We start from the raw sequence: 121,896 nt of genomic DNA, 5'->3' as shown, positions 1-121,896 counted from the left end.
AGCATGGACAGGGGCCGGTCCCCACTGCCGCTGGAACAAGACAGCCCCAGAGCAGAAAAGCACATCGTCAGAGGCCGTTCCCAGAGCATCAGTGACACCACGGTTCTTTTAGCTCAATTTATTTTCAGAAGACAGACAAATGAGACCCTGGAATAGCTCTTGGTTCTAACAAGAGTTCTTTTCTTTATAAAGAAGAAAACTGGTTCCTTGGTTTTCTCCACAGAATAAACTTGTTTTTACAAAAAAATACTTTTTGATATATACATGCCTACTTTGGAAACCCTTTTGTCCTTGATGGCTTTAAGACCCATTTTTAGGCACATCCTTTATGCACCAACTGATTTCTCCCTTGCTTTGGCCAGGCGATCACTCTCCTTCTCGATTTCCCCTTCCGAAAGCAACTTATGTGAAATGGAGAGGCTTGGAAAGTGCACTGGGCAGGACAGCCTCAGAGAGGGCAGGCCCAGCTGTGGGAGGGTCTGTGCAGGTGGGTGACCTCGCAGCCATTAAGTGCCTGGAGGTCTTTACTTCCCCTGGGAAAAATCTGTGCAGACTAGAAACAAAGGGACAAAAGGAGGCCGACAGTCATTTTCTCTTCTATTGTGGACATTTTATCCCTCTCTTTCACAGCAGCAGTTTTAATAAACAAGTACGATGTCTGCAGCATTTTATCTAGAAAATACCGGCACCCAGGCAGGCTCCTGCAGGCCCGAGTACGAGGTGATCTTTGCAGAGCATGGCAAACGCGGCCAGTTTTTGGGACACAGGCTTTCTAAAGTCTAAGTTAGTCCCCCCACCCGTACCCCTCACAAACTCCTAGAGACCAAAAATACTGCTATCCTCAACTACATAAAGCTCGAGAGTAGCAAAACTTGTAAAAACGAAGCGTACAAAAGGAACCGTCCATATAATACATTTGCACCCTGTATACAAATTATCACCCTTTGAAACTGGTCCACGGTCAGGTATGGCAGAGTATCAATAATAGAAAAAGAACCCCAACATCCATCACACACACTTGAGCAATGGTTTGCGTGGTTTTCCAAAGAGAGATATTTTCGTTTACAGTTACAGTACTTGCTGACAATCTTTATGATTAAGAAGCCAGTTGAATTCCCTGGCATTGAGGCAAGTAACATCTGATTGTCACAACATACAATTCTGAGACAATAAATACAAGTAGATCAGATGCATTTCTTCATTGGATCAAGTAACTCCAGTTTAATACAATTTAGTGCATTTCAGTATCTCATTCACAGTTCGACTTCTGTCCAAATACTTTCTCAACAAAAAGTTAAGAAACTGAAAAGTTTATAGGAAAAGAAAACTCCAGGTAAACTTGTCATTACAAAGCTTAAAATTTTAAAGCAATTCAGTTGTCTCTGAAAAGAATAAGTGTCTGCTGCCGGTTGACTGTGTCAACTTCTCTGGTAATTTCCTAGGCTCGCGAAAAGGGTTCTCGTCTTTTATTTCCCAAGTGGACTATGAGAATGCCGCCGTTTCCACTGAATTAGCTACGGCAAATGCTTGTGGTAAAATAATTCATATGTGTCCACCCCTCAATCAAGCAAAACTAAGCGTGACATCTTCGATCCAAACAAACGCTGTCCCTATGTTTTTGCGTCCTGGCCCTGATCTGCAAGAACATGGGACTCGAATGTCCGCACGCACCCTGGCAGCCCCACTCGGGGTTTGGGACAAAGCCAGGGCGAGCCAGTGGTGTGGCCGGCCCCACAGCCCACGCCCAGGCACTCGGAGAGGCTAGAGAAGGGGGCAGAGATGAAGGCCAGGGCCGTGCTGTCTCCAGAGAGAAGGCAGGTCGGCGTGTCAGGCCCACTGTTTTAACCCTAAGCCTGGTTACACTGCAGAAGGGTTAGAAGCCACATCATACCATTGAACGCTAAGCATCGCATGCCTGGGAAGCATGCAGCTGTTGGTGAGAAATTCGCAGCATGAGTTTACGCACGCGGTTGAACAATTCCGCTGAACGTCAGCCAGGCTGAGAAGATTCTATTGGGCTTGTCCTATAGGTGTCTTGGGCAGAGACGAAGCAACATGCAGAGAGTTACTTACTCCTCACCCCTCATCTGATACACATCGGCAGTCACATGGGCGTGGAGGACCTAGAGAGCTCCTGAGTTGCACGTGACCACATGCACCGCGTTTTCTTCAGTGCTCTTTAACTAAGTGAGTGTCAGGGAAGGTTCTCATGCCACAGAGGGGAAGGAACAGGGACAGACAAGACAGATTCAAAACTGATCAATGATCCGATCTGTTTTATACAAGAAAGTGCTGCTTACATTGTTTTCTGCTATTATTTAGTGGTTCGTATAGCCAGAGCTCATCTCTTCAGCTAGAGTCTGTGCTTCTTGAGGACAGAGACCATACTAAGGCCATGCATCTAGTATGCCATCGCCAAGTACCGGATGACCAGTGTCACTTCTGTCTCCGAGTTAAAACTCTTATCAATGGGTAGCCATTGCAAACCCTCCTCCAGGTTTCAGTTTGGAGAAAAAGAGGGCGTACAGAAACAGTGTTCACAGATCTACAACACGTTTTCCCTCTGACCCGCTAAGCCTTTCCCCAGCGTCTGCTCACGTGCATGCAGTGGGGACAGTCACTGCTTACAATGCTATCAGAAAGACCCCAAAGAGGGAAGCCAGACCGTCTCTAGGTGCTGGTAGCTGCCACAAGTCACCAGGAACTGCCACAAGCACCCTAGAAGCCCCTGGAACTTCCCAGAGGGGGGCAAAAGAACTGTGGCCTTCTCCCGAGCTGGACACATAGGGAAGGCCCACAACCCAAACTCCACTCACTGGGCCGGGCTAGAATACACGCGTGGAAGGTGACAAAAGTCTCGGCACCAGAGGCCTGAGAGCAGGGCCTGGGCCTGTGCTGAGAAACATGCCAGCCAGCTGCCTCCAGGCTCTGAGCTCAGCCTGCTGGGCACTCATGGGAGGGGCCCAGGGCCCTCTCTCTGTGTGTTTTCAGCAGGGGTGGGTGGCTCTGGATGTGCACTGCAAGCAACAGAGCAGGCCCCAGCAGAGGGTCAGCAAACACCTCTCCCCAGCAGAGAGGGTCAGCAAACACCTCGCCCCAGCAGGGAGGGTCAGCAAACACCACCCCCAGCAGAGAGGGTCAGCAAACACCTCCGCCAGCAGAGAGGGTCAGCAAACACCTCCCCCCAGCAGAGAGGGTCAGCAAACACCTCCCCCAGCAGGGAGGGTCAGCAAACACCTCCCCCAGCAGGCAGGGTCAGCAAACACCTCCCCCAGCAGGCAGGGTCAGCAAACACCTCCCCCAGCAGGGAGGGTCAGCAAACACCTCCCCCCAGCAGGGAGGGTCAGCAAACACCTCCCCCCAGCAGGCAGGGTCAGCAAACACCTCCCCCAGCAGGCAGGGTCAGCAAACACCTCCCCCCAGCAGGCAGGGTCAGCAAACACCTCCCCCCAGCAGGCAGGGTCAGCAAACACCTCCCCCCAGCAGGCAGGGTCAGCAAACACCTCCCCCAGCAGGCAGGGTCAGCAAACACCTCCCCCAGCAGGCAGGGTCAGCAAACACCTCCCCATCCTTGCCTGACCCAGGACCCAGCGGGGAGGGCACCAACAACTCCAGGCCTAGAGCTCACTGCCCCCAACCGTGACAGCCTGTACCGTCCCAACATTCAGCCTGACATGACAACATCAGCAACAAATGAAGCTCGGTGGTAGATGTAAAGGAAAAGGGAAAAAAAAAGCACTATTCTGCGATTTACTAGTTTAATTTAAAAAATTAAAGGAGCCTCCCTCCCCCTCTCCTTCTGAAGTGGATGAAAAGCAAAATCCACCCCTCTAAAAAAAAAAAAAAAACCCCAAACATTCATAGGGTAGTTTTTATTGCTCTCGAAGGGCTTGGTATTCAAATACACAAGCTGACCTGGGTTAAATCAGAAGGAAGTCGCTAAGATTTAAAACCCACCCCGGGGGTCTCAATCTCCATTTGCCTGGGAGTCTTCACAGAGCATTCATTGACTCAATGCAGAATTTACACATTATGTATTAACTTCAAGGGGAGGGAACTTATCTGGGAACTATTAATTAGATGGTAAATGATCTAAATTTGCATTTTTCTGGTAATGTATCTGCCCGGTAGTACTCTTCAACTTTTTTCCTCTAAGATTCTTTAGGTATTAGGGAATTAGCGAATGACACATAGGCAGATAAAGACAGAGGAGCAGCATTTATGTGAAGAAAACTCAGACCCAAGGTTGTCGCTCACTGCAGTGGAAGCCCATGCTCTGCTCAGGGTTCTGCTACAGGAGCTGGCGGAGGGGGGGAGGGGAAATGTGCTGTGAGACGGAGGGAAGCTCACTTCTAAGGGCATTTTAAAGCTGCTTTGTTTTGTTTTAACCCTTTGAGCTCACAAGGAATTGTGTTCATCCGCTATCACTCAAGAGCAAGCATAAAATCCTGGTGTCTTCTCTGCCTGCTCCCTCCGTCATGGTTACCAAATAAAATTCAGTCGACTGTCGTCGTCATGAAGAACATATGCTGTCTCAAGGAATCTTCCCAAAATACATACTTAGGGCCAATGCACCATTATGTTCCCAATTCAGTTTATAATTTTTTCCATGCCTCTTTCCTCTATTTTTTTTTCCCTAGAAAATTCAACCTGCCTCCATTCAGAATGCTGGTTACGGTTTATCAGAGATAACACCCATTATTTTTCTTTCCCTTGCTAAAAAAGAGGAGGGGAGTGAGACTTTAAAAAAGCAAGTTGAAAGTTTAGGAAGAAAAGTCCAACGCAGGTGCAGTTTATGGTGGAATGACTTAGCTGAGCCCAGGGAGCACTGGGGTCTGCCCACTCCTCCAACCAGCCCCCGCAGCGGGCATCAAATACGCCTTCATTTGTGGAACAGACATCTCCCACTAGGGCTGCAGGCCCAAGGGAACGCTGTGAGGACATAAGCCAAGCAGAGGCTGTCAGGACCCTCTGGAGACACCCCTGTAGCAGGGAGGAGCTAAGGAGGAACTGGCGTGCCTGCTGGGCACCCGCGGGAGTTGGGGTTCACAGTCTCTAGTTTTCATTGGGAAGTTGAGAGCCATCAATTGTAAAAATTAAATCTCTAAAAGCCAATGAGCTCCGTGTTAACAGTCTCCACCCACCTCTAGAAGACAGAGGTGTCACGGTGACACTGCTTTTTAAAAAGCATCCAGGAGTCCCATGGGCTGTAGGGCAGAGGTCAGCATGTCAGGGCTCCTGGTCTGCTGGGGCAGAGGGGAGCCGGTCCGGCGTGGCCTCCCCTGCGCCCAGCGGAGGACTGGAGACTGAGGCCACAGGGAGAAGGGACAGAGCAGATCTGGGTACGGGAGGACTGTATGTTTCACCGAGTTCTAGGGGCCCATTCACTTTAAAACCAGATTTCAGGTGTTTCCACCCAGGGTTAGGGAGGAGACAGGCAGGATGCTCTGGAAAATAAAATGGGGCGTTCGCCTACAGCCAGCCGGGTGCAGGGCTACGACCCGACCGACACTCAGCGTGTGCTTATCACCAAGAGACCTCTCTCCACGGCCACCCCACTGTCTGAAAGCGAAGGTGCCGTGCCATGCCGAGCAGAGCAGTGAGCAGGCGCTTTGGGGCGGGACCCTGTCGCATCCGTTCCCAGGAGGACAGAGGGAGAGTCGCGAAGAGAAAGTTCGCTGGGGGTGCAGGGCAAGAGGTGAGGGGCCAGGGTAAGCTCCTGAAATTACTAATAAAAAACAAAAATGGGATCTAAGTTTAAGAAGAGGAAGCGTCGAAAGGCTCCCTCCGGCAGGCAGAGTTCTTGAGAGCTGACATGGGGTACGGCCCGGTGTCCCCGGAGCAGACGCCTGTGAGCGCTGCTCCCCGAGGGGGCCCCGCGGCCCGCGCAGCGTGCTGACGGCTCCGTCTGCCGGCCTTCCCACTCCTCTACCCTTGGCTCAAGTTTTATTGTTAATATTAGTCACCAGTTAATAAGAAAAATAGTTTCTAAGTGTCTTTTTTTCCGCTCTGTGTGTTGTTCTGTTTTTAATTGAGTTAACTGGATACCACCGTCCGATCATGTGTGTTCAATCAGGGCCATTAATTATTCCTTTTTCTTAAATTCTTGGTTTCCGTAGCTGGAGCCTTTTTCTATTTCAGTTACTCCTATTAGTCGTCGCACTCCAAAGGAAGCTTTAAAGCAGGAAAAAGCGGAGGTTAGACTGATGGCTTTGCCCGACCTCCCTCCTCCCTCCTCCCCGCACCCGCCAGGTCAGCCTGTCCTGGGGCACAGATGGCCTCTGCAGCGTAGTGGCCAGAGCCCACTCTCAGAGGCCGGCAAGGCTTGGGTTAGATCCCAGCTCCCCGCAGGCTGTCACCCTGACCGGCACACGGAAGACCCCCAACCTCGAGCTGCGTTGTCATTCGCATTTGTTACCTGCCCCCACAAACCCCAGGAACATCAGGATCAGGAGGGGAGATCCGCTTGCGAAGACGCCCAGGACAAAACTGAAGAGAGGCGACAGGAGAATCGTGGCCCAGGCGAGGAAGTTGAGGAGCGTCCAGGGCCTTCGGGCGGGTTTGAACTGCTCCCCTGGAAACACCCCCTTCTGGTTGTACATCTCCTGCAACGCATCCTGAAAGAGTCGACCAGAACAGCGGTCTCTTCATCTGCTATTCTTTTAACATGAGAGAACAGTATTGATGGTGAAAAATGACTCAACTATAAAGGAGCCACGTAAATAAAGTGGAGGATTATGTACGCTGTGGATGGGAGGGGAAGCTGGCACAAGCTGTGTGGAGAACTTTGGCTGCTTGAACCAAAAGCCTGAAAAAATACAAACCCTTTTACCCGGCAAGTTTCCTGGGAAAACAATCAGTCCGTGCCTGGCACATGGTGGGTACCTCTGACCCCCAGGACTGCCGGTGTTGGCCAGGCCCCTCAAGAACCCCCACTAGGTCTCAAGGGCGGGGATGGTGGCCATGACCCGCTGGGAGTCCAGCGGCCTGGGCACAAGTCTTGGTGTCACTCATCAGCTACATTGCCCACAGAAAGTTACTTAACCTCTCATCCCTCTGTTTCCTGGAGGCTGATGATGGGAGGAGAGATGAGCGAGGGAAGGCCCAGTGGGGAGAGGATGCTGTCAGAGCCTTTCCATCAGCGGGACAGGGGACGCGTCACAGTGAGCACGGCTGACAGGCCTAGCTCACCGACTCCTCTGCTGCTGTCACAGGTAATACGGTTGTACGTTAACAGGGAGACGAAATCATGATACTTTAAGATACGTGAAGGAAGACATTAAGAACCATATGATTCTATTTAAATAAAAACTGTGTATGACTGTGTCTGTTTGTATGGGACCAAGTTTGGAAAGACGACAGCAACAGAATCTTGGTGGTGACCCCTGGGGGCGTGGAATGTCATCTGTTTTTATCCTCTTCTATTTTGTTTTCTGCACACAATTTTCTACAGTTGTGCTTTGTACTATATAAAAATGGAGGGGCCTTAACAAACACCCAGCCTTGCAGCCTCATCCAGTCTGTGGGTAGGCACCAGCTGCTCGGCCCTTCGGTGGGGCACATGGCCTGCGTTATGGGGCCTCGTGTGGTCAGGACCTGTGACCTCCAGGGCGACTGCACACGCTCCCCCCACCACCACCTGGAAGGCCCTTCCCTGCACGGCCCCCAGAACATTCCAGCCATTTTCAAGCACAAGTGGCCTCCTCCGCTCTGACCACCCTGACCCTACGCACAACAGGACCTGCCTTGCTCTCTCCACCCAGAGCTGCACACGTGGCGTGGGAGCTCAGCAGAGCCTCCCCACGTGTTTACAGTACATGGTGGGTAAGGTGATCCAGGGCCCGAGACGATGACACAAAACGAGAAGGCAGAAGCTCTCCCTTGCGTGAGAGTGTGTTGTGACAGGTTTATATGAGGTTTGTGACAGGGTTTGTTTCTTTTGATCATCTGAATCTCACAGACACACACGATCCTAACACAGACGTGCTTGTATAAACTCTCCCCAGAGACCGTCAGCGTTGCCCACACACTGGGTTGTCCCCCTGGTGAGGCTCCCTGTGGGGTGAACCCTCAGGCAGTGGTGGTGCTAACCTCTGACCTTTCCTGACTTGTCAGCAATTCCACACACAAGCAAATGAGCTGCCCTCATTGCCGCCCGTTTCCACCTTCTTTCATGTTCCCGAGGCCTCGCCAGCCCACCCCCAGTAGACAGCCCACACATCTTGGGCAGCACGGCCGTGGTCGCCCTGGTCTCCTCGTGTCACCACATCCTGCTTCCTGCAGGCATGCTTTCTGTTCCCAGCGGTTACTCCAGGAGCCCCAATCCCCCTGCCCCCCCAACTCCGTCCCTCTGGGAGGGCCCAGAGCGGTGGTCCAGAGGCTAGCCTGGCTCTGCCAGCCACTAGCCGGGCCACCTCCAGCCGGTCACTCGACTCCATGAGCTGGAATCTCGCCTGTATCGGGCGTGATGACAGTGTCCCCCTGGCAGGTGTTGGTGAGGTTAATGAGGTGAATTACGGAGAAGGCCTGTTCTCCTAGGGATGGACCAGCCACACAAACACTGCTGCCTGCGATGGCTCACTGTGTGCACCTGCCATGGCTTCTCCCAGGAGGCAGCACACCATCCTTCTGAACTGGGACCCAGATCAGGAAACACACTTTATGCTGCAATCCAGTGCCCACATACGCATGCAGTGCGTGTCTCTGCAGCACATTTCAGGAGGCAACAAAACTCGCCCTGCCACGGGGGAGCATTCAGGCACATTCACTCCAGCCTGCTTCCCTGGAGGAAAGAGCTGGGCTGACGTGCAAAATGATTCCTGGAGCTGGCTCTCCAACAGTGTCCTCTTGCCTTGTCCCCAATCCCCGCCTGACCAACCTCCTCTGTCCTCTTTCAAAGCTCTGCTGAATGTGCTCATTCCGGGACTTGAGAGAAACTGAGACTCTCTCGACCCTCATCACCTCCAGACTCCCTAATGGCTTCCAGGCCCTCTCCCCCGTTCCCCAAAGCCCGGGCTTCCTGGAGAGGCCCCAGGGGCCCTACCCTCTCTGTTACTATTGGGCCAGAGTGCACATGATATTGTGACGGTGACTCGAGTTGCCAGGAGGCATGAACACGGGAAGCTGGAACTTGGACCTATTTCCCTCACCAGCCGCTGCCTGGTCAGGGCCGGCCATCCCTCCACGTGGCACAGGTGTGGTGGAGAGTGTGAGGGGCGCGAGGCCAGGAGACCTGGGGACAGCTCCAGCCCGGTCAACCACAGGATCGTCACTTCCTCCTCAGGACCTTAGTTTCTACATTTGCGAAATGGGGAAATTGTATGGAACGACCTTTGAGGCCCTTTGGTGACCCTGTGGTCTGTTTCTATGTTATGATCGGAGCTAACAGGTAAATAACCAAAATGTAAGGGGTCACGCCTTTTGGAAGCATGGATGTTACACCAGGACCGAAGCAGAGAGTCTGGTCACTGCGGGGTCTTTGCATATTCCCGGGGTGGAGGCAATGGGGCCGCAGGTGATCCAGACGCTCCACTCACAAGATGGGGAGAGAAGGGGGGACTCACACTCCACTGGAGGGCGTGGACTGGGCAGGCTCTTTGAAGCATGACCTAGAACAAGTTCACGAAGGAAGACAGCTACCACCACCAGTCACAGCGTTGAGGAGACGTCTTACAGAAACTCCCACGTGGGCCTGGCCGTGCCGGGAACAGCAAAAGTGGGACACAAGCTAAAAGCTCACAGTGGGAAAACGACTGACGAAAATGGGGCCTCATCACGTGGCGGAATGCCACACAGCACCGAAGAGTGCATTGAGTCTATTTATGTCAGTGTGGACACATACAAAAACCATGGGGACTGAAGAAAACACAGGAGAACACCACACACAGTACGGTGTCCTCGATGTGAATTAAAATGTAAGGGACACAGAAAACAACTGAAATGTGGCATATTTCAGTACTATAGAAAAACATAGCAAATAACATAAAAATATCCAAAATAAATCAGTTATGTCAAAACTTATCATTTGCTGCATTTGCATCAGATTATTTTAGAAAGTGAACCTTGGAGATGGAAATGAGGCCTGCGCTCCCTTCACCCCCAGAAGTCATCATGCTCGGGATGTGGCGGTTTACCCGGCACCACACACGCACGTGTCCGTGGACGGTGACTCACGGTCCCACGTGCCTGTCCTGCGAGCTCTGTCAGTAGCAGCATACCACACGCACACTGCAATCTGCTTCTGTCACATTACATTCTTGAGATTTAGTTATGTTGATAATATGTAGTTCATTCATTATATTGAGTCACAGCATATGAATACACATATACAGTGTATCTATTTCCTGATAAAGAACTTTTAGGGTTTTTTTTTTGTTTCCTGCTAAACAAATGCTGTTACTTGCAAATGTCTGTGTAAGAGTTTCAAGCCTTTAAAACCTGACCCAGGCTCAGAGATGCATTCTCCTTCGCAACCTGGTGCATACAAGCCCTCTCTGCCTGTCTATCTCCATGGTGCACACACTGTATTTTTTTTTTCATTTAGGTTTTCTCTTTCTCCTAGAGAGAGTTATATTGTCCTTGGAAATTACAACATTTTATCTGAGCATTCAAATGTCCGAGCATAAAGTGAGTCACACTGCTCTCATATGACTTTCACTGTCTGCGCTTCGGTGGGATCACCTTTTTTATTCCTGTTAATGCCGTCACTCTTCTTTAATTGGTCAGTCTTGCCCAAAGCTTTCTATTTTGTTAATACTTTTAAGGGAAAAGCTTTTGGTGCAGTTGATGCAGTCTTTTGTAGTCTTGCTTTCTGTTTCAATAATTTATGCTATTCTTATTATTTTCTTTGCTCTATTCTCTCTGGGTTTACTCTCTTTTGTGCGTGTATATGTATGTGTATATAACGTATGTGTGTGTATGTGTCTGATTATTAAGAGGATAAAATGTGTAAGACATTTAGAAGAGATTCTTATATATAGCAAGTGCTATTTGTCTAATATCAACCTCACAGTCACTCCTGTGTGGGCAGTATGTCTCTTCTCTTTGGTTATTCTAACATCTTTTCATTGTCTTTGGTGTTCTGCAGTTTCATTCCTAAGCAGGCGTGGATTTCTTTCTTTCTTTTTTTTTTTTGCGAGGAAGATCGGCCCTGAGCTAACATCTGCCAATCCTCTTTTTTTTTTTTTTTTGCCGAGGAAGACTGGCCCTGTGCTAACATCCATGCCCATTTTCCTCCACTTTATATGGGACGCCTGCCACAGCATGGCCTGACAAGTGGTGCGTCGGTGTATCCCCAGGATCCGAACCGGCGAACCCTGAGCCGCCACAGCAGAGTGCGAGCACTTAATCGCTTGCGCCACCGGGCCGGCCCCTTGGATTTCTTTTTATTTATCCTATTCTAGACTTGTATTTCTTGACCCTGATGAAATCTATGTTCATCAATTCTAGTTTTAGGGCTATCATCTCTGACCATTGTTCTTCACCATTCTTTCTACTTTCTCCTCTGGACCTTCTAATAGTTACATATTTGACCTCTCAGTTTATTCTCTATATCTTTTAAGCTTCCTTTCATATTTTCACTGAAATATGCTATACTCTGAGTAATGCAGCATTACTGCATTACTGAGTAATGCATTCTGAGTAATTTCCTCAACATCTTCCAGTTTATTAATTCTCTCTCCAGCTGTATCTAACCTATTTAATCTGTTAATTAAGATTTTATTGTCAACCACTAGATTCGTCACGCCTATAAAGTCTACTTGTTTTTTCTCAAGTCTTTCTCATTTTCTCATAGGTCTTGCTCTTCTGTTTTCAATTCCTTCTTTTGTGCTCAGTCATTTCAAACACACTGATGTTAGTCTCTATCTGACAGTTCCACTAGCTGAGGCGTCAGGAGGGTTTGATCCTCCCGTTTGTCACGTCTGCCGTCCCTTGCCCAAGGTGGGTTTTGGTTACGAGCGCATCTCCAGCAGGATTGCAGCCCAGAGATCTGGGCGGCTCAGGCCTGGAGTTGTGTTCTTCTGGTTCCACACTCGCCTCTCCCAGGAACTCCAGCGAGCTGTGCCTAGAACCACTTTCTATGTTGATATTTAGGCTGTATTCTTCTGGGACTGTGTTGTTAGAATAAATTCAAACCCCAAACCTGTCTGAGGACAGGCCTGTGATTCTGAATTCCAGGGGAGGCCTTTCTAAGACCAAGGGGACGAAGGCAAGCTTCAAGGTCATTTCCCCGTGCTGGCAGGTAAATTCTCTCCAGTTTAACCTTCCTAAGGATAAAACTCTCAGAGCGTCCCAGCTTCATGTGAGGTTTTCAGCTCTAACTTCCTGCCTTGAATGAGGTCAAACCCTTATCTTCTTTTCCAGGTAGGCATTAAAACTCACGACTTTAGGTTACGGGGACCAGCAAATCCTGCCTTCAGAGTGTGGCAGCATCAGCTCGCAGGCATATCACCTGGTTTCCAGTTCCCGTCCCTTTTTTGATCCTAGAAATTTCCCTTATTTTCTTGAGAGGTCGTCAGTGCATTTAAAAAGATATTTATTAGATACTGGAAGGATTTTCTGATTATCTAAGCTCCCACAACGCTGAAATGAAAACCTAATGTCCTGTATGTTTGTGTATATGAAATAAACTGGAAGTAAGAGTCAGGGGGTGAGGCGTGCAATGGGGGAATGGAGAACGGACTGGGTGTGGTTGTCACAGAATCCTTTCATGTCATCTATATTGTGTCTCATATATTAAATCACATATACACACACCCCCACATAATACATGTGTGTTAAATATCTAGAATTTCTTTTACATAAAAAAATGAAACAAATGTGATAAAATGTTATCAGCCATGGTTATATAAACATTATGTTATCCATTATACTTTTCTCCAGTTTGTTAATTTCTCAAAACATAAGAAAAAATGAAAGAAAAAAGAAAAGAAAGATTAGAAAGAAGTATCAGGGAACTGCATGTACTTGTCCCCAGAGGAAGTCAACGTGCCCCCGCCTGCCCCATCAGCTGCCCCTGCGAGACTCTTCAGAGCCCCCTGAGGGAAAGTGGAGCCTTTACCTTCTCCTGGTAGAGTTTATGAAGCCACTGGGCCGCTTCCTTTTCATCCAGCGGGATCTCTTCCAGAGGAAATCTCCTGTTTTACCGAGAAGATTGAGAGCAAAGTGAATGACTAGACAACATCAAGCTGAAAAGGGGAAATAAGTTATTGTGCATCAGGGCTACTTGTCGGCCTGCTGTTTCCATTCCAGTCTCACCCTCGGTTTCTAAACACACATGAGCATCAAAGCAACTCCTCGGGCACCCACCCCGAGGACGTGGAGTCTCCTGGCACTCTGGGGGATGGCAGGGGCCTCGGGGGGCAGCTGAGAGAGGCATGCATGTTCACGAGATAGCTGAAGTATTTCACAGGGATACCATGAACAGCTTACTCAGCAGATCAGGCCCCCAGTTCCACTGCGAAGGGTGACCATTTATTAGCTTCCGCAGGAATTTTGTTCTTTCCTAACAGTTCATTCTTCGGAAATAATCATGAGTGAGAGTGTCTTTCATTAGGCAAAGAAGATCACGTATTTCACCAATGAAATCTACTAGCTTCACATATGAGAAGCAGTAGAGATTTAGAACTTTAATCTCAGTACCAAACAGCTGACTTCAGTTAGGACACTAATTTATTTATAAACCTAATCACCAGCGGGATTACCAGCCCCAGTGTGGAGGTGTCTACCTGGTAAGATAAAACAGGCCAAGAACCACCATCCACAGCCACTGTAGTGCCTCAAGAAGGCCAGCAGGGGGCGCTGAGCACACGCACGAGCCAAAATAGTTAAGGGGACATGGTCATCACCGGGGCCTGGCTGCCCACCTCAGTGGGCCCACAGTGAGAGAAGAGCCAGGAGAGACCTTCACAGCCAGAGGTAAATCTCCATGTTTCAAGGTATCTCAACCTTTTTGTCTCAAAGAATTGAGAACTTTGGTCACTGTCGATCTTGACCACATCAGAAATGAACAGAATTTTCACAACACACGAGATCAGACATTGGAGTGACGCTGTGCCGCATGTCACGTGGCCTCTGGGAAAATCCCCTGTGTGCTCAAGGGAATGAAGAAGGCACATAACCTCCTAGTAAACAAAACCAGCTCAACTTGGTGAGCCCCGGAAGGTCTTGGGGACCTCCAGGAGACCCCAGACCATACTTTGAGAACTAGAAGGGTTTGGCACACAGGGACCATTTCAGTAAGGAAACCAAGTTCAGAGAGGTCTGTCTACAGAGAGATGACTGCCGTAAAGTTTCCAACTCACTCGACTCTTCTCCCAATTTCACGCGTTTATCATAGATACATCACACACGGGTTCTGTTGTGTGTGTGTTACACGCGGTATGAAATACATAAAATAAGAATGAAAAATGATGAGTAAGAAATAAATACAAACATGAGCACCTACCTCCTGGAGTGGACTCAGCCACTCTGAGGACACTGCCCCAAGCACCAGCGTGAACCAGGAGAGCCCCAGGCCACCATCCCCACAGGCCCCACAGGCGAGGACAGGGATAGAGGCAAACTCCATCAGCTGTGAGAACCTTGGCTTGTTGGATTACAAATACGTGTGGACTCACTGGAATTCTGCTCTTACTTAACAACACACAAAACACTAAGGTGAAGCTTTTAGAAGTTCTGAGAATATATCTATTAAAATGAGATTAGGTAAAATACAGCCCCCCACTCTCTGCCACAAAGGGGAAATGAAGGGATTAAAGCACAGGTCCTCTCCTGCTGGAGCTGAGGGTCCACGCGGAGGCGCAGGGCAGCCTGGTGGGGGGGCCGTGGGAACATTCCGGCCTGACAACTTCCCCAGAGGAACGTAACACAGAATTGGAACAAAACCAGAGCCTCCCTTTGTACTTTCCCTTCTTTGTGCTCTGCCAGAGTGGCCCTTAGAGCACAGCCTGCCTGTCCGGAGGGGCCGGGAGGAATCCTGGAGGAGACTCTCCACCCCGTGTAGCTCCCAGGGCAGATTTCAGACGGGCCTCCCGTAAGCTGGAGGGGCCGCCCGCCTTCCCTCCACCAGCCAATGCCTTTCAGAAACTTGGTTCTCTGATCCCTCTACTGCCCACCCCACCCCTGCCTCTATCCTCTTGCTTTGCACCCAGTAGGCACTCAATAAATGCTCAGTGCACAAATTAACAGGAATCGTTTCTGATAATCTCAGGATGTTGTAAGGAAGGGCTCCACAGGGCCCTACCTCAGACTGAGCTCCACTTCTTGGGGATTCTGGGGGGTCTGTAAGCTGGCTGAGCAGCTGTGCCCTGACCAGCTCCTCTGTCCTTCTGGCAGGACTGTCTCTGGACAAACGGGGTTGAGGCTGGCTGGGCAGACCCTGCTGGGCTCAGTCCCATGGCTGCCAGGAGCTGGAGCCGAGCGGGACTGAGGTCAGCCCATGGCCCTGACCTCACCTTCTCTCCTGGGCGGTCTGCATGAGCTGCGGGTCTACCCGGCTGTACACCACAAAAAAGGGACCACATGGGCGTCCCCCTCGGGCTGGGACAGCTTATCCTTCTCCTGCCCATGGAAACAATGGTCACTGTGCAAGCTTTAGCTCAGACACCTCTTTCAAAAAGCCTCTGTGCTCCCGCCAGTGGGAGAGGGTCACTCCTCCCTTGGAGCATCCGGAACATTCTGCCTTCACCCCCGGACCCACTCACTCACTTTGTGTGACAGTTAGGAGTTCTCATGTCTGTCCCCAAGTCTGCACCACCTCCACGTAGGGGCAGCCCGGGACGTGGGACGGGCCCATGTGTCAAGGGGTGACGGCGAGCCAGCCCCCCAAGACTCTGTCCCAGAGCTGGGAAGGCTCGGGTAAAGGGCAGTCAGGTCAGGCCCAACGTGTCCCCACGGTCCCCCTCGGACCACATGGCCCCCCACGGCCCCCGTGGGCAGCTCTCGGATCTCACCTCACACACATGTCCGCCTCGTACTTCTTCCCGTAGAGGATCCCCAGCAAAGACGGGTTCTTGTTCCCTCGGAAGTTCAGCGTCACATCGTAGACAGCGGCGACTGCAGGGGAGGGGGCAGAGGTGACATACTTTCGAGGACGAGCCCGCTCCTGCATCCCCGAGCAGAACCCATGAAGGCTTTTTATACGGATTCCGTCTTCCTTTGCCGGTCCTCCTCCTCCAGCCGGGCATTCAGCTGACCCACCCACTGCGTGCCCTGACCATCCGGGACATCCACCGCCTGGCCTGTTTCCCTCTGTCTGGTCTGGTCTTTGTCTCTTTCTTTTATTTTGCCTTTTTGATTAATTAGATATATTAATTTTTCTCCCTTACAAGGTTTTCAGCTACATACTTTATTATTATTTTAGTTATTTTCCATTAAGCAGCATTTTATCACCTCAAAAATGATACCAGAATCTCACAACATGTTAACCCACTTACTTGATTCTCCCTTTTACACTACTGTGTCCTGTATTTTATGTGTAATTCACTCATGTAGTTTTGGACAAATCTCTGTTTTCATTTCTCGAAGGGCCCAGGGAACAGCGGCGGTCCCCGGCTCGGCAGTGGCCATGCTCACCTGTCCCGCGGAGGCACTTGACTGCGGTGGTGAAGCCCTTGGTCCGGGGCAGCAGGTGGTACTTGAGGGCGGGCAGGCCCTTGGAGGCGGCCACCTCCATGCTGACGCGGTGCTTCTTCTCCGTGAAGCGTGTGCCCTCGCAGTACAGGAGAAACTAGGGCGTGAGCACAGGACAAGGTTACTCCAGGCGGCGTCAGGTCGGGGACGCAGGCCCTGACGGGCTCAGACGTTTCCCACCCACATGCGGCCTCGACTGGCAGCTACACGTTTGCCGCTGAGTTTATAGAAGTGACAGGACCACTCCAGTGACAGGCCAGCACGTGGCACAATTTGAAACGTTATTTTATTTTAGGACTGCGATCTGCACTCCAGCCACACCAGGTCCCTCACAGAACAGCTCACGGCATTCCACTTCTTCTCAGAGGATGCAAAAAGACCACTTTCCAGAAAGCAGTGGAACAGGAAGGAGTTCCTGGGCAGAGCCGTCTGATTAGTGAGGGGAATTTATAAACTATTATCCATTCGCCTCAACATGCGAGCTAGAAATGCTTCACGAGAGCCAGTCCTCACAGAGCTGCCATCAGAGACCAGGAAGGAGGATCAGAAAGGGAAACGATATGCAAACTGACTGATATTGACAATTCAGATGGCTGCCCCGTCAAACTCCAACTGAGGGGCTCGGAAAAACCAGCGGAGCCCCATCCTGTCATGGAAGGGTGTGTGTTCTGGAGTGCAGGGTAAATCTGCTATGTGCTGAGGTATAAATGTTCCCACAGCACTGTAGCGTCACTGGGGTTTGTTTTGAAACCTGGCTCTAGCGAAGACCCTCCCTTAGAGGGGGCTCCCCAGCCTGGGAGCTGGGCTGGGCACCAGGCAGACCCCCACACTAACACTCCTCAGGGACTCCCAGCTCAGCCGAGCCACATGCTCCTCTGCGCAGGGCTGGGCAGCAGGGGGTGCAGGGAGGGCCCTCAGCAGGGGTCTGGGTCCCAAGTGCGGCCGGTGGGAGCACGTGGCCCAAGAGACGTCCCCAAGCCTGCACACCCAGAGGGGGGCCCTGGCCCTGCTATGAAACAGCCTCCCTGCTTCTTTCGGCTTTACAACTAGTCATTTAATTATTATTTATGCATTCATGACAACTAAAATAAACCAAGTGGTCTTCTCCCAAAATGGGTGGCTTCAGTCCCAGCCACAGCGGCCGTCTCTGCAGGCGGCACTGCGCCTGGCACTCACCCACATGGACTCAGGGTAGTCAGACAGGCGCTTCAGCCCCTCGATGACGGTGTCCCGGTCCTCTTCCCATTTCCGTTTGCAGAACACGATCTCCAGAAAGTACCACGTCCAGCCGATGAGGGGCACGTACAGCAGCTCCCTCTTAGCAAGGACTTTGGAACTCTGTGGGGGGAGCAATGAGGGCACCTCAGGGCCATGAGATCCTGCAGGTGCCCCCTGGGGACTGGCGTGGTGCTCAGTGACCTCACTGTCCCCGGGGAGACCCTGACACTTGGGTGTGGCGCCACTGGGATCAGCTCGACCTCGAGAGTGTGGGGGTGCCGTCCTGCAGTTGAGGAAGCCGAGGCACAGACCTGGGGGACGGCGGGTGAGGCCATGGAGGGGCCCAGGGTGTGGCCGGCCTGGACTCCAAGGCTGCTCTGGCCGCCAGGCCCACGCCTTCCTTAGGATAGCTTGGGGCTGCCATCTACAGGGGCTTTCCCAGCAAGGGACACCTCAGTGTCTCAGTGGGGTCATTTACCTTTCTCCTGAGGCAGCTTAGCTAACGGAGGGAGCCCTGGGGGGACTCACAGGGGTGATAAGTGAGGGTTTATGGGAGGAGATGTAGTAACAGCTAGTCTCATGAGTAAGTCCCAGGGCCCCCTCGGTCAGCCGTGTGCTCCACCCCTAGCTCAGAGGGACCAGGGGCTAGAAACGGAGGGAAGGACCAGAGCTGTGGAGACTCCAGACCCTAGGGAGCCATGCTAGCACCTCCCTGGGACCCCACATCGCTCACTGCCACACCCTCCCAGGACCCCAACATCACTCACCCCCACACCCTCCTGGGACCCCCACGTTGCTCACCCCTTCGCCCTCCCAGGACCCTAACATCACTACCCCCACACCCTCCTGGGACCCCCACGTTGCTCACCCCCCCACCCTCCCAGGACCCCAATGTCACTACCCCCACACCCTCCCGGGACCCCCATGTTGCTCACCCCCCCCACTCTCCCGGGACCCCAACGTCACCCCCATACCCTCCTGGGACCCCCACGTTGCTCACCACCCCCCACCCTCCCAGGACCCCAACGTCACTCACCCCCACACCCTCCTGGGACCCCCACGTTGCTCACCACCCCCACTCCCTCCCAGGACCCCCACGTTGCTCACCCCCCCACCCTCCCAGGACCCCAACGTCACTACCCCCACACCCTCCCGGGACCCCCACATTGCTCACCCCCCCCACCCTCCCAGGACCCCCACGTTGCTCACCCCCAGCACGCCAAACCGCTCACACATGGTCCACCCACAGAGGAAGTCGATCTCGAAGTTGTGATTGAGGATGATGACCACGTGCTCCTTCCCGAAGCGGTCCACCGTGGCCTGGTCGGTGAACAGAGTGCACTCTGTACAGGACCACCACTCCAGGAGCATGACCAGCTCTGCAGACACACACGGAGGGATGCTGGCAAGGTGCAGGCCGCCCCGCTACAACCGGGACCCCTCCCCACAGGAGGCCAGGCCAGGCCCCGGGGTCTCTGATGCCGAGGGAGAACCTGGGTAGGGACTTCTATAGTACTTTCAGCCAGAGTGGGATTTTCTGCCAGAAATGAGTTTTGATGGTTTATGTTTAACAAAATAAGTTTTCCAAAATTATAGTTACCTTCTCTAAGCAAAAGTCAAGGCAGAAGACAAATGAAACTTTCAGAACACGGTGAAAGGAGCAGAGGAGATAGAGGAGGAGAACCACCATTTTGGATGGACTCCTTCATCACTACGTCCACTAGGATCTCACGTGTGCTCCGGTTTGATGGACTGGCACACATTTCATCCACGGGACGGGAGGAGGGGTGGTACGTGCACACAGCCAGCCCCAGGACCCCCGTGGTCGGCAGCCCTGGCTGTGCTGGAGCCACCACGGTGGCCTCACACCCACCACGGTCAGGCGTCTGAGCAGGGTGACCTCACAGGCCAGGAAGCATGGCTGTCAGGCTCAGGGTCGCCACAGGACAGCCCTGGTCTTTTTGTCCTGGACGCCAACCCATCCATCTTCTGAGGGGACCAGCCCTTGGGGATGGGGCCAGGGAACGCTGATGGGGCAGGCCAGGGCTTAGAGAGCGGCTCCAAGCCTGACTGCCTGCGCCTCAGTTTCCCCATTTATGAAAAGGGGGTAATGGCGGCTTCCTCACAGGGCCACTGGGAGGACTAAAGATACGGCACGTGAGGCTGACACCCGAGAACCAGAGGACCGAGGCTGGTTTCCCTTCCTGAGCAGCCTTCCACCAGCCCAGGCAGAAGTGGGGGACGAACGAGCTCCACCCCCAAAACGCTGCCCATCATGTGGCCTCTGGGTCTCAACTTCCTTCTCTGTGCACGACGGGAGCTGGACGGAGGGTCCGTCTCTCAGACACCTGAACACTCAGGAGCCACAGTTGTTTCTCCCCAGGGGCAATCAGAGGAGGAGCCCATGAGGGGTCAGATCCAAGGACCAGCTTACCAGAGGGTAAGGGACCAGAGAGGGCCCTCAGGGGACGCAGGCCAGGTCAACAGACAAGGCCACTTGTCAGAGGCAAACTCAGCACCTGCAATGAACCTGTCAGCCATGGCTGCTTCCATCCAGCTCAGGTGCGCTGAGCAAAGTCACGAGGAATGGAAAGACAAACGGACCTGAACACAGGTCTCCAGAGCTCACGTACAACAAGCACACGAGGAGATGCCCCACATCGTTAGTCATCCGGAAAACGCAAACCCAAACCACAGTGGGGTACCACTCTCGCTCACCAGGATGGCTACCATCGAACAGCCGGACACGGCGAGTGCGGGCAAGGACAGGAGGCGCTGCGGGTGGGAACGCAGAACAGTGCAGCTGCTTGGGGAGTGTTCCAGACACGGAGTTACCAGAGGACCCAGCAACTCCTCTCCCAGGTATATGCCAGAGAAGTGAAAACATGCCCACGCAAAAGCTGGTATGCAAAGGTTCACGGCAGCATTCTTCACAAGAGCCAAAAAGTAGAAACAACCCCAATGTCCACGAGCTGACAGAGGGCTGGGTCAACAGTGTGTAGCCAAACAGCGCAACATTATTCAGCTGTAACGGGAATGCAGTTCTGACACACGCTACCACATGGAACCTTGAAAACATCATGCTCGGCGAAAGGAGGCAGACACAAAGGACCACACGCGGCATGATTCCACTGATATGAAACGTCTGCAACAGGCAAGTCCACAGGGACAGGAAGGTGATGAGTGACTGCCAGGGGCTGGGGGAGCGGGGAATGGGGAGTGACTACCTAATGGGGACGGAGTTTCTTTTTTGGGGTGAAAATGTTCTAAAATTAGATTGTGGATATGGTTGCAGAACTCTATGAATATACCAAAACCACTGGACTGTACACTTTAAATGGGTGAGCTTTATCTCAGCAAAGCTGTTTAAGAAAAGAAGAGCAGGGGGCCGGCTCGGTGGCGCAGTGGTTAAGTGCACGCGCTCTGCTGTGGCAGCCCAGGGTTCGAAGGCCGGATCCCGTGCGCAGGCCTACGCACCGCTCATCAAGCCATGCTGTGGCGGCGTCCCATATAAAGGAAAGGAAGATGGGCATGATGTTAGCCCAGGGCCAGTCCTCCTCAGCAAAAGAGAGGAGGATTGCCGGCAGATGTTAGCTCAGGGCTGGTCTTCCTCACAAAAAAAAAAAAAAAAAAAGAAGAGAAGAGCAGGCCCAAGGTAAGGCTGACTTGTGCCTCTGAAAGCACAGTTCACGGTGGGGGCTTTCCACCTCCCTCCCGGAGCCGGAGCTGAGACAGCACCGATGCAGCCTGGCGCCGGCTCTGTCCTACTCCCCCTGTCCACCCGACTCTTATTTAACTGATGGAGGCGGCCCTCCGGCAGGGCCTGGCCAAACTCCCACGTGTGAACTGGGAAGGAGGAGCCTGTTGCTTCCACAGCCACTTCCTAGGGAGTGGGGAAGGTGTTTTTCACCGTTGTAGTAAGAACACTTAACCTGAGACTTACCCACCCTCTTCCCAGATCTCCAAGTGTGCAGTACAGTCCTGTTAACTGTAGGCACGAGGGTGTAAGTGGAGCTCGAGACCTACATTGTCTGAGTGAAACTTTACAACCACTGAACAGCCACTCCCCGTTTCCCCCTCCCCCAGCCTGCCAACCACCCTTCTCTTCTCTGCGTCCATGGGTCTGACGTCAGATTCCTCATGTGAGGGGAATCATGCAGTATTGGTCCTTCTGTGACTGGCTTATTTCACTCAGTATAATGTCCTCCAGGTTCATCCATCTTGTTGCATACAGCAGGATTTCCTTCCTTTTTAAGGCTGAATAATATTCCATTCTAAGTATATACCACTTTTTGCCTATCCATTCATCCTTCGATGGACATTTAAGTTGTTTCCACATTTTGGCTATTGTGAATAATGCTGTTATGAACACAAGGGTGCAGACATCTCTTCGATGGGGAAGTTTTGCAATGCTTTATCATTAGTTTGAGAGGAATCAACATAGCTCAACCTACTGCTTTTAAAAACACAAGGGCAGTGAGTGCAGCCCACTGGACGAGAGCCTGACCCTGGAACTGCCCCTCGTCAGCTGTGCAGCCTCGACGTGTGAGAAGGGGAGTCACAGGCCCCCAGGGCAGGGCTGCAGGGAGGGTTGGGAGAGCTCACACGTGCTCAGGAACATGCCCGCCACACAGTGAATGCTCAGTGAATGCAGGCTCTTGGGGCCCTCCTGTGTTAAGCAGATGCAGACACACCTGGAAGCCCCAGAAGAAAGGAGGAACGGCGCAAGTCTAAGACCCCCACAGGACACTGAATCTGCTAAGAGAGATTCTTTTCAAAAGCATTTCTTCACTTTGGCTTGACGATACCTGCCTCGGTCCTGCAGGCGCTCACATCCCCGTCTACACGCCCCTCGCGTCCACGACTGCCTCCCAGGAATAACCTGCAGGTCACATGCTGGAAACCGTGACACGGGCTCCAAACAGCCACCTCCTGGCGCATAAACGTGTGCCCTCTGCAAGGGGTTCTTCGTGCTGATTACTAACAGCTGGACAAGACACTGGAGACAACCCCGAGGACGCTCCGCACAGGCGGACAGAGGACTCCTACCTGAGACCTGCATCTATCCCGAGGCGCTCGGAGACACGGGCGCACAGTGTCAGAACACAGAGACGCACGCGGTTACTGCTGCCTTTGAGGCGTCTTCAGGTTGTCACGAGTGCTGGTGGAAGCACAGGTGAGCAGCCAGGATGCAAAACGCAGGCAGACAGACGCAGGTAAACCCCCTACAGATGTTCTAACGAGAACAAGCCCGGCTTGTCCTGTCCTGCAGAATGGTTCTATCAGAGGCTCGCTGGGGGAAGGTGGAATTCCAAGGCAGCCCTTTTCCATCAGCTGTCAGCACACGAGGCAGGGCCTTCTCAGCCAATTGCAAGACGTGTCAGTCTCTCCGTAGATCCAGCTGCCAGGGCTGAGTCCGAGAATCCGCTCACCGTCAGGCTGGGGGATATTCGGAATTAGGAGTTTTGCTGGTTGGCTCCTGGGCTCAGCACCAATCTCTTTTAGTGGTTTCCTTCATTCAAATATATGCTTGCCCTCACAAACAATGAGCAAGCCATTCTCTGTATATTTCATCCACTGATTAAAAAAAAATTCAAAATTTGCCTAATAATAGTTATCATTTATTACACATTGTTGTATACACACTCTGTGCATTCATTTCATGTTGACAGTTCAGCTGAGAGGCAGGCGATCTTATCTCTGTTTTACAGATGAGAGAGTTAAAATCTTGGCCGAGGTCAGCAGGGAGCCAGGGCCTGAGCCCTTAGCCACAGCACAACGACTCCATTGGCAGGACAACAGAGTCGCACTAGAAATGGGCTCAGGGAGCAGTGAGGAGGCCCAGGCGTCACAGAATGAGAATAGGAACATGTGTAGAGTTGAAAATAAAACAGTAGCTCATTATTAGTGGTTATTAAAACTCTAATGTGATCCTCGCTCTCACCATATGTCCACGGACTCCAGGAAAGGCTTCACTCAGCTCTAATTCAAGAAGGACTCCAACTCATATATTTAAGAAATAAACTTAGGGGGAGAACATCCCCAAACTCAACAGGTCACTTGGGGGGAATCCCATGGGCCTGCAGGTTCAGTGGACTGGGGGAGACTGGGGCTTTCCGTGGGTGTCTGTGTTCCTTCCAAATATTAGGGGATTTTACGTTAATCTTCTTAACTTCTAACTCGTGTTCTTATTCTTATGGTTTTGTCTACTTTCTTGCCTTTTTTAAAAAAAATCAACTTGTCTTTGCTTTTTTAATCCATCTTTTTCTACTAGTTAGGAAGTTATGTTTGCTGTCTCTGTTTTTCTACCCTAAACTTAGTTAACGCAGTCTAAAGGTAAGCTCTCCACGCTCTTCCTGACAAATCCAGGAACGGTGGAATCCTGACTCTCATCATCCCTGTGCCTGACAGACAGGCCACCCTGGCTGTTAGTGGCCCCGTCTTCAGCCTCACAAATCAGGCATTATCATTATTTCATATGGTTGTTTAGAATGACCGATTTACCAGCTTCTCTGGCTACCGTTCTTTCTGTAACTCAGACTCCACATTTGTGAGAGCCCCTGTGCTTACTGAAGCACACCCTCTAACAGAACGGCAGGCGACGATCACCTAAGGCCATCTAGTTCTCGTTGGCAAGGTCGCCTTGCTGGATGTGGAGTTCTGGGCTAACGGTCGCCTCCTCTCAGGGTGGAGGTGTTCCTTGTTGTTGTGCCCAGTCTGCTGTCTGTCATCTTCATAGGCACCAGCTCTCCCGTCTGGGTGTTTTAAGATCTCCTCTTTGTCTCTGTGGCATGTGATTTTGCTGTGATGGGTCTAAGTGTGGATTTCTGTTTATTTACCCTGCTTGGGACACATTAGCATCCCAGAGCTACAAAATCCTGTTTTTCATCAGTTCAGGAAAATTCTCACCTCATCTTTTCCAATGTTGCTTCTCCTTCCTCGCTCCTTCTGGGACAGGAGGCCAAGACCTACTTCATATAAACACAGACCTTCTCATCCTTTCCTGACTTCTAACTCCTATTTCATGTTTTCATCTGTCACTCCACCGCACTCTGGACGCCCGCTTCATGTTTATGTCTGGTTTATGCGGCCTCTCATCAGCTGTGTCTAACCTGATGTAAAATTCATTCATTAAGTTTTTACTTTAAAAAATATTCTACAATGATGATTTTCATTTATAGAAGTTCTATCTGGTTCTTTTTCAAATGTGGTCACTTTGGGTAGTCTTTCATCAAAATCTGCTGTTGTATGTTTGCTGTTTTTCATTGTTAGCTCATATTTGACTATCTTAATCTGTGTGCTTCTTTGGGCCTGTACCCAGGATATATTCGTGTTTGCCTCTGCTGAGTCCAAGGGGCACTTCAATCTGCTCCCCCTCGCCATCCCTCGGGCATCCTGGTTTAGAGCCAGTCCCCTTCCTACAGCTGCCCAGGCTGGGGCTCTTGAGAGGCAGTGTCAATATTCCATTTCAGCGCCACCTCCTTTCTACTAAAGGGATGGGGGACAGGGCTGAGAGATTTCCTTTATGTACTATGAACCCAGCAATGCATTTAAAGCCAGTTTTACCCAGGATTTAGCTGTTTTGTAGTGTTTTAACCTCAGAATACTGCTGATAAATGGTCTATAATTTAGATTTTATTAATTGGTATGTACCCTTTTGGTATGTATTCACCTTACCCAGTAATACTCATGAATAACTCCTTGGTATGTTTTATATGATAGGATTTCTAATTCTCCCTTCCCGCAAAAAAGTGGACTTTTATTTAGGAAAAAACTCCTGGGAACTGAAGCTATTACACGTTTAAGGCAAGCTGAAAGTAAAGACTAGGCTGCTGTTCTGTTCAGAGGCTGTGGGAATCCTGTGCAGACGGCTCAGCCGACACCGGCAGCCTCCTCAGCCGCCTTCTCTCATCTGCCCCTGAACTGGGAGGGGTAACGGAGACCGTGGGACATAAAATGTGTATTATTTTCTCTTTATTATAAAGAAATATGTTCTTATGCTTAAAAACCTAAGCAGCACAACAGCATGAAATAAAAAGCAAAAGTCCCCGCCTTCCTCCACTCCCTGGACAGTCACCGTGTTCTTGTTCATCCTTTCAGGATTTTTCTGTGCATGCACAGCACATATGAGTGTATACACATCACACGCATGTTGTCTTTAAAAATAAACAAACAAATGGTAGCATACTACATACTTTGTTGTATACCTTCCTTTTTCACTTAAAAATATATTTTGAAGATGGTTCTCTGTCAGTGAGGAGAGACTGCCCTTGTTTTCCTTATGGCTGCATAGGATTCCATGGATATACCACAATTAGTCTCCACTAACGGCATTTAGGGTGCCACCAGTTCTGTGCTAATAAAAAAAAATGATAAAATGAGAATATCTGTACATATATGCACTTTTGCAGATATCTCTCTAGGTTACATTCTTATTTTGTGGCATAATTGGGTCAAAAATCATAACCGTTTAAACTGTTGAGAGCTACTGGCAAACTGTTTTTTAAAGATGTACCTAATTGCACCCTCTAACCCACGGTGGCTCAGAGCCCCCCGTGTCAACCGTGGGTCTCGCCATCAAGTCTCTGTCCACCTGACAGCTGAAGACTGATTTTATATGTACAAATACACACACATACACAAGTACACAGAGAAAGCAGATACATCTACACACATATGTTTAATTAAGAGGGGGAAAGAGAGTCCTTTTCTTTCAGATACTGAAATATTCACAAGTGAAATGACGGGCCACCTGAGGTTCGTTCATAATACTCTGGTGTCGGGGTAGCTGGTGGCAAGGGGAAACAAGCCTGGTCATGTCCTGGGAGCTGTTGGAGCTGGGTGATGGCGTACCGAGTTTATTATTCTCTTTATTTCTATTTGTTTTCAAACATCCGAAGTACTATGTTAAACCATACGATATTGCCATCTCTATGGGTCTAAATGGTCAAATGTTGGAAAGTCACAAGGTTCTACCTAACGAGAGTTTGGGGTTGAGCGTCTTTCCACATGTCTGCTGGCTGGGAATAAACCTTTAGCGCTTCTGAGCAGCCCTCAGTCCCCGGTCTGGGGGACGAAGCCAGGCCCATTATCTTCCTGTCACACCGTCATAAGCATTCACCCCCCCCCCAGGAGCCCCCATGTGGGACTGGTTTGGGATCACCTAGCAGAAGGGTCTGCTTTCCTTACCTGCTCCCAGGACCCCACCTCCCAGCGTGCGCAGCGGGCAATACTCACGGCTCCAGAGCGAGTAGGCGAGGCGACAGTTGAGCCGGCGGTACAGCTGCTTGTTCAGGGGCCAGAGGACTAGTGTGCATAGCTGGACGGAGTTGATGACCAGCCCGCTCACCACGAAGACGAACCCGATGAGGAGGTGCACGATGAACTGCGTCTTCAGGTAGGCGAGCAGGCCCATGGTCGCTACTCAGTAGCGAGTGCAAGGTCCTTCACTGAGAACAGCCGTCCTGGAAGGGACGGGACAGCGTCAGGAGATGGGCCGGGATCCAGGGCCGGGGGCTGCAGGCGGTCCTCACACAGAGCCCCAGATCAGGAGTGCCCGAGAGCAAGCAGCTTGCCCACCAGGCACTTGGGGACCTCTCCCTTCTGAAAGTAACATACAGGGTAGATGGGTGAAGTGACACACACGTCATTCATACACGCATCACGCACACTCACAGCACGCACATACCAGACACACACACACACTGCCACAGACATACCCATGCATACAGGAAAGGAAGAAAGAAAAGACTAGAAGGAATGAATCCAAGTATTAGTAGTGATTATCTTGAGGGAAAAGCATTACAGGTAATTTTTATTTTATTTTTTTAGCATCTTATTTAAAAGATCAAAACTGCACATGAAATCTTTATAAAGACAGATCCATAATACCTCAACCAATGCCTTTTAATTGCCAAGCTGTTGTGCACTTTTTTAAGCTGAAAGGCTTTTGTTTTGGTTCTAACACAAAAGTGGTGACTCCCTTAAGAACTTATCCAGTTTTTTCCCCCTTTTCAACTCGCATTTCTTGGTTTCAAAGGTGAAGCCAGAAGCTCACATTTCCTGATTGTGCTTGTTCTGTGAGCCACCCTATAATCCCATGTGGACAGAGACCAGCCGGAAGCTGTGATTCAAATTCAGGCCTGGCCCGTGACGCCCCCACCCCCTGTGCTGCCCGTTGTGGACGCTGCAGACCCGGTCCTCTGGGAAGGTGCCCCGTGGGCTCTCTTTGGTGGTGGGGAGTGGAGCAGGCCCTGGAGAGTGATGAAGGCTCCCCCTACAATCCAGGGTGGCCCTGCTTCACGTCATGTGCTGAGCACACCTGGGGGCACAGGGACGGCTGCCCACAGTGGTTTGAAAACGTGTCTGCGAACGCTCCGCTCCTCCCTTCAGAAGGCGGAGCCTGACTCCCTTGCTGAACGTGGGCTGGACACAGGGATCCGCTCCTAACGAATGGACCGTGCCAGAAATGATACAACAGGATTTCCGAGGCTGAGCTAGACCAGGGGCGGCTTCCGCCCAGCTCTTGGTCCCCGCCTGGTTGGCTCTGGGAAGCCGGCCGTCGCGTCAGGACAACACTCGAGCAGCGGGTCCCGCGTGTGGATGAAGCTGGGACCTCGCGCCAGGGGAAGGGGCCGCAGTGGAAGCGGATCCTCTGGGCTCAGCCAAGCCCGCAGAGGCCCACAGCCCTGTGAGTGACCCCGACCCACCCAGCCGGTTGTGTCTGAAGTACTGACCCCGAGAAACTGAGGGTGAGGAATGTGTGGTGCTGTCTTGTGCCACTCTGTGCTGGGCCATTTGTTACAGAGCAACAAAAATCTAATTCATTACTCAGGCGAGTAGCGTAACTAACACACTGCTCTGAGAGGAAAGGAAAGAAAAGGCAACGGGGTAGCAAAGACGCTTCTTAGGTGCTGGGGTCCGGTGCAGACACTTCCCACATACCATACCCTGAACTCGCACACACCCTGTGAGTGGACACTCACATTGCCCCATTCGACAGGTGAGCAGAGGAAGCACAGAAAGGTTAAGGGGCTTGTTCAGGGTCACACAGTGAGCAGCAGGAGAGCCGGATTCTGATCCAGACAGTGAGACCTGAGCCCTTGCTCCCTCCATGGGGCCCTCTACGGTGGGCTCCCCTCTGTAAGGCAGAGTCTCAGGCCCAGCCCAAGGCGGCACCTCTTCTGGCACTAGAGACACTGGCTTTGACCAGACCTGGCATGGCCACACATCACCCGGCACCCGGCCGGCTCTCTGCACCCCAGTGCTGCTGGAGACCGGCTCTACTCCCACCTCTACGGTCCTGGGTGGGGGTGCATGCTTTGCCACCAGGGCCAGAATAACCAGGGTCCCCAGGAGCCAGCCTGCAGACTGGGACATTAGCTGTGATGCTTTTAAAAACACATTCCCAAGTTCCACGCTGGACCTGCTGATTCCATCGTAGGGCATGAAGTACAAGAATCCGATTTCAAAACCAACTTCCTTGAGGTACAGCTAACACACAACTCACAGGCACGCACTGAACGTGCGCATGCGTCTGTGTGGACGTGGGCCTTCATCCAGGAATCTACTTTAACCACCGTCCTCAGGGTTGGGAAGCGGCCAGCGCCTGGTCTGTCCCCGAGTCTGGCCTAGTCCATCCACAGAACCCCAGGGAGCTGCAGCTGCTCTCGACGCGAGTTTCTCACAGCCGCCCACTGCACACCGCAGGATGGGCCAGCCTCCACCTGCCAGGCCCCAAAGTCACCCTGACATGGCTCTTCTCCCAGGTGAGAGGGGCAGTTGGCATCCTCTGAGGCCCCGGGGTGCTCACCCAGGTTGCCGTATTTATTCAGGGTGATGGGAAAAGGCGAAGAGCTGGGTGCTGGGCCTTTTCTCAAGGGAACCCCCATGTGAACCCTGTCTTCACACGTCAGACGCACAAATCACCCCATCCCGTTCATGTGGCGCCTTTCATTCACACTCAGACGCTGTTGCTGGGGAGCAAGGAAGCCTGAGCCTGTTTCTCAGTCCCTCCATTAGATAAAGATGGATTGTTCCAGAAGCCTGGCACCTGCACAGCCTGGTTCTGAGGGTGAGGCGGCTGCCTCCTGGGTTTGTGGCCCCTGTACAAGCCGCCAAGACCCCACCTCCTCAGGGCAGAGGACGAGCCGCACTTAGCACCTGAGGGGAGACACGGGTGGCGTAGCCTCCTCGGCACAAAAGGGACAGAATGGACTGCTGGCCAGTCGGAGAGGGGGGGTGGGCCAGGGGCTCAGCAAGGCTGTGCAGAACACGGCTCCACAGCAGGTACCCGCACCGAGCAGCAACACGACACTTGGCTCTAAACATGTCCTCCAGGACACAACCCCAGGCCCTTGGGGGCAGCCGGCCAGAGTTCTGTGGGGCGGGAAGGGCTGGGGACCCAAACCAACCCTCCCCCCCAGCTCTCACCTTCCGAGAAGGGGACCCTTGGTGGTTCTGACACTGTCCCTCCAGGTGCTTTTGCTGCTAATTCCGAGCCTGTGGTTCCTGTCGCCAAGCTGCTCGAGGCTCAGGGCCGCGTGGTGAAGGGCAGAGCGGGGAACCAGGAGCCTGTGGACCAGCTCCCCACCATCTCACGAGGGGCCTGGCCCCGCCAGCTGGGCACTGCCCTGGCCACTCTCAGACTCGACTCTGGTGCCTCTTATTAAGGGTGAATTGTATCCCCTCAAAAAGATATGTTGGGGTCCTAACCCCCAGTACCTCAGAATGTGGCTGTATCTGGAAATATGGTCTTTACAAAGGTAATCAAGTTAAATGAGGTCATTAGGGTGGGCCCTAATCCCGTATGACTGGCAGGTATCCTTTTAAGAAGAGGAGATCAGGACACAGACACACAGAGGGGCGACGGCATGAGGACACAGGGAGAAGATGGCGTCTACAAGCAGATTCTCCTTCACAGCCCTCAGAGGGAACCTGCCCTGTGGACACCTGGCTCTCGGGCTTCCAGCCTCCAGACTGTGAGACAAGAGATGTCTGTTGTTTAAGCCCCCAGCCTGTGGTGCTTTGTCACGGCCGCCCTAACAAGTGAACACACCTCTCTTACAAACATCCAGGCCTCTTCATTCCCAGATCCTGTAATTCTGGAAGTACACAGGACCCTTCCCATGTCCTGCTTAAACTTGGCCCTGCTGTCCAGGCGGCCCAGGGCCTGCCAGCGAACCTGGCCCGGCCCCACTGTGCTCAAGGGCAGACCCCCTCAGTCCCCTGCACCTGCCTCAGGGTCCATCACCAGACGCCCCTAGAACCCTCTCTCTCCAGCAGTGGTCCCTTTGTCCCTCCTCCTCAAGAACTAGCTAGTCAGATGGTCTGACCTTCGGATCTTCCCAGGCACCCCCCCACCTTTCCCGAAACCGCCATATTTCCAACAAAGCCTTTCCACAGAAAGAGAAATTGAAGTTGAGAGTCCACCATCCTCCACACTATCCACAGTGGCGGCAAGGTGCCTCCATTTCTTCACTCTATGCAGAGAAGGGAATGGCTTTCTTTGCGTGTGGAGGGCTGCTATTTCATCTACACATGGGCTCAATGTCTGTCCATCCATCTGTGTGCCTTTCACGCCTCTGCCAACAGTGTCTAAACCCCACAGGCAGGGGAGCAGCACGGCATCTGAAACTGCACCATCATCCTAAAACAACAGCAAGTGCCATCCACGGCGCTGGAGCAGGAGCCACCCAGCACTGTGGGGCACCACTTCAGGTGACCCGCTGCCCTGGTTCCCGAAATCCAGGGAGAAGGTGCAGCCGTTGATGACCACTCTGGGACCAATCACCCCTTGTGACTGTGCTCAGAGCCCTGCAGCCTCCCCTTGCTCTCTCTGAGCGGTCTTTCTGAGAGCAGCTCTAACCTTGAGCAGATGGCGGCTGGGAAGGGAGAAGACATTAAATATGCCAAAAGTGCATCATTTCTGATGTTCTAGATGGGATGTCTGAAGTACAGGATAAAAGGAACTGTTCAGGTGTATGTGGATTTCAACGATCCAAATTCAAAGTCCATAATGAAAGAGAACCAAGAAATGGCTGTTACTTTCCCTCTTTCCTTCTTTCTCTCCCTCTGTCCCATACACCCACCCATCGACACAGGACCCTTCCCACGTCCTGCTTAGACTTGGCCCCTGCCCATCCACTGACCCATCCATCCACCCATCTACCCTTTCCTCCTTCCATCCATTTACCAATCTACCCATCCATCCACCCACCCACCCACCCATCTATCCATCCATCCATTCATCCATCCACCCACCTACCTACCCACCCATCCACCCATCCACCTATCCATCATCCTATATTTGAGTGCCTATATGTGCAGTGTGCAGAGCAGACCTGGTCTGCTATGACGCGGCAGAACGGAAAGGGCATGCTGGTTGACTACAGGGCAGGATACTGGGGCTGAGCCCTAGGTTTTTGGTTTGTGTATGAATAGTTCTGTTGTTTCCAAGTCAGGAAACTCTGGAGGAGAAAGTCTGAACAGGACTGACTGGTGGAGACGAAGGACAGTAGGGAGATAACACCATATCAAATATTTTTAAAGTATCTTAAAATAATTTAGGTGGCAACGTTTACTGTTTAGAACATAGCCCAGAACCAGGAATAACCCCCGATGCCTGCTGAGCTGTCAGCCTAGGTATTACTAGTGAAGGGCACACCCTTTACTCACAGCAGGGCTCCTCAGCTCCCAGCGGCCCCTCCCTACTCCTGCTTTAAGCACAGCTGGGACCAGCGTGACTGGGCGGTCCCCTGGCCCACAGCCAATCTGAAGCGCCAGACGAGAACAGAGGGAAAGGCGGACGCTGGAGGCAGACATCCTGCTGACCGTGGCACACGGGGCAGTGGCAAGCCTGTGACCTGAGACGGCACCACCTCAGAGGGTCCCAGTGCTGGAGAGCAGGTTGGCAGACCCTGCGGCCCTTCGATGACATCACAGGTGAGAACATAATGCAGCAATTGTCCCCCTGACCCCACACAGTGCAGAGAGAAAGGGCTGGATCACACTCCCTGGGTTATTTAAGAAGGCTGGGAAGCAGGAAGGTATTTCCACAAGTCCAACTAAAATTTTAGATTAGACAAACATGATCCTGTTTTTGTGGTTTAAAGGGGCCAACTTCAGTTCTTGGGTAAATTCACTTATAGGGACTACCTTATCTTTCAATAAGGCTGAAAAAACATTACTTTTTTTTTTTGGCTAATAATCATCTGTTGCCCTTCCAACCTCATCAGCATTTGGAATCACCAAGAGGTCTAGAGATCGAGCAGGAGAAGTGAAATCATCACTATTCGCAGATGGTAAGTTTGTATCCTATAGACCCAAGAGAACCCACTGTCACCAAAATGCTACTATAAACCATAAGAGATCACAGTCATGTTGAAAGGAATAAAATTAACACAATGTACAGAAATCAACATTCTACTAATGTTCAATAACTAGTCCCTAACTGAAGTAATAGAAGAGACTAAGACAATAGAGAAGTTTCTTTCTTTCTGACTTACCAGCTCCAGGTCACTGGCCCCAGGTGGTCATTTGGGACAATGGAGCAACCTAGGAAGCCATGCACTGAAGATGGGGGAGCTCCCAGCATGTGATCCCAGCTCCCAGGCTCCTGGGAGCTCTGCCCCCCATGGTCACCTGGGGCCCAGAATGCTGGGAGCTCCCCTATCTTCAATGCATAGCTTCTACGTTGCTTCACTGTCCTTCTCTAGCAGGCAGAAAGGGGGAGAATTGGAAGCCCAGGACTAGGGATTCCTCTAAAGCAAATGGTGTGCAAGCTCACAGTCCAAGCGCTTAGTGACCAGAAGGAAGACACAGCCCCATCGAGCGTCCAGGCAGCCAGGGGAGCGCGGCCCAGTGGGCACGCTCCACGTGCACATGTAAAATGGAAGGCGTGGTGGAGGAGAAGACCCCGGGCACATTTGCAATAAAAAGACAAAACACCTAGTCACAAACTTCACAGGAAATAAACAAAGTCTATACAAGGAAGCCTGAGAACATCCTGAAAGATATAAAAGCAGAACTAAACAAATGGAAAACATAGGCAGCAACAATCGCCCTCCCCGTGCTCACGCCCAAGCAGCAGCTGCCAGCCCTCCCATCAAGATGCAGAGTCAGGCCCCCCGGCCCCTGGAACCGGGGCTGGCTTCAGGGCTCACCCCAGAACTAGAATGCATGGGAGTGATGTCATACGCTCCGAGCCTGTGCCTTCAGAGGCCTTGCAGCTTCTCCCACACCCTCTGGGCCACCAAGTGAGGAAGCTCGGGCTAGCCCACCCAAAGATGGGCCACATGGAGCAGAAACGGACCCACAGCGCCAGGCAGGCCGACTGCAGCCACAGGAATGACCCCAGGGGAGACCAGCAGAACCACTCTGCTGAGTCCAGCCCAAACAGCTGACCCACGGGACTGTAAGCCAATAAAATGGCTTTTAAATTGGCTAAATGGCAATAAAATGGTTGCTTTAAATTGCTACATTTTGAGGTGGTTGGTTAGATATGAATACATAAATGATACACCAACCCTTCTTTATAAGTTAATTTATAAATGTAATTGAATCCTAATTAAAATATCTCACCCCCAGAACTAGACATGCAGCTTCTACAGTTCACATGGAAAAGCAAACAGGAAAGAAAGGCCGTGAAAAGAATGAAGGAATAGCCCTAAAAGACTTCATGACATACTGCAAAGCCTTGCTAATTAAATGAGCGTGGTCCTGGCCTGTGAACAGACTCGCAGACCCGTGAGACAGACCAGAGTCACCAGTGTGCCGACCATGAGGGCCGTCTGGAGGCCCTGGGCACCTGGAACAAGTGTGACCTGCAGACCCTGGGTGGGGACTTGGAATCCATGTGCACTGAGCATTGCTACAGGCTAAGCAAACAGCACACCACACACAGGTAACCACTCTCCATTGTATTTGTGTTTAGTCGAGTTTGTATTTCTATTGTATTTAGATACTGTTACACTAAATAGAATACAGAATTAACTTAAAACCATTACTGGGCTCATGGGAATCCTTTAGTGTTACATAATTTCTCCATCAACTGGTATAGTCAAATCGATGCTGGCCCTGATATCAGTTCCTCTATATTAAACCAAGCATATATGAGGTTAAAACCAAAAGCACTCATCCTTTTTCCCTGTTTCTCTAAGTTACATTCACATGTAGATATTGGTTGTGTTACAAATTATTAAAAGCCTGGGTGGCCTCAAGCTAGGCTCACACTGATGTTTTGGCTAATTACCAGTTCTTGAGGTTTGTCACAGGGAAACTGATATCAAGAAGCTAAAGCTTCTCAGACCTCAACTCCTTGGCTTCCTGGCACCAGAATCCACCATCCACCGCAGAGACACAGATGGCTGAAGGACACCCACCTGTGATTCCCTTATCTCACCCTCCTCCTCCCTGCCGGCAGCCTCACAAGGCCAAACGCAGGCTGGTGGGAAAGTGCTGACCAGGAAGGCCACAGGCTCCCCCTCCCTACAAGCAGTTACATTCCTCATAACCTTTAAACCCATTGCCTCCCATCTTTCGGGGAGACAGGACAAATTGGAGAGCTCTTGTCTCCCGGCTGACGTCACCCAAGGTAAAAATTCTTTCCTTGCCATAAGCCTGGTGTTCTAGCTTTATTTGGCCCCTCTTGCGTGGCGGGTAAAGAACCTGGGTATGTATCCGGTAACAAAATGACATATCAAACCACCCCTCAGGCCTTGATAACAGAACTCTGCCTTTGGAGCATGGGGTCACTGTGGGCTCCCTCCCACCACCTGGTTCCTGATGCGAGAGCTCTGCTATTGCAGCAGTGCCCATTCTGGGAGTGGAGCCCCTGCCCCAGATCTCAGCCACAAAGGTAACCTTACCCCCAATTCCAGCAACTGATCCAGAGATGGGCATGCAGCCCAGTTCCAGGCAGTGGGACATCGGGGAGCAGTCTGCAGGGGCTTCCAGGAAGGCGTTTGCTTTCTTAAGGTGAGACAATCCCTCTAGCACTGCCCCTTTGCCCTTCCGCCCTCTTGGAGTGAGGGAGGGGCGTCTGAGGTGGAACAGCCAACTCAGGGGCATCAAGCGACAAGCCTGAGGACAAGGACCCCACGGTGGGCAGAAGTGGAAGAGATGGGTCCTCCACGGCACCAGTGAGCAGCTGCGACCATGCCGGCGGCTGCCCCCTTCAAGAGGCAGAGAGGACAAGAGTCGCTGGTATTTAAACCACCATTTCTGGGACTTACAGCCAAAATCCCTCCTGGGGCACCACCATCGTTTCTGTTACTGTTACTCCCAGATGTCTGGCAGACAATACATTGGTGCTCGGTCAAAGTTTGCTAAAGGATGACTCATCTTTACTATACATACATTTGTGACAAACAGCAGCATGACTTCTTAATCTCGTGCCACTCACATGTCATTACGAGCCGCCTCAGTGAGAAGTTTCCTGAAAGAACAAGGTGACAGGAGAGGCCGTGCAGCACTGTACCTGACAGTCTCTCTGAGAATCGCAACATCCTGTCAAACACGCAACAGGCCAGGCCAGGCGGCTAGAAGGAGGTGACTGGACTCAGGAGAAAGGAAACTGCCGATGTTTCTGATCTCGCTGGAGACATGTGGGGGCATCATTCCAGGTAGTAAAGGTCAAACAAATAACTCTGGGTGGCCTGGGTTGAGGGCAGGAGCCATGCACAGCCAGCACCCATCCTGACCGCAGGCTACTGGAGGAGCCACGTGGATCAGGGGGTCCCTGGGGCGCCAGGCCACTTCTGAAGGAGGCAAGAAGCCCCCAGCCAGGTGCCATCTGAGAAGGGAATGAGAACCACAGACAAGGACCAGGATAGCAGAGAGCTGTCACTTCCCCAGTGTGTCTGCCTCTGGGACTGTCTCCACTGCAGAAACGTGGACCCTGGCAGGGAGGGGGTGGCTGGGCAAGGAGAGTGTGAGGCCAGCGCCAGCCTGTGGACAGTGAGGGCATGGGGCAGAATCCTTGGGACAGAGAGGGCCATGGTGCCACCAGACAAGAGGCAACTGTGAAGGACCTCCAGGGCCCCTCACACCCCACCTACCCCAATTCCCTGAGCTCCAGAATCTTTTGTCTTTTTGAGGTTGTTCTGATGGTTCCACCAGCTTGAGTAGTGGCGATGTTTGTGGCGGGAGGTGGGAGGGTGTGCAAAGCTCCTAGGCCTGATGACTGCACAATAGACTGTGACAAGCATCTGGGCCTGCAGGACACAGCAGTGCTCCTCACACCAAGGAGGCTCGCGGGGCCACAGCAGAAGATGCTCTCCAACCTGGGCCGATTGTGGGACCGAGTCCCAAAACACACACCCATGCACATGCACACATATGCACACACACATGCACTCACACACAGGCACACGCACACACGAAAAGTCACAGCTAAGCTGACTTGGATGTAATCTTGTGACAATGAACTGCCCACTATAATAATGACATTTCACTCAGAGAAACAGATGGGTGTTTCTCTATAATTATTTATATTATTTCCTCTCTCTCTATACATAATTATATTTTTTGCTCTATAATTATTCAATAAGTTGGTTGTTAATGCACTTTTCTACACATACATTATATTTCACAATTTAAAAAGTGACATCAGAGTTCTGGCTTCCCCTTGGGAATGCAGAGAGCTCGTCACGCCCACTCTAGGACAAGAATAAAGCCAGACAAATTGCAGTTCATGACTTTTCTTGACCCCATCAGAGATCTGAGGTGACAGGACAACCAACTACCAGCAAATCTGGGGCAGATGGTCACCTGTCTGGAGATGGCACTGAGCCTGGGTCCCTGGGGCAGCTGCGGACGTTGGTAGCAGGAGCTCCGCCAGAACAGCTGAGACCTGGGGGAGCCATGCGGCCGGGAGACTGTGAGCCCCAGAGCTGCTGGCGGGGCTCACCTCCTGCAGGCTTTTCCTCCATTACCCCGCCCATCCCTCCCCTACCAGGCGTTACGGGGATGCGGTGAGGTCTGGGAGAGCTTCTCCCAGACAAACATAGCGACAGAGTGCGTAGGTATTTAACAGTGTTTCTATAACAAGAACACAAACCTTAAAGGATGAACAAGGCCATTTACAAAGATAAAAAACGTTGTCACATTTGCTATTAAAGAGGCATCATGAGTCACTTAAAAAATAGATTTTAAAAAAGGTAGGGATTCAAAACGGAATAAACTAAATGGGTTTCAAATACCCATCCTCAGCTCTGTTCAGAGCTCCCCACACATCCTCCTCCCCTGACATGTCACTTCATGGATCCAACCACAGCCCCCTGAACCTGGTATGGTCTGGAAAAGGTCAGACTTATCCCCAGTCATAGGAGGAGGGTCATCTGTCACTCAGAAGTGTGTCTCCTATTTGAACTTCCTGTCTGAATATAAACTGAGAATGTCTCAGACACACAAATCTGAGATGAAGTATAGTTTCCAAAACATTAATCAGACCCATAAATATAATGTTAAGTAGAAAGTGAAAGGAAGACTGTCCTCAGTGAACCCCAGGGTACCCACCTTCTTTGGGGGGTGGTGTTAACAAGGTGTGCAGTGCACTGAGCAACCAGCCTGGAGATGGCACACGGCCTGTAGGCAGCAGAGCTGAGGCGTGACCCCGGGACCCGAGACCCCACGACCCAGGGAGCCAAACCCAGCCCTCTTCCTCCCTTTCCCACATGTCGTTACTTCCCCAGACTGGACGATGGAAAAGGCCTGTGGTTGGGGGGCTGGACACGGGCATTCAGGACCACAGGCACGCGCCACACTCCCCGACCTGGGGCTGGCCCGTCCTGCCCCTCCTGCTCCATCCCCACTTTGTCACTGGGGTCGGGGCTTCCAGGACAGGCAACAGAACCTATAAGCCTACTAGTGACCCCCTCAGTGGCCTGGGAGGGGCCTGGGTCTGGCTTCAACAGAAGGAGACGCTCACCTGCGGGGTGGAGTGGGCGCCTGAGGTCAGAAACGACCGCTGCTCCCCTTCTGCTGCACCCCTATGATGAGAGCCTCTCTCACCCTGAAATCAGTTCTTCCAGTAAAAATAGGAAACGCCAGTGGGGTCTGATGAGATCTACGGGCGGTCCCACCTCTGCGAGTCCTTACCGGCTCCCCTCCTGTCTTGAAGAGAAGACACGATTTACAGACACGTAGGTCCTATACCTACATTTCTCCTCACTCCGTTTCCTTCAACATGAATTCGCCCCTTTCTCAGGCTTTCTCTTTTCTTCTGCTTTCCCCCAATCCCACACAGTTTACATCAAATCCGTGTGTTCTCCAGTCTCTCCCTCATAATGTGGCTCCGCAGCCGTCAGGACGGACCGCGGGCATCTGAGGCCCGGCCCTAGGCGCTGGTGTGACGCCTCGGCCATCTTCCTGTGAAATGGGCGCATCCTCGGTGAGAAGGAGCCCTCGCGCTCTTGGAAGAGAATTACCAGGGATGTGCTGGTAATTCTAGAAAGAACACAGCTGTCTCTGAGGAATAAGCCTTGCTTTTCGTTCTTTTTGGGGGAACCAACCTCTTTCTGCGACCCTTCCAGGTAACCCAGCTGAGGGAGGACAGGTCAGCAGCTTAGGGACGACAGCTCCTTCAGAGCAGACCTATGCCCACAACTTCCTTCCCTAAAAGTCAGAGAAAACCCATGGCACAGGCTGGCGGGCACTCTGCCCCTTCCCCACCCCAGCGATCCTGCAGGGTGGTGAGAGGGGACAGCACGGACCCCGCAGCACCTGCAGGGGTCTGGCCCCATACCTGGCCTTTTCTCTGTCCTTCCCTCTCTGCTCGGAGTCTCAGGCAACCAGGGCCCCAGCTGGGAGTGAAGCAGCGGGACTCAGGCAGCAGGACGCGGGGACAGGGCAGGAGTGGCCCAGGGCCCACCTGGCACGCACCTCCTGAGCATGAAAACAGCCATGGGTTGGCGGGCTGCCAGGGCGAGGGGCGTGCCCTCGCATTTCTGAGAGCACTCCTGGGGCGTCCTGCCACAGAAGCGGACTGGGACACGCATTCTGCCACGGGGGTGACGTGTCGGGGCCGGGGCGCCGCTGGGCTGCAAGCTTACGTTCACGCTTGGCACTGAGGCCGCAGCTGGTCACAGAAGGAAGGAGCGAGACGGGAAGACGGACACATCTGGGGCCAGCGAATGTCAAGGTCCACACCCTGCAGGGCCCCCTCCAGGCAGTGTCGCCAGCGCCCTTCCCTGCGGCCTGCCTGTCAGCACTGCCCCCTTCACACGCGGAGCCCCAACCCCGGGACGGCAAGAAAGCGGTCACACAACACGATCACCCACAGCAACCTTTCCATCCGGTCCCCTCCTCACGCTTGACCTTAAGTGAAGCTGTCTGCTGACCTTGCTAAAAACGTCCTTCCACCTTCACTAAACGTGGTGCCAAACGACGCCCCTTGCCCCAGCATTCCCTTCTATTTCTGGAAAGAACTGGCCGAGGTCACTGTGGAGACACGAATGCCCATGTCCCCTTGTAACAGCTACAGTGCTGCCAAACACAGAATCTTCTCTACGGAGGACCCAGCAACCAGCCTGAGGCTCAACGTCTCTGCCCTCCAAAAGCCAACCCCCCACATGCCCTGCAGGTCAAACTGGATTAGCAGAAGCTTCAGGAGCCCACAGGTTCCAGAGGCTTCCAGGTCGCGCTGAATGGCACCTGGTATATGCCATCGTAACTCTGAAGACACCTCAAGAGTTGTTAAATTTCATAAACAACTTTCTTAAGACCAAGCTTTAAAACAAAAGGGCGGATTCACATTTGCTGTGAGCTGAGAAAAATGAAGTGTAATGCGTGCCCTCAGGCCCTCCCTCCTCTTCCCCGGGGCCACCTGCACACTGGGCTCCAATACTCTGAAAGTCATGACCTACAGCCCGAAGTTCAAGGAATCCTTGAAGTTAAGGAATCCTGAGGAAATCAAGAGAGGAGTGGGAAGGTGAGCGTTTAAGGACAGGTGCTGTGTGTTATGGATAATACGAAAAAACCAGAGACACGAGGAGCAACCCACCTCACGGGCTGCTTTCAGCCACCAGAAATCAAGCTGTGGACAGTACTTACTAACATGAAGACGCATCCGCCACACTGCTGGCTGAAAAAGGTACATATGCCTTATATACCATACATATACGTTATTATAAAACACACACACGCCCAGGAAAGACCTGAACCAGAATGCTGCGGGGGTATCTCTGGGTAATGAATAGTAGGAATTTTTTTGGTACTTTTCTGTTTTTCATTTAAATATTTTGTCATGGACTAATTATTACTTATATAATTATAAACTGTTATTAAAAGCAAAAAGACACCTTTGAAGTTAAAAATTGCTTCAAAGAGTCATTGATAGCAGATAAAGATGAAAATGTTTCATAGACGCCACTGTTTAAGCTAACCGTTTCTGAGCCTGGCCCAGATCGGCAGGACGCCCGCAAGCCCGTGAGTGTCAGCAAACGCTTGTTGTTCTCTGCCAGCGACCTTGGCGATGTTTGTCGTGCTGGTATGGTAATGATACCAGCTGCTGTTACTCCAGAGGTTCATCTTCTGATAAAATTACTCTTTCTCCTAGGCAAGCATTCCACCACCAAGCAAGGTGACAAATGCTTAGAAGCGACACCCCTCTTGGGAAAGCTTTCAAGGCCTGTCTGCAGAGGATGTCAAGGAGGGAGCCAGAAAGAGGATGCCCAAAGGCCCCCAGGAACACTAGGGAGGCGGGCGTATTGGCTCTGCCACTAGAGAGGTGGGGCATCTGTCACACTAATTTTAGGGATCTTTCTTAGATTAAATGAAACTAAAAAGTTAGACTAGAACTTGCTGGCTCCATGTGTGTATTCAATTGGTCCACACAAGGCACTTCCTGATTCCATAAATGTTTGGGGAGACCTGCCTACAAGTTTTACCATCCAAATCAATCTTTCAAAAATACCAGACGGCCTTTATCTAAAAAATGCCAACGGCTTAGGAATGACTTTGCAACATTTAAATTTTTTTAATTGCTTTTAATTTTTAATTCCTTCTAATTGCATAGAAACTCCAAGTCCTCCCTCTTACATCTGGCAGAGCTGCTGGAAAATTCTAACAGAAGTGGAACACTTGCGCCCACTTCGCATGAAGGGCCAGGCACTCAGCCCAGTCTCCTTTGGAAAATGCACCCGGAATTACGGCTCTTCTTTCCGGCGTAACTCCCGCACTCCCACTACACTGATTTTTCTGAATTGTAACATATACACCAATTAACAGGCCTACTGACTGAACCAAGATAAGAACAATGCCTTCCTACTACGGACGGCTCCTTTCATTATGAACATCCTGAAACGCTGAAGCGCCCACCAGCAGCGGCCACTTCACCCGCGCTCTCGGGCTGAAACCTTCAGGTCAACAGCAGGAACGCAACCGGGTTTTCTCTAGAATCTGATGCCTGAGCACAATCCAAAACGTGGTCACTCTACACATTTCACAGACTTTGGACCCTGGCACCAAGAAAAGTAAAATTTCGTCCCATGATCCTCCTCCTACTTTCCCCTGGACCCTTTCCTTTCCCATGAAAATCTGGCTGAAATAAGCCACACTATCAGCAAGAACACTCTGACTCAAGTTCTTTTACTTTCTTATCACTTTCTCTAATCCCTGCCCACACCTTTGTAAATAGCCCCTTTATTAACTAAATCCTCGCTTTACACAGCTCCAATACCATTTGTTTTCTCTCAGGATCCTGAGTGATACAAAGAATGAAAACAGAAATCAAGGTTTTCAGAAAATTCAACTTCTGCTCATCCTTTGTGAAAAGATTACTTGAGGACATAGTTGAGCAAAACAAGGAAGAAGCTAATAAAGGGGAAGACATGGGATTTAAGAAAAAGAAATAGCCCCGTTACACAATGAAAAGAAATGCCAGGACAACAACTTTATAGATGGCCTGGAAGGAAAGTGGTCCAAATTAGAACAGAAGTCTTTCAAGAAGAAAGTAGAATTTGTTCAACAAAGAATATGATCAAGGAGCTGGAAGGTTTTGATGTTGAAGAAAGAATATGTTTCTTTTCTCAAAAATAAAAAGCAAAGCAATTAAGATTTTCAAGGAATAAAAAATGCTATGCAAGGAAATTGTGATCCAAATGTAAATCAAATTAACGTGGGGCATGATTCTCCACAATTGGTTTAATAAAGAGCTTAAATCTTCCTCCTCCAGCAGCAAAGACTTAACACCTTGGGATTCTGGTTCCTTCCCTGGAGTGTCTGAAGCAACTGACTTTTAAAAATTTTATTGTTGAGTACTGTTTCTAGACTTTCAATATTTAGAATCAACCTATGAAAGAAGCATGGAGAACTTAATTATAACTACAGAACAGAACATAAATGTCATAAACCCCAATTATTTTACATAATGGGGGTCAAGAATTATTTGTCTAAGTTGATGCAACAAAAACTGAAAGTTTAAGTACATGAAGGTTTTAAGGGAACAGTAAGATAACTAAAAATCATAATCTAACTGAGAAAACGGAGCGGCAGCACTGGTGAGGAGGTAGGAGGCATGTTAGTTGACTGAATCCCTAATGGCGCACAGGTACGTTTGTGAGGGTGAGGGGTTGTCTATTGTATTCACTGATAACCAGAAATCTAGAGCAGCACCTGGCACGTGGTAGATGCTCAGTAAATATCAGTCAGGGAACTGAATAAAATTAACAAATCAAGAAACAGAGGCATACGCAAACTATTCAGAATGAGAACAGGACTAATTCTAAGTGGCTACCTTTGCAGGGCAGCGGTGTAAAGAGGAGGCAGCTGGGAAACTGACTGTTCTTTGAACCAGTGCGTGTTACGATTTTTATAGTAATAGAAGTGTAAAAACATTTTAGTGCACAGACTAATGTTGATTACAAAATAACATCATCTTTAACAATAGAAAACAGGTCCTTCTGTAACCTAGTCAAGCAAAAATGATCTGCAGGAGGTTTCCATTCAGTCCACGAGTCCGTGTCCACCCCCAGCCCCCACACACCGACTGCAATCTCTCCACCAAAGAGGAGTAGCGTGTGCTGGTCACAAGCACATCGGGCCCAGCGTTCAGGAACTGGATTCTTGTCTGTGGCCTTGGCACTTGACATGATCATTTTGAATTTGTTTCTTGTTTGAAGATAAGAATAAGATAAACTGTCTACCAGTACCACAGCGTGGCTCTGAGGATCAAATAAGAACAAGCATGAAAGATCTTGAAAAATCTTCCAGTTATAGGATCCCTCCCTACCTTGTAAACAGACTGAGGTCTAAAAGATCCTTTAAAAGCCAATTTTTAAAGGATATTCAGGTTCCCAGGCCGGCAAACAAAAGTGCTATTTCCCCTACGAATAATAGTGTTTGAATCCTCTAGAGCAATTGTAAAACTGCACGATACAGCTGCTAATTCCCAAAAATCACTTGCTACAAGAGGGTCTCGTTGTCACATTAGTTTGGGAATTCTGCGTGCCCCACTCCATTGTGACAATTGATATGCACTCGGAGAAGTTGTGCAGGAAAGAAATGGTCTGACCAGCTACTTTCCCACGCTGTGTGCTCCGTGAAGCCTGTGCTCTCTCTTGTAAGTTTCCCCAGTTCAGACTCTTTCCCTTGGCAGTCCGCATTAGCGAGGTTTTAACATTCACACAGGTTTCGTCTGGAAGGGCACGGTTGGAATCTGATTCTTGAACATGGTTGTAAATCACTAATATTAAAAACAGTTGCTGCTAGGTTTTGGTGCTAGTTTGTGTTTTTAAAGACAGCCCAGAGGGATGGGTACACTTTAACTGAGATAATGGGGAAACTTACCAACAAACCAGCCCTGGGAGCCCTTGACAGGCGGCACTGACTACACCAACCACACCAACAGGGTGTGTGCATGTCTGTGTGCGTGTGTGTGTGCGTGTGTGTACGCAGGAGACTGAGCTAAAGTGCGATTTCCACTGGGGCCTCCCCTAACCGTCTTCATACTGTACACAAGCTGCTAAAATGTCTCTCTCCTATTAAGGTATTTCTCAGGGGCCCGAATTCTTTTCTTTGAAGATGAGGAGAAGGCTTAAGCCAAATATCGAATGGCTTCAGCAATAAGGTCAACGAACTCATTAAATATTTGAGATTGAGAGGAGGGCAACACAGCTCTTACTCTTTTCTCTGCAAAGAGCATGCGGCTGCCCCCCATCTCGGCTCCCAGACCGCCTCCTGCTCCCCGGTGTCCTCAGCACAACGCCTCTCCTCGGCAGCGGGAAGGCGCAACGTGGATTTTACCGGGCTCTCAGGTCATGCCCAATAGTACGTGGGTCGGCAGGTTACTTTAACCTCACTATTATCTAACAATTTAAAGAAGCATACTTAAGAGTTTATGGTCCAGTGTGCATTTCATGAATCTTAATAAAGTGCAACGTCTGAAAGCATTTACTGCTGACATTGAATAAAAACAACAGTGACCTACGAGAGATGGCAGATGCATAGTTGAGAGTCGGAACCAACATTTCTTACATATCCTAGATGGGTCCTGGGGATCTTACATCGAAGCTGGAGCAGGGCTTACCGAGCAAAGTGTTGCAGCCCAGCCACTGTGCCCCAACGTGCCAGCTCTGCAGACAGACCCGCAGGGGACATGGCTGGGCTCCACGAGCTCATTCACCTGGTCAGAGGCTCCATGTGGCACCTTCTGTGACCTGGCAGCTTTGCCAGACTTCCCTTCAGAAAGAGACCCGTCCTCAGGGGGCAGGGGCATTTACTTCCCCAGACCACACGCGACCACGTCCAGTGCCCTTGCTAGCAAAGGGTTCACACCTGGGCCTGAGGAGACTCTACAGGAAGAGTTCTTGCCTGCAAGAGCAGCAGATGCGGAAATGGCCCCTCTCCTGGACGCTGCGATATCGTAGCTGCTGCAGCCATCCGTGCATGGCAGGAAGACGGGGCCACAGAGCAGAGCAAGGGAAAGAACAAGGGTCTCGGCTGGCTTCTTGGAGCCAAGATTTACATTATCTACAGCTCAAAACACCCCAGTGGAGGCCGCGAGCCTTTTCCTTGGAGAGCTTAAAAACTCACGAAGTGGAGCATCCTCAGTGGAATGGAGGTTTCCTCTCCAGCACCTTCTGACGCAGAACTGAGCCTGGACTTTGTCGCGTGAGTGGCCGGGCTCCCAGTCAGTGCTGGTCACAGGGGGGCAGGAGGAGCCCAGTCTGCAGGAAGGCCTTCCACCACGCCAACTCGGAGCTAGTGCCAGCCCGGAGCAGGACACGGGGTCACCGGGGAGAACAGCAGCTGAAAAGGCAGCCCAAGTCCAGTAATAACTGGGGAGGAGACGGTTCTGTAGACCCCGAGAAGGAAAACCTCAACATTTTCTCCCAGTTCTGAGCATCAGGGACGAGGACAGGGACTTGGAAGGGCTTGGCTGGGGCTGCCTGACTCCTCCAGTCAGATCACAAGCTTCAAGAATGTTCTTTGAACAGGGTATCTAGCCACTTGTGGATCAAGCGATCATTTAGTGGCTGGGACAAGTGTCAGAAGAGGAGACATCAGAGGACAGACGGGACTAGAAAACCAGCGTGCACCTCCCCTGGAGAGGGGGGCGGTCTGCTGGGGGGTCGTGCAGACAGCGCCCCTTCTCAGGTCAGGCCTGACTGACCAGCCCCACCACGCCCCACGCGGGACCAGCAGGGAGGCGGCCTTCAGAACCTGCACAAGCCGCCTCTCCTCTTGCTGTCTCGGTGGGCTGTCGATAACAAGGTGACGAGGTGGAGCGAGCCCTCGCTGCCGACACACCTGCCTCCCGCCCAGGTGCCCAAGGGCAGCCCCATACGGGGAGGCCACCTGTGGGTGGGGGTGCAGCACACCTGTGCCAGGGCCCTTCACTCCCAAAAGTGTCCCCAAGTTCATGACAAAGTAAGTGGTCGCTCCTCCTGTGGGGGCCTCCTGGGGTGTGAGGAACCTCCTCACCAACAACTGCCTTCCCTCACACTCACCGAGGCCCAAAACTCCTGCAACAAGGGACGAACACCTCTCTTCCCCTCACCGGGGCTAATTCCTCCCTAAACCCCACACTGAGGTGTCCCTCTGTCAGTTCCTTGTAATTCTCTTTGTAAACTGTACCAATCATTTTTACCTAAGACCTAAAATGCAAATACCTCTGGGGCATAAACTCATTCTAAGAAGTAAATGACTACAGAGTCTGGGAGGACGGGGCTCCGAGCTTGTGGCGTGGGGCAGGAAAGGGCCGCGCTGCGGCCTGGGCACACGGGTCGCAAGGGCCCTGGAGCCAGAGGGACAAGCCCTGCCCCGTCTGACGGCCTTGCTGCCTGCAGCGCGCCGCCTTCTCAGAAACAGAAGCAGCATTAATCGGATCAACAGAAGAGAAAGCTTCCTGATCGGAGACGAGAATTCCCAACCAACCAAGTGCGTCTCAGGGAACAAAAATAATCCAGAGACAGAACCTTCAGGACAGCAGACGTCTCCTCACAGGAAATTACCACGTTCTCCAGCTCTGGAAAATAAAGTCAGCCCCAGACCTGGGGTTCTGGTTTTCCCCAAGGCCCCCTGAAAACACCCACCATCAGGCGGGTGCTGGCCCCGTCTGGATGACACCCATCACGCGGTGCCATTATTATCGCCCCGTGTACAGAGGTTGTCATGCGCAGAGACAGGGCAGACATCAGTATCCCATTTTACAGACGCAAACTGGGGTCTCAGAGCACACATGCCCATTTACCATCACAACCTTGTGAGTGGTCGGGCTGGAACTGAGCCTCCAGAACCCCAGGCCAGTGTGGCCATGACGCCTCTCCGATTCCCACCTTCGTAGTGAGAACGCATGTGCACTCCAGTCACGACAGCCAGAAAGGGTCGTCAGCGATTCGCCATAAACCAGCTCATCATTTATGGGTACAGCAGGTGGCCTCCCTTTGATGGAAACTACCCATTTTCTGCTTAATTTACAGCCTACCTTGTAAATCAGCAGTCCCCTGGCAGCACCCTCCCTGGGAGACGTGAGATAAGAGGCCAGAGAGCAATGCGGAAGCAGACAGGGTGAACTCCGCTCGGAGCATGGGGTTTTTCTCCTTCTCAGGAACTTACCGAGCCCCTACTGGTATGCTACGCAGCAGGCTAAAACCTCTGAACCTTCTGCAGGAAAGTTCCAGACAAAAAAGCATCCATTGAAGGGTAAGATAACCCCACAGGACCTGGTGAGGTGGGGCTCAGCTGAGCTGCGCTCTGGAAGTAACCAGACGATGGAGACTTGTCTCCCTACCCACCACGGGGTCCCCGTCCCAGGGGGCAGGGGACCTGCAGAGAATGGGAGGGGACGAGCCAAGGGAAGCAAGCACCCGGGAGCCCCTCCCCAGGACGGCCCAGCCCCCGTGCCCAGGCCACGCTCACCAGTAAAAGTAATAGGCCAGAGCCACAGCGACCAGGGCAGCACACACCCCCGAGAAGAGGCAGGCCGAGGAGCTGGCCAGCATCTCGGACCCCTTGTCCCAGGAGCTTCTGAAAGTTGGTGGAAAGGAGACTGGAGGTGAGCGGCGTCAGCCTTGGGCCAGAGGATGAGGAAGAGGGATACGCCGAGGTCCACCGCCTATGTCTGACAGGCCGTGGCTGCTAAGACCATCTGTTCAGCAAAAGAGGGGCACATGCACTCCTGGGTGCGCCTTCCTACCTCCCAGCACCCTGCGAACGAGGCTCAGAGGCCAGCTCAAATGAAAGCAGGAATTCCCTGAAGCCACACATGAAACACAGCCTCTCCTTGGCCCGCTAATCCAATAAGCGGCTTTGCCGGAGCCGCTGTAAACAGGTGGCGTCACGGCTCGGCCAGGACGCAGGTCGGTGGCCCGCCCCTGCACCTGCCCCCAGGCCTGCGGACCCAGAGTGCACACCCCATTCCCCTACCTTTCAGAAGTGATGGAAACCCCGACAGCACGACAACCCCGACACCAGCGTGGCCTGGGTGGGGTCACGGAGTGAGCTAGGGCGGTGCCCCTGTGCCTGTCCATTGGGCTAGAAAGACTCCGGAAAGGCCTCGAGGGGTTGGACAGACATCCTGCACATGGGGCCAGGTCCCGGCCCATGGGTTCCCCGGCCTCCCCACCCAGATGGACAACGGCTCCAGAGGCCACACACGCGACACCCAGTTCCCAACTCCAGGCCCCTCGTTCTCAAGTGAAGAACTGTGCGAAAGAGGCGCACCTCTTATTCTCCGGAAGACAGCGTTGAATAAACCAGAAGAGTGGATGAGCAGATGCATGAAGGTCTGCCGCTCCCCCACGGCTCCCCGGCCTGAGGCATCAGAATCTGCCATGAAGGAACTGAGACGAGAGAAAGCAGTCCAGGGACAGAAACATCCCGAAACCTGCTCCCAGTGCAGAAGGCCCTCAATAGACACACGAGGAACAGGAAGAGAGACTTGACTGTGAGAGTGTCTTGCGGATTCTTCTGGCAGATGTACCCTCCTTCAGGGTTATCACTCGGTACTGGGATGAAATGGAAGTCATTGCCTTGTGCATCTTCTGTGGCACGTGACCCAAAAGACCCACTTCCCACCAGGCGACTGCCCAGGCCACTCTTGCCCTGCCTGGCCACAGCCCCCTCCAGCCCCGGTGTACCCTGCACCCTGTACCCCGCATGGTGGGAGGACCCCACAGGTGGGAAAGCCAGGCCCTGCCCCCTGTGCTCCACAGTGAGTCTGCAGTGTGCGAACGTCCCCGTGGGACCCTGAGGCGCCTGGTCCTCTGGCCTCTAGACAGTTACTGTAAGGCTCCTTCCAGCGGCATCTTTCTGTCATTCATAGTCTGGCCTCTGGCCCAAGAAGCTATTAGGAGAGAAGGCGGGTCGGTACTCCTCCACTTAGTCCACTGGGAAGGACTGCCCTGAGCATCACATTGCTGGCTAAGGCTTTCCAATTCCTTAATCCCCAAAGTAGCCGGAGGAAGTGCTGACCTGGGAGGACTGGCTTTCCTAGGAGGGGACGGCTCCTGGTGAGGCGGAGAGCCTGAGTTCCCTGCTGCGCATCCAGACCCCGGCCTTTCTAATAAACAATGAAAAGAAAACCCTCTACTCTCAGAGAGCTGTGCAGCACTCTATGTCTATACAACCACCACCCAAAGTCAGGCAGATGCAGCTCTAAGACCCCTGGAGCCCCTGGCGTGCCTGAGCCATGGGGACGCTGGCCCGTGAGGCTGCGAAGCCCCACTGCTGGGCCGAGGGGGCTGTGGGTGCCACCTTACATCTCTCTCAGGTCTTTAGAAGGGCAGCAGATACCCTGATTCAAAGGTTCGAGGCAGTACCTGGAGTGGACCTTTGCCCTGAGGCTATTTCTCGTTTAAAGATACTTGTGAGGACTTTCTGAGACCCGGGCTGGCTCTGCCCTCTGCCAGAAAGCCTGTGTTTTCAGGACCCTCTAGTACTTCACTGTGCCAACCCTTTCTCTTACATGATGCAGACAGAATGACTTGTCTAAAGTGGAAATTGGGACACAGCCCACCCCCCACTGCCACTGCCAGCCCCACCCCCAATAGCCGTCTTCTGAATTCCAGGCCTTTCAGACCTCCCCACGTCCTGTCCCCAGCCTCCTGCTGCGTTTGCAGGGCGGGAGCCAGGCTGACCCCTCCGCAGGAGGGCGGGTGGCCTTCGGGATTCCTGCACACCCCACACCACTGCAGACTCCTCTGAGCCCTCGTCCTCGAGACTGGACACCCAGGGCTCCTCCGGGCCTGTCGTCAGTACCGTGGCACCCCAGCCGTGCTGGGTTCCCTTTTCCTGTTCTCTGCTGGCCTCTGGGCCCTGGGAGCAGTGACGGGGCCCACCCTCGGCCCCGGGGCTCAGCATCGTCCCTGTGCACAGAGTTCTCAACGTGAGAGGGACAGAGAACAGAGGAACAGCCAGGCCGCACCTATGTGGTTTCCACGCGGCGTCATTCCTGGTCCTCGATGCTGAGCGCCCAGCGGGCTCCAGGGACGCGGGTCTCCAGCTGATGCGGCCCCACCTCTTCCCCTCACCTTGGACTGTGGACCTTTGGGGTCTTCAGCGTATCACAGAATGGGTCCTGGAGGAGAGGGTCCCAGCACAGCCTTGGCCATCCCACTGGAGTCAGTCCCAGCACCCTTCCCCACTTCCTGGCTGGGCCTCAGTTTCCTCAACTGCAAAGCGGGAGTAATAACCGTACCCACAGCAATGGATGGTGGCGGCGTTCAAGAGATGACCTCAGGGACAGCAACCAGAGAAAGGCCTGACGTGGCAAACACCAAAAACGGTTAGCTCTGATGACAGCGTCATCATCGTTCCCAAATCTCCCTGTGGAGGAGACAGATGGCAGAGATGAAAAGGAATCCCTACGAATTCTCTCCAGGCTACAGACGGGACTGAAACAAGACCTCAACCCTATTTTTGGTTATATTAACCGTACGGAACATCAAGATAGTTGTTGCTTCTTATTATGCTCCTTAATGATTCGTGTAAAACGCAGCAGACCTAGAAAATTTAGAATCTTGGTTTTACTTATTTTGAAATAAAGTTGGCATAGGAATTTTGCCAAAATCCTCCTCCCATAGTGTTTCTGCTGAGTGGAGACACCCACGCGTGGGGGGTCCTGCCTGTCACTGAGTGGTAGGCCCGGGCTCAGGCCTCATCAACCAGGGGCCCTCATCGTCCTTGGCCTGAGAGTGGCCCCCACCACCAACATCACTCCGGCCTCTGTGTTACTATTTGGGTTTCATTCTCCACGTCTCTTTTGTAAACTTAAGGAGAACAAAGCTAATTTGAACGTATTGCACAAGAAAATGTTACAGGAATACAATATCTCTAGATTACTTCCCTGGACCTGAAAACTAATGATTTATAGCAAAATATTAAGAGAGAAGACCTAGGATTATGTTGATAGAATTTCCTGGTGGTTTCCTCAGAGCAGCAACAAAAAAAGGCATGTTTTTAAAACTTTTCTTTAGACTAGATAAATTTTCTCATGCAATTTCCACATTCCCTTTCTCACGCAACTAACTGAGAGAAACTCAGGTGTAATTAATCGTTCCTATTTCACTAGCAGTAACCGATACAACCACCAGACACGAGGAAGCATGCAATGATAAGTTTGCAGTTATTATTATGTAGTTTCAAGGAGAAGTTCTCGATGTTATCCCCACTGACACCCCCTCGTCCAGCAGAGTACCTCAAGTTGTCTGCCCATGGACGGCAAGGAAGCAAGGGGAAGGGGGCCCCTAAGGAGAGTCAGTGCCCCTTCATCCAGTACCTGCTGAGCCCCGAGCTCCTGCTCCAGGATACAGGGAGCAACGGCCACATAAATACAAAGCAGACCCTCAGAGAGTGAACCATGAGAAGGGAGATAAAGGTGCCTGAGGCTGGGGGAGAGAGAAAGCTGGCCCTTGGGGCCACCCACACCGGCCTGCAGCAGCCACCGGTGCTCACAGGGTCCATGGTGGACGCCTGCAGGAGCCGTGTCTCTCTCCAGCTTCCAGAACGGACACACGATCACACCTCCAGGGGAGGGGCAGTTGGGGACAGCGGCAGCCAGCCCTGCCCAGGCCTGCTGGCAGAGCTGAGTGCCCGGGTCCTGGGCCCCTCCGGTTCCCTCTGTCAGTCTCCTGCTTTCTGAGCCACCCCCTTCCCGGTCCCGTTCTCTCTGCGCACCTGCAGTCCAGGTGTGTGCAGGTCGGAGCTCTGACCATTCCCCTGCCTTACTCTGGCCCCACACAGAAACTGGGATCTCCTTTCTGCCAGCCTCATCCTCTTGGCCTGGCCCTCCAGGGAGACCCCACCTGGAAACATCCCAGAATCGGGTGCTGACAGCCTCTCAGTTAACTGGGAGTGCTTGATAACACTGCAGTCTGCGAGAAGAGAGTCAACATGGAAACTCAGAGAGGCCACGCGGGCCATGCCAAGATGCACGGATGAGAGGTCAGGGAGACCACACCCAGACACACCAGTGAGAGACCACAGAAGCCACGCCAAGGTCACGCTAAGCGATAGGCATATACACGAGTTATTCATTTAATGACCACAACAGCTCTGCTCTGTCGGCACGACTGCCAACTCCAATAATTCTGGCCGAGATCCCCAAAGAACTCTCAGGCCCAGGATTTGAAGCCAGCTTTGGCCGACACTGGCCTCTGAGCACTTCGCTGTCCCTGCTGTGGCCAGTTCTACCCCACACTCCCCAGAAATAAACCTTGGCTTATTCTGTCTCTAGCAGGTCCCAGGGGCCAGGGCGTGTGTCCCAGCTTCTCCACACCTCAGACGCTCGTTGTTAAATCACAGGTCATCACCCTCTCTCCCATGGTTTCCCCAGAGACACTGTGTCCATTCCTGACATCCTAAACCTCAAGAAAATGGGTCCTGCCTAAACCCACAGAACAGTAGCGACACAGCACTGAGTTTCCAGAAGGAAAGAAGGCTCAGAAGTTATGCCTCTGCTCTATGCCTCTGGCTTTCAGGGCTTGCAAAACACACTTGTCCCGGGCGGCTGAGACGCCCTCCCTCACAAAGTCCTGCTGCACTTATTAGGGTAACGATACGCCGCCAGCCCACTGGGAATGCGCCGTCTCACCAGCCTGTTTGTCCAGATTTAGCGCAGCCTTAGAACCGGGAGAGAGCTTGGCGATGCCAGCTACACGGTGCAGGACCATCACCAAAGGGGAAAGTTGCCACAAACACTCACTTAAGACTCCCCTGGCCTCGGGAGGGCCTCACCGGCTCCCTCCTGCTGAGAACGCCACACCCCACGCCTCTTTCTCACGCCCCGAGTGCCCTCCCCACTGACTGCTCCCACCACGAGGAGCTCCTGGAGCTTTTCGGCTGCGTTTGTTAGGAAAGGTTGTGAGCTTCTTGAGTTTTCTCCTCTGGTCCAAGGAAGGAGCAGGAGGGGGCAGTGTTTGCAGCCCAGAACTTCCTAGAGAAGCATTCTCCAGTCCCACACACGTCCACGCCGTTCCAGAGGACACAACAGAGGGCGCCTTCCCTTCTGCTGGGACCCGGCCTCGGACACACAACTGTGCCGCCTGCGAGAGGCGACTTCCCGCCTTCGCTCGGGGAGCTGGGCAGTATCGTATTCTGCAATTCAACCCAAGCTGCCCTTGCACAGCTTTAAACACACAAATAAATAAATAACAAAAATAAAGCCCCACAGGAAAAGGCTCTTCGCTTTGACTCACTCTGGGGAAAGGAGCCGGCGGTGGCAGAGCTCCAGAAATGAGGCTGGTGCTCCTGGGGACCGGCTGATACAATGTCCCTCCAATCCACACCGGGACGCACGGAGAAGGCGGGTTACTATGCAAACCAAACACGAGTAAACAGTTTGAGGTGTGAGCCCAGGAAAACCAGCGCCCAGGTCTCCAGTGCTCCGAAGCGTATTTAGAAACTTTCTACCCCAGACGCTGTTTGTGCAACTCGCAATTAGTCTGCGGTGTTTATGCAGGCTGGTCGGGATGAACACGCTCGGAGGGTGTGACTGGCAGCAGGTGTCCTGAGATAACATTGCACTCGTGGGTGAGGGTCTCACTTGCTATGAGACGACCAGCTCCCCTCTAAGACTCGGGGTCACCCTGCACAGCCTTCCAACGCAGCGTGACTGGGCTCTCTGGCCCTCAGCCACCTTGGGTACCGTGCGTTCAGATAACGAGAACACACTTATTTTTTCAAGACTCTGAATGTTGGGACTGGCTGGCAGGCTGTGTTTTCTGATTGTGTGACCTTCTAAGAGGCAGTGACAGTCAGCGGTAGATGATGGCAAGAAAGACATGTATGCATAGCACTGAGGCATCTGCAAGAACTACCCAGTGGTCATCGAAGAAGCAAAACCACAGAACAGCAAGAAAGAGAGCTGCATGTGGACAAATTCCAGTTTGTTACGAGATAAAATCAAACAGCACGGTATTCTGCACGGAGCCGACAGACACGCAACACACCCTTCTTTGTAAATCGGACACTGTTTCCAGAAACTGGCACTGCCAGCTTGAAACTCATTGCAGACAGAAAACTCCTACACAGAAAGCAATTTTTAAGCAAAATATAGTTTCAGACATGAAACCTGTTTGAACAGTGATCATGAATCGTAAAATTCATACGAATCCGCCTGCTGTGTTCCTAACCATTTCATCTAAAAACCACTATTAAACTCTCTATCAAAGCTCCAGGCTAAGTAACTGGCAAGCAGACACCGCAGCCTGGGGACCCCTGTTCCCAGGCAGGAGCACACAGAACCCTCCAGAGGGCAGTCACTCTGGTCTTCCCAATCTCTTGATGAAAGTCATCCTAATTCAGGAAAACAAAACCGGGGAGCTGTGATGCTGCCAGCATAGAGGTTCTTCCCGCCACGTCTGCGGTAGATGTTCAGAACACAAAACCACCTGGTGTCTGGACCCCACCCTGCCCTCTCCACACACCCACCTCTCCCTTAGAGGCACGATGACGACGCTCCAAACGCGTCTCAGCCCTCATCTCAGAGCTGAGGCTCGCTCTCTCCAAGCTGAACTAAAGGACTGAAACTTGAGCCAGTGTCGTCAAACAGGCCAGGGTTGGGCACAGCCTGGATCTTTCCGGCCTCCCCGAGCGGCCCCCAGCTGGCTGCACCAACATGCGCTGTGTCTCCAGGCCTGACCTGGCTCTCAGGAACAACAGTGTGAAAACAGGGCTTCGAAGGGTGACCTGAGGGACAGGTCTCCCCACCTTCACTCAGTTCAGCGTGTAGAAAAATATCTAAGAGAGACGGTTTTTATAATGCAAATTTACAAAATGGCAATTTACTAAAAAGACTCAACAAGACACACAAAATGCTCTCAGACACCCGGTTTCCTGGAAGAAACACCAGCTCTGCTCTTTGCCATGTCTGCCCTAACACCTAGGAGTTAGTCTGTGTCTGGTTTTACTGATAAAAAACTTCCTCAGATTTCAAAATTAAAAAGTAATATAAATTAACATTTTTTTACTTAGACAAATTTCCTCCTAAGCAATAAAAAAAGATCCAGCAAGGAAAAAATATGAAAGAGAATCAAAGTATATTCCCCAAGTCAGGAGTGTGTATATAATCCTTGTAAATCTCTAATTACAGAGTTAGTACAAACCCCATTTTATGCCCACATATCCCCAAAACGTAACTCTGTCCCAGCCAGGTGGAGGTTTTCACGGCACACCTTCCAGAAAGGTTAAGATGATTCCTTCCTGGGGCTGGAAGCATCAAAGCCCCGAATGACCGATGACCGAGAGGGCGTTGGCGGACACCTGACCCCCTGCAGTAGAGCTGTGAACCGGGAGCCGCCACGAAGTTCTCCAACGGTAGAAAAGGACAACACAAAACTTCACGCACTGAAGCTCATGAGCAACTTTGTCCCCTGTGCAGCACCCAAGATTCGGAGCGCGACGTTCTGTGCTCAGAAGCCTGGGGCCTGGGTGAAGAAAGCCTCCTAGGTTTTATTTTTGAATGTGGGGATGCATTATTTTTCTAATGTTCAAAAGAGAATGAGAACAGAAAAGCCCCCTGGGCCTCCCATGGTGGATGCCACCCTCTGTACCGAGCCGGAGTCTGAACAGCTTGGCGGATTGCCAGCCCTGTCTCTGCCCGAGGAGGGCGGAGACAAAGATGTGACAGCTGGAAAAGACGGACTCGCAGGTCCCCCAGCTCCCAGAGGCGGTACAGGTGCTCCCAGGAGCCCCGCCCGGCACCCGGCTCCCGGCTCACTGCGCCCACGGCGGCAGCCAGGCCCAGTTCCAAACCAGACAGGGAAACAGGGTCGTTTACCAGCCCCTAACGTACACCCATTTCTGCCCCACAGGCTGTCATCTTGTTTGACAGGTGCTACAGCGTTCTCCAGCTCTCTGAGCATCCTGAACACGCTGCATGTTTTCCAGTGTCTTTTCAAACTGTTTCACAAAACAAATTCCACCTGGAGAGAAATCTGATTCTGACTCAGATTTTGTGCGTCTCAGTGTCAGACTGCCCGTGTGACCGCGACCTTGATGGGGAGTTTTGAGCTGTTTTGCTGAACCTCCCTCCGTGTGTGGTCACCTCCATCTGACCGTCAGAGGCCTTCAGTCCAGACTGGGGAGGAACAGCGTTCGGGGGTCTTGCTGTGCTGTGACTTGGGGACGTCGTAGCTCTCTGCAGCGTTGAGAGCCTTGTCCTTCTTGCCCTCTCGGCCCCCAGCTTCCTAGAAGACTGCAGCCCTCGGAATCGGTCAACAGCCATTCTGTGTTCTTCCCTCCCTCTCTCCCCCCTGAGCTCGTCTCACCAGGAGGACACCCCCAAGCCAACTCCCAGTTTTAAGCAACAAGCTGGCTGTATGTGTCCCCTTCTGCAGTGGAGCACCTGGGTGGGGCCTCCAGGTGGCACCTCCATTGGCCCTCCCCACTGCTTGGCATCTCAGTTCCATTTCTGGGCCTTGGGGACATTTACCTTGTTTTTGAGTCAAACACTCTGTTGCTTGGTTTCCGTGGGGGACGGGCCTGTCCTCTCACATTTTACCAATCACTTTCATGTTCATTTTAGTGATTCTGATCATTTTAGTGTCCAGCACTTCCCAAGTGCTTTCTACACTGGCAGAAACTCCCTTATGAGGCTCCCCTGACCCCCGGAAACCAGAGCATTGAGTGCACCCCCAGCCGGCCATCCTCCAGCTGCTCACACTCCTGCCCCTCGAGCTCCAGGTTCAGCAGGAATCAGTTTGTGTCAAACGTGCTGACGGCAGTCACTGTTTCTGTAGCTGTGTAACTTAATGACATAATACGGAGGCTACAGAAACAGGAGTGCAAAATGGCAAAGCGGAGGAGGTCATCCCCTTAACATCAGGCTGACCCCCGGAAACATCTGTAAATCCAAGGAGCTGGTGATCAAATCATGGAGGGAAGGGACGACGTCAGCACAGAAGAAATAAACGGGCCTTTGGAGGACTCTGCACTTAGAGAGTCACTGGCAGCTGAGGCGCTCGGTGCTCAGTGCTCCTTAAAGAAGTCAGAACTGGGGTCACGGGGGCAGCACTGCGGAGCGGTAAACGTAGGTGGATGACGAGGATGAGGATGACCACGACAGCCCCTGGGCACCCAGGGCCGGGCTCTCCAGGGCTCGGCACCTCTTGCCCCCATGGAGCCTCCCGCCCTGCCAGGTCCCAGTGCAGGCAGGTGGGGACTCGGCAGGGCTGGCTCCAGCGCCCCGCGCCTGCCCTACTGCCAAGACCCTGGACGCCCGCTCTAAGGCTCTAACAGTCCTCCCTGCACCCGGCTCTTCTGACCCCACCAGGCACGGCCCGTCGGCGTGCTCTCATGGGAGCTCGGGCGCGGCCTTGCTGCCCCAGGGCCAGGCACTGCCACACCTGCCCCTCGACAAATGTGGGCAGGCCCACATTTTATGGTTTTCTGTACCCTCTTTCCCCTACAGGTCCTGGCAGTGACAGTAACCAAATATCTAGTTGTGAAATGAACCATCGATTGGTGGCTGTCTCTTGAAGACAACTGTCTAGTCAAATGTCGAGTCATCACTAGGGCAAATCTTTGCAGAAAAGAACTGTTTTCCCCCAATCCCAATACTCACCATCCTGACACCGTGCACAGCGAGGTGAACACTGGCCGGCTCTGCCACAGACGAGTATTTCTGTCATTCACCAGCAGACCCACCTAACGGGGGCAGGGGGCACACAGCTTAATTCATGAGGAAATCTTTTCACCTCCTGCCACTTGTGCCCGAGGTGGGGCCTGTGCCCAGCCATCCAGACCCCAGGCCTGGCCGTCTGCCAATCCACCCCGGCGTCACACAGGACTGCCGGGCAGGGCGGCCAGAGCACTGGCTCTCACCCCACACCACACTCGCCGGTACCCAGTCGATTTCAGCTCACAGAAACTAACCCACAGGAGAGACCACAAAGAACTCTTCTCTCTGAAATGTCTGGGTGCTTATTTTTCAGCATAAACCCACCAGAACTTACTGGCCCACGTTTATTCTCATACACGCGTGGTCCCTGGGGGGGTGCCTGGCTTCTGAGAGCCAAACGCCGGAGCCAGGGTCGAGCCGGCCTTGGGGCATCCCAAATCAAATGACACCTCCAGTCCTGCCACACAGACTTGAGTACATGCTCCCCCTTCAGAACTGCTTCCCCCGTCACTTATGAGTTAACCTGAAAATAATCCCAAAAGAACAGGCTCATTCCGCCAAGGAAGGCAGGAGTGACCGCCCACCAGCCACCTCCACTCTTGGTGAACATGCTACTCAGGAACTCTCCAGATTTCACAACCGCTGGAGAACTGAGCTACGAGGCAGCACGTGTTGCAAGCAGGAGCCTGTCCCAGGCAAAAGTTTAAAGATAACCCTCCCCCACGGGCCCACCAAGAGGAACAAAGTGAGCCGGGGAAGTCAGTTAAATGTGCTGGGAGCTGCATTAAAAAGCGAAAAGAACAGATGAAATTAGTTTTAATAGTGGCTTTGATTTAACCCAGTAGAGCCAAAATATCATCATTTCAAGGTGCAGTCAACATTAAAAAGGCGTTAGTGAGACAGTCCACCTTACTCTCTACCTAGTCACCAGGGTGCGTGTGGGTTTTTCCCTTCAGCGCCGCTCACTTCGGCCTCTCTGTTTCCGATGGCTCAGCGGCCGCAGGTGGGCTGTGGCATCCGACACCGGCCCGGCCGGCTCTGTCACATCTGTCACTCAGGTGACATTTGTGGCTGACAACCCTTTTGAGTGTCCTGACCAGGGGGACATGACAGACTCGGAAATCATTCTGCTATTACAGCCTGACAGAGCCCAGCGCTGGGTTTAAGCACGGAGAGTCCATAAGACAGATCAAAACGTCTTATTTACTCAGTCTGGGCCTTTCTTTTGGAGCTCAGAGCGAGGACGGACAGACACCAGCCATGGGGACTTCCACACGTTAACTAGGAGCAAATGCTCTTCTGCGGGGCAAGCAAAGGAGGGGAGAAGTCTCTGGATAACTGACTAACCCCAACCCTGCCCTCCCAGGGCCAGAGCTCAGGAAGGGTCCAACCCGCAGAGGGTGCAGACTTAGAGACTGTAGGGTCTGAGATGCTCGGCCCTCAACTCCCCTTCTCTCCCCCGCAACTGCTCAGGCGGCTCATTCCGACCAGGGAGCAGGAGGGGCTGCTGCGGAGCTGCTTGGCGCGCAAAGTCTTACCCGTGGGCTCCCGGCCAGACCTGCAGGGCGGTCCCTCCGAAGGATGTGAGTGCACCGGAGTCCCAGGAGGCGCCGGCTTTTATCCTGCCCTCAGACCCTCCCAGGCGAGCAGGCAGGAGCTGCAGGGGGCGCCCACAGTGTCCCTTCTACCCATGACCCACACTCTGCAGGGGAGGAAGGCAGCAGCAGCCAGGAGCCTGGCCTGCTGCAGGGCCCAGGGCAGAGTACCCGGCTGCCCACATCCAGCTGGACTGGTACCAACCGAGGCAGGTGAGCAGCAGGGGACAAGTCTGCCTGAGAGGGTGGCTGTCCTCTCCTCCTTTCTCTTACTTTCACGAAGAGACTGAAAGCCAGGACCTGACCAGCCCCCACACTGAGGAAAGAAATGAAGTCAACATTGTAGAACAGCCAATGCGCGTGGAGCGCAGAGAGGGAAGCGCAAAGAAATGGGAAAGCTTTCTCTCTATCAAATTCAGGTCAAAGGTCAAGGATACAGTTTCTGGAATACCGACTACTCTGCCAAGTGGCAGGAAGGAGCTGGCTGCCGATCTGAAATTCACTCTCCCTTGCTTCCGTACCAACAAGATGGACACTCTGCCAGGCAGGCCCTGGGCCTGGCCTAGAAGGTGAGATCCTAGCCCCCCTGCAGGGAGGGCCACATCTAGCCAAGGAGATGGAGGTGACAGCTGCTGGGTAGAGCTTGGGGAGAGCTTTTCAAAACAAATGGCCCCAATATGCCCTTCTCCTCCTTCCTGCCTGGAATGCAGATGAAATGGTGAGAGAGGAGCAGCCTTCTTGAGACCAGCAAGCCATAATCAGAACAGAAGCTGCAGGCTGAAAAGGATATCAGAGGGAGACTGGGTCCCTGCGGCTCTGTGTTACCCCCCAACCCCGGGGCTGTATTACTGTTAACAGGAGAGACAGTGACCTGCCCTGATTTGTTTCCTCACTTGTATGTGGGCTGAACCTGCCCGAACAGGTGTGGAACTCTGGGGCAAATGTGTATTACATGGTAGATCCCTGAATCAAAGCAAACCATATCCTCAGCTGCCCATGAACCCCCAGTTCATGAACACGGAGACACACCTGCAGGTCCCTGGCTTCTGCTGCATCCTGTCTCAATCCCGACGTCTTGTCCTTGTGTTACCCAATGATTAGGTTACAGGGGATCACACCCTGGATCCACCGTTCCCAGGTACAGACAGCTGGGGACTTCGAAGAATACCCCATCAACTCTGCACAGTACAACCACAAACCAGTCTTGGAAAACCTCATCGCCTTCCGGGCGTGCCCATTCCTTCTTATGTCTCTCTTTTTTACTGGGAATATTACTGCTGTCAGCCTTGGGAGTCATTTTCTTTATTGCTGTGAGCCTAACCTGCTGTCTCCCACGCCTATTCCAGGGCTAAGAATCTGCTTTGTCCCAGCCTATGTGATCACAAGTGCACCGAACAAGGGGAATCTTGCCCTGACAAACACCTCCTGCCACTTCTACAGTAACCACTCTGGACACTCATCTGAGCTTAGAAGGAGTAAAGTCAGCAGCTAACAACTTGGAGGACTTAACCCAACACAAATGGGCAGAATAAGTCTGGGAGGGAGTCCAGAAGATCCTCCCTGGCTGACCTGGTCCCGCCTGCTTGTAGCTGTTTTCCTCCTCCTGCCATTCGGGCCCTGCATCCTCAATCTGCTGACCCTACCATATTGTAGAACACACCCACCGACGCCAGGACAGTTTACAGCTGCCATGGCAACGGCAGGATATAACCACATAAGGAAAGAAAAGAGGTGGCACCCTTACTCCCCAGAAAAGCCTGCCCATTTCCCCAAATAACTATGAATATTCTCCCTTTCATTACCTAGACCCCTTATAACAGCTGCCTAATCACCCCAGGGGCTGAGAAGTCTATTTGTGAACTCTATTCCCACTTCTCCATTCTTTGGCAAGGGATGGATTGTGGGTACAAGGCCTCCGAGGAGCTCCTCTGAGTGTGGGTTGGAGTCCCACCAGAGTGAGATGAAATTGGTAACACTCGTAGCACAAGCAGGAGGTCTACCCTGGCCACCGTGCTGGTGTGTGCAGGTCCGCAGGAGCCACGGAGGCTGCCCCCGGCTTGGCCCCCAGCACGGCCCCCGGCGCTGCTGGACCCACTCCCACCTTCTCAAATGCACTGTGCTCTCCAAGGTCTCTGCTCCTCACGCCAGCATAAGCACTGGCAGCTGGTTTTCTGGGAATCACACTCTTCTGCAAGTGTCAGAGGGAAAGGGACAGACGCATGCTCACCAACCAGGGCCCGGCCAGCCATGCGCAGACTACCCCGGGACGCGAGTCAGGCCGACAAGGGACAGGCTCTCCACACATGGACCCGAGGGCTGCACTCCGCCCCCAGCGCCCTGCCCGCTGGTCACCCAAGCTGTGCCCACCCTCTCGCCTGATTCCACGGCAGCCTTCACTGCACAGAGGGCTCTGTCCTCGGATGGGAGCCCCTTGAGGACACTTTACAACTTCCCTAGCATAGCACCTACATATATTTTTTATTTAAAAAAAGTCAAACACAAAAAAGCCCTTCACTCCCTTTGCTGCGCTTGCTCAGCCCCCTGCACTGCGGTGGTGCTGTGTGGGCCCTCGAATTGGGGAAACCAGCACCGCGCTGACTGTCCTTCCTGGAAATCGTGCCGCACATCTCCACCAGCTCCACCCGCTGGGCTCCCGCCTGGAACTGTACCTTCGCCTGCTCCCCCTTCTTCCTCTGCAGCCCCTGTCATCTCCCCCACCAAGACGTGCGCGTCTGCCTGCCCGCCCACCCTCTTCTAGCCTCTCTCGTCCTCTCAGGAGCTGCACATGATGCTCTCCTTCACAGGGCCATCTCCTCAGCACCAATGTGTGTCAGTGCCTCCCAGCTGGAAAACAACACGGAACCAACACAGAACCCTCCCCAGAGGTCACGTCCCGTCCGCTGCACTCTGAGTTTGTGTCCTGCCCTGGTCCCAGCTCCACGCTGCGCCAGGAGGTCTGACCGAGGCACACTCGCTGCGGCCAGAGGGCTCCTCACCGCAGACAGCCCCCCACCTTCCCCACAGCCAGGGGCACCACCACGAGCCCGCTGCCGGGCCCCGTGCAGGCTCCTCTCGTACATACGCATGTGCACTGCACACCACATGCACCCCACATGCACCCCACAGTCACACGTACACCACACACAGGCACACACGCACACACACTCAACCCCCAGGCATGCCTGGCTGTACTCCACCTGCTGCTGTCACCCAGCCCCATTGCCCTCTCCTGACTTCCTCTCTTGTCCCCTGCAACCCACGGCGAAGCCAGGGCTCCCTCTGTCCGGTGAAGATCATGCCAGTGCCCTGCGTCTACCCGGTGGCTCCCACTGAACCAAGAACAAGAGCCATCCCGTGGTGTCCACAAAGCCCGCCCAGAGCCCTGGCCTGCTCAGGCCTGCGGTCTGCACTCTCCCGGCTTCCCACCAGCCTCACAGCATCCTTCCTTCCTCCCTCCCTCCCTTGCCAAGCTCCCTCCTGCTGGGGGGCGTTTGCTCCCTGCCACCTCCTGGGAGGGGTGGCCCCTCCTCCACCCGCGCCATCCAGACCCCCAGGTAGATTCCTTCTCAGCACCGGTTACCTGGCGTTTCACGTGTGTCTGTTTCTTTGTTTATTACTGCTGTCTCGCCTCCCCAGCTGCCCACTGGGATGTGGCCCTCAGGGCTGAGAAGGGCGCTATAAATCTGGGAAGAACAGACGGACCGGGAGTGGGACTTCACACACGGTTAATGTTTATCTGTGTCACCTCCCCCACGAGCCCCTGCCCTCCACGGGCACTGAGGTCCACAAGTCATTCATCTCTGCCCCTAACACTGAGGGGGGTGCCTGGCACGTGGTTGGCCCTTGACTAAAGTCAGTAGATAATTAAATAACATCTATGCCACCTGACAGCAGTGAAGGTTGGTGGTGCATGCTCCCCTCTGCCAGGTTGCCTGACCTCCTGTGGGGGCCCTTCCCGTAGGGGCCTTGGCGAGTCCACGTAATGACAACCCAGGCCCTCTCCTCCCCGACAAACCACGTTGGACACCAAAGCTCCAAACCCACAGGTGAACGGGGACTTCCAGCAGCCATAGAAATCCCAGACCAAAGTCTGCCTTCACTTCAAAGCTATTTGGGTTTTCAAAGTGTTCAATGGCTTCTCTACAGGCAGCTTGACTTCTGAAAGAGACAACACACATTGCTGGTTATGGTATTTTTCTAGCATGTATGACATTAAGTGCCACAGGAAAAGCACCCCAGCTCCCCACGGAACGTCTCACCTCCCCACGCGGCCTCCCAGGACCAACAACCAAAACCTCCCTCCTGACCTCGCTTTCCTCTCGCACACCTGGACCATGGGATTAAGGGTTTTAACTTCCAAAAAGGGAAATCTTTTTCATTAGATATAATTTACCCCAAATAAAGAAGCCTACCTTCTCACAACAATCAATCAAGTATTTGTTAAACCTGCACAAAAACAGCACCGATATAAGAGAAATCAGTGAAAAGATATCCCGACACTTGTGCCTGCTGCCCATCTCCGGCAATCTCCCTGCCCTCAGAGAATGTTCTCCACCACACTCGCCCCACATGGACCGGGGCGGGCACGCCCAAGCCCCCCAACACCAACCCGCCCACCCCGAGACTCCAGAGGTCAGCATCTCGGTGAGAAGTGGTGAGTGCGATCCTGGAAAACCAGCCCAGCCGCAGCAGCGGGGAGCTCACTACAGATGAATGGAGGACAGCAGTCAGCCCCTCGTTCGTTACCAACAAAAACGACTCGTCAGAGGCACCGAATAACTGAACCATCCAGAAGTTGTTCATTATTGATCAAGTCCAAAGTCTCTTCAAGTTCTTAGCATCACCTGAGCTGGGACCAGACCGGCAGCTCTCTCTCCTCTCAGCTCTGAGGCCCACACCATCTAGGAAACTGCTTACACACACACACACGAGGAACGAGAGTGGTCACAGCACCACTGCCAGCCAGTGGGCCTTTGGCCAGTCCAGGAAGCTGCCAGGGGCAAATTAGCAAATAGAATCTAACAGCACATTAAAAAGACAATATATCATGACCAAGTGGGGTTTGTTCCAGGAAGGCAAGGATGGTTTGATAGTAGGAAATCTATTAATAAAATTCATTGTATTTCATTAATAAGAATGCTGGGCAGATAATTTAACAAAATCCAACCTCATTTCCTGATAAAAACACTCAATAAAGTAGGAGCAATTTCAAATATTATCTATACTCATTCTATGCTTCCCACTAAGGTGACACATTCACTATACAGTTCCCTGTCGGGTGATAATGTCTCAGCCCCAAAGTCAGCATTTACTCAATGGAGAAATGCTAGAGGGATCCAGCCAACATCAGGAACAATACAAAATGCCCATCACTGAACAGGCCAATCACACTCATGAATACAGATGGAATACTCACAATACATATCAGCACACTGATTCCAGCCATGTAGTTACAAAAACAAAAAAACCCCATGACCAAATTTGGTTCATACCAGGACCCAGGAATGGTTTACCATAGAAAGTCAGTTAGTCTAATGATTGACAATAACAGATAAAAGAAGAAAAACATGATTATTTCATTAGATTCAGGAAAAGCAGATGATGAGGTTCAACACCACTCGTAGCTGTTTAAGGACATCCACCACGGAGGCTTCAAGTCCTCAGAGAACTTAGTGCAGCCACTGTGATAAGATAAGCAAAAAAAATACGAGAAATAAGGATTGGAAAGAAGAAAACAAGCTTTCCCCATTCGTAGATGATATGATTGTCTACACAGAAAACCCGAGAAGTTCTTGAGGCAAGTTATTGGAAACACCGAGAGTCAGCGAAGTTGTTGGTGGAATATCAACAACATTACACCCACAGCATCACCTTCCTTCCTCTCCAGGTCTGCCCGCAGCCAGCACACTTCCTTGACAGAGGTTCACAGTCACTTTGGAGGGACAAGGAAGAAAGCAAAGCGGCGCCAGAAATGAGACGGGGCCACCTATGCGTGACATTCACTTGCGGGCCAGGCCTGCTGGGACTTGCGCCTCCTCTTCAGCCTCCGGAGCTGGACCACGTGAGCTTGACCGCCCCTCCCGGCTCGGTCCTGGTGTTTCTATGGACATGCCTCCCGATTTCAATCCACACGGAAGCAATGGGAGAAAACTTCAGGGAATGCCAAGAGCCCAGTCCGAGGGGGCAGCTAAGATAACTCACGGGCTACAGAAGCTGCTTCTGCCAGAGGCTCATCCCCATTAGTCCCTCTGCTCCAACCAGACCCTCCGCATAAAGCCACGCCAACGCGGCAGACGTCTGGTGCACTCAAGAGCCACACTTCAGTGTTTAGTTCCATTCACTAGGAGATAAGGAGTCGCCAGGCAGATGGTGTCTGTGAGAAAAGACATAGCGCCCTGACACGGTGGCCTCGTGGCCAGGCAGAGTCCAACAGAGGCCACAGCCCCATTTCTGTCTCTGCTGCAGCTGCACTTTAGATGCTCAAAGGACAGCAGCTTTGCTCACGAATGCTGCTGACTCAGTCAATAAATGCATGTAAACGTGCCTGCACACGTTTTACATGTGTTCCAACGAGAGGAACACAGTACGGAAAGTTCCAGAAAACCGACGCCCCTCAGTAGAAAAGGAATCTGGCCCAGGCGACCGTCCATGTAGAGCCTCCCCATCATCCCTGCCAACTTAGGAACAGCACGAGACAGAAATGGAGAGCCGGCTCCACACCAGCAGGAAGCAAAGTCCACCTTCCAGCGGGTCAGGCATCTGAGCCAGGCGGTGGTTACCCAGACATCGCACAGCCGCGAGGGCCAGCATCCACCCCCTTCACAGACACTGTCACCACTGCATTCGCCTGACCCTCGTTGGCCCCTCAAAACAAGAACTCAAAACATGAGCTGCCAGTTCCACAATGCTTTCTGAGCCATACATGCTCCCAAGTCTTAAAAGCATACTCTGGTTCTCATAAACTGAAGGCAGGGTGACCACACTCTGAAACTACTCCACAGACGTTTCTTATAACACGCGTGTGTATGTGTGTGTGCACATATGTATGTCCACATGTGCTCTTTAGAATATGCACATAAAGGAGTCTTGTTAAATGAGACAGATCTCTATGGACTAAAAGACTTCCAAAACAAGTTAAAATCAAGTTGCACAGATGTATGTTATAACATATAAATAAATTTTTAGAAACTCTGCATATGTATGTATGTTCTTTTTTTTTTTTTTTGTGAGGAAGATCAGCCCTGAGCTAACATCCATGCCAATCCTCCTCTTTTTTTTGCTGAGGAAGACTGGCCCTGGGCTAACATCTGTGCCCATCTTCCTCCACTTTATATGGGACGCCACCACAGCGTGGCCTGACAAGCGGTGCATGCCCAGGATCCAAACCCGGGCTGCCAGCAGCGGAGCATGCGCACTTAACCACTACGCCATGGGGCCGGCCCTGTATGTACGTTCTTATGTGTATTTTTACAAGTTCTGGAAGGATAAACCATTTTGTTTGGAAAAAGAGTGGGATTTAGGATGGAGTAAAAAATGAAATTTTGATTATTTATTAGATTTAGCTCAGTGTTTAATTTTTAGAAGCATGTATCACTTTTATAATTAAAATTTAAATATTAAGAAAAAAGTTACCTTGCTTGCTTATTAAGCTCCAACCTTTATATCTACAGTGGTTACAACAGTCTAATCAACTATCTTGAACACTGATAAGCTTTGTTTTTTAAGGAAGAAAGCTTACCTTGCAGGATATATGCCTTCTCTAGACACAACTTGGCCAGTCAAAGCCTGAGCCCTTTGCTGGGCCCCTCATGTTACCTTCAGAGGGCAAAGAGAATTCCCATCACACAGCCACAGTGTGGGGATCCACGGTGGAGCCAGCTGCACCCGGCCCTCCACCCGCCTGCTCTATCAGGGAGCAACCCTTCCCTCGGCCCACCCTCCTCCCTGCTGTTAAGGTGCCTCCGGCGTTAGGGCCTGGGACGGAGGTTCGAGGACACGTGGGCCACGGCAAGTATGAGTGGTCTGTGGCGGCCTCGGCTCTCCTTTGGGGCACACATCACACCCTGCAGCAGGGGTGCAAGACCAGCCCAGCCTCCGTCTCGGTCGTGATGAAACAACCGTTCCACAGAAAGAGGCTGGGGGCACAAACCCTCTATACCTTAAGTCCTTGGGGGTCCCCTCGTTCTAGAACTCATGAAACAGTAGGATCCCAGCAATAGGGGAGGCTGCCTGTTTCAACCATGAAAGACCAAAACATCACAGACCAGCCTCATCTTCCTCAGAGAGTGTTCTGGGTCTCCCAAAGCTCCCAACCCGGCCACCCTGGGAGCAGAAATGGGCAGGCACCCGGGACTCGCTCTTGACGCTCACACTCCCCGTAGGAGACCCGGCCCCACACGGGGTTATTTTCAGGTAGACTCTGCAGGACAGCCGACCAACCTCTCAGGGGCCAAGAGGGGTCCCTTGCTCCCGGCCCCCATCACTCCCTCCTGCTGCAAAGAGCAACGTCCCCAGCCAGCCTGGAAGCGCTGGGAAGCGGGGCTCTGGAAGAACGACGGGCAGAGGGAGGAGAGAGGAGCCCGGGAAAGAAGCATGTTGGAAAGGCACATTTCCAATGCCAGTACCTAAGACAGACTAAGGAAAGGCTGAAAGTCATCTTAAAATTTGTAAGAAAAAGTAGTGGAAAACTAGTTTGAGCTAAAATTGCAATAAGAGAGCAATTTTAGAGCAATAAAGAGCTGATCTGTTCTACGGGTCATCAGTGAAGGAGTCACAAAGCAAAGTAACAAACATTCTGCCCCCAGGGCCACACGGAGCGGATTTGTCAGGTACATTCAGAGCCCAGAGCCCTCGTGAACCCCCAAGAATGAGCTCCAGTTAGCTGAGGGCCTGCCGCTCACTGGGCTTTTCCTATCAGCCTCTCACTTCTGTAGGGCTGGTGCTGGACGAGACGACCAGCACAGGTGTCTACCAGGGTACCAGGATCTGGCAGGGACACGATGGACATACCCCGCCCTCAGGGCATGGCAGGGGGCCCTGAACCCCAGAGGGGCCCCATGCGGGTGAGCACAGGCAAGTCACTTATCCTGAGCCTGTGTCTGCAAATAATATTTGCTCCACATGGACGGGAAGAGAATTGAATGAGGGATTTTTAAAGTGCTCAGCCTGGAGCCAACACGCACAATAATAATAAAGAGAGTTTTCCATGGTGACTGGACCAAGTCACAGCCCCATGATGCCTGAGTGCCCACTGCTCTACCCCCTCAGCAACTTGGGCACTGTCTTTGTCATTTGAGCCATTCTGGTGTTGGATAGATGCCACATTTGTGGTTTTTATTTTTCCTTTCTCTGATGACTAATTACATTGTGCACCTTTTCAGATGTTTATTAGACATTTAGACATTATCTTTTGAGAGGTGCTGGTTCAAGTCATAAATGAATTATTTGCTTCAAATTTCAAAATTGATGGTTACTAGCGGGGGGGGGGGGCGCTGTTTTGCTATACCTTCCCTCACTCCTACAAGCGGTAAATTGTGGTCAATTAATCCACGACAAAGGAGGCAAGAATACACAATGGGAAAAAGACAGTCTCTTCAACAAATGGTGTTGGGAAAACTGGACAGCCACATGCAAAAGAATGTCACTGGACCACTTCCTTACACCCCGCACAAAAATAAACTCAAAATGGATTAAGGACTTAAATGTAAGACCTGAAACCATAAAACTCCCAGAAGGAAACACAGGCAGTAAACTCTTTGACATCAGACTTAGCAATATTTTTTTGGATCTGTCTCCTCAGGCAAGGGCAACAAAAGCAAAAATAAACAGGTGGGACTACGTCAAACTAAAAAGCGTCTGCACAGCAAAGGAAACCAGCAACAAAACAAAAAGGCAACCTACTGAATGGGAGAAAATATTTGCAAACATATATCCGATAAGGGGTTAATATCCAAAATATATAAAGAACTCATACAACTCAATAGCAAAAAAACAAACAATCCAATTAAAAAATGGGCGGAGGACTTGAATAGACACTTTTCCAAAGAAGACATACAGATGGCCAACAGGCACATGAAAAGATGCTCAACATCACTAGTCATCAGGGAAACACAAATTAAAACCACAATGAGATGTCACCTCACACCTGTTAGAATGGCTATTACCAAAAAGACAAGAAATAACAAGTGTTGGTGAGGATGTGGAGAACAGGGAACCCCGTGCACTATTAGTGGGAATGTAAATTGGTGCGGCCACTATGGAAAACAGTATGCAGGGGCCTCAAAAAATTAAAAATAGAACTACCATATGATCCAGCAATTCCACTTCTGGGTATTTATACAAAGAAAACAAAAACATTAATTCAAAAAGATATATGTACCTCAATGTTTATTGCAACATTATTCACAATAGTCAAGATGTGGAAACAACCTAAGTGTCCATCAATGGATGAATGGATAACGAAGATGTGGTATATGTATACAGTGGAATATTACTCAGTCATAAGAAAGAATGAAATCTGGCCATTTGTGACAACCCACATGGACGTAGAGGGTATTATGCTAAGTTAAATAAGTCAGACAGAGAAAGACAAATACTATATGATTGCACTTACATGAGAAATCTAAAAAACAAAATAAATGAACAAATAAAACAGAAACAGACTCAGATACAGAGAACAGACCAATGGTCACCAGAGGGGAGGGGGGTGGGGGGATGGGTGAAATAGGTGAAGGGGATTAAGAGGTGCAAACTTCCAGTCATAAAATAAATAAGTCACGGGGATGTAATGTACAACATAGAATGCAGTCAATAATATGGGAATAACTTTGTATGGTGACAGATCGTAACTAGACTTATCATGGTGATCATTCTGTGACGTATAAAAATATCAAATCATGATGTGCACCAGAAACTAATAGAATATTGTATGTCAATTATACTAGAACTTTAAAAAAAGTGGAAGTTGTATATGTACAACTGAAGTCATTTCGTTTTGTCAATGTTGAGTTAATCTTACGAGATGCTCTGTTATAAATCTAATCTGGGAATTTCCCACAGCTATCACCAGTCCTAAAAAGCACAATGTTTCCAACTTGCCATTCCTCCTCCCACTCTTTTTCCCAGCCCTCAATTGTTACAGAACTGTGAGGTTCCCATCCCCAGAAATGAGGGAGATGGTTTCCATCTCTAACCTCCCCCAACTGCATCTTTCTGGGAGAGGTCTGGCTGACCACTAGTGACCCTCAGCTCCCCTCCCCTGGAAACAAACCATCGTGCCTGCTGTGCACAGTGCACAGGGCTCCCAGATCAAAGCCCCTGGTGCCACCCCCAGCCCTGGGCGGCCATTGCAGCCTGCACCCCGGGGGGCTCCAGCACCCGGGGGAGGATCCTTTGGACTATCAACTGCCAGATGATAATCAAAAGGAAAGGAATCTATCGAGATTCAACTTGAGGATACAATGTCGTGTGATTTTCTTTTGCACAGAACAGGAGCCTGCAACAATTTAACAGTTGAAACCATAAGCTGTGTATTATTAACTCAATTACAGCAAAAAAGGCAAAGAAACTTGTTGATTCAGAATGTTGGAGAAGAGATGCTCAGAGTGCTAGTTAGCTGAGAGCTGCCGTGTGTATCATATTTATGTTACCAAGTTATCAAACAAGCACTCATAATAAAAGACTTAATTCTAAAGAGACATTAAACACAGCAATTTTAATTTGAAAACTAAGGAGGTACTGCTGTGCTCGATTCACATATTTAAGCAACATTATTTTAAACAAGTCATGACTATAAATATAAAAAGTATAAGATTAGCATCAGGTTGCATCAATCCTACTCATATCCCAAAAGTTTGTTTCACAACTAGTAGCTCTCAGCACCCTATTTGCTGTAATCATTACACAGGAGGTTAAGTTGCCTGCCTACCGAGGACTAGGGACTGTGAGTTAAACTTGAAAACTTCCAAATGTAACGCTGGGACTAGCTCTCTGCAGAAAGCACCTTTTTATTTTTATTGTTTTGAGATAACTGGTTTATAACATTGTATAAATTTCAGGTGTATCAACAGAACTTGAAATATAATGAAGTACACCAGGAAGCACTTTAAAAGACAGATGTCTCCCGAGTCCAAAGACGAAGTGTCAGGAAGAGGCATCTGCTCAAGGCTTAAGTAATATAAAAGGAACCTGTCGCTCCACCCCCTAACAGTAGCAGATCCCAAGAATGAGTGTGGGCGCAGAAGGGAGGTGGTCGGCATGGACCTGAAAGGAGGGTCCTGGACCATGTACGGTTGGGACAAGGGAGGGCAGGGGAGAGGCCCTGGGTCACCAGAGGCCACTCTGTGGACCATGCTCTGTCCTCAGGCTGGGACGAACTAGGACCCCCCATTTGTGCTCTCTGCCAAAGCTCCTGGTTATCACTGGGCCTCAGGTGGCTCCCTACAGGAGCAGACTGCCCCATGGCACCAGGGATCTCCCGCTCCCAGCAAACGTACACACTGACCACAAGGTCACTGGGCCACCCCTGGGCATCTGAACCGGACAGCTATGTCTGTCTCAAGGAGACACATGGACCTCTGGGTCTGCCAACAAAGACCAGGTCCAGCTCTGCCACGGTGACACCCCGTGAGCCCCCGCAGACGCCCTCGGACCCAGCAGCTCTGTCGCCTGGACCCTCTGCTCATCCCTCCAGGACAGAACAGAAGAGGAAACCGCATTGGATTTTGGACAAACGGGAACTGATTATAATAAATATCCTTTGGCTGTAAGAAAACTTTAAAGTATACAAGCCCTTTAAGAAAATTAATCAACAATGCATTAAGGCCTGACTGTGCTCCACACGGTCCCTTCAACTTCATTGAAGCTGGATCAAGGCAGATGGACTTCTGCATCTGCCAGCAAGAGCCAGCGGCAGATCACTGAGGTGGGACCTGCTCCAGGGCACAGAAATACACACACACATACACACACACACACACACACACACACACACACGCCACTCAAGCATCGGGCGCCTCCTTCTCCTAACTTACCAAGGCACAGGGTCAGCAGAGCGGGGGAGCAAGTGTCCTTAGAGGTTTCCAACCGGAAGGCCTGGAGGTGGAAGACACAAACACAGATGACGCAGGCAGGACTAGAACGACAGTGACTGGAGTACGGGCATTAGAAGGACCCACGTCGGGGAAACTGACAACTACGAATGCACTTTATTCCCGATGAACTGAGTCTTCTACTAACTTAAGCAAACACCAGGGACACAGCCTATGTGGGGCCTTTTCGAGCGCTGTTACTTCCCATTGTCTGATAAAGAGGCCCAACAGATGGCCCATAGCTGAACGAACTGAAGACATCCAGAGGTCACACCCAGAAAAGACTGCAAAGCAATTTCAGACTCCCCGCAGGCTGTTGGAACAGCTCAAGGTTGCGGGGCCCCTGCCACGTGGAGCAGAAGGGCCTCCAGGCCTCTCGGCACCTGAATGCTGACACTCTGCATTTCCGGGCACAACTGTGCCCGACCTCATTTGCACTCTGGCTCCCTCCCAAACCGTGTAAACCCTGCATGGGGCTCCTTCCAGGCCGCCCAGCCCCTCTCCAGTACAGCTGCAGCCTGAGACCAACAATGCAAAACCCTAGGCTGACTGACTAATTTTGGTCCTTGTTTTTGTTTGTTTTAAATTGTGGTAAAATATACATAAAGTTCACCATTTGAGCTATTTTTAAGCGCACAGTTCAGTAGCATTAAGCACATTCACTTTGTTTCACAAGCATTACCACCGTCCATCTCCAGAATTTTTCGTCTTCCCAAACTGAAACTCTGACCCCATGAAACACTAACTCCCCACCTCCCTCCCCCAGCCTTCTACTTTCTGTCTCTATGAGTTTGACTACATTAGGGACCCATGTAAGTGGAATCACACAGTATTTGTCCTTTTGTGACTGGCTTATTTCACTCAGCTCATCCGTGTAGCAGGTGTGAGAATTTTATTTGTTTTTAAGGCTAAGTAATATTCCATTATATGTATATACCACATTTTTTCTTCTATAAATCTTATAGTTTTAGCTGTCACATGTAGGTCTGTGATCCATTTTGAGTTAATTTTGTAATACAGGATGAAGTAGGGTGAAGGTTCATTGTTTTTGCACATGGGTGTCCAACGGTCCTGGCACCACTGGTTGAAAGTACTATCGCTTCCCCATTGAATTCCGTTGGCGCTTCTGTTGGAAACCAACTGACTATAAACGTGCAGGTGTGTTTCTGGAACCTACTCCCTTCCACTGACCTTTCACGGTGTCTAGTTACTGCAGCAAGAGGGAAAGTCTTAAATCCAGCTAGTCTTTTGTTTGTCTCTTCAAAACTATTCTGGCTACTCTAGGTCCTGAGATTTCCATGTAAATTTTAGAATACGCTTGTAAATTTCTACAAAAAACCTTGCCAGGATTTTGGTTGCGATCGCATTGAATCTATATGTCCATTTTGGTAGAACTGACACTTTAATAACATTAGGTCTTCTGGTCCATTAACACAGCATAGCTCCCTCTTTATGTAGGTCTTCTGTAATTTCTTTTGGCATATTTTTTGGTTATATTTATCCCTAAGAATTTCATATTTTGAATGCTATTGTAAATGGTGTTTTATTACAGTTTTTATTTATTTTATTTTATTTTTTTCATGAGGAAGATTCCCTCTGAGTTAACATCTGTTGCCAATCTTCCTCTTTTTTTTGCTTGAGGAAGATTCACCCTGAGCTAACATCTGTGCCAGTCTTCCTCTATTTTCTATGTGGGATGCTGCCACAGCATGGCTTTATGAGCTGTGTGTAGGTCTGTGCCTGGGATCTGAACCTGAGAACCCAGGCCGCTGAAGTGGAGTGCGCAAACTTAATCACTACGCCATGGGGCCGGGCCCCTACAGTTTTTAATTGTTCAGTGCTAGTATATAGAAATAAAATTAATTTTATTATATGTCCCTTGTATCCTGTAAATTCACTAAACTCACCTGTTAGTGTTAGTAGCTTTTTTTTTGTAGATTTCTTAGGATTTTCCACATGGACTGTGATGCCCTGTGTGAATAAAGACAATTGTACTTCTTCTTCTCCATTCTGTATATCTTTTATCTCTTTTTCTTCCTTACTTTTCTCATACAATGTTGAATAAAAATGATGAGAGCAGACAAGCCAGTCTGAGAAGGAAAGCTTTCAGTCTTTCACCATTGAGGATGATGTGATTTCATAGATGTCCTTTATTAGATTAAGGAAGTCAACTTCTATTCTAGTTTGCTGAGAGTTTTTTTTACCATGAATGAGTATTAAATTTTTTCAAATGCTCTTTTTTTTTTTTTTCGCACCACTGGGACAGGCATATGGTTATTCCTTTTTTTGTCTGTTAATATAGTGAATTATAGTGATTGATTTTGAATTTTAAACCAACCTTGCATTCCTGGTATAAATCTCACTTGGCTATAAGGCAGTATCCTTTTCACACATTGCTGGATTTGATTTGCTAAAATTTTCTAATTCATGAAGGACTTTTCTCATGAGGGATATTGGTCCACAGCCTTTGTCTGGTTTTGGTATCAGGATAATGCTGGCCTCATAAAATGAGTTGAGAAATGTTCCTTCATTTTCTAATTCCTGGAGGATTTTGTGTAGAATTAGTATTATTTCTTCCTTTTTTTTTTTAAATAATTTTATTTATTTATTTATTTTTCCCCCCAAAGCCCCAGTAGATAGTTGTATGTCATAGCTGCACATCCTTCTAGTTGCTGTATGTGGGACGTGGCCTCAGCGTGGCGGGAGAAGCGGTGCGTCGGTGCGCGCCCGGGGTCCGAACCCGGGCTGCCAGCAGCGGAGTGTGCACACTTAACCGCTAAGCCACGGGGCCGGCCCAGTATTATTTCTTCCTTAAATGTTTGATAGACTTCACCAATGAAGTCATCTGGGCCATGAGTTTTCTTCATTGGAAGGTTTTTATACACAAATTCAATTTTTTGATAGATACAGGGTTATCTATTTTGATTTATTGTTTTAGTGATTTGTATCTTTCCAGGGATTTGTCCATTTCATCTATGTTGCAAAATTCCCTGGCATAAAGTTTTCCATAATACTCCTTTACCATCATTTTAAGATTTGTAGGATGTGTAGTGATTTCTCCTTTCTCATGTCTGACTTTGGTAGTTTTTCTTCTCTCTTTTTTTTCTGATCAGTCTAACTAGAGGTTTATCAATTTTAATGATCCTTTCAAAGAACCAAAGTTTGGTTTCATAGATTTTTTCCTCTTGTTTGTTTTTTATTTCATTGATCTCTGTTCTTTGTTATTTTTTTCCTTTGTTTATTTTTTCTGAAGTTCAAAGCTTAAATCATTGATTTGAGAATGGTTTTATGTTCTAATATCATCATTTAATGCTATAAACTTCTCTCTAAGCACTGTTTTACCTGCATTCCACACATTCTGATACATTAGATTTCAACTTTCTCTCAGTTCAAAATGTTGTCTATTTTATTTCTTCCTTGACCCATGGGCTATTTATAAGCGTGTTTCTTTAGTTTTCAAATATTGGGGGATTTTTCCAGATATCTTTCAATTACTGATATCTAGTTTAATTTTTTGTTGGTCAGAGAAAATACTTTGTGTGGTTTCAGTCCTTTTTCATTTATTGAGATTTGTTCTATGGCTCAACCTTGGGGCCTGCTCCATGTGCACTTGCAGAGAAAGTGTGTCCCACAGTAGTTGGATGGGGTGTTCTATAAACACCAACTAGTAATGCTCAAGTCTTCTATATCTTGACTGATTTTCTGTCTACTTGTTCTGTTAATTATTGAAAGAGGAATGTTGAAATCTCCAGCTATAACTGTGGATTTGTCAATTTCTCCTTTTAGTTCTATCAGTTTTTGCTACGCATTATTTTGAAGGTCTGTTATTAAGTGCACACATTCAGTATGTCTTGTTCTCTCGAAGCACTGACTCCTTTTATCACTATAAAATATCACTTTTATTCCTGGAAATATTCCTTGTCCTGAAATCTAACTTGTCTGATATTAAAATACCCACTTTGGCTATCTTTTGGTCTATCATTTTCTAATCTTCTATTTTTAACCTATCTGTGTCTTTATATTTAACGTAGATAGCACTTTTATCTAATCTTTTTTATCTGATCTGACATTCTCTGACAAAATGCTTTTTATTTGGAGTTTTCAGGCCATGGACATTTGATGTGATTGTCAATATGGCTGGGTTTAAATCTGTCACCTTTCTATTTGTTCTATCTGGGTTTGTTTCTTTCATTTTTTTCCTTTCTTCTGTCTTCCCTGGATTCATGATTTTTTTTAATGATTCTATTTTATTTCAATTATTGGCTTATTAGCTGCACTTCTTTGTTGTTTTTTTTTAATGGTTGCCCTGGGGTTTACAATATATCTCTCTACTATAGCATGGTCTACCTTCCAAGATTATTATAATGAGTTTAATTTTATTTATTTATTTATTTATTCCCCCAAAGCCCCAGTAGATAGTTGTATGTCATAGTTGCACATCCTTCTAGTTGCTGTACGTGGGACGCGGCCTCAGCATGGCCGGAGAAGCAGTATATTGGTGCGCGCCCAGGATCCGATCCCGGGCCGCCAGCAGCGGAGCGCACGCACTTAACCACTAAGCCACTGGGCCAGCCCCTCCAAGACTATTATAATACCCCTCGTGTATTTTAAGAATTTGAAAACAGTTTCCATTTTCTCACTCCTAGACTTCGTGCTATATTGCTGTCATATGTCCTACTTCTCCTTATAAACGCTACAAAACATTATTCTTACTTTTAATTTAAACAGTAAATTATCTTTTAAAGGGCTTTTTAAAAATGAGGGGTCAAAAGTCTATTATATTTGCCTGCATTTTTGCTGCTCTTTATTCCTTCAGATCCGATTTTCCATCTGGTGTCATTTCCTCTTTATTTTCTAGAGTGCAAGTCTGCTGGTGGTAAATTCTTTCAGTCTTTGAATGTTTGAAAAAGTCTTTATTTTTCCTTCACTTTGGAGAGACATTCTGTTGGCTATGGAACTGCAGGTTGAAGATTTTTTTCTTTCGGTATTTTAAAGATGCTCCTCCATCGTCTTCTAGATTGCATAACTTCTGATGAGAAGTCTGCTGTAATTTCATCTTTGTTCCTCTGCACATCATAGGGTTTTGCCTCTGGCTGCTTTTAAGATCTGCTTCTGAGATTTCCAGCAATTCAGTTATGATGTACATTGGTGTGGTTTTCTTCTGCTTGGGATTTGTTGAGCTTCTTGGAAATAAGTTTTCATCAAATTTGGAAAAATTGTAGCCATTGTGTTTTCGAAATATTTCCCACCACACACACCTCTTTTCTGGATTCAATTTTGTATTTATTGTTCCTCTTGATATGGTCCCATAGATGCCATTTTCTCCTGTGTTTCATTTTAGGAAGTCTCTAGCACTCTGTCTTCCAGAACACTGATCTGATCCTGCGATGTCTGACCTGCTATGACCCCATCAGTGCACTGCCCTCTCTAGAACACCTATCTGGTCTTTCCATATCTTCCCTTTTCTCATCTTGTTCATGTTCCCTGTGTCACTGAACACATGCACATATTTATAACGCATGTTTCACATCCCTGTCTGCTCATTCTGTCATCTGGATAGACGTGGGTCCACTTGGATCTGTTTCTAATGACTGATTTTTCTCCTCTTCTGGGATTTATTTTCCCACTTATTTGATTGGCAAGTCATTTTGATTAGCTCCTGGGCATCGTGAACTTGAGGTGTTGGAGGCCGAGTTTTGTTGTTGTCCTTAAATAGTGTCAGGCTCTGTTCGGGGATGTCATTAGCTTACTTAGCATTAGTTTGGCCCTTTCAAGGCTTGTTTTAAGCTTTGTTCAGGTGAGTCCCGAGCAGGGTCACATCCAGGGTGTGGGCAATGACCTTTGAGGACTCCACCCAACACCCTCTGAATTGTGAGGTCTGGTTCCATCTTGCTGTTGAGAACACACATTGCGTTCCCAGACCTGGTGACCCGCAGGAACTGTTCTCCCTCCTCCTCTCCAGAGCCTCCCCCCTCAAGCTGGTGGCATCTGCACACACATGCACAGATCAACACCCAGCTGAGGACTAGAGGCCTCCTCAGCTCTCAGAGCTCTTCTCTAGGCAATCCTACCCTCTCCAGTACTTTCTCCACAAATTCTAGCCTTCGTGGAGCCCCTCAATGCCACACTCTGCCTCCACCGGCTCTTGGGCTCCTCTCCTTGTGCTCAGCTGGACCCTGCAGGCAATAAGCTGGGAGGGCAGGGGCCCCCTTCACTCCTGCCCTCTCTGGGGGATCCCCGCCCAGTGCTCCTGCTGAGCAGTGTCTAGAATGTAGAGCCTCACGTTCTTGTGTTTGGTTTTCCAGGTGCTGGAGGTGGGATGTGAAGTCAGGTCCCTGTCATCCCGTCATGACTAGAAGCAGATGTTGGACTCTTGCATTTTTAATCCAGTTTTTCACTAATCCACAATGGGCATCTCTAATGGATTGGACTGATGTAGGTTATCTGAGAAGCACTGACCTGCAAATCCAAAGCAGAACCTCAGTCTCCAGAAAATTCCTGACTACGGCACAGCTAACAGAAGCCATCCTTGAAGAGAACAAAAGCATTTACCTTCTTCTTCCACTTGCAGATCACTCACACTCAATGCAAGCCTTGCATGAAAAACACAGGTGCTAGTTTAGAAGGCCACCTCAGGGCTGTTCGCCTGCCCACGTTAATCCAGAACAGCGAGCCTGCAGTTAATTAGCCAGAAGACAAGGCAGCGCCGGAACAGTACACTAGGTGCTGACAACACCTTGAGACGCTCAAGGCCCTTCTTCTCAATAATTCTCTCCAATTTATTCAGTAAGGCCGAGATCACCACTGACGTTCAGTCACGGATAGCTCAGCACTTCACGTCACCTTTTCTCCCAAGCCTGACCTAGGGCTGGGGCAGAAGCTGCACAGAAGAGGTGACGCCTGAGAAGTCTTAAGAGATGCCCAGAGGCTCTCCAGGACCTGGAGCAGGTGGGGGCGGGATGCTGTTCCCTGCAGGGGCAGGTGAGTGCAAGGGCTACTGCACAGAACAGGATGGCATTCTCAGAACCACAGCGGAGTGTTGCTCATGAGGATGAGCACGCACTGCAGTGGGAGGCAGGGCCTTCATTTTCTCGCTTTGTGTCCCTTCCCAGGGCACTGAGTAAGACCAAGAGCATCCTGGTATTCAGTCACAAAGAGCTCAGACTTGTGAGAGATCTTTCTATATTCTAGATACAAATCCTTGGTCAGATATGTGATTTGCAAATATTTTCACCCATTCTGTGGGTTGTCTTTTCATGTTCTTGATGGTGTCCTTTGAAGCACAAAGATTTTTAATTTTGATCTTAAAAGCAGCCAGAGAAAAAGGCAGGTTACCTTCAAAGGGAGACAGCCTGCCAATGATTTCCTATCATACAAAGATGTCAAAGGCAGTGGCTGATCCCGTCAAGGTGCCAAAGAACCTCACTGCCCACCAAGAATGCAACAGCCAGCAAACTCACCTCTGAAGGAGCAGGGAAAACTAAAAACACTTCAGACAAACAAACGTGGGGAGGGTTTGCTGCAAGTGGACTGACTAAAGGAAGGTCTGATGCATGTATACTTCAAGCAGGGGAAAATGATCAGGTGGAAAGCCAGAGACACAAAAACAAACAAAAAGCAAAGAAAGTGGCAAATACGTGTACAAATCTAAAACAAAAACTAAGACTGAAAATACAGTGGTGCTGTGTCGTGAGGTTAAAAAAATAAAGACACAACAACGCATCCATGGGAGGGGGAGTTTGGGGTGTTCTCAGGTCCTCGGATCATCCTGAAGGGTAAAGGACTGGTTAATTTTAGACTTTTGATAAGTAAGAATGTTGTACTTTCCTGGGAAACCATCAAAAGAACAGAAAGAGTCTATAACTTCCAAACTGCTAGAGGGCAAAAAAATGAGAGAGTCAATAATCACCTCAAAAAAAGCAGGAAAGGAGAAGGAAAGGGGAAAAACCTAGCACAGATGAAACAGTCAGCAAAATATGAAGTGGCAGATTTAACTCAAATCCATCAGTAATTACAGTTAAAGTAAACCAGATATAGGCTCCAGTTAAAAATTTCTTACTTGTCAGACTTAAAAAAAAAGATTGCCAAATTTCAACTTAAAAAACACCTTTTGGGGCTGGCCCGGTGGCGTAGTGGTTAAGTTTGGTGTGCTCCACTCCAGCAGCCCAGGTTTGTGAGTTCAGATCCAGGCGTGGACCTACACCACTCACCAGCCATGCTGTGGCAGCAACCCACATATAAAGTGGAGGAAGATTGGCACAGATGTTAGCTCAGGGTGAATCTTCCTCAAGTAAAAAGAGGATGATTGGTAACAGATGTTAGAGCAAATCTCACCGAAAAAAAAAAAAACCTTTCATCATATGCTGTTTATGAGACACATCTAAGACATAAAGATACAGAATGGTTAAAAATAAAAGAATAGAAAGGGATATACAAGCAAACCCTAACCAAAGGCAACTGGTTCAGCCACATGAATTTCAGACAAAGTAGACATAAAGGCAAAAAGCATTAGAAGCAATAAGATCATAATAATAGACTCTTCATTCACAAGGGAGACACAACAATTTTAACAATGTAGCACCAATAACATGGCCCCCAAATACATAAAGCAAAACCTTACAGAGGTGCAGGAATAAGAAGACAAATCCACAGTGATAACTGGAGACTCTAACAGACCTCTCTCAGCGATTGACAGAACAGGTGGACATAGCAATCAACAAGACACAGGAGTTGTCAAAAATTTTCTGGAAAAAGGCAGAGAGCAAATATTTTAGATTTTTCATGCCAAATGGTCTCTATCAAAGTCATAGTGAGATCAGCCATAGACAACACATAAACGAGCGGGTGTGGCTGTGATCCCACAACATTTTATTTCCTGAAACAGGTGGCAAGCCAGATTGGGCCCACGGGCTGCAGTTTGCCAACATGATATAGAAAGTTTGAACAACACAGTTAATAAATTTAATGAATCTACACAAAACACTACCCCCACCAGCTGCAGAATACAATCTTTTCAAAGACACACAGACCATTTCCAAAATTTGACCATATGCTGGGCCATAAAGCAAGTCTCAACAAACTCAAAAGACAGTCATCAATCAGCATATTCTTTGATCACAATGCATTGATGTGGGAAAAAAAAGCAACAAAAAGATATTTGGAAAAATCTCCATATGTTTAGAAATTCACAACAGTTATCAACAATCAAAAAATAAATCAATTAGATATTAGAAAACCTATTGAATGGAATAGTGACAAAAATATTTCATATCACCACTTACAGGCTGCAGCTGAAACAGTTCTCAAAGGGATGGAAGGTTACACTTAAGTGTGTGGTAGAAAATTTTAGAAAGCTGAAAACAAATGACATAAAACATAAGAAGTCAGAAAAACAAAAAGTAAATTAAAAAGGAAGGAAGGAAATAATTTAAAAAGTTGAAATTAATGAAAAAACAGACAGAAAGCCACAAAGTTGGTTCTTTGACAGGATCAATAAAATAGACAGAGTTTTGACAAGGGAGACAAGATAAAGAGAGAGAAGTGTGGATAATGTCAGGAGAGAGAAGCGGGCACAATCATGTACTGCAGAATTTTTTAAATAAGAGGGTATTATGAACAGCTTTACAGCAATAAACTTGAAAACGTTGCTAGGAGGACAAATCCCTAGGAAGAATAATTGACAAAAATACACTGAAGAAGATACGGAAAACCCAAAGAACACTAGAACCTTCCAAAGACTGGTGCGGAAGTCCCACCGCAGCCCCGGGGGCCCTGGAAACCCTGCGTGCTTGGCCTGCTGCCCCCTTTCCTCAGTGGGGACCACCACCCTCTGCAGATGCCCAGCATCTCCGGGCCTGGCTGGCCAGAGCCTGGGCCTACAGACCCACAGAACAGGGTGACACTGTTTTCCTCCAGATCAGCTTAAGGAAGAAACTGGCAATCCTAGGTAGAGAAAAAAATTTAACTGAAGGTTATTTATTCAAGAACCGAGTAGAAGTGCGGAGAATGGAACCTCACCTCTGCATGGCAGTCAGCGACTGAAGAGCAGGCTGTCAACAGTCTATCCGGACAGCCCGGGAGCCTTTTGCTCTGGGTCCCAAACGCCCACCCTTGTGGGGTCCTGAAGGAGGGGCGGCCACCACGAGAGGCCCTGGGGCTCAGAGGGATCACTGAACTCTCACTAACTGTCCAGAGCCCACGGTCCTGCCGCCATGCTTGGCCACTGGGCTGAGGCAAATCCTTGTTCTTCAGTAAAACCAGTGCTTCCATTAAAACAAAATCTCTTGTGGGGGTGAATATTATATTTTTGAAGAAAAAGTAAAGCATCATGGTTAACTGAATTATTAAAGGTAAGGGGGGGAAGGGAGAGCAGAGACCAAGAAACAAAACACACAACAAATAGCCAGTATCTGCTTTGGAATGCCCACACTCAAGGTCAAGTCCTCAGATCTCTCTGAGACCCCCAGCACCTGGGCACACCCAGCTCAACCGTCCTGGCCAGCGCTGTGCCTGCGATGACTGCAGGGTCCATGCAGGCCAGGTGGGGCCCAGGGAGGGGCTGCTGTGGCTCCTGATTAGGAAATACTGGGCTCCACTGAGAAACTGCAGAAAATATGGCAAGAAGGAAGGGGAGATACAGAAAGACTAGAGATTATTGGTCTTAAGCCAGTGTGTGGGTTATGAAAAGCTGCTGTATTGAGAAAGGCATTAACTGCCTCACCGACAGTCATGTGTTTTCATGACATAGAAAGGAGGGGGGCGAAGAGTGTGGGTAGAAGGAGGGGGGGGACAGAGGGGGAGGGAGGGAGAGAGAGGAGGGGAGGGGGAAGGATAAAGGGGGTCACATGAGAGGAGAGGGCTGGGCAGGGGCCGCACATGGGACCTGGCCCGCAGTCCTGGAGACTATCCTGGGATGTGCACGAAGGTGCCATGTGCTCTGGGACAGGATAACACTTGCCTGGTGACAGCAGTGACCAGCTGGTCAAAGGTGCCTCTTTTAGGAGACAAACACCTACGCCCATGGCAGAGATCCAGCCCTACAGCCAGCTGAGAAGTCCCCAGGACCCAGGGGTCCTTCCTGGAGGCCGCTTGTGGAGGACACAGGGCTGGGCTGAGTAAGTAACAGGCTGCTCGCTGGGCCGTAGCTCACATGGTCTGATGGGTCTTCCCGTCCAAGGGCTGAGAGTCGGCCTGGGGGGGGGGCAGTGAGCTGCAGTGACGTCGGGGTCCCACCGCTCATGGAAGGGGGGTGGCAAGGAGCCCGGAGCCACCTTGCTCTAGGCCGTGTGCCTCCGGGAGACCCCGGGGCTGCTGCTCTGACAGTCCAAACAGCACTGCCTCCAAGCAGGCCAGCCCTCAAGTGGCCTCTGAGCGCCTGCCAGAATCACCCAGCCAGGTGGGGACAAGAAATAGCCTCGTTTGTGTGACAGTTCCTGATCTATAGCACCCCTGGGCTTCTCCTCTGAAATGTCCATGTGCCAAACATTCCCTGAAGTAAGGGCAAGCTTGCTCTCTCCCTCTTCAGGGCCTCCATAGGGGTGTGGCCCTAAAGCCAGGGTTGCCCAGAGGGCCCCCAGCCACCTGGTGTCTGCTCCCTCGGGCACACGAGGTCCACACAACAAGGGAGAGACGGCATCCGGGGCTGCGGCACAGGACACTGCTCAGCGGCCAGCCTGCCGTGCCCAGGGCCCTGAGGACAGGGACGACAGGTGGAGCTGGGCAGCAGCTTCCTGTAAGCCCACCCAAGGGTGGCGCTGAGGGGCCCTCTGACCCAGGGGTCCCATGGGACCTTACTGCTCGCTCCCCAGGGACGTTTATGGCAACAGGGGGTGGGGTGGTGGTATTCGTTGTCATGGCGACGACTGGCCCTGCAATGCCCTGTCCACCGGTCCCACCTGCTCTCAGCGCTCAGAGCCTGACTCCGCTGGGACACCAACACCGCGTGGCTCGGTTGTCACACACGCCGAATGTTTCAGGAGCGCAGCTACCTACAAGATACATCCAGGAGGACGTTCTATGCCTTGTCACCCCCAACACAACGCCTCCGAGGGACCAGGGCTCCCGCCCCCCCCCCCCCAGTGCGCTTGAGCCAAGCAGGGCAGTATGTCCCGGGGTGGTGCCAGACCACCCCGTCTTCCAGTGTAGACGTGCCCGAGCAACTCCAGACTGGAGGACAAATCCTTTTGAAATTCCGGGTGTGGACAATCTACAAAATTCATTTATATACTTCAAAAGAGACACAAGATATTTTATTAATAATAACATCAAACACACCTGGTGGTTAGTATTTGGCAGACCCTGTTCTAGCATTTTACACGTATTGACTGCGCTTCTCTGAAGGAGGTATGGGGGCCAGGAGGGTAGAGACGTACACGTTAGCCCACCCTCTCCTTTACTCCAGGGGACGCGGGGCCCAAAGACGAGGGACTCGTCCACTGTCCCAAAGCTCCTCTCTCCTGAGGCTACTCAGAATCATGAGGACACGACGTGAGCCACAAACTCCAGCTCCGTCTGTAATTTTAAGTTTTCTAGCGGCCGCAACAAAAAGTAAAAAGAAACAGGCAAAAATAATGTAATTTAGACCTTATTTAACCCAATATATCCAAAATGTTATCACTTCAACATCTAATCAAGATAAAAGTATATTCATGAGATGTTAACATTCCGTTTTTCACACTGAGTCTTTGAAATCGGTGTGCGTCGCAGACTGACAGCGCCGCTTAGCCCAGCCCGGCCACGGCGGTGTGTCACGCCCCACAGCACGGCTGCAGACACAGCGCACGCCCCGCGGCTCATGGATCTTTCCCTTTACGTCTTCTGCTAAGAATCTTAGAAGATTTGGTTTCACCAACTCTTCGGCTTCAAATGTATCTATAATGGTTGATTCCTCCACTGGATAGTAGGGACGGGGGGTTCAATATTCTATGTGTTTTCATACACTAAAGTATTTACTTAGAAAAAAAGAAGCTAACTCATTCCTGGAAATACAATACAATCACAAGTACCAAAATAAAAATTCTGACAAAATTATTAAATACTTGTGATTTTCTTTTTCTTCTGTAAAATTTGGAAGGAGAAGAAACTGATCCCTTTCTGGAAATAAATATCTAATAAATGACAAAGTATAAACGAGGGGCCCGCCCGGTGGCGCAAGGGGTTGGGTACGCACGCTCCACTGCGGTGGCCCGGGGTTCGCTGGATCGGATCCCCAGCGCGCACCGCTTGTGGGGCCATGCTGTGGCGGCGTCCCATATAAAGTAGAGGAAGATAGGCACGGATGTTAGCCCAGGGCCAGTCTTCCTCAGCAAAAAAGAGGAGGATTGGCAGATGTTAGCTCAGGGCCAATCTTCCTCACAAAAAAAAAAAGTATAAACGATAAATTATCATCACTTCCTTTTCAACTTTCTTTTCTTCCTAAAATAGTTCTTCTTTATAAGAAGCCTCTCTCTTATTTATATTCTCTCTCTCTGTGTGTCTGTCTCTCTGTGTGTGTGTCTCTCTCTCTCTTTCTTTCTATCTCTGTGTCTGTCTGTCTCTGTCTCTGCCTCTCTGTGTCTCTGTCTGTCTGTCTCTCTCCCTATGTCTGTCTCTCTCACTGTCTCCCTCTCTGTCTCTCTCTCTGTCCGTCTGTCTCTCTGTGTCTGTCTCTCTGTCTGTCTCCCAGCCCGCACCGGCCCCCTCACCATGTTAGGAAAGATCAACTCTGTAGTCAAACTACCAGCCTTGTGACAAATCTCTATTGTTATGCACAGTTAACACACTGCCACTTGTCACGTGTCAAATGAAACACAATGTCCAATAAAGCTTATCTGAAATGCTCAGGTGCGCTGCCCCTCGCTCCGCATTAGCGCACAGGGGCGGGACAGGTGCCTCTCTCTACCCGTGCACTTGTTTCCGGTCTTTGGTGGATGGATGTGAGTGGGAATAAGAAGAATAATTGGCAAAGTCACTGTGGTTAAATAAGCCTGTCCTACCATCAAAGTGACTGCAAACTTTGAAATTTATTTTCCAAAGGCCACAGGACTATATGTGACCCCCCACAAACAAATGGCAATAAACAGAATTGCTGAGAAAAGGGAAATTATCCCGTCTGAGCCCATGAGAATCCCTGACAACAGAGCAGGAGAGGCCATCTCCCCAGGAGCCTGAACTGAGCTCCGTGTGACGTCCCCTGGCTTGTCATCCTTCCAGGGACTCCCGGATGCAGCCCTCACACCCCCCCCGAAGAACACGAGAATCGATGGACAAGGCGCCCAGCTCGTCCCGCCAAAGAGCCAGGTGAGTGTGGCACAGCAAGCCGCCGCCAGCAGGCCCAGCTCCTCTCGGACTGCTGGCTTTAAGGGGAAGAAAAGATGCTCCTCTCAGATTTGCTGAGCCACGAAATGATTCAGCAACAAGGAAAATGAAAGGCTGGCACAATCTCGGGGTACTGCGATGACAGATACACACCGGCTTTGGCCGGACTGGTGGGACAGCTGATGGAACACACAGCCTTTCCGCGTTCTAGAAACACAGCCGGACACAGCAAGACACTTGGTGTGACGCCACCACGCTTCTCCAAGAATAAACAGTAACAGAAACGGACAAACCCACCACCTTCTTCGTCTGCACCCAAGGGAAGACAGAGGAAGCCACCTCGGAGGACGAGAGGCACGCTGGGACCCTCGGCAGAAGCCCAAGGGCACCACCAAGGGCCGGCTTCAGGACAAGCTGGGCAGAGCTCAGCCTTGGCTCTATTCTCGCTCTCCCTTCTCAGCGCTCACCGATCTCAGTCACCTTTTTCTAAGTGCCACTGTCCCCGGGGCAGCCCAGCCAGGACTCGCCACACACCGCCAATGCAACGTCGCTTCTCCAACACACACGGGGGGCCTAGTCTATGCACACCACTTTACAAAGTGCTTTCACACACGTGAGTGCTGGCTGCTTATATCTATGTCCGCACAATGGAGTCAAGTGCAACCCTCATGGTCTTTACCTTGTGACAGGGCAGACGGTAAAGGTGAGCATGACATGTGAACCGAAGAAAGCTGGCCTCAAAGACCATATGCAAATGTGGTTCCAGCACGCGCAGGCGTGTGCGTGCATGTCCTCATTCACACTCGGGAGAGGGGAGACCTCCCTGGAAAAGTGACAGCCAAGTTGGAGGATGAGTAAGAACTCACCAGGCAAAGGGGGAAAGAGTGTCCAAAGAAAGTGTGCAGAGGTCCAAGGTAGAACGCGGCTCAGTGGAGAGGCCTGAGGACCGGGGGTGGCGGGAGCACTGAGCATGAGGAAGAGGAGGGGCAGCATCAGTGGGGAGGCACTGTGGGGGACCAGAGCAGGGGGGTGACAGGGACTACATGTGGGCTGTAGAAACACGACTTCAGATGCACCATAGGGAATGAGTTTGATGGGAGTGGAGTTGGAGGCAGGGAGACCCTTAGGGGGCAGTGGAAGTGGGGGTGGGGGGTTGTGAGTACATGACATGGGAGGTGGAATCAGTGAGGTTCAACTTGTGACTGGCTGGGGGAGGGTGTGAGGGACATGGAGGAAAGGGGGTCACGGGCAGGGTCCAGGGGTCTGGCTTGGGCACCAGTGGACAGTGATTTCATTGCAGGAGACAGGGAAGACGGGAGGAAGGTTTGTGGGTGCCGGAAGAACAGACAGGAAAGGGCCCGCTGAGATTGGGATGCCTGACCTGAGAGAAGATGCGCAGTGTGCAGTGGAATACACGGCCTGCGGTTTTGGAATCGGAACAGAAAAGGAGAGAGAGAGCTGGAATCACTGCCTCACAGGTAATTAAAATACAAGGAGGGATGTGAGACCACACAGCGGGAAGACAACCTCCACAGAGCCCCAAGGATAAGACCATTTTAGATGCTTAATAGTCTTTTCCTTAACATTTATTTTCTAGTTTCAAAATCTGACATACTAAGATGTAATAATCATCTTCAAAAAAAGTCATGCTCTTGAACTAATTATTATTAACCACTTTTGAAAAATCAAGCTCTTTAACTATTATTGGTATACACCATGTACTGTATATGCATGGTAGTTTTTCAGCTACCAAACAAAAGTTATTTGGAGAAAACTGTTTAAATGGTGACTTAGTCTGCCTATTGTAAAAGAGCAGAAATCATCTCAGCTAAACGGATGATAGAGAAGTCAACAGAAGTTAAGTTTGTTGAGGACAAAATCTGAGACACCTTTTGCAATTGTGCCCCAAACTGGTTAAAAGCACCTGATAACGATTTGCTGGGAGGGAGGGTCCTCCCAGCTTTACACTCGCTGGATGTGACGTTTGTCTCCCAGAAGGCAGCTTTAGGACAGGATAACATTCCCCTCACCTCAGCTCAGTCACTGAGGTGTATGGAAATCTATGACACTCCTCTCCTCTCGTTATCGTTTTATTCAGCAGGAGTTGTACAGATTCACCCTACCATTCGCAATGTCTTCAGAGAAGCTTGTTTGGGAATCATTTTCCTTCTTAATCAATGACATTTTTAGAAGTCCCCTTTGTGAGTCCAGAAAATGAACCTAAAATGGCTCCAGGTCAGTCCCACTCCTGGGCTCCTTGCAGAAGCAGAGCCTCTCCAGGGAGACTTTGCCCCGTGAGCCTCGTGGGAATCCACAGACAAAGCTCACCCGAATATAGGCCCACAGTCCAAAATCACAAACCCGTGAGTTAGTAGCTTCAGGGAGCAAGAGGCAGCAGAACAAGTGGTGGAATTAACCCTCAAGGAATTTAGACTTTGGTATTACATTTGGTATAATTATTATTTTGGGATTATTAGTTACAGTGTATAAAATAAATATATTTAGAGACAAAAGAGGAAATCGAATATGTGCAAGGAAAAGAACACCAAGCCAGAGAAGAGGCAGATGTGGAAAGAACAAAAGAGAACTTCTCAGAACGAAAATGTGTCACTGAAATGAGAAGCTAAGGAGCAGGCCAGACAGCAGACTAGACAGCGGTGAAGACAGGGCTGGTAAACCAGAAGAGAAAGCTGGAGAAATCACCCAGAATGCAGCACAAAATGACCAAAAGATAGAAAACGTGAACAGGAGTTCAAGAGGCTTGGAGGACGGTATGAGAAAGTCAAGCACAAGGTAGAAGCAAAAGTCAACAAAATAATGGCTGCAATTTTTCCAAAATTACTGACAGACACAGAACTTTATCTTCAGGAAGCACACTGAATCCAAAGCAAGATAAATAAAAATAAATCCATTCTAGAGATGCCGTAGTGAAAATGAAGAGACCCAGGGGTCAAGAGACTATAAATGTAGCCAGAGGGAAAGCCTACTGCTGACACAGGAAGGACAACTGAATTGACAGCCAACTCCCCACAGGGACAACATGAGCCAGGAGACGGTGACATGATATAATTCATGTCTCAAAACATGCCAGAGTCAGTGCCACACGGACCTCGTCCTCCACCCACAAGGCTTTCAAGCTGAAGTCAATAATAAAAATATAACCTAAAATCCCATGCAGTTAGAAAATAAAAGTGCCTTCCATGTCACTCATGGGTCACAGAAGAATAATAACAGAAATTTTAAAATGCTTAGAACTGAACAATGAAAATACTATACACAAAAATTTACAGAATACAGTACAGCAGAATCAAAAGGGAAAGTTATAGCCTTAAATGCTTATGACAGAAATAAAGACTGAATATTAAGAAACCATACTTAGAAAAATAAAGTAGAAGTTAAGCTTTCAACTCAATAATCTAGAAAGAAAACACGAGAATAAACCCAATGAGCATAGAAAGAAATAATGACAATGAAAGCAAAAATTAACGACATAGAAAACAAAGATGCAGTGGGGATGATCCACAAAGCCAAAAGCTGCCTCTTTTCTTCCTGAACAGTAATTAAGGTAGATAAACTTCTGCAGAGACGAATGAAGGAAAAAGGAAGGCAAAACAACTTCAGGAAGGGAAGGGGAACTGAATGTCAGATATAGTAGAGATTTAAAAATTAAGAAAATTTTATGACCTTTGTACCAAGAAACTAACAACTTGAATGAAATGGACAATGTGGAAAACAGCTCTAAGATGACCCCTCATCGGTTCACAACCTCTTGTGGTCCTCTCCCCTGGAGGGGGCTGGACCTAGTGACTCTCTTCTAACAGAGCACAGCAAAAGTCACAGGAGGTCACCTCCGGGGTGAGGTTTGACAACATGTGACTTTCCTGCTGGCTCTTTCTCTCGCTCTTCCTGTGTGCTCACTCTGATAAGCAAGTTGCCACACTGGGGAGGCCCCAGAACCACAACTGGCAAGAAATCGAACCCTGACAACAACCCAGGAGTGAACTTGGAAAGGGATCCTTCCCCTGTTGAGCCTTCAGATAAGACCACAGCCCTGGGCAACACACTGATCACAGCCTGTGAGAGACCCCGAGGCTGACGACCCGGCTAAACTGTGCCCAGATTCCTGGACCACAGAAACAGTGAGACAATAAGTGTTGCTGTTTGAAGCCAATAAGCATGGACGTTACTCGTTACACAGCCACAGATAATGGATGCAGATCACTCCCTAGGAAAATAACTTCCCAAATCTTATTCAAAAACGACTGGAAAACCTGGACAGATATACAACTATTAAAGAAATCAAACCAGGATACAAAAATTGATCCACACGAAAGCCAGGCCCAGACTAAGAAATTACATCAGAGATGTATAATCTCAATCTTACGTAAGCCTTTTACACAACAGAAAAAAGAGGTGATACCACCCAACTTGGATCATGAGACCAGCATAATCCAGACACCAACCCAGATGGATAGAAGGACATACTCCAGACACTGGCCCAGATGACGACAGAAGAACAAGGGACAAGTGTAAACCAAACTCACTTCTGAACACAGGTGCAGACAACTCTGAACAAACTCAACACAGTAATGTAGTAAAAAATCGTATCTCATGTCCAAGATGAGATATTTCCAGAAAAGCAAGGACATCTACTCATGTACTTCACCAAATTAGCAGATAAAAGGAGAAAATCTTATGTGATCAGCTCAATACATGCAGAAAAAGTCTTTGATGAAACAATATTTTCAGTAAAATATTATTAGAAACAAGAGAACTTTCTTAACCTGCAAGGGGGCATCTACACAGAAATAAGCATTCTCCTTTTTTGTAATTTCGTTGTTTTAAACAGGTGACATAGTCTAATGAGATATGTTAATAACCCACTCTGCTGCACCATCCCACCCCTTACGAGAAGTCACCGCTCATTTCTCGGCTCTTTCTCCAGGCGCGTCATCACTCCAACACGGGAAATCTGAACAGGTGCTCTGATCCCCTTTAACCCTGCACTGTTCCCTAACAGTGTTCCCTGGGAGCTCTCCCTGGGGGTACGAGGGCTGCCTCCATTTCTAAAGTACAAAGCATTCAGGTCTGCAGGCATCTCCTGGTTTACCCAACCAGCCCCTGGAGACAGACCCTTGGGTTGTCGCCAGTGCTGAAATGCACAGCCCTGCCTTGGTTGGCTCACACCTGCAAAGGTGTACCTGTAGCGTGAGTCCCAGGAGCGCAGCTGCCAGACGGAAGGACAGACGCCCTGGCCACCACGTGACCACGAGGAGCCCCCTTTCCCCCCACAGCAGCTGCACCCTTCACTCCCTTCAGAGCCTCCTGGGCAGAGTGCATTCCACTCCAGGATGTTGGACCACTTATTTTGTGAAGTGACACCCCCATCCCCCGTCACTCCTAGCTGTGGCCAACAGGACATTAGAGCTCAAGGGTGTGCTCTGAAACACACTGACTGCCGCTGCGTGGTCTGTCTGCTTTGATTCCCAGGCACACAACCAGGCAACAGGCCCCTCCACTCTCCGCCGCTCTCCCGTTCTCTTCACTCTCGTGCCAGCTGTATCCTTTGGACAGTGCTCCACCCTCACAGCCGTACACCACCCTCCGGGCCCCTCTGCCCTGCAGGCAACCCCTGCTCCGTCACCGCTGGCGCTTCGCTGGACTGTCATCTTGCGGTTGGCTGGCACTCGTCCTGGAGATGCTTTCCCCAGGAGGGCTCCCACAGCACATTCCCTGAGCTCTGATGGGCCCCGGGAGGACAGCTTGGCGGGACATAAAGTCTGTGGCCCCATGTTCTCTGCTGGACCCTCTCGCTGTGACGGGGTGTGGGTGGTTCTGTGGGAGAGTCGCCGGCCACCTGCTTTTCTTTCTTTGCTGGGCAACCATCTCTCAGCCGCCCACCAGATGTTTACCTCAAACTTCCAACATTTGCAAGGAGGGGTCTCTCTGTTGCCCCCTCTGGGTGGCGCAGGGCACTTCAGCATCCAGGCAGCTCCTCTCCTACTTGAGTGAAGCTTCTGGAAGCATCAGTCTGTATAACTGCTGGCTGCGTTGTTTTTGGTTCCCTGATTACACATAGTTGGTTACTGAGGATACGCCTGTCGGAGTCCCTTGCCTGTCTTCTGTGTCTATAATTTTCTCTTTAACTCTTTTTTCAAAACTTTTAAGCACAATATACGTATAGAAAAGTGCACACACCTTAAGTGCACAGCTTAAACACTTCACAAACTAACACACCGTGTAACCAACATCTGGATGAAGAAGGAAAGGGTTCCCAGTGTCCCTAGACGCCCCTGCATGCACCCCCTGCCCCCCGCCCTGCTGGTGACACCCTCCTGACCCCTGGCAGCACGGCCTGGCTCTGCCTTTGTACTTCAGAGAAACGGAATCGAAGGTACGTACACTCCATGCCTCCCTCCTTCTGCTGGGCGTACCTGTAAGAGTTACACTTGCTGTTGCCTGTGGTGGTAGCTACTTCGCCTTCTTTCCCATTGTGTGAATACACACCACTTCTTTCTTCATTTTATTTGGAGACGGGTATTTAGAGCGCCTCCAGGGTTTGACCATCATGAATCGTGCTGCTATGAACATCCTGCTCCTGTGTCCTGATGAGCACACACTGGGGGCACACCTAGACGAGAAACGGCCTCTTCTGCAAACATGGCACGCCATCTCCGAAGTGCTGTTCCCATGCACATTCACTCCAGAGCTCAATTTGCTCTGCATCTTCGACAACACTTGGAGTGGGCAGGCCTTCGACATTTTAGCCACCCTCTTGGGGCAGGTCAGCATCTCACTGTGGCTGTATTTTTGCATCTCCACCATGACCAATGAAGGCAAGTCTTTAATATCCTCATCTCTTTATTTTTCTTTCTGTTTGTTTGCCTCCTCTGATCCTAGGAGGAGCAGTGGGAGGATTCAGAGCTAAACAGTCTCTGTGTTTGTACCGACACCAGAAGGGCAAACGTCAGCAGCATTTCCTAAAATCAGGAACAAGACGAGCATGCCCCATCATGCTCCTCCAACGCTGTCCTGAAGGCCCGGCCCAGGCAGGAAAACAGGAAGGAAAAATACTAAAGGAAGAAACAGAGCCATCACCATTCCTAGATGATTTGGATGTCTGTGCAGAGAATTCCCAAAATCTACAAATAAATTATAAGAAATAGAGATTGGCAAGGTGATTGGTGATAAAATCAGTACCCTAAATCAACTGCATTTCTGTTCAACACCAACAAGGAGTTAGAAATATTTCTTAAATAAAAAAATTAATTTACATAAAAATAAATAAATTTTAAAAACACCACTTATGAAAGCAACAAAACTAATAAGGATGCCTGGGAATAAATTTAATGGCAGAGTGTAAGATAGTATGTGGAATATTATAGAGCCTTAGTGAAAGCTATTCAGGAAGATCTACATTAATGGAGACATATGCCATGTTTACAGCGGGAAGACTTAATATCATAAAGACTAAAAATTCCCCCCAATTGATCTACAGAGTCAACGCAATTTCAGTCAAAATCCTGACAAAGTTTTTCATGAAACATGACAAGTTGATTTTAACACTCACACAGACAAGCAACAAACAGGAACAGCCCGGTGCCCTAGACACCTCAGGTGAGGGATGTCCAGACAGCGGGTAGAGAGCTGGGCAGTTACGATGATGTGGGGCTGAGAGGCTGCCCACGCAGACACACTGGCCAGGGGGACAGAGAACTAAATGGAGAGAACCTGGACACATGGCCACAGTGGCACCACAGGTCAGCAGGGAAAAGGACCAAGTAGTTGAGGACTGGCGTGGGGACAACTGGTTCTCCATATGGGCACAGACAAGAACCAAGCCCCTACTTCCCCACACACAGTCAACTCTGCAGGGATGAAAGGCTTCAGTGTGGACAGCAAACTTTAAAATTTCTATTCTATAAGAAAATACAGGCTACATTAGTGACCCCAGGGTTGGGAAGGACCTCTTAGCAACACTAAAAAGGCATTACCCATAAAAAAGATGGATAAATTCTACATTAAATTAAGGATTTCTATTCACCAAAATAAAATAAAAAGGCCAGACATGACTGGGAAAAGATATCTGATACACACATTATGACAAAGGATTAATATCCTGAATACGTAAGAAAATATAGCATATAGATCTACAACTAAAGAATATATAAGAAAAAGACATAACCCAATAGGAAAATGGGTGAAGGAATTCACAGAGGAAGAAGAGTGTATGACTAACAGATATAAGAAGACACACAGCTTCACCAAGCAGGAAACACAAATCCACGCTGCAATTAGACAACAACGTTTTGCATCCATTTTGTTTGCAAAAATTAATGACAATACCAAGGGCTGAAGAGTGTGTGGGTCACCTTACACACTGTCGGTGGCTGTGTAGCTTGGGACAATCGTTCTGGGAAGGAGCCCAGTCTCACGTGTAAATTCTAACGCGCCCATACTCACCACCCAGGGTTCCACGCGGAGCACACTAGGGAGCACACATGTCTCTACACGTGAACCAAGAAACGTGGACACAGACATTCCATGGAAACAGATCAAGATCAGGAGTGCCCTCTGGCAAACGTATGGATGCATTTTCTCAACATTATTTTTCACATCTTCACGTAGATTTAGCAGGGCCTCCTGCACGCACTGAGAGACATAACAGGCTCCTTCGCTTCCTAATTGACACTATTCTCTTGGTGCCTTCTTCCCTTCTCCTCCACTCCATCCCAGAACCCATGGCCTGTCTCCAGCCCCCGAGCTGGAGACAGGATGGACAAGTCTGGTTTCCATCTGCACTTAAAGTCGTGGGTTTCTATTATTCGTTTCTTGCTCCTCTTGCATGCATTTTGGAAGTGCCCATTTTGTTCTCATTTAATTAGCTCAGTTGTTTTATTTCAAAAATCAAGCAAATATTTTAAACCAGAGTTTGTAAAAATAGTGGCCCACAGGCTGAATTCAGGCAGGAACATTTTTTGTTGCCTGCACAGTTTGTTAAAAATAAATAATTCCATATAAAAATCCAGATTTCTGGCTGGTTTTAGCAGACCAAACATGTAGCAACTCTGGTCCTGCCCCCACCTGGCGGTGTCGGCTGGGTGTCAGGCGAGCTGAGTGTGGGAGAAGAGGCACTCAGTCAGCACTCATGCGCACACGGCCACCCGGCTCAGCCCCACACCTGCATTCACGGGCTCACACGCCTGCCGGGCCCCTGTTGGATCTGTGTTTACAAATTTCATGTGTAGCTTTGTTTACAAAAAAAGAAACATTGAGACCCAATTTCTTAAATTGGGTCTAATCACTAGAATTTAAAGAAAAGAAGTGACAGGTACAAAGCAGTCAGGGCTCCAGGAAAATGCCATGCTAGCCTGGAGCCAGACCTGAACGGCAGACACTTTCTAACCAAGGTTCTAGAACGCAAGTTGTAGTCATACGTGCCCTGAGTTAGAGAACTGACGTGCTGCCGTGTGTGCTCTGGCCTCTAGTCTCCATCTGGAAGCACTCTGGGTCTTTCTATCCCTGGACCCCTTCCCTTTTGTACACCAGCTCACTGCTGCTTACAGCTAAGGAGCTCACAAAACAGCTCTAGGAGACTGCAGGAACCATGAGGCTTGCTCTACAGCTAAACCAAACCACCACCCGTGTCACGCGATTATTAACACGTGATTCTTAATTTAGGATTATTTTTACCATGTTCTCCTGTTTTTGTGGATCGCCAAGTCACTAACCTGGTCTCTGAGGCCGTCACGGATCTTCACCATGCAGACCTCCTTTAAGAGAGCCTGCCACATGGTGAGTCTCGGGCTGCAGCACCGCTGGGGCCCCCACCCCAGCACAGGGAGAAGCCGAGGTCACACTCTGCCAGGCAGCTCGAGGGGGCACTCAGGCAGGGCCCAGCCCCTGGGGATGAGGGGATCCTGGCCTGAGGACCCCAAGGCTAAGACTCTCAGAGCTGCGTCTGAGGCCTGAGGCTCTTCCTCCCTAGTCCTCCACCCTTCCAGTCTCCTCTCACAGGGGTCAGACCAGCACGGCAGTCTGAGGGCTCTCTCCGCCTCCTGCCGCCCCCTCCCTGCAGCCTCCACAGTGTTTCTCCCCACAAACCTCCTGGCACTTTTCATCTTGGCCCCCTGCTTCCCATATATCCCAAACTGATGAGTCTTCATTTAACAAGTTGACTTCTGTCTTATTTTGGCAAGAATTGCTGCTATCAAACCATATTTTGCAAGGTATACCAATTGATCAGTTTCTCTCTGAACGTAAGGATTACATGTATCTTAACAGAAGGTACATTCAGTCGTTCAATCACTCCAATTAGACCAGGACAATGGTCTAAGTTAGAAATCAATCTATGAAAAGCTCAACCCAGTCATCAGCACGTTCTGTATATGAAGAGTCAATAGCTCTCCATTTTACTCCTACCAAGTGTATCATGAAAGCTGAGAGCAAAGGAATTTGCATGAACTGAATTTCCTTTCTTCCCCATTCAACACCATGCATATATCTAGTGTTTCGGATGGGGATTGCTGATCCCCCGGTCCACCAAGTGTAAGCTTCTACAAGTGAAAAGTTTTAAAATGAATACTTCCATGAAGACAATCACTTCGTTTCCGTTTTAAAAAATGTAGATTTTCACATACTGAGTTTTCTGAGCATCAAGGTGGTTGGGACTCAAGCAGACCTTTGTTTGAAATCTGGGTTCACCACTTGCTACCTGAGCAGCCCTGGCGAGGCTCTCCCACCTCTGATTCTCCATCTGTGTAATGGGCAACACGCTGTCCTTACAGGGTTGTTTTGAGAATTAAACAACAAAACAAGCACATAAAACATCTCACAGAGGAGCAGTAATTGTAGCTGTTGTTATAAAATCATAAGCAAAGCCTAAGTTACAAAGCAGGGGACACATTTAACGTCAGCGTATACTTATCAAGTTTTCAGGTCCGGAAATGGTGGGATGAAAAGAAAAAGAGCTGCCATCTCCAGAGCTCCAGAATTCAGCTCCCCCACCTGGTTTGCCACTATCCGGGAACACCGTCCCAGGGGAACAAGAGATCTGGGTAAAGGTAGTTCCCCCCAGCAGCTTGTTAATAATGCTAGTGGTAAAATTCAGTACTATTGATCTTTATCATGGATTTCATTCCCCACCCACTTTCAGAAAGGAATGGAGACGTCCCCATTAATGATGCACGGCCACCCCGCGCGGCCTGGGGACAAGCCTCTCGGCTGCTGGCATGCTGCCCTCACCCTGAGCTTTAGTTTTTACCCTAGGTGATAAAAAGCGCTCTGGCCAGGTGGAGGAATCCTGCCTGTTACGTGTTGAAGGACACATGTTTCTTTCCACCTGCTAACACTAACATCTAAAATGTAGCTATCTGTGACCCTTCTAGCTATGCCTGGGAGAAGACGTGGCCAATTACACCACAGCATCAGGGCTGGTTAAAGCCTTCAGCCCTGCAGGGAGGACTTGGGCCAACTTTCCCATCCACACTGCTCCTCCACATCCCGAGAGAAACACGCAGATGCCGTCCAAGATCATCACTGCTTCGGTCACTTGCACTTTGCTTCACAAAGATAATCAAAACACGCACAGCCAGGGCTGGGCAGCTAACTGAAAGCAGCCGTTTTATTTTGGAATCTAGAAAAAGTGTATCCACCAGAGTGATCTGGTCTGCCCATTTTTATCCATGCTTCCCATGGGTTCTGCTACACAGGGCTAGCTCCTGATGTGTGTAAAACGGTGGTTTGAGAAAACACGGCGGTGTAGTCGCCCGCTGAAGGTGAGGTCACAAATCGGGGTGGCCAGAATTTAAACTAAGATCCGTGGACTCCCATCTTCTCAGACCCATCAGTCTGCTGAAAGTCTGTAAATTTTTATCTCTGGTCAAATCAGAGACAGGAGGGAAATGTTGAAATTCTCATAAAAAGGGAAAATGAAAAGCAGAAGTGGTGTTTGACAAGAGCCAGATTTACTGGGGTTTTTTGGGAGGAGGGTCTGGTTAACTTGTCCAATCACCTTTCACCCCTGAAACACACACCTCCCACTGACTTTCAGCCTGACTTGACCTGGGAGACGGCAGAGGGAGGCTGACAGTGTAGACCAGGGCCCCGCGCTGTTAGCGGTTGGCCTCCCCTCACCACCAAAACCCACCTCTGGCAGAAGAAACGACTTCCTCTTCCACCCTCGTCTCCCTCTCTGGCCTTGTCAAAAGCTAATATTTTACTGTTACAAGTTGTGGCTGGTTGATATTTATAGAGCAAAGCAGTGGACGGGATTGGCTACATTGGCCTGTTTCCTTTTTAATGACTCGTGTAACTCAGATCTCCAGTTACTCCCTCCTCTCATTGAGAAATTCACGTTACAGTAAGGTTGGCCTGAGGTTGGTAAAACAATTGCTCAGGAATTTCATGGATTTTATTTCTGATTAACCAAAGAATGCTTGAGGTTTAAAGGAGTTGTTTCAAATTGTAAAGTGAAACAACTATGACTTAATCTATCCACTTCATAATAATCGTGTGTGCAGGCGCAGGGAGCATCTGGGCAAGCTTCTAGAATCCACACTCTGGCAGTTCAAGTGTCCCTCCTGCATCTTCCTTTACCATCCTACACAACTTCAACCCTGCTCTCGAACATTATTCAGTAAGATGCAGACCTCTTGGCAGAGATGCCCGGGTAGGGCCCCACACAGGCTCCAGCCAAGCGCAACCACTCCGCAGGCACATGAAGTTTGGTTCAGGACATTAAGGCACCTATACCTTCCAAGTTACGTCAATCCCATACAACTTTTTTTTTGAACAATGTAATTAAGAAGTTTCCTAAGAGTGACCAAGAAATGGATACAGAAGTGAGTTGTAACAGTGGCTAACTGATGGCTAACTCTGAAACTTCAAGGGGGAGAGAAGGGGCACAGTCATGATCATCTGGGGGGGTGGGGAGCAGTAAGGAAATGATCCAATTAGAGAATGTTCAGAATCTGACTGAGACCCCTTATGAAGCTTTTAAACAGAAAACACGTTGATTAGCAATCCCTAAATGAGTATAATCAGCCTGCAGAGCTGCAATTTACATGTAGGGGCTCTTCCAGTTTAGATCCAGCAGCACTGTGCCCCATCGGCACCAGAACACCGGTCACGGCCAGCCGCCAAGACACCAATCAGGAATTTGGGCTCTGCGATGATTTTCATTTTCAATATTGGTGGCCGCTTGCCATTCCGGTCTGTCTCAAGGCCAACAGCCCTCATTTCTCCTCCTCATAAGATCATATTTCCTACGAAAAGGAACCCAACTGCTCAAGCATTCTCTTAGACAGGACTTTTAATATTGTGCTTAAAAAAAAAAAGTCTGGGAGGCCATTTGTAAGAGCATTTTCCCTATTCCACTGAACTTCTCTCAAAGTTAAAAAAAAAAAAACCCAACACTGCACAATTTTTCAAGGTAGCTTCAACTGCTAATAGTCCTTTCCTGAGACCCTCGGGATCAGACGATCCAGGGTCCTCTGGGCCGCCCGGGGTGGCGGTGGTTCTCCTCCCAAATGGCTCATGGATCACTGGCCGACCCCATCAGCTGACTGGAAGGGTGGAAATTCACTGCCGGCCTTTGGTCCCAACGCCAAAGTCAAAGCCGAGGGCTCCGCACAGCAGCCGCGCGGGCGCACCTGCCGCCCTCCCTCCGGGTCAGCAGCAAAAAGTGAAACTAACCCGCGGCTGCCGGGTCGCGGGCCCCGCGCGGGTCCCGGTCCCCTGCGCCCCCGAAGCCGGGGTGGGGGGGGGGCCGCGTCCGCACTGGAGCGGCGGGGCCCGAGCAGAGTCCGCGGGGAGGGGGTGTCGCGCCCTCCCTCGGCCCGGCCGCCGGTCCCCTCCCGGGCCGCCCCCTCCCCGCCGCCCCGGGCCCAGCACACCGGGCTGCAGCGGGCCGGGAAGCGGCCCGGGCCCCGGCCGGACAAGGCCCCGGGGAGGCCGGGAGGGTGGCCGGGCCCGCGGCCCCCAGCCCCTCCTCCCGCAGGCCCGCGCCGGCCGAGCGCAGCCGGCCCACTGCGGCCCGGGACCCGGGCCGACCCCGCGCGGCGGGGACCCGCCCTGGGGGGCCGCGCCGCTCACCTGCACCGCCGCCACCTGCTCGTCCCCGCGCGCGGGGCGCCGGCGTCGCCTCCGGGCCGCTCCGGCCGCTGCGCTCCGGCCCTGGGCGGCCGGCCCTGCGTCGGGCCTCAGCGAGTGCGGCGCCCGCCGCCCCCGGCCCCCATCCCGCCCCGCCCGCCCGCCGCCCTCGGCCGCGCCGCCCCGCCACTTCCTGTGCGCGGCGATCCCACAGTTCCGCCGGCGCGCGGGGCGGGCGACACGCGGGGGGGTCGGGGGACACGTGGGGGACACGCGGGGGGCGGGGGGACATGGAGGAGGACACGCGGGGGGACAGGGGACACGTGGGGGACACGCGGGGGGGCGGGGGGACATGGAGGGGGACACGCGAGGGGACGGGGGACACGTGGGGGACACGTGGGGGACACGTGGGGGGGACGGAGGGACATGGAGACACGCGGGGGGGACAAGAGGACGCGGGGGGACACATGGGGGAGAGGGAGACATGGGGACACGCGGAGGGGACGGGGACACGTGGGGGGACACGCGGGGATGACAGGGGGACACGCGGGGGGTCACGAGGGAGGACAGGAGGACACGCGGGGGAGCCAGGGGGACACGTGGGGGGGTCATGAGTGGGGGACAGGGTGACGCGCGAGAGGAACACGTAGAGGAGGGTCTGGGCGCGGCGCCGGCGGGCAAGGGACTGGGCCGGGTGGGTAACGGACGCGGCAGGGGGAGGACGGGGCAGCGCTCAGGGCCCGCGGGGTGGGGGAGGGGGTGCGGGACCAGCGAGGTCAGTCGAGGCCGGTATAGGCCGTGAAGGAAGGGAACTCGGCAGGGGTACCGGGGTGGGGGATGGGGGCGTGGGGGGAGGGAGCGTGGCGGGGACAGAGGGACAGATGGACGGGCAGACAGTGCCGCGGGCGGTGTGGACCGCTTAGACTCCCCCTATCCCCCTGGGGGTCCCCCCTGCGGGCACTGGGGATGTCTCGGGGCATGAGCTCCCCCCTCCCGGAATCCGGGTCGTCATCCAGGGGTCACCGTGGGGTGGGGTCGCAGTAGGGACCCTACTGGGAGCCCGTGCTCCAAGCGAGGGTCCAAGCGAGGGTGGCGTTTCAGACCCACGTGCCTCCCCGTTTGACTTATTCATAGTCAGGCACTGGGCTGGCAACCTTGTATCTTATTTTACCGGGGAGGAAGCTCCCCAGAACTGGGGGGGGGGGGGTGGAATTCTCCCTGAACTGGCCTCCCAGGCTGTCCCCCCATGCCCGTGGTCACTGATGGCTGTCCCCTCCTGGCCCAAGAGAGTCACCTGAGCTGCCAGACTGGGCTGCCTGCATCCCCCACAGTGCACCTGCCAGGGTGCTGAGCCTGGAAACAGCCGGAGGGAGCGCCCCAGGGCAGGACTGTCCTGGTGCTGGGTCTACTCTGCCTTCTCTACTTGATACCTCGTGTGACCTGAGCCTGCTCCGGTCCTGGGGCCAAGCTGCACCTCCTGAGTTGGACAAGTTTCATTTGAAAACCAGGTGCTCTTACTGTCTGCTGTGCCTTCTTTTAAGCCTCCCTGAATTATTTCATAAAATACCTAGACTGAAATAAACATATGTGCACCTGTTCTACTCACAATTCCTCTATCCTTGAAAAAGCAGTTATGCTTTGCAGCGCTGGTGGAAAGTTAATATTTGTAAGACCTTGGACCCTGCTTCTGCCAGTCATCCAGCCCACAGGCACCTGCAGATGTGTATACAAGGGTATTCTTGCAGGAGATAATTACAAAAAACATGAAAACAACCAAAAGAGATTGGTTTAATAAACTCCAGAATATTCATTTAATAATTTTTTTTTTTTTTTTTTTTTTTTGTGAGGAGATCGGCCCTGAGCTAACATCCGCCAATCTTCCTCTTTTTTTTTTTTTTTTTTCCGCTGAGGAAGACGGCCCTGGGCTAACATCGGTGCCCATCTTCCTCCATTTTATATGGGACGCCGCCACAGCATGGCTTACCAAGCAGTGCGTCGGTGTGCGCCCGGGATCCGAACCAGCGAACCCCGGGCCGCCGCAGCGGAGCGCGCGCACTTAACCGCTTGCGCCACCGGGCTGGCCCCTCATTTAATAATATTTTTAATTAAAAACATTAAAAAAATTTAATGTGGTAATTCTATATATGTTGATATTACATAATCTCCAAGATCTAAGTTAAAAATAAACAATAAAGAGGTGATGCGGAGCAATGGGTATACAATGACCCCTTTCCTGTGTTAAAAAGCAACATACGCATATACATGTCCAGAAAACTGGAAGTATAAACATGACACTGTTATTGGCTGGACAGGAGTAACTTTTTATTGCATGCCAGGCGGTAACGTTTAAATTTATCAAATACACACACTTTATCACTACTTGTTAAAAACTAAGTAAAACGGACCTCATCATTTAGACATTGGATGGCCCCTTAATAGTTACCTGGAGCTTTTAGATCAGCTCAAAATACTGTGTTGGTCTCAACAGCATAAAGCATCATCAGTCTAATCTAATCTATATTTAATTAGAATCTATGACCATTCACACCCAAGCTGAGCAGGAATTGGCCTCTGGAAAAGCTTGGCTGAACATATGAGCAGAGTAACATGTAAACAGAACGTGGAAGTCAGCCAACCAGCCCTAACCTGCTGGCTGGGCCTGCGCAGCCCAGGTGCTCAGATTGAGGGGACATGGTCATCGCTAGGACTTCCCGTGAGCTTAGCATGTGTGTGTGTTATTTCACCTACTTATCAAAACCAGGCCAGGAGGTAGAGACCATTGGCATCCCATTTGACATCTGCAGAAACGGAGGCACAACAAAGCTTCATACATTGCCCACCAGTATAGAGCTGTGGCAGAGCCAGCAGCCCGCCTCCAGGACTCCGCCACGGTGCCGTGGCTTCTTATGACCGCGGTAATGACGTTTCCTTGTGAGGACAAAAACTCAGGTCCCCAGCCTCCTAAGTTAAAATTGAGAAAGGAAAATTCTTATGCAGAGTATTGTTTGCCCCAGATTTGTAGAGAGAGGGGATTTCTGCAATGAATGAAAAGAAGGAAAGTGGTATTAGAGTACCTACCAGGAGTGTGAGCCAGGCCCTGGGAGAAGGACTCCCCTGTTTATTGTTTTTTCTAATCTCATAAGGAACTTGCTGGCATCCCATCTCACAGATGGGGCCCGAGAGGTGATCCCAAGGTCAAATGACAGACAGCTGCCCACCTCCAAGCACAGAGGGGTCTTCCGATTCTGAGACACTCTCATTGGAGAACTTTCCCATCAAAGCCCACTCAGGTGCTTGGAGCGAAGCTATGCGTTCTGGGCAGATTCAGAGAGAGGACGGCCTGGCTGGCAGACAGCCCCAGGGAAGACTTCCTGGGGCAGCTGGGCACAGCAATCAGGTCGTTGCTGCTGCCCAGGGAACTGGGAGCCAAGGCTCAGAGCTGGCCTGTGGCCTTGGACAGGTCATTACCCATTCAGGTCTTAGTTTCCTTTTCTGTGAAACCAGGAGGTTCCCACCCCTGACTTCCCTGATCCCCAAGAGAGTGTCAAGAAAGCACAGCCATGGGGCTAATTCAGGCATTTTTAACAGTCTAAAGCAAACTTAGACGTAAAAGTTTACCAAAACTAAAGATAAGAACTTCGCTGGAAATTTATAACCCCAGCACGTTAACACCAATCTCAAATGGACAGATGTTACATGTTTTTGATTAATACACAATAGGAAAACAGTGATAACATATGCAAATTTTTCAGGAGACAAACTATTTTAAACATAGGCTTCTACGAGGGCAAAAATCATAAAAGGGATTTTCTGTGGCGGAGAGACCGGAAGCCCCAGAATGCCCTAAGACCCCACCCTCGACTGACTGTTGAGAAACTGTGTTCGGTCTGGAGGTGCCGAATCAGACAAGACTGTTGATGTCCATCAGACATCCGAGGGTCAGCTGAGAATACAAGAGTGGTGTGCAGAGGGGGCACTGGAGAGGAGCGGGGCCTGATCAGCCTGGAGGTCCAAGTCAAGGTCACAAGAGCGGGTGAAGCCAGTACCCAGCCAAGTACAGGCCTCGGGCACTCGTCCAGCACGCAGAGAAGCTGTGTGTGCAAGGGTAAAGGCCTGGGTTTGAATCTGGCCTCCACCTTCTATTAGCTGGGAGGGCGGGCGCCCTGCTCTGCCAAGTGAGGATAATAGTTAACTTCCGTACGTGGTTGTCATGTTGTGGGCACTGAAGACCCGGAGTTCGGGGCCTGCTCCCACGAGAGCGCCCAGCTGTTAGCTGTGGACTGTCTTCAGCATCCTTTTAGCGAGTCCCACAGTGGAGTCAGGGGGGCCAGAGATGGAGGGCAGCTGGGTCAGAGGGTAGGCCGAGGGGCAGAGAGAGAAAGACCAGAACCAGGCTGTGCGATGCAGCCCGAGGCCCCCTCCCCAGGCAGCCCCAGCGAGTCCCAGAGGGCGGGGTACCAGCACTTGTCTGCCCACGACCCGATGCCCCAAACAGGCAATCTTTGCTCTGAGGCTCGGTCAGTTACATAGAGGTCGAAGGCTCTGCCTGCCCAGTCCTGCCCCTGCTTTGTCTTTCACAGGCGTTACAATGCCCCCCAAGCCCCTGGCACCCTAACCTCCCTCAGTGCATTCTGCTTGGAGGCCCCACCTGACACAGGACCCTGCACAAGAGACCGTGCTTCCCCTTCACTTAGAAATGCCGCTTGACCAGGGCACTCCCGGGGGCTGCACCCCGACTCTGCAGACAAAGGTGGGCCTTCTGTGCATATGCACGTTCCTCTCCCCTGAAGGCGCTCAGGCCTCTAAATCAGTAGAGTGGTCAAGGCTCCTCTTAAAGAGGGAGCCACTGCCCTGGGCAGGCTCCTGTCCACAGGGGCGGTGCGCAGGAAAGACACAGTAAATGTGATCTCCCCCTCCACCCCCACCTGGACACACACACACTCAGGCAAAAACTTTAATTCTTTTCTTTGCACTAAATCATTTTTCAAATTGTTCTCTGGAGTCTACAAAAAAAAAAAATGTACATGCGGTTTCTGAAAATTCACCTGTTCAGATTTAGTATTTCTGATGCATGCAGGAGAACTCCGACCCATCTCACAGACCCACTACGTCATCCAATTCCTGAGAAATAGGAAAAGGACCAGGTGAATTCGCACAGGGAAAACCATTCTAGAGGTTTCTCTGAAATTCCACCCCCGTCTCTCATCTGCAAGGCCACCTCCCAGGGGGCCTTCCTGCTCCCTTCTCTAGGGGCGCCCTCCCAGTCTCTCCTGGCACCATCCTTCAGTGTCCTCTGAGCTCTTGTCACCTTCTGAGTTCCTGCCTGCTTTGTCTTCATTGTCTTTCACCTTCGACCTGCCAGGGCCCTAGAGCGGGCACTCCCTGAGAACAGCGCCCACCTGGCCGCCGCACCCCCAGCCCCCAGGCAGCACCTGGCTCCCACGAGACTCCCGCCACCATCCATACACTGTCCACATGAACAGATGCAAACACACTTTCACGGGTGGAAGGCTCTGCAGCCAAGTGCATCCTGGAGACCTCTGGACCGTGGGTCCGCAGGGACTAGCATGCTCTTAACTTTACATCTTGTGTTACTTTGTTAGGGCTGCAGTAATAAAGTGTCACTGACGGGGTGGCTTAAACAACAGAAATTTGTTGTCTCACAACTGCACAAACTAGAGGTCTGAGATCCAGGTGTGGGAGGGCTGGTTTCTCCTGAGGCCTCTCTCCTTGGCTTGTAGAAGCCATTTTCTCCCTGTGTCCTCACATGGCCTTCCCTCTCTGTGTGTCTGTGTCCTGATCTCCCCTTCTCATAAGGACACCAGTCGTGGTGGATTAGGGCCCACCCTAGTGACCTCATTTAACCTTCATCACCTCTTTAAAGACCCTGTCTCCAAATACAGTCACATTCAACACATGTGGAATACAGGACTTCAGCATATGAATTTAGGGGTGACACAGCCCCCTAAACACTCAGCCCGTGACACATGTATTCTCTCTTTTTATTATTTTTTGCAGTACACATGTATCACTTATGTAACACTGAAAGGCATTTTAAAGTAACCTATGTCTTACAAATACAAGAACGTCAGGGGAAGGAGAGCTGTAACCCAAGGAGCCGCCATCTGAGAAAGCAGAAGCGGCTCACAGGGAGACATGGGGATGCTAATTAGCCAGGTCAATTAGCAAGTTCCTTCTTTCCCTGCTGTCCACCACCGCTGGGACTCAGCTGCGTCGCCCACCTTTGGGGAACGGGATCTCAAGGGACATTGGTGGGGAAGAGAAGACAAGAACACGAGTAACAATTTGAGGACAAGAGCGTCCCCTGACACTGTCCAGGGGTCACGTTCCACAGGAAGAGTCCCAGCCCCCTGCCGACCTGGAGAATCAGAATCAGGGCCGAGAATCTCAACATAATAATAATAATGACGGTGACGGGGACAGCCGACACCTGCTGCGTGACCTCACGTGCAGGACCATCCTTGGTGCTTTTTACGTAATCTCCCAACATCACTGAGAGGTTGGACCGTTGTGTTCCCTGTTTTCAGGTGAGGAAACTGAGGCACAGAGGCTGGGCTACTTGCCCGAGGTCACACAGTGGGGAACATCAAAGCCCGTCCCTTTGGCCGGAGAGCTTGTTGGCTCAACTCCTTGTGAGTAATTGGAATAAAAGGGGAGGCAGCCCCTCAACCCCTGACAGAAAACCTGCCCCGGTCAGAGCTGCCAGCCACCCGCTGACCACGGAGAGTCTGGGCAGAGAGCCGCTGCCCAGGAGGGGACAGGGGTGGAGGCACCCGCAGGTGGGAGGTTGGCCTGGACCGTCTTGACGCCCCTCTCAGCCTCATGGCTCCAGAGAAAGCTGGTTCCGGTCTGCAAGCAGGATGCCTGCTCGGGAGGCGGTGCTGATCCATCTCCCATCTCTCCTGGGGACGCGCACGCCTCCAGCTCCTTCCACAGCCCCCTCCTCCAGTGGCCAGATCCCTGCTGGGGCTCCCGACTCCACAGCTTGTGACCTTGGTGTGTTTGACCTCTGGAGGAATGCAGGAATCAAAATTCCTGGTGCAGAGTTGTTGTGAGTGTGAAACGGGAAACAAATGGGAAGCACCACCACCGTCGCTGCCAAGAGACCCTACAGACACCAGCCCCCGCACCCCACTGCCCGGGCTGTGCTGTCTGCAGAGGAAGCCCCCGGGGTGCGGGTGGGGGTGTCCGGCAGGCCCCGGGTGTGTACGAGGTCACCGTGAGCACCACCCAGCGGGGACTGCACCAGCACCACACAACCTATAACCAAACTCTGACTAAGACACCAGTGGGCAGACTGCTGAGCGTCAAGCCATCTTACAGCAAAGCCAGCAATCGTTTACTTTATAACCTGCATATGGGAGAGGTCGTGGTTTCTAGACATTTCTGCCGTGTGGAAGACTAGGTTTGGATTTGTAAGATCTCCCTATGGCCCAGCCGCCCATACCAAGTGCACGTGCTTCTGACAGCTCCCATGGACCAGGGACCGTGGAGCCTGCCCATGAGGTAGGACTCTTTCTCTGTGGGGGCACCCTCATCCCCCACTCTGACCCCTGCCTGGCCCCCAGGGGGATCTGCTCAGTGGCTGCCTTCTGCTCATCTCCTACCACTTTCTTTGCACATGACTGGGCTTCTGCACTTAGCTTGACTGTCGTTACTCAAGAAAACAAGGGCTGGTGTTCATCGAGCGCCTATGGAGCGTCTGCTCCCACACAGGCCAGAGCCCCCTTCCAAGTGCCAGGCCAGTCGGGGGCACCCGGACCACCTGCCTCACTGGGCCTGTTCCCCAGGACACTGGATCAGTGTCCACGCCTCCAGCCACTGCCACCCCCTGGGGCCGCCAGTGCCCTGTCCCCATCAGGTCTCTTTGCTATGCAAAGCCACACAGTGAGGGCCACCCTGCACCACATCTCCTCAATGGTCGCCTTCAGGCATCTGGCCCATGCACCCCCTTGGGAGCTGGCGCCACTGCCATTGCCCAGCTGCGGCCAATGGCACAAATAGCCCCGATCCTATTCAGCTCTTCCCATCAAGAGGTGGAATCCTCTCCCACTCCCTTGAACCTGGGCTGCTCTTGTGATTGGCTGTGGCCAAATCACAATGCAGCAAAGGCCGTGCAAGACGTGGCTCTCAATAATGCCACTGAACTGTACACTTAAAAATGGTTAAAATGATAAATTTTATGTTGCATAAATTTTACCACAATTTAAAATAAATGAATGAATTTTCTTTAAAAAAGAAGTGGCTTTAAAAGGACCTGCTCTTGGCTACCCCGTGATCCACCATATGGATGGCTAGCCTGCTGGACACTGAGAGGCAGACAGCCCAGTCACCCTGTCACCCCAGGTGACTGCCAGCCAATCAGTCATGACATCGAGGCCACTGACCACCAGTTGACTTCATATGCTGGCGAACCCAGCCAAAACCAGCAGAAGAACTGCCCCTCTGAGCCCAGCTGAACTGCCAACCCATACAATCGTGGGCTAAATAAACAGCTATTTTAAGCCACTAAGTTTTGTGCTGGTTTGTTACACGGCTATAGATAGCTGATACACCAGCTAATTACCTTCTCTCTGCCAGCTCTCACTGAAACAGGTCTCGGCACGCTCTTCTTCCAAAATCAACGGGGAAGACATAACTAATACCTTATGTTTCTGTGAATAAGGAAACAGTCCTTGCTATTTTATAGCTGTGATGAGTTGATACATTTCAAATTGCTATAGCATTCGAGCAGCTTTAATGTTGATCTAAAAAGAAATGAAACCCGTGGTGTTCGTTTATCCTAACCCCACCAGGAGGCTGCTTGAATCATAGCTCTGAGAATCGTAATTTTATAGAATATAATGTATGGAGTGTCTGACTGGGCTGGTTTTCAGAACTTGCTGAACTAAATTACCACAACTCCTTTACAGTTTTGCGTGAGTGAGGATCAAGTTGGGAACTGGGTGGGATTCCTTTTCGCTGTACAACCTGGCTGGGCCCCAGACTCCCTTCCAGGGCACACTGTCCGCCCCCCCAGCTGTAGACAGAAATCCTGCCGCTGAGACGCCGCCCAGTGTGAGGAATGGAGCACATTCAGCTATCACGTGCTATCTGCCCAGCCCCAGCCAGGAGCTGGGGATGGAGAGGTAGACTCCATGTGGTGTCTGCCCCCGGGGGGCCCAGGCCCAGCCAGGGCACGTGCCCCACTCATCGATACAAGAAGTGTCGTGAAAGAGGCACAGAGTGCAATGAGAGAGCAGGGCAGGGAAAGATGAAAACAGCCCCACGGGGCGGAGACGGTCTCGTCTGGTTGAGGACATGGAATCTAACAGAGCCTCGGAGGACGGCTGAGAACGTGCCAGGAGGCAGAGCGTCCAGGGGGATAGAGCAGCAAGTGCAGGGGCTGTGCCTGCGTCTGCGTCACCCCAGCCCGGGGCCGCCCAGCCTCTGCACCGCCCCCTGCCCCACTGCTCTCGCTGAAGGTGGGAGGGACGTCCACAGGGCCAGAGCCCCGGACACCGTCCAGTCTCCATCCTAGTGGGATTCCACTACCCGCAGTGACACTCACAATCTAGCTAAAGTGGCTGCTCTCCACTGAGCATGTGCGTCCTGGTTCCCCGTCCTCCCCGGCCTGCGTCTCTGTCCTCCACACAAGCCTATGAGGGCGTAGTACTATTCCCATTTTATACTCGAGAAAAATAAGACTGACAGGCATGTTCCTGTTCTCACAACTAAGAGCCAGATTTGAAGCTTCATTTGGAATGAACACCAGTTGATGTAGAAGGACATGGCAAGGGAGCAAACGCTTTCCCTCTGAGTCAAATCGTTTTGGTTGAGAGTTTGGGACCAAAACCTGCAGCCTTCATTTTTAAAAAATTTTTATTTATAATTTTATTGAGACACATTTTACATATCATTCAATGCACCCACTTCAAGTTTACAGTTCAATGGTTTTTAATAAATTTCCTGAGTTGTGCAACCATCACAAGTCCATTGTAGAACATTCCCATCACCCCGATAGGATCCTTCTTGTGCATTTCCTGTTAATCCCGTTAGCCCCCTACCATCACCACTGCCCCAGGCAACCCCTCATCTACTTTCTGTCCCTATGGATTTACCTATTCTGAACATTTTATAGAAATCAGAGCCCATATTTTGCAGGAGTTATGCACATCCGAAATCTCAGAATCTGCTACCCATAGGAGCAACAGCCCTTCCCTCCCTCTTGTTATCATCCTGGGGCCTTGCTCACCAGCTACCTGGCGGAAGGTATCTGCAGATAAATGAAGCGCGTCCACCTGCCTGGTCACTGCCCCTCCCCCACAGTGGGAAGGAAGGGGACCCAGTCACGTGGAGTGTGGAGCGTGGCTGTTCTCTCTGCCACCTCTGCTTTCGACATGGCCCACCTGTTCTCTCAGCTTTAAGAGCACATAGTGATGTCCACGGCCCTGTGGCCACAGCAAGCTTCCTCTGGAAGGCAGTGAGTTTGAGAATGTTTGGTTCTCTGCCTAGACCACAGGGAGCACCGTGGGAGCATGGGATAGAGGAGGCCAGGCGTGTCTCCTGAGCACGTCCTCATGGCCAAGTGTGGCTCCAAGGGGACACCCACCGCCTGCGGGGCCCACCTGGCCTTCTCAGCCAAACAGGACAGCAGCTCAGAGCCTCTTCCCCGGCACGGCAGCCGGAACCCAGGTTAAAACCTAAGCCGTCGCTGAGAAGGAGGGGCACTGTGAGCAGTTCCATCTCCTTGAACTTTATCTACAGATAAGCTCTCACCGGACTGGTCGTTTCTCCCCAAGATACAGCAAACGTGTCCTCATTTTCTGTGACTGCCATGGAGGAAGTGGACCCATGAGGGTCTGGTACTCCAGGGCGGCTTGGGCAGCCCAGCTCCAAGTAGATTCCAGTTAAATGCAGTCCCTTCGTTCTGCACAGATGACAAACTACGCGGTTACCTCCCTCCGTGGCATCTCTCCCCCTGATGCCCGTCCCCTCCCCGCTGCCACCACTCCTGCCACTGTCTCTGTAATGGCCCTTTGGGCCTCACTGCGCCTCGCATTTCAGCACGTCAGCGTCTGTCCGTGCGCTGCTGCTGGCTGGATTCGTTCATCCTCCTAAGGTGCAGGCTGGCTGGACCCCTCCACGCCCAAAGCCGTCAGTAACCCCCTGCCTGCAGGCTTCAGTGAAACCCCTCACCCTGTGGTCCAGGCTCTCCAGCTGGGCTCCTGCTAGTCCTGTTGGAGGTCCGAGGACACGGAGCTGAGAGAGGCTCGAGTGCGAGGCTTTATCCGGGAGGTTCCCTCCCCAAGCAGCTGGAGGGAGGGAAAAGGAAGTGAGGCCGGAGGGACAGGAGGGGCCGGAGGAATTCGGGGCACCGTCCACACTGGCTGCTGTGTCTCAGCTCCAGGTTGGGTTGCCTCAGACAGAATACTTGTGCCCTGAGGCGTCCACAGAGGCAGGAGGAAGAGGGAATTGACCCCCTGGACTCCTTCCTGTCCCCCAAAGCAGATGCCCTGGCTCTCAGCTCCTCAGGGTGGGCCTCAGCCACAGAGAGCTGTTCCCAGCGGTCATGAGGTTCCTGGGGACTGGATGAGTGGGGTGAGCCCAGCCATCCCGGCCCAGCTTGGGACATCCTGACGGTCAGTGTCCATCCAGAGCTCCCGGAGGAGCTGGCTGAGGCCTTGTGGGGCCTGTGTCGCCGTGCACCCCTCCCCTGCCCCGTCCTCCTTCCTCCACCTCCCTTTGCGGGTGTGGATCCTGATGCGCCTGCAGCTGCAGTTAGCATAACTCAGCTAGGCCCAGACTAGCTGTCTCCCAAGTCATATGTTGAAGCCCTGACCCCCAGCACATCAAAATGTCCTCCTGTCCTCCCTAAACCTGCCCTTTCCTGCCCCGTTGAACAGCTCTGCCTACCGGCTTGGCTGGCAGCCTGCCCTCCCTCCACCATGGTTAGTGGGTGATGCCCACCCCCCCATGTGCTCCCTCATTTCTCCACTGAGCATGTCTCTACAGAGCACCTCCTGAGAGCTGGAGCCTGAGCTAGAGCCTCGAGGGCGGGGCCGTGGCCACAGCCCCCTCGGGGCCCTGCTTCGGGGTGGGTGGAGGACCGGGTCAGGACCCACGCGTCCTCATGGTCCCATTCTTTGCAATCCTTGCTCTGTGACCTGATGGGTACGGCGAGACTCAAAACATGCTCTCCCCAACTAAAACTCCAGCCTTACAGCCAGACGCCAACAACGGGACAAGCAGATCTGGGGTCTGTCGTCCTCTGTCTGGTACTGGGCTGAGTCACGTTCACATCACACACACTTTGTGTGCATGGTGTGGCAGCTTACGCAAAGTAATAGAGTAAATGTATTGCTGGGGGATGTTTAAAATACCGGAGGACTATTTTCACGCAATTTAGAAGCAATCTTCTCCCAGAAATTGAAATGCTAATTATAGATAATTATGATCTATTTACCGAGATAATCAACACTACTCTCCTGGTCTGAGCTTCTGTCGGTGTCTGAAAGGAGACGCTGCCCTCCCCAGCCATGGGCCACGTGGCTGAGCCGGCTTTGGTCTCCCCGCTGAGCTGCGGTTTCACTAACTCCAGCAGGTCTCCACTTGGCTCCTCCCAGCAGCCTCCGCCCTCTGTCCTCTCTTCTCTCCTGGCTCCGGCAAAAACTCATGAGCACCCCGCTGAAAGGTGCTCCTGAGAGCTTCAACCAGCTGCTTCCGCCCTGTCTGGGCCAGGCTTCTGGGTTTGAATCCTGGCTCAGCAACTTATAGCTGTGTGACCTTAGGCGGGTTTCTTAACCTCTCTGTGCCTCAGTTTTCTCATTTCAAATGGGGATCATAAAAGTACCTACCTCTTAGGAGGGTTGTGAGGACCAAAAGAGATCACGTGAACAGGGCCTTACACGGGGCCTGGCGTGGGGCAAGTGCTAAATAAAACGAGCTGTGTTGGCAACGCTTGGTGTGGGGTTGATGACCCTCCTTATCAGCTCCTCCTCCCTCCACTCATTATGGGAGGTCAGGGGTGAATTTTATACTCTGAATTATTCACGCATTTACCTGTTTTACTCTATAAAGCAGTTGTTCTAAAAAGGTGGACCCCGGACCAGCCCGACAGCAAGACCTGGGCGTGAGGAAGTGCCTTTTCTGACCTTACCCCAGACCTGCTGAATCGGAAACTCTCGGGTGGGGCCCAGCGACCTGCGATTTAATAAGCTTTCTAGGGGATTCTGACATAGGCTCAAGTTTGAGAACTGCGGCTATAAAGGCTCTATCTTAAAAAATAAATAAAAATAAATTCAGCAACCTAGGTTGCAGGGTTGCATAAGAAGAAAAAGCAGAAATTCCCATCCTTTCCCTTCCTGTACCAAACAAGATGACTTATCTATTATCACAGATGGCCACACTCAGCCCTGCTCTGACCCTGAGCCCCCAACCAGGTCCAGGGTGAGTGTCCTGCAGTAACTAATTACCACGGGCCGTGGGGGGGTGGGGGTGGGCATAGACAGCCAAGTTTTACTCTCTCACGGTTCTGGGAGCTGGAAGTCTGAGGTCAAGGAGTCAGCAGGGCGGGTTCCCTCTGGAGGTGTACGGAATGATCTGTCCCAGGCCTCTCTCCAGCTTCTGGGGGTTGGCAGCAATTCTTGGGGCTCCTTGGCTTGTAGAAGCATCACCCCGATCTCTGCCTCCATCTTCACACGGCCTTCTCCCTATGTGTGTCTGTGTCCAAAGGTCCCCTTTTTATGAGGACACAGTCACATTGGATTAGGGCCACCCAACTCCAGTATGACTTCATCTTAACCAATTACATCTTCAATGACCTTATTTCGAAATCAGGTCACACCCGAGGTACTGAGGGCTAGGACTCCAACATGTGAATTTGGGTGGGGGACACAGCTCAACTCATAACACCTTCAGACTAATGCCCAGATGGAGACTGCACACAGGTCCCCCTGATTTTACGGGCCAGCTTTCCAGGACTTCTGATTTGTAAAGTGGACAGGCTGTCCGCTTAGACTTTCTGACCCTGGAGCAGAGCATGGGGAGCACGCTGCCTGTTGAGAAAGGGCCCCATCTCCCTGCCCAGACTAGCATGACGCCCCCTCAGCCCTGCGCAGGCGCACCACCTGGGCGTGACCTGACCTCCGTCCCCACCTCTCCAGGGACCAGGTAACAGCACATCCACCTCCCTCCAGGGCTGGTCCCTGACTCAGCGCTTGTGGCCACTGGTTTCCTGCCCCAGAGCCTCAGCTGCCCAGGGAGAGTGTGCTGTCTCCGTGGGAGGGTACGTGCATTTACAATGGAATCCAGTGTGAAAACGGGTATTTGTTTACAGAACTTAGAATACAAACAACTTACAAACTGCCTTTAGCTAAATAAAATTATGGATTTCTATTTAATATCTGCTCTCACGAACATCGTTATTTTTAAAGTAATTAATGCCACATGTAACATCAGAGATGGGATCAGCTATAGAAGTAACTGGGGCACCTTCCCCTTGGTTGCACTCCCCCCGGGTTCAATGTTGAAATGTTTTGATAAAGACAGTGAAGAGGCCTCTGCTCTCGCCCGGGTGCGCGTGTGTGTGCTCACGGCCTCTACGGACGCTAGGGGTTGGAAGGACCGCTTTCTGAAGGTGGGTGAGTGCTCATGTCCTCAGAGTGGCTGTTCCTGATGCCCGTGGAGGTCAGACCTGCTCAGAAGTCCTGGGACCACGTTGGGGTCATGGTCCTCTGGTCCCATCTACACCCCGTCGGGGGGTTCAAGTGCGTGTTCTACCTGGGGGTCTGCTTCAGGAAGGAAGAGGCCAGTGTTGGCAGGCTCGTAGGGGAAAGGAGCTAACGAAAGACTCCCCTCGAGGGTGTCCCTCGGCCCTCACCACTGCTTCAAGCTGACGCTGCCCTCCCCTCCCCCATGCCTGGCAGGCCACTTTTGCCCCCAGACCTCACCCTGAGGGACTGGGAACTTGGCCTCAACTTGGGAGGCCTCCGAGGGAGGGGCTGGCCCCATCTTTGCGGGCCCCCGGGGTCGTTGCCGTAACGTGAGCCCAGCAGCACATCCACCTCACGGCCAAGGAAAGATTCCTGATGAGACAGATGTGACCCAGTGAGGCCCCAGCTTTGTGCTAGTGGGGCCAGGACCCAGCCCAAGAAGCCCCAGGGCATGGGGGTGGTGGCTTGGTGCAGACTGGGGTGCCCAGGACACCCGAGGGAGGAGAGGGTGGCCCCTGGTGTGGACAGAGGTGAAGCCTCAGACACAAGAGAGCTTTGATGTCAACCTTCCACTAGCGCTGTGAGGCGTGAGTGCCGGCCTTTGAGGAGCTGCAGGAACGGGCGCAGAGCCCAGTCCACGGTCCAGGCCCACCTGAGGCCCGAGGAGGTCACCCACCAGGAGGCCTCCCAGGGCCCCGCCAAACTGAGGAGGGAGGCATCCACCAGGCAGGTTCCTTTGGAAACGTGTTTGTGTCTACACCACTGGCTTCCTACTCCTTAGCTGCTTCCAGAACACTCTGATGGGATTCTGGTGGCCTCGAGGCAAGAGGACAGGTTTACAGGGTGTGCTTACCCGGTGCGTCTCCATCCCCGGGAATGTTCGGGGGACGGGGACCAGGCAGGAAAGCCGTTTCTGTGAGACAAATACCTGAGGTCTGACTTTCCTGCGGCCACTGTAACAAAGAACCACAAACGGGGCACCTTAGAGCAACTGAGGTTTATTCTCTCCCGGTTCCGGAGGCCAGAAGTCTGAGATCAAGTGTCAGCAGGGCCGCAATCCCACTGGAGGCTCTGGGAGAGGAGTCTTCCCGCCTCTCCCAGCTCTCGTGGCCTCAGGCATCCCTGACTCGTGTAGGCATCACCCCACTCTCCACCTCTGCTGTCATGAGCCTTCTCCCCACGTCTGTGTCTTCTCTCGGCCTCCACGTAAGGGCGCCAGTCACTGGATTAGGGCCACCCTGCTCCGGGCTGACCTCATCTTTAACTACCTCTGCAATGACCCAGCTTCCAAAGAAGGTCACGGTCACAGGTACGGAGGTCAGGACTTCGACACGTCTTTTTGGGGAGACAATAAAACCACCACACCTGACCAATCGTAGACACAGCCTGACAAATCGTAGGCCTCACCCAGGCCTGGGCTTCGCTACCCAGGTGCAATCTCTGCACTCAAAGGCGAGGACAAACACACGAGGGACACGAAACCCCAGGGTTACAGGGACTAAGAGATCAGGTACTCCACAGTCCCTCAGTTCTAGAGCCCCCAGCCGAGCAGCTGAAGCAGTTCCAACCTGGGGGAGGGCTAGAGAGAGCCCAGCTTACCAGACCCACCCACGCCCCTTCCCACTCCAAAGACTCCAGGGGAAACCAGCCCAGGCCAGCAGACCAGGACAGAGCCTCTTTATGGCACTTCCTGAACAGCAAGGTTTCTACACTTGCTTCCGCCCACCTTCTGCCCATCCCAGCTGACCTCCCTACCAGACCAGGCACTGGCACCATCCCCAATGGGGTGAGCAATCGTCTTGCCCCCTCCTAGGCCAGCCCTGTGCCCGCGTCCGACTCTCTCCCCTCGGGTCTCTGACTCTGGCCCCCAGGCCCCTGCGTGGCCGAGTGTCAACCCTCTGGGCACCGCCTGTGTGTTGGAGGCCCCCGAGTTTGGGAGCTGTGGGTCATCATCAGACACAGGTTATGGGAGCAGAGACAGCCAGCAGGCACTCATCCTGGGACACAGGACCCGGGGCCCGGGAGGGACAGGCCACGTGGGTGCCTGGGACTGGGCGCTCCACAGGACCCACAGAGGCCCTTTGGGTTCACCGTGAATTTAACAGTGAGTGCCACCTTGCTGCTGCAGCTTGGGACTCAGCGTCTCTTAGATTCAAGGAAAGCTACTGGATTTCGGCACGGTTCTGGTCCTCAGAGAGTACAACCCCACAGGAACGCACACAGGACAACGGGCAAAATAGAAACGCTGGCTGGGTTACGTCACCCCAGCGAGACGCATCCACTACGTGAACAGAGATGGGGGGGGCATTGGCTCTGGATTAAATCTGTTGGCGTCACTTCTGAGGATATCGATATTTGATATTTGATATTGATGTCTGACATTTCAAAAGATCTCTGAGGCATGGAGTTGAATAAAAAAGCAAATATCCAAATGACACGTTATATGATGCCATTTATGGGGAAAAAACTCAACTTGCATATTACTATATGCACTCTGCGGATACATTTATCTTTATATAATACTTAGAAAAAGATCTGGAAATCTTTTTCCAGAGCTCTTAATGCTGGAGGGAAGAGACCAGGACTGGGGCTATGAGGGACTTTAGCCCTGCTCAGTAATTGTTGGGGCTTTTTCATGTTTACCACTTTATTGTAAAGATGCAAATGGACGGCTGGATGAAAAGGCAGGGTGAGGTCCAGAATGGTCTTGAGTGTGGAGTTTCTGTGCCTGCGGGGTGGGGGTGCGCCACCCTCCCAGCACGTGGATGCATTCACCAACCCAGAAGCATCCTGATCTGTAATTTTTCTCTTAGAATTTTTACAAGGAGAATAAATTTCTGTACCACTTGGGTAATTAAAAATTCGTTTTTAAAAAGCCATAGCATTTTCAAAAGCGACAACCACAAAACCAAACCAAAAAGAAAAGGTGCTAGGTAGGGCATATAAAGAAAGTGTTCCTTGGCCAGCCCCAGTGGCCTAGTGGTTAAGTCCAGCATGCTCTGCTTTGGTGGCCCAGGGTTTGGTTCCCAGGTGTGGACCTACACCACTCATCTGTCAGTGGCCGTGCTGTGGCGGTGGCTCACATACAAAAAGAGGAAGACTGGCAACAGATGTTAGCTCAGGGTGAATCTTCCTCAGCAAAAAGAAAGAAAGAAAGAAAGACAATGTTGCTATGAAAGAAAGCATAGGGAAGCTGAGCTGAAATGATGGAGCATTTCAGTTGCCTGGACATCGTCTGGCAGCTAAGGCAGAAAGAGAAACACCAATGGCTGCACAGATTTTGGTTTCTGATGACATAAAGGAAACACATTTATCTAAAGAGAAAAACATGTCTTTCTCCTGGAATTGAGTCAGCAAGAATTCATCATGTGGGTCCTTGGAGAAAAGGCAAAAGTGACACTGTGGGTCTTGGTCCCGTCTGTGAGATGAGGGGCTGCACTGGATGCTGAAGACCCCTCCCCACTGGTGACTGTGGCCAGCTTCTCCTCGGGTCCCCCCTGCGCTCTGTGACAGCAGGAGGATTGGGGACCCCGTGGCTGGGGAGGGGGCTGAAGAGCCTCCCACACCCACAGCCTCTCCCGTGTGAGGACAGCACCTTTTATCCAGACGCGTGGGCGGGGGAGCTCGGGCTGCTGTGACGGCTGTGAGCACACAGCTCTCACACGAAGTCTACGAGTAGATCTTACTTTTTAAATTATTACTATCATATGCCCATTTTGCAGTTGAGGAAACTGAGGCTCAAAAAGTTGATATAACTTGCCTGAAATCTCACAACTAGTGAGTGGCAAACTCAGGATCATTTGAACCCAGGCTGGCTGGTGCCAGGACCCAGGGGCACGTTCTGTCGGGTTAGCTAGTTCTGCACGTGGGGGCGGGGGACGGATGACCAGCCCTGCTGAGCCGGAACTGGAACGCAGGAAAACCCTCCCCACACCCCTGCTGGCTTGTTTTTTGTTTTTTATTTATTACTGTGTAAAACATACCTAACAGAACATTTACCATTCTAACCACTTTGAAGTGTGTCCAGTTCAGTGGCATTAAGTCCATTCACATTGTTGTGCAGCCATCACCACCATCCGTCTCCAGACTTTTCCGTCTTCCCAAAACTGAAACTCTGTCCCCATTAAACACTGACTCCCCATCCCCCTCCCTCTGCACCCACCATTCTACTTTCTATCTCTGTTTTGACTTCTCCAGGGACCTCAATAGGTAAAATCAAACAGTATTTGTCTTTTTGTGACTGGCTCATTTCACTCACATAACATCCTCAAGTTTCCTCCGTGTTGTAGCAGGTGTCAGAATGTCCCTCCTTTTCAGGGCTGAGTCATATCCCGTTGCACGTATAGACCACATGTGTTTATCCATCCATTAGTTGGTGGACATTTGGCTTGTTCCCACCTTTTGGCTCTTGTGAGCAACGCTGCCGTGAATGTGGGTGTGCAAATATCTCTCCGAGACCCTGCTCTCACTTCTTTCAGGGCAGACGCCCAGAATGGGACTGCTGCATCGCGTGGTAATTCTGTGTTTAATTTTTCGAGGAACTGCCAGACTGCTTTCCACAAGGGCTGTGATTCATTTCTTGCTGACATTTTTCAAAAGATCTTTTTAAAAAAGGAAAAAAAGAGTAGATACCAGGAAGTGCTGTTTGGCCTAAAGGATGTAAAGGGAAGCCTTTTCTCAGACCCCGGAGGGGCTTTGGGAGGCTGCAGTTGTCACTGTGCTTCCAGCTACAACAAAGAGTCCACGCCTGGTGTCTGCCCACTGCCACTTCCCTGCCCACCCTCCAGCTTCCCGCCGGCCCCATATCCAGACAAGCTCATAAAAGAGCGGGGGTTCAAACCAAGCAAGCCCCTGTCCTCATGTGGGTACCCACCCTCCCATCCCCCAGTAAAAGCCCAGCCAGCCCCCTTCCCGGCTCTCGAGCAGTATACAGAGCTGCTTGGGAGACCGCCCTGCTCTCCTCAGAAAGCCTCGGCATGTGAGAAGCGCCCTCCTGGTGCGTGTGTGGCATCATTAGTCTCCACATCAGAACTGAATTTTGGGTGGGGTCCACCTGGCTTCTGGGGGTGACTGCCACATAGCAGTCCCAGCAGGCGTGCTGAGCAGCACCTTCTGAAACACCTTCTGGCTGGGGCAGCACCAGGAGGCAGGCCTCGCCACGCAGCAGGCTCCGGCCTCGAAGGGCCTGGGTGCTGCCCGCAAAGCCAGGGCGGGTGGGAGAAGCCCCGATGGGCCTGGCACTGAGAACTCCTGCATCCAGGGCCGTGCAGGGTGGTCTAAACCACAGGGCAGTGGGCTCGAAACCTCCACCTGCTCCTTTTTCACCTGGGGTGGCTTCTTGGCATCGTGTGAACTAACTCCAGTCCATCAGGAAGAGACAACAGGAGTTCAGGCGAGGGATGCCATTAATGTCCCCAATCCAGCCCTCTGAGCCCACGGCACCCGCCAGTCCTCGGCCGCAGTGGATGGGCAGGAGGTCAGCTGGGGCGTCCACCACGACCCTGCCCAGGGCAAATCAGCAACAGCCTGTGCCTTGACCTGCTCCCGCAGCCTCCGCAGTGCACACACACCACCCATCTCACTTGCACCCCATCCATGAGGCAGGGCAGACGCTATTGCTATCCTATTCCTCCTCGGGGTAGAAGGATAGAGAGCCCCACTCGCGGTAAGGGACACCTCCCTAGGAGCAGGAAGTGGCCCAG

At 51.1% G+C, this 121,896-nt stretch overlaps 1 protein-coding gene and 1 long non-coding RNA gene across 3 annotated transcripts; one reads left to right on the top strand and one right to left on the bottom strand.

The window, feature by feature from the left end:
* Nucleotides 1–2,261: 2,261 nt before the first annotated feature.
* Nucleotides 2,262–101,564, bottom strand: AGPAT3 (1-acylglycerol-3-phosphate O-acyltransferase 3). Of its 2 annotated transcripts, XM_058523206.1 has the most exons (10): nt 101,484–101,564; nt 73,038–73,098; nt 27,088–27,314; nt 19,060–19,229; nt 17,809–17,970; nt 16,576–16,729; nt 15,954–16,056; nt 13,061–13,136; nt 6,419–6,617; nt 2,262–6,174 (listed from the first exon to the last, which is right to left on the bottom strand). In XM_058523206.1, the coding sequence occupies exons 3-10, from the start codon at nt 27,263–27,265 to the stop codon at nt 6,086–6,088; spliced, it is 1,131 nt and encodes a 376-aa protein (XP_058379189.1). In that variant the 5' UTR covers nt 27,266–27,314; nt 73,038–73,098; nt 101,484–101,564; the 3' UTR covers nt 2,262–6,085. The 2 variants fall into 2 exon arrangements, with proteins under 2 accessions (XP_058379189.1, XP_058379190.1); XM_058523207.1 differs by lacking the exon at nt 73,038–73,098 and having other exon boundaries at nt 101,484–101,563.
* LOC131392922 (uncharacterized) lies at nt 32,672–35,120 on the top strand. Its single transcript, XR_009215809.1, has 3 exons — nt 32,672–32,793; nt 33,087–33,152; nt 34,438–35,120. It is a non-coding gene; the product is annotated as an uncharacterized LOC131392922 (long non-coding RNA).
* Nucleotides 101,565–121,896: the final 20,332 nt, after the last annotated feature.

Source organism: Diceros bicornis, chromosome 27 (assembly GCF_020826845.1).
Source record: "Diceros bicornis minor isolate mBicDic1 chromosome 27, mDicBic1.mat.cur, whole genome shotgun sequence".
NCBI classification, from domain to species: domain Eukaryota; kingdom Metazoa; phylum Chordata; class Mammalia; order Perissodactyla; family Rhinocerotidae; genus Diceros; species Diceros bicornis.
This window is presented reverse-complemented; position numbering and strand designations above follow the sequence as displayed.

Bases quoted from the DNA above. Each gene is read 5' to 3' on its own strand.
- AGPAT3 (XM_058523206.1), bottom strand. From the start codon at position 27,265: ATGGGCCTGCTCGCCTACCTGAAGACGCAGTTCATCGTGCACCTCCTC. The intron at 19,230-27,087 runs GTGAGTATTGCC...GTGTGTCTGCAG, and splicing joins CGCCTACTCGCTCTGGAGCC to AGCTGGTCATGCTCCTGGAG. The intron at 16,057-16,575 runs GTGAGCATGGCC...CCTCCCCTGCAG, and splicing joins CAAGTGCCTCCGCGGGACAG to TCGCCGCTGTCTACGATGTG.